General features: G+C 38.2%; 1 protein-coding gene and 1 long non-coding RNA gene across 3 annotated transcripts in view; both read right to left on the bottom strand.

Moving 5' to 3' along the window:
• The window catches only part of hmcn1 (hemicentin 1), a 280,760-nt gene extending 254,536 nt beyond the window's left edge, over nt 1-26,224 (bottom strand). The window contains exon 1 of one of the 2 annotated variants that reach the window (XM_039735773.1): nt 25,625-26,224. In XM_039735773.1, the coding sequence (XP_039591707.1) occupies nt 25,625-25,901 (277 nt within the window). In that variant the 5' untranslated portion in view covers nt 25,902-26,224. The remainder of the gene's footprint in view (nt 1-25,624) is intronic. The other variant, XM_039735774.1, reaches the window with a different exon arrangement.
• A 20,190-nt stretch (nt 26,225-46,414) lies between these two features.
• Nucleotides 46,415-109,823, bottom strand: LOC120515023. Its single transcript, XR_005630567.1, has 3 exons — nt 109,713-109,823; nt 54,309-54,411; nt 46,415-48,173 (listed from the first exon to the last, which is right to left on the bottom strand). It is a non-coding gene; the product is annotated as an uncharacterized LOC120515023 (long non-coding RNA).
• Nucleotides 109,824-144,179: the final 34,356 nt, after the last annotated feature.

Here is a 144,179-nt window from a genome sequence, read left to right on the forward strand (position 1 = left end):
GCAGGCTCACAGAAAGAGACAACCCATCTGTAAGTACTTTGTGTGCTGCATTTTATGGGGTATTTCATGGCTACTGTATTATGAAAAGTGTATATTATCAGAAATAACGTTTTGTAGTCTGAGCAGTCTCTAGCAAAAGATGGCAGTTTTTGGTGATTGCGGAAACCTAATCCCCTATTTCCCACAGGTTTAATGCATCAACAGTCATGTCTTTGACTTTCACACCATTTTCTAGCATTGTTATTATTGCAAAAGCTGAGGACTGAGTGTATGTTACTGTTCTCTGAAACCAGGCTAGATAGTCTGTGCTTCCCTGAAGCTAAGTTATCAAGCTTTAAATAACAACTTTGCCAGTTAATTTCCTACCTCACTAGGCAATCTTCATGAAGTGATTTAATCTCAAGGAAACAACCTGAGCTTCTTAAAAAGCACAATGAAATGATGTTAATCAAAAAAGGTACTACTGTATATAAAATGAACATTTTTAATCAAGATGGCCATTTCAGAGAGAGGTCATTTTAACTATCACTGCTATAGGTTCTGCTTGACATAAATTGCAACTGTTTAAAATTAACAAAAATAGTACGAAGTACATTTTCAGTATTAAAATACACAAATTATGAGAGTTGGAACGGAAATTACGGTGGCGCAGTGGTAGCGCTGCTGCCTCGCAGTTAGGAGATCTGGGTTCACTTCCTGGGTCCTCCCTGTGTGGAATTTGCATGTTCTCCCCGTGTCTGCGTGGGTTTCCTCCGGGTGTTCCGGTTTCCTCCCACAGTCCAAAGACATGCAGGTTAGGTGGATTAGCGATTCTAAATTGTCCCTAGTGGGTATGTGTGTCCTGCAATGGGTTGATGCCCTGCCCGGGATTGATTCCTGCCTTGCGCCCCGGGATTGGCTCCAGCAGACCCCCGTGACCCTATAGTTAGGTTTCAGCGGTTTGGAAAATGAATGGACATTTCAACATTTTATTTGTTTTGTGTTTTTTAGAGAAAAACACTAAAATAGTTTGGCTGAAAATGATGTTTTCTTCACGCCTGCAACCAATTTGTCAGGGTAAGAAATCTCAATCAGTTTTGAATAATTGGGCAAACTAGACAGTGGGCTTTTGTAACATGCAGGTTTAAACAGTGGGATCTGTTTATACTTGTTCACACAACCACCTGTTAAGTATAAATTATATAGTTATTTGTAAAAGCTGTCCAGAGACAAATGAGTCCACAAAAATAATGCAAATTTACAACTTGGAAAAAAAAATCTAAATAAATTATCTTCATATATAATACACTACCGTGGCTGTCCGTTTGTCTGTCCAGGATTTTAAATCACCTGTAGTTCGCACACCATTGGACTTATTGACCTGAAATTTGGTACACATATACTATGTGATGTCTACTATCTGATTGACCTCCAAGGTCAAAAGTCAACCCAGGAAGGTCAAGGTCAAAAATCAAATAACCTGTAGCCTGAAATTGGGTATACATATACTACGCTGAAATTCTGCACTACAGCTTTATATTAAAAGCGAAGAGTTCAAGGGTCAACAGTTATGGTCAAGTCAAGTGTATTCACTGCATTTTATCGTGCAGTTCTACCGTTACTGGTATGGTAAATAATAGAAATACAAAATAAATCACACTATTCAGTGAAAGAGCCAAACTAAAATGAACTGACACAAAGCTGGCTAGAATAAATGATTAGACTTTACTTTAAATGGCACTTTTCAGAACATATACTTTACAAAGACCAAGAATACAATTTAAAACAATAATACAAGAACGTTCAATACAATATTAATCAGATACAAGATATATTACATTACAGAACCATTTTCATCAGTGCCATTTATAATAAATCTGTTAGACTTGTATTAAATATATTAAGTCTCAAGACATATGGGATGTTAAGTCCATAACTGGTTTTACTACAAATTTTCATACTGTCTATAAAGGTACAAGAAGTAACACGTAATACACAAAGTGTGTGACCTAAAATATATAAAAAATGTGCTTTTCTTGCATCCATGTGTACATGTAAAGCATCTCTTCATTGTAATAATGTGTAAGGTTGTTGTTTGAAGTATACAAAGAAACCCGCTTTGTTTGATAAGCACAACTAAATTCACAGCCGGCAAAGCATTTGGGATATTTTTTTTTGCATAAAAAGTAATTGATTTTCTCCCGAATAATAAGTAAGGGCTCTTATGAAAACCTATACTGTCTGTCATATTGGACAGAGACCTGCTTTTTTTCTTTGACATGAAACCGTGCAATCTAATCTACAACAAGCCTAAGATGACATGTACTTACTGAGAAAAAATGTTCTACAACTTACAGAGGCATGCCTATATGCCTTAGAAAGCCAAACCTGCTCTTCTAAAAACTAAAAGGGATGCTAGAATAGGGGATAAACCAAGATGTATCTGAAAGCTCACAGAATGCACAGTGTAAATGCTCTATTAAATCTATCAAGCAGTTGATGTGGCATATATAAAGTACAAACATTTAAAAGGTAAACTTCAGTTTTGAAACAAAGACAGTCTTGCTTATCAAGTGAAAGCCTCCTACTCACTTACCGTAAGTAGGATGTGCTGTGGCCATTTGGGAAGAATGGGAAGACAATGCATAAAGTAGAAAATTACTGAATATGACATTTTAACAGAGAAATTTTGAACTTAAATTGTAATACAGTAGTAAGTAAACAAATGATTTTGTGAATCTTCTGTAAAAATTAGACTTACTCTTTGTCCTAGTAAGACTGTATGCAGACAGAGTTTAAGGTTTTGAAGCTCCTGCAATTCTTTGACACATACATTTTTAACGGTCAAATGGTTACCATTATTATGAATATCAGTCAAGTAAAGAGGGTTTTTAAACTAAGACAGTCTATACTAGTAACTTAATAAAACTTACTTTGTTGGGAACAGTTTCAACATCATAACATCATTGGAGGTTCTGTCAATTCTGATATATTGACAGAGACCCAATATTGGTGCAATAATCTTAAGTGGGCAGGTATGTAGTGTGCAGACAAAAACCACACCAGCTTCACCTGGAAAAGCCACTTTTCATGACATATATACACTAGGCACTGTCCATCAAGCACTGCTGCAGATCCACTCTAATCATTTCCCTCTGAACATTACTCTGTTTAAAGTGCATGCGTATCTCCCGCTACCCTCTGAGGACTCCTAATGAATGATGGGAATTGCACCTCTCAGTAGGGGGCACAGAGCTTGTTTACTGAACATAAATATACAGCAACACTGAAATGTAAGACTGATGATTTCACTTTCCCATTTCACATGTCACAGGAAGCAACTCCAAAACTGGTATGGCCTACCTAATGTTGTTCCCAAAATGAACATTGTTGGTATCATGGTATTAGCAACCACAATTACACTCTTCATCATCACTGAGATGATACCCTATATCTGCATGGGCTCACAAAATGTTTCTCCATCTTGAATCATAATGATTTAAAGAATGTGCTCTCCTTGTTTGCCAAAAGGTTGCTGCCAGTCAAACATCTATTCCCACCCATCCTGCTGTCACACACATGCATTACCCATTCTCTTCAGAGGCAAGGAAAGTCAACTACTTTCTTTGGAGATTGAAAATATTCAAATTTTATCCTGGAACCCACACTCCAAAGAGCAGATACAGATTCTGAAATCTCACAGTGGGGGTATCACTAGCTCTAACATTCACTCATCCAATTCCCTTAATCTATCAGCAGAATCTACGCATTTAAACTCTAGTGCCAGAAATAGTCACACTTTCAGTTGCAGGTGACATAACAAAGAATATATTGTAACATCCAAAGTCGGCTGAGAAAAACACTGCCATACCACACACTGAAATAAAGGACCAGATAACAAAAATGAGTGTATTACACGAAGTATAAGACATTAACCATTAAAGGCTTGGCATTCCAAAAATGCTTTATCTTTTCCAATTTAGACGGAATTTCAAGTAGTTAGTAAGTACTTATCCAAAGACCTGCTTTCTCATATGTAACTGTACCCACATAACAAGATCATGATTAACTTTGTCAGGTAAATTTCAAGCTTTTATAGACTTTTAACTAATTTGGAGACAAAAAACCTTGTGTTCATCAGAGCAAAGGCAAACTTACTGTGATTAAAATTCCAAACATGAAACAATGAAAGCTTGAAAAATCAAGAAACTATAGAAATTTCTAAACAAACTATTAGTAGCCTTTTCTGTGGTATATATTCACCTGTTTCATCTGACCTGCAGCCCATCTTTTATTCTGATGTATAAGCATATGTGAATACTATATCTTTGTAATAGTTATGTTTATTACTAAAGTGCCTAATTTGTTTTATTAAAACAAGTTTGGTTCAGTTACCCTGACATAGGTCAAATGGAAAATAATGTAAGAGGCTTTACAAATATCTCAATAAGCACTGCCATTCAGAAAAGTAAAGTCAATACATAATGATTTATTAATATCAAGGCGTTACCCATGTAAAGTAACCGAGGGTGAAAAGATCTTGTATGTACAGAAGGAGTAAAGTGATGAGCCAGACTTTCCAAAAATCGTTATATCAAAAAAAAAAACATTCTGTTTTGCAAAAAATATATGAATATACTCTTTCGATATGAATACACTCTCCAGAAAACTGTCAGCTTCGCAGTGGAGATACACTGTAAGTTTTAAGGCTTTTCGACTTCATTTCTCCTTTAAATAGTAATACAGGCAGACATAATCTAAAATGCAAAAGAGAAAAGGTGGATTTTCAAGGGCAATTTGAAAATCAACACTGACCAAGTAAAAAAAAAAATTAAACATACACTAAAAATACGTGGTAGCCATGCTACACATATTTGTTACAGTACTGAAAATGGTAAAAAAAAATACTAGCATTTTTAAATGCCTAACATTTACTGTATGTATCATACGTTAACTAAAACCTATGGACAAATCCTATGCAGACAGGAAAAATATCTTTGGATGCTTCAGAGTAGGTGGAACGTTTAAGACTTTTTTTTGATATAATAAAATATTTTACTTAAATAACAGAAATAAAATGGATACTGTAATTTCAATTAATTATCAAATATGCATATTGTAAAATATTATAAAATGGTCTTCTGGGAGAAAAGGAGGAAATTTATTTCTGGTATGACATAACTACTTAAGTAAACTGTTCCAGACGCAGAATACTTCTTAATTCAGACATACTTTGCATTGATATTGTTTAATATAAAATAGAAATAATAAAATTTGCTTACAGATGCTATTTCTATTCGAATGTAGTAATGGGGATGTTTAATGTACTTCTTCACAGTATAAAGTAGACGGTACAAGTAAAAAGGATCCAGCTGAGCTGTAGACTTTGGTATTAAGCCAAAGAAAGCACAGTGACTTAGGCTGATTATCACATAGGGGATGAAAATAAACATTGTTTCAAAAGACAAAGAATGTTGTGTACTTTTGCCATCTGCTACTTTTTTTTAACTAACTAAAAATATTAATATTAAATTCAATTTTGACTTGCATCTAAATCATTTATATTTACTTCAAAATTCTAAAAGTGTATCACAATTTATTTCTCACACTTTTCTCTTTGACGGTCAGTTTCAGGATGGCCATGTTACACTGGTGAGTAAGCATGTGTCTTCTGAATACAATGTTGTCTAATTTTTTACTGTTTTAAAAAACTCACTCAGTAAGCAAGGCCAATCTGTAGGCAATCATCCAGTATATGAAAGCCCTGATCTATCTGTTGGACATCAGCAGAAGGCATATGTAAGTTCAATTGGCCCAAAAGCTAAAGGACTCCCAAATACAGTGTTAAGCATTCCACTCACATCATTTCAAACAATGAGACCCAACATCTGCCAGTCATTACAGTGGCAAAGTTTCACAGACAGTTGTCTACTTGAAGTGTCTTAAGAGCTCAAGGGAAGTAATGATAGTGAGCATAGTCATTGCAGCTGAGGCGACTGTGACTAAACAGTCTTCAGTTTCCACAAAATTCCACCATCCAGGAGCAACTGGAAATATAATTGACAGCAGCTGCTTTTAATGACAGTAGTAGTGGTGAGCACTAGAACATCTTTTAGCAGAGAGCATTGATTAAGTGCAAAGGATGTAATGATTGGGGAGTAGCCGAGGCAAACATGGCATACCAACAAAGCTGAAGGGCGGTATTGACGTGTTTGAGTTATTCTCTGATTCTGCTGCCAACAACATGTCAAAGTAAAATTGGTTATATACAGTAGATGGTCACAATAATAAAACTTGTGGCAATTATGGTGGACTTTAATGAGCTTAGCTGGCCAAAAATGCCTCCTACTAGCAACGGTTACAGCCGCTGTCAGCCATGAAAATGAATGTGGTGAGTGGATGACTGTGTTTTCGGCCTCAGTGGTGCTTCAACATCTTTCATTTTTGTCAAATGTAGACTATGAAGGGAAGAATGACCGATTGCTCTAGGCCAGATAAACTTTGACCTACTTTTTTCTTAATTGCATTAAATTCCAAAGGTTTATTTCCTCTGGAATCTTTATAGCTTGTTTTCTCACTGGTCAATTTGACTTATCTTTAACTTTAAATATATCAGAAATACAATCTAGGTTTTTTTTTAATTGAAACCAGGCTTCATGATATCTTCAACAACATCTATTTAAACACAACTATAGCATTTTTCAACATTTTCTGGAATTATAAAAGTCTCTGTAAAAAAGTATTGCTTCTGTTGGGTCATGGGTCAAATATAACCCAGCAGACAGTATTTATGTCTGAATCCACGGTGTGTAGCATTAAAAAGCTTTAAGAACCTAATATCTATATTATATTTAAAGTTTTCTGCCGTGTGAGTGTTCTTCAGTCTTGACCACTCCCCTCCACACCGCTCGCCCAATCATTACTCCTACTGTGCACATCCTCTCTCCGCACCACCCCACGACACTCTCAGTGCTGCTAACTCGCCCTTCAAAGCAGTCGGTTATAATGGCAAGGCAGAAAAGCAAATGATCTATTCAAGAATGTTGACTTTTAGATCACGATAGAAAAACAGCAACAACAATTGATAATGAACATCAAAAAAATACAAGACAAAGACAAATAATAGCTGCATATAATAAAAATCAAGAACCAAGAGAATCGTCCAATAAGTGAGGAAGAAAAAATATCCCAAACAATATATATGCGAGCAGAAATGCAAAAAAAGCAATGTTTATAGAATGTAAGTTAGAGGATAAAGTAATTCAAAATATTGTTTGTGTTGAGGCTTTAATGTTATTGAATTTTTTATTTACTTTTTATGTTTTACTTTTTTACTTCTACTTTTTATTTTTACTTTTTACTACATTTTATTATTCATTGGTGTTTAAAATAGACAGTTGTAGTGAAACACTCAAGTAACTACAGTACATACGGAAGTCCCAGCACCCTCTTGTGACACCCAGTGACCCCAACAGGACTGCTCTGCCAGGCTACATCTGCCTGCATGCCCTGCTGGCTTTCCACTGGGCACCAATATCCGGGGTTGCTGCCATTTAGAAATGTAATGTGTTACATTTTATTATAGGTTAACTAGTTACTGTACTGTATTTAGTTCCTCAAGTAACTCATAATAACTAAGGACCAAACCATCTTCCTCCCACTTCCCGCATACTCTTCTATATACCACATGACAATGAAACACATTTACTTTCTCTAACAGAGGGACACCCCGAAATCCCCTCGAGTGGCTGAGCCGCAAGATAGTGGGCACTCACCATCTGCCACAGTGGTTGGCAAACGATGCGAGGTGGGGGCAGAGCCCCCTAGTTTATATTAAAAAAATCTATAGGTACTATATATGTACAGTTAATTTACATGCATATTTTTAATGTTTTGCTCAACATCGTTCTAATCTGCCATACTGCAAACTATTTTTGATTTATTCTAATTATATGATTTTTTTAAAAATATGCAATGCTCTTGGCTTAAGTGCTGACCTGTGCTAAATATAATAGGCTGAACGAAACAAACCATACTCCTATGCAGAGAGACTGTAAATAATCTAAACAAATACTTCACAATCTATTAAATCAGTTCTTTATTAGAGACTAATGACTGACTGATTTAAATCCAGGAGCAATAAGCATTATTTACTACTGCCAAAGTTATTGGATCAATTCAAAAGTTTTATGAACTTGGCAATTTCATAAAGGGGTGCATATTTCATGTAACATCTGAATAGTTCTCTAGATTTAACTGTAAAGAATTTACCCATTCATATTCCCTGAATATTTGCTTTTATTGTTACTCCTTTACAAACAAATCTGAAGCCCACTTTAGCTGTTCCTCTGTGGTAAACATTCCAGATTGTATCTTTGTGCACACATATTGCATACTGTGTTTTTTTCCTATTTTTTTTAAGCAAATTAGCCCAACCATTAGATGATCGGCATTCTAAACATTATGATCAGAAAGATCTAATTAAAAAAAGGGGTTTTCATTAAAGGAGTTTACACACCTTTGTTTAAGAATTATTTGGCATGAATGTCAGTAGCCCTAAGAATTTAGGGACACCATTTAGAAGGTACAGATTTAGTAGTTTCTCATTCTAAAAAACTGAAAGCTAAGTGTATAACATACACATTTTCTGCTCATTATAACATATGAAATATTCTGAAGTGCTCTTGCCCTTTTGTGACTCCCTAAAAATATTTTCCCTCATTTTCTCACATTCACTTTGAAAATTACTGCAAGATAAATGTATCATTTCTGCCATTAAGTGTCCTTTAGCAGAAGCACAATTGAAATGGCCTATTAGTTAAATAAAAGGCAGAATTAAACATAACACTGACATGGGAAAGTATAAATAGGTTCAGGGTAAATGTCTAAGTCCACTTAGGAGCTAATTAAAAGTGTTTACTGATCATTAAAGACTGATCTTATCTCCAAAGCATAACAGTTAGTTGGAAACTACAAGCACTACTTGCCATTCTCTGTGTTCTGCTTTTTGTCTCCCAAATATAGATATACCACAACTTTAAGGGTGTTGAGAGCACAATTCTCTACAGACCCAGTTTTAACTAAAAGAAGCAGCTTCCAATAGATTTTTCTATATATTGGACAAGAAATCAGCAGAATTGGGAAAATGTTCACTAACTGACATTACTGACTGCATATATCTTCTATAGCATATTATGTTTGTTTACCTTATAAATAAATGATTAGCATAAAATAAAAGGATTTGAATAAATATAGCACTTATCATTTTGCAAAACTGATGACATTGATTAAAGCTATAATGAATAAAATGCAAGTAATGGAGTCTCCACTGTGATACTGCATACATTACAGTAAAAATACAGTGCATCCGGGAAGTATTCACAGCGCATCACTTTTTCCACATTTTATGTTACAGTCTTATTCCAAAATGGATTAAATTCATTTTTTTCCTCAGAATTCTACACACAACACCCCATAATGACAACGTGAAAAAAGTTTACTTGAGATTTTTGCAAATTTATTAAAAATAAAAAAAATTGAGAAAGCACATGTACATAAGTATTCACAGCCTTTGCCATGAAGCTCAAAATTGAGCTCAGGTGCATCACATTTCCCCTGATCATCCTTGAGATGTTTCTGCAGCTTAACTGGAGTCCACCTCTGGTAAATTCAGTTGATTGGGCATGATTTGGAAAGGCACACACCTGTGTCTATATAAGGTCCCACAGTTGACAGTTCATGTCACAGCACAAACCAAGCATGAAGTCAAAGGAATTGTCTGTAGACCTCCGAGACAGGATTGTCTCGAGGCACAAATCTGGGGAAAGTTACAGAAAAATTTCTGCTGCTTTGAAGGTCCCAATGAGCACAGTGGCCTCCATCATCCGTAACTGGAAGAAGTTCAAAAGCATTAAGACTCTTCCTAGAGCTGGCTGGACATCTAAACTGAGTGATCAGGGGAGAAGGGCCTTAGTCAGGGAGGTGACCAAGAACCCAATGGTCACTCTGTCAAGAGCTCCAGAGGTCCTCTGTGGAGAGAGGAGAACCTTCCAGAAGGACAACCATCTCTGCAGCAATCCAGCAATCAGGCCTGTATGGTAAAGTGGCCAGACGGAAGCCACTCCTTAGTAAAAGGCACATGGCAGCCCGCCTGGAGTTTGCCAAAAGGCACCTGAAGGACTCTCCATTCATGAGAAACAAAATTCTCTGGTCTCTGGATGAGACAAAGATTGAAATCTTTGGTGTGAATGCCAGGTGTCATGTTTGGAGGAAACCAGGCACCGCTCATCACCAGGCCAATACCATCCCTACAGTGAAGCAGGGTGGTGGCAGCATCATGCTGTGGGGATGTTGTTCAGCGGCAGGAACTGGGAGACTAGTCAGGATAAAGGGAAAGATGACTGCAGCAATATACAGAGATATCCTGAATGAAAACCTGCTCCAGAGCGCTCTTGACCTCAGAATGGGGCGACAGTTCATCTTTCAGCAGGACAATGACCCTAAGCACACAGCCAAGATATCAAAGGAGTGGCTTCAGGACAACTCTGTGACTGTCCTTGAGTGGCCCAGCCAGAGCCCAGACTTGAATCCGATTGAACATCTCTGGAGAGATCTTAAAATGGCTGTGCACCGACGCTTCCCATCCAACCTGATGGAGCTTGAAAGGTGTTGCAAAGAGGAATGGGCGAAACTGGACAAGGATAGGTGTGCCACGCTTGTGGCATCATATTCAAAAAGACTTGAGGCTGTAATTGCTGCCAAAGGTGCATCAACAAAGTATTGAGCAAAAGCTGTGAATACTTATGTACATGTGATTTCTCAGTTTTTTATTTTTAATAAATTTGCAAAAACCTAAAGTGTTGTATGTAGAATTCTGAGGAAGAAAATGAATCTAATCCATTTTGGAATAAGGCTGTAACATAACAAAATGTGGAAAAAGTGATGTGCTGTGAATACTTTCCAGATGCACTGTAATATGGGCATTGAAAACAATCTGTTATGTTACAAGCAACTTATTTATAATTAGATGAAGTCAAAAGAGGAGCTAAACAGAGGTTAGTTTTGTGCTTAATAATTTATATAAATGGTCAAAAATGAAACTAGTAATTTGCAAAAATTACACAATTGTCTAGATAAACACATACTCTATAGTCAGTACATTCATTACAACAGTGTCTGGACGTGATGTATTCAAATACTGGAAGATATAAATGTAAATAAATGTAAAGTCTTACACATAGTAAGTAAAAATATTCAATACAATTACTCAATTTGGGACTGTATCAATATAAAGATACACCTTATGTGAACGACTGATTAATCTTAAGCTCCTGTCACTCTACAATTTTCAAGGTATTTTCTGTGAGGAATTCAGTTAAAAAACTGTCAGTTAAATAGTTTGACATCCCCAGCAACTCAGTCAAACCACACCAATTAAATCAAACAAGTTTGATTTTGGGTGGGCTTGTGCGTGTGTGCATACAATGCAGCCACAAGGAACAAACACAAGCTGGCGCTTTGGACCACGCAAACAGGAGAGACACTTCTACTTGATGTCTCATTTTTGTCATACCATGACAGAATAGAAAATGGAAAATAAAAGAGCTGAGATGGCGGCTGAACTTGTGTTACCTGGAAAGCTTTCTTATAGGCACCAGCAATGTTAGGCAGCACATTTCATTTGTTCTCAGAAATATTTTGGAAACGTGAAACTGTGCCAGAAAATCTAGACAGGATCATGTAATTTGTCATCCCTAATAATAATTCTATGCATTTATATAGCGCTTTTCTCACTACTCAAAGCGCTCAGCAATTGCAGGTTAAGGGCCTTGCTGAAGGGCCCAACAGAGCAGAATCCCTTTTGGCATTTACGGGATTCGAACCGGCAACCTTCCGATTGCCAGTGCAGATCCCCAGCATCAGAGCCACCACCCCGCCCTGCAATTGAACATCCCTTGCAATTAAAAAGACTAATAGGATTTTGGGTTACACAGCAAGATGTCTGGAACACACAGCATGGAATGTTAGTTTTAAACTGTACACATTTGTGAGGTCTCATCTAGAAAGCTATGTATAGAATTTTAGTCTCCAATTTGCATAATAGTACTAGAAACAGTCCAAAAGAAGAATTACTAGACTTATTCCTGGACTGAAGGGTATGAGCTATGAGGAAAAATTGAAAGAGCTCAAAAAATTCAAAAATGGAGATTGAAAGTTCACAGACTAAAAGTGTTTGGAGTTATGAGAGGAATACGTAGGGTAGATACCAGCTAATGCTATAGAATATGTTGTGTAAGGTTAGGGGACACAAACACAAGTTGTTAAAAAACACATAAAATAACAAAAAATTGTAAGACCTTCTTAAGCCAGTTCAGGGGCACTGGGGCCCAGAGCCCAGACACAAGGTAGGAACCAATCTTGGACTTTTTTTTTAGCAATTTAGGAAGAAAACTAGAACCCACAGATGAAAACTCATATTAGGAAATATTTCTTCACACAGAGGGCATTGCATATGCTACACTGAATAAGCTATTATATAGTTTAAGGTGAAAGATAAACTTTGAAGATCTCAATTGGATGATATCTTGGAAAAAGATAAGAAATAGAAAACAAAAAGCCATGCTTGGCTGATATAGGTGTTCTCATAAAAACTGTTCATTTTTAATAACATTTTGTCTTTTACTTGAACTTCACCATAATATACAACAGAAAAGAACTCAGTTCATCTTCTATGCGTATTCAGAATACACTGTCAAGAAATCTTATTATATTAAGGATTTACCATAACATACATTTTAACAGTGGTGGGCCGTCAGGGCCTGCAAGGCCTTCTCTGCTGGCCTACAAAAATATCTGAATCACAAACTGATGTTAATTATATTTTGTCCATGAATACTTATTAAATAATTCCAAATAGTCTGTCCGCTTCCTTTCATAGTTTTTTCTGATGGTTGTGCTGCTTCCAGACATGTATTTTCGTATTAAAGCATTTAACCAATCACATTTCAGACATCATTTGTTGCCAGGCAGAGTCAAAGTCAAAGAGGCCTTCACAATCCGTTCTGCAGGACCTCGAACACAAAATAAATGTCGATTAAACTGTTGCTTCAACCAATCAGATTTTAGTTGGTGTCAGTAGGGCCCTCTAGCAGGCGTACAGCAACGTCACCGTATTCAGACCCATTGATTGGATAGAAGCCAATATGAGGAACTCTACGAGGCCACTGAACGCACCGCAGGCGCTCCGAGCGCACGAAGAGGTCAAGCGCAAGAGCCTCGCGCACACTACCACCAACTACATGGCAGGATTCTGGACAATATTATTTGCCAGACACAGACCAGATTTCAAGACCACGAAAAACTGATGTTTGTCACGCTCCTCGAGCCCCAAAAGTTTCGGGAATACAAGAAAAATTTCCCGCATGCAGCCTTCTCCAGTTTAACACAGAGCCATGGAGCACTTTTTGATCTGTCTCGGCTAAAAACAGAACTGACTGTAATGTATGCCATGGATGATTTTGCAGGAAAATCTCCCACTGATCTCCTTGACTTCCTTCATCAGAAAAATCTGAATGAGAGTATGGGGAGGCTGTACACATTGGTATGTTTGGCGGTGAGCATTCCCAAGTACACTGCTTCTGTCGAGCGGACATTTTCAGCCCTAAAGCGAATTAAAACTTATGCCAGGAATACGACAGGGCAGGTTCGACTTTCAGCATTAGCTTCGATGTCGATAGAAAGGGACTTTTTGATGGAACTGAAGGGCACGGATAATCTGTACGACAGAGTAATTGAACTGTTTTTGAGGAAAGAGATGACGACGGATTTTGTTTACCAATAATCCGAATTTTTGGTGAGTAAAATGTTGCGATTTTCCTAAATAATATTGCAAGTTTATGAGTTATTATTGATGTTTTTTATGTGTGTCGTGGCTGTGGCTGCAGTAGAAAGGAACTTGCTCACCCTTGGTTTGTCTATTCAATAAAGGCATTTATTGTGGCTACAGGAGTCATCTATCTGCGATGCAACGGCTCTTTATACTGTATTTCTGCATATTAAGATGGTTTTTAAAACCATAAATTAGTTTTTGAGGGGCGGATTGATTCAGACAGAGCACTACTGAAGGCCTAGGTGTGAAATCCATGGTCTGCCACTGCATTGTAAATACTTGCACTATTAATGTTTTTCAGATTCAGTAATTGTTCTTTCAAGTTGCAAAAGTACAGTATGTTGTACAGATAAGTTAATAAAATGTATGTTTAATACATTAAACACATTTACTTGGTTCTGTGTAGTTGAGCTGGGTGATTGTGAGTTCCCAAATATGTGATAAATATATTATTGTGATGGAAACCAGGGCGTCAGCAACCCCCAAACCCTGACACGAACACACACAGAGTCCTGGATTTTATTAAAAGTTGGTTTATTCACCAAAATCCTTTCCCAAAGTTGCAAAAGCACAAAAACACAGATTTCTCTCTCCACAGTTTAATTCAGCACTACAATTTCTCTCACCACCACACTGCCCTCCTTCAGTTGAGTGTTCCCTCTCTTCCTCCCAGCTCCGACTCGCCTGGCCAAAGGAGTGTGGTCCCTTTTATTAAGGACCTGGGAGTACTTCAGGTTCCAGAGCCATTGCCCAATGGAAGCACTTCCGGGTCATACGTAAGTCCCAATGCCCTCTTGCGACACCCAGTGAATCTCCCTGCATGCCCTGCTGGCTTTCTATTGGGCACCAATATCCAGGGCTGCTGCCATCTAAAAAAGTAACATGTAACATTTTATTATAAGTGAATTACTTACTGTATTTAGTTGCTCTTTTGTAAATAACAAGTAAAGTAACCAAGTTAACTTTAAAAGTAACTTTTCCCTAAGCTGGTCCCTTGTAAACATTTGTTTTCTGTTTCTGGAAATGCTGTTAATAACAAAATGTCATCCCTTAAATGTGCAGTGTAAATAAACTGTTTGAGATGGTGTGGATCGGCTCCATGCTCATTCTTCCATTTTGGGAGCCTCTTGAACCTGACACCATTGATAGTCATGACCGGGATGAGCTGAGTAGATGAGGACAAATGCACCAAGCAAGGTAATGGTGAAAAGTGCTCAGTGCTTTTATTAAAATAAATCAAAAGTGAAAAGTGAGGTGTTCCTTTAATAATAAACAAATGATTAATAAAAACAAAGTTCACATGAAATAAATAAACCCATTAAAACAAGGTTAAAACTCAGGCAAGTCTTTAGCTCAGTGAGCCTCGGTGCCCCTTTAAAAAATCCGACTCCTCTTCAGCCTGCCCTCTCTGGACCTTGCAGCCCAAGGAGAAGTCCCAAAGTCCTCCAGCAGACAACCTTCTTCTCCTGGCCCATTTTCCCTTTGCCAATCTAAGGTGTCTGCGGGGAGCCAACTTGCCCTTCTCCACGTCCACCCCTGACTTTCCAGTCTCCATCCGGCGAAAGAGCACTCTGTCCTCTCACTGCCGCCAATCCATTGGCTCCTCACGGCAACAGCACACTTCTGAACCTAGTGGTCGTTCCTGCTACTTAGGCGTTCAATATGAGTAACTCTTGAGCCCTCTCCTGAGCGCCGGCCACACGATACTTCCTTAGGGCTCCACTCCCGTCTGCCTGCTTCATCTCATTACACCTGCTCACTCTTTCATGCTCCTGCCTCTCTTCTTCCTTTCTTTGACCTCCATTCTCTCTTCTTTTCTTTTCCTTTTTTTTCCTCTTGCATTCGTGCTTCCCTTCTTAAAATTGGGACATGGCACAGATGCTGCAATCAGCAGCTCCCAGCACCAATCCTGCACCTGTGGACTAAGTGCAGGGCCACGCGCTACCACATCACGCTCTCGCCACGCTACCACTCCCTCCCACACAAAGACATGACTGCGGCAATTATTTATTTAAAAGATGCCAATCAGCCGCGGACCGCACTTTACCACACAGGTCTTATACAATTGGCTGATTAAAAAGTCAAAAAATCAATAATGTCTTAATTTTTTTTTCATATCATTTTAGATACAGGATTATCTAAATAATCTAAATCTAATAAAAAGCAAAAACTTTCTTTGAGCTTTTGACTGATTAGTGTTTCACTGTTTACTTAAATGTTTCTGTTACAGAAAACTGTTCAATAAACTAGAAGAATTTAATATGCAGGGCAAGTGATTATTAAAACTGCTTTGTACTAGAATTGCTGAGTTATTTCTGCTTTACAGAAAAATACTAATGCGCTTGAAGTTAATATAAAAAAATGGATTAATATGTAGTTCATTTTGATTGAAAATTTTAATTGTGTGATTAATTGCAATTAAATATTTTAAATCAAACAGCAGCCCTTGTAAACTGTAATATCATCCCAATGTAAGCTAGGCCCAGAAGGGACACATAGGGACACATGTTGCATATAGCTTCCCAAGATCGAATCATTGTGAGGCAGTGGAGTGATCAACCATGTCAAGTCAAAGAAAAAGCACAAGGAGCCAACCACAAGAACAGTCCTTCCAACTAGTTGAGGTCAATTAACCATAATGTCTTTAAGACAAAACCAAATGAAGATTACCAGCCCATTAATTGTATTCATTACCTACCACAATAAAATGAAGACTGGCTTACAGGTTCCAAAGTAGACATAAAAACAGCTGCACAAAATCTTTCATTGAATAGTATGGACACATTGTCTTTCAAGCAAAATAGAAAGACACAGCCATTAGGAGAGAAAATTGACAGCAACCCAAAATTATCAATGGCTTTCATTGCTTTTTTCAGGTCCTCATATCTTACATTTCCAGAGCATTGAGAAACCTTGCAGGCCAATCTCATGATGGACTCATAACCTTTCATGCTGCCAATGTGAAAGGGCTGAAGTCATAGAACAGATTGATTTGCTGGCTTTCAATTCATTTTATTGGCATGTTTTTAGGATTGATGAAGAACCAGTATATGGTGCACATAGCTAAAACACTGAACTTTTAGAAAAGTACCCATTAAAAGTATAAATTGTATGGATTACTACAAGCTCTTCCTGAAAGGAGTTCGATGAGGAGGCAAATTGGTCCCGTATAAATCTCTTCACAGTCTTCACAAAAAGCAGCCAGATTTCTACACCAGAGAAGGTCTCTGTGCAGGCAGACTTCTTTGAAGGACTTGAAGTTTTGGTATGACAGTGTTTAAAAGAGGACATGGTTGATGACCCCGATGAAAGGTAGGCACTGTAATATAAGATGTTTACAATACATTTTAGGAGGAAAAAGCTTCAGAAATCAGGGATAAAGTGAGCAGTCCCCAGCAGCAACTCTAACATGCATCTATCTGCTGTCTAGTGTTACATGCTCCCAGAGCAGGCCTTATTCCTTTGCAATTCCAACTCTAGTCATAAAGAAGACAGTTGGATGAGTGGACAATGCTTTGATATTTCTGTTTTGAAGTTGAGGATCTGACACTTAGTCTCAATATGCTGTAATATGTTCATTTTATTTGTTTTATGTTTAGTGCACTTTCCTTTAGTCAGGATTGGAAAAATATACACATTTGGTAACATCACACAGTTAAACTGGATATGACAGAAAATTTCCACTTTTAATATTCTGTGCAAAAATGAAAGGCTACCATGCCTCCCTTAGTAGCATTACCACTTCATAATGCTTGGATCCCATTATTATTGCCAACTGTGCCTTTTGTATGGAACTGGGATGCTTTCCTAGTGTATACTCAGATTTTCTTCAACAGTCTTGCCATCTTGGTGAGAAGTAATTTTAAAGCAGTTTGACATGATTATGGGTGTGTGTTTAAGTGTGCCCTCTAATGCCAGGATAAAGTCTGGCTCCCCTGCATAAATCAGGTTCAGACAGCAGATAAAGTAAACCAGTTCATTTGTAGAATGCATTCAAATCAACAGCTAAAACTTTCTTCCACCCTGAAATTACTTCAAGTCAAGGATCACTTTATAGAGCAGTCGACATGGCACAGCAGGACAAACAGAAAATAATAATAATGTACATTAACTGACTTTTTTCAGTATTCAGTTTTATTGCACCAGAGATCACGCATGTACACTTCATTTCATTGTTTTATTCTTTGTTATTTAGCATTACCTAATGTTATTTTTTTTTATAAAATTTTCTTTGAGCTACGCCATTTGTATGAAAATGTATTATATAAATAAATGTTGTTTTTGTTAATGTTCATCTCTCAAAATGAAAGTGAAAACATTCTAAAGCAGTGATTCTTGATTGAAAACATGGCCTCTTAAGAAACAAAATCCAAGAATGGTTGAGTAAAATTTTTTTTTTTTGCTAATACAAGTATTCCAGTATAATTGATACTGTATGTATATTTAAATCACTTGAAAATATAGCAAGTTTAGATTTTTAATATGGTAAGAATAGATGTTTGCTGATTTATGTGGAAATTCCTCTATTTAGAAATACTTTACTTGACTGATGACTTAACTTGGGCAATAAAAATGAAAATGTAAAATGTTATGCATAGTTATGTATAGAAAATCATTACTGAAAGGCACAGCCTGTGCTGTAATCCTTTAACAATGAATCATCCTGGCATCTGTACAGCATCAATGTAAGCTTTCAAAATGAATATGCACGCCATATTTTGTCAGTCTGTTATGACTGCAGGCTGAAAAGGTTTTATTTGTTTTGTTTTAGGAATTCTATCCATATGTCTTTCTTTTAACCAATACAACAGAAACATACAGTACAATACTAGATGTACAATATGTATAGAACAGAGGGGGATATTACGGTTCCAAATAAAATTGCCTCCTGCCATTTATTAATAAACAAAATACATAAATTATCATTTGAAATCTGTAAATTCAGTCAGTGGGCATTTACAAATTTTAAAAAGTATATGGTAGTATTATATATTTCATGTTTGTACAGATTATTATCTGTGTTTTAAGGCATTTTTTTATACTTTTTATTTTCATTAATGTCTACTCAGTATTTACCATTCATGTCGAGATCCTTACCATTTTAAACAATACAAAAATGTACAAAGCTATAAATACCTTAGCATCCTCCAACAGCTATATGTGATTTTTGGAAATATTGGTAATATTACAAATGTTATCTGCACATGTTGGAACCTCACAAGCTCTTTAGATTACGATCAAATCAAAGTCCAGTCACCACCTGTGAGAAATACCCAGATTCTACCCATGTCTGTATTCCCCCCAATTTTCAGACATGTGAAGGTTCATGGCATTTTAATTTATGTCTCCAAATTGGCCTACTATGAAGGAGTTGAGGTAAATATGTGTAAGTGCATTCTCTCCTGGGGTTGATTCCTACCTGAGTCAGATGTCACCAAGATTGGCTCCAGCACCCCATTACCTTGACTTGGATTAAGAAGATTTCACAACAGATGGGTGAATATGCATGGTGTCACACACGCATGTCAGAGGGTCACCTGCCAGGTTCCTCCTAGGCATACAGTATAATTCCACCACGGGCTGAGAGAGGGCACAGCCACTAACCATGTTATCTTCCTTCTCCTCCACAATGCCGAGAAACCACCCTGAGAGCGCATTTGACTCTGCCCTTTCCTGTCCCTGGCATCACTCTTTGACTGGGAGTATGAAAAGACAGAGCTTATTCGTACCCTGAACCCATGAGCCAAAAGCCCTTAAGAGGTATTATTTTCTCTTGTTTATTTTGCCATTAAACGTTACATTTGTGTTGACATTTGAAGTAAACAGAGACAACCAGGTTGGCACCCCAAAATTAATCTTCTGTTACCAGCCGTCATTCCCTCGGACGACTACAATAGTAAATTTAAACATTACACTATTTTAGAAATATGCAACATATCAACCAATGAATGTATATTTTTAATACACAGTGGTAAAGAAAGTCTGGGATAGGAAGGAACTCCCCCACCACTCCACTCCAACATCAGTGATGCATCAGTTCCCTTCACCATAACAAAACATTTGTGCCAGATGCCAATTTTTTACTAGCTTAAAGTCACACCCTGGTTGCAACAAACTGTCAAGGAGGATTCACCACCCCAACATTGCAATTATACTAAACTATCTTTAAAGAGAGATGATGTCATTCCCTTTTGCCAAAAACATCCAATTTTGTACAAATGAGTAACTTATACAGTTATTGTGTTTCAGTGATGATACCTGCACAGAAATCATCCAAACATTAAAATAATCCCCCTCTAAGACAATTCTCATTCAGGTTCTGTAAATATTCTTCTGTTACTATTATTTTATTACTGGAGCCCTGCTCAGGGCTGCTATAGTATCTGTCTTACACCAAGCACTGCCTAGAGAGGCTCTAACCCCATATCAAACTAAATTAGATTATGTGGGTATAAGAAAGTGAGAATGTTACCCTCAAATTTAAAGCCTAAAGCCAGCTCTTAGCTACAGAATTTACAAGCACAATGTGGAAAAGTGCAAAGTGCTACACATGGACAAAAGGAATATCACTTATAAAGACGGGATGGGAGACACTGTCCGAAAGGATGAAACCTCTAAAAAGGACTTAAGGGTCTATACTAAGAAGTGCGCATAAGCTGCTAAATTGGCAAATAAAATGTTAAGTTATATAGTAAAAACTGTTGAATATAATTTTAGGGGCATTATGTTCAGACTTTATAATGTATTAATTAAATTGCATCTGTGTGCAATTCTGGTCCCTACACTTCAAGAAAGACATAACAGTACCTGAAGCTGTGCTGAGGAGAGCAGCCAAGTACATCCCAGGGCTTAAGGACATGTTGAATTCTGGCAGACTCAGTTTAGTCTCAAGCGGAGAAGACTGCATGGGGACGTAATCCAGATCTTAGAAATTCTCAAACGCATTGATAAAATAGATCCAGCAGAATGATTTCAATTTACATGGTAAATAACATAATCAAAGACACCAGTGAAAATTACAGGTAAGTGCATTTAGGACTGATGCCGGGAAGCTCCTCTTTACTCAAAAAGTTGAGGGAATCTGGAACAAACCACCAAGACGTGTAGTTGAACCTTTAAGAAGTATCTTGATGAGATATTAAGACAGCTTATCTATTAGCTAAACAAACAAATTTGATAGACTGAATGATCTCCTCTCGTTTGTTAATTGTTTTATGTCATGTTCTTATGCTCAGACAGAAATACAAAAGAATTACATAATTACAAATTACAGTTTTCACTTGCATTTATTTAAAAATTTATATATATATATATATATATAATTTCCCCACACCCAATGATGAAATGAGAGTATAAAAGACCAGCACTTAACAAAATCTAACATAAAAGAGTCCCTTAGGAAGATTCTTTAACCAAAAGTCTGATTATCAATACTTCAATGAATGCCAATAACTAAAGGCAAGACTGATCATTAACTCTGCATTATAATTACAAATACTGGGCAGTTAGTGAAGCATTTCATGTGGAGGTTTCTTATACATTATGTTATCCTTGTCCATCAGAATGTGTTTGAATGTTTTTAAGTACATTATAGTGTAAAGTATGACTAAAAAATAAACTGCGTTTTCTGTCCTAAAGTAAAGTTGTCCAAATGACAACTGATCTTTAAAATCATGGGGCTTAAATGAGCACTGCATAAATAATACATGAAGGAAAAAAAACATTTGCTCAGAAGAATAAAATCATTAAACTCTGTTGTGGTTTACAGCTTTTTCCAAAATGCCATTTCTAACAGCACTCACACACCACACTTCACATTTTGGTATTTGCAAGGAAGCCCAAGAATGTTTGAAGTCATAAGCATAAACATCCTGACATTCCAAATGTAGAGACAACAAGCTGGAAACCAATTTGCAACAAGCTGCCTGCAAACAAACAGCCTTTAAACAAGCTCAGCATAATAAAGCCAGTTTGCAAAGACAAGAGGTGCTTCAAACAGTGCCCCATTACACCACACACGACTGCAGACATGCTGTTTTCCTGTGTTTACATGTAAGTGCTATTGACAAAGCATTATTTATTAAACTAGTCCTTTACTACTTACACTGGAGACTTAGTCAATAGCACGGTTTGCTGTTAGACAGCACTGTTAATAGATTACTGTCTATCACATACTGTAATTACAATTATAAAACACAGCCGAATGGAAACTTATAGCTTCAAGTGTTCTTTGTTTAAAAACAGTTTATTAATGATCAGTTCCGATCCACAGCAGTAAGCTATCACTGTACTTCTCTACTAAAGAGGAAGGACAAAAGGAGGAAATCGCTGTAAGAAAATTACATGCAGCTGGCTGGTCTTACTATTGCTTACATCAACTTCACTTTAAAATAAAATACAGAGGCAACATCAGTTCTTCATAATTTTATTTTCCTACACTTTATAAATATTGCCCTGTTCATTCAGCCAGCTGGGAACTATTGAAAATCTCCACTCACCAGATCCAACTTAAACATATTTTCAGGGACTGAAAAAGTCTTCATTGTTAACAGTAAGAATATGAGAAAAAAAAACAATTAATTCCTTTTTTATGTAATACTGTCATATTTATACACTGCTTCTGGCACCCAGGCTTCCCAATACAAAGCACTATCTCAAATAACTTCTAATGTAAAGTACAGCAATAGTTTGGATTAAACAAGTTACTCCAGGGTGCACAGTGAGCTAATAGCTGAAATTTAAACTGTGACACATAACTTAAATTTGAATTATGAAGGTTATTAAATTCTAATAGTAAGATATCAAATGACAGCATAATAAAAAATGCTGATCTATGCCATTTCAACAAGGAAGATTAGGGAAACGGAGATTTTCAGGGGTGGATATACTATGAGTTTAACTGGCGACAGATGTCATGGTAAAGAGCAGCACAAACACACAATGAACACTGGACTTTGTCATTAAAAAGGGTGTTGATGTTCACAAGCAGGAAATGAAGCTGTAATGATCTGCTTTTGCTAATCCAAACATAAAATAACAGAATATAAATTCTTAATCTGTCACAAAACATCCAGCATGCAAACTTTCCGTTCTGATTAGTTGGACTAAACAAATCCCTCTGGTGGCTTATTCTTCCATTGCCTGAATCAATAATGGGAGACTTTTAAAGTGACAAGTGATTCAATGAGCTTCTAATAGTGTATGCAAAATCTCTTTACATATTTGATATCACAACAAACTATGTCAAAAATTACAAAGTGCATTTAACATTAAAGCCCATATTTTTTATATAAATGAAGAAATAATGAGCTTTAGGAGTGGTAGCACTGCTGCCTCATAGTAAGAAGACCCCCTGCATGGTGTTTTCATGTTCTCTCCGTGTCAGCATGGGTTTTCTCCCACTGCCCGAAGACATGCAGGTTAGGTGACCTGGATGTGTTTGTGTTTGTGTCCTGTCCAGGGCTTGTTCCTGCCTAGCGGACTATGGCTCCTGCATCATTGGTCAGGATTAAGTGGGTTAGAATATTGCATGACAATGAGCTTTGTAAGCATTTGTATTTCTTTGTAACTACTTGTATCACTTGATTGTACCAAGTAATGGCTATAACTGAGATTTCTAAGTTCTTAATGTGTTATAAGATCCTGCCAGAACAATGACCAAGGGGATGCAGGACTACTCTGTAATTTTCAACAACTCTTGTACTAGAAATTTGATGTTAAAAATTTAACACTCATTAAAATGTTATCTCAGGGAGTACTGAAACAAGTGAAATGTTAACAGATGAGTCTATGCACTAATTACAACATTACAGGTGTGACAGAGGTTTCTAATATGAACCCATTCCACAAACAAGAATTTTAATTCCTATAACATATGAAAACTGTTATCAATAAATTTAGACATTAAAAAAAATTATATGACACTAACAAATAATGTGTGAAAAGTAATAAGTAAACAAATTATTATCCATCCATTTTCCAAGCCGCTGAATCTGAACACAGGGTCACGGGGGTCTGCTGGAGCCAATCCCAGCCAACACAGGGTGCAAGGCAGGAGCCAATCCCGGGCAGGGCGCAAACCCACCACAGGACACACACAAACACAATTTAGGATCGCCAATGCACCTAACCTGCATGTCTTTGGACTGTGGGAGGAAACCCATGCAGACACGGGGAGAACATGCAAACTCCACGCAGGGAGGACCCGGGAAGCGAACCCAGGTCTTCTAACTGTGAGGCAGCAGTGCTACCACTGAACCACCATGCCACCCACCAATCATTATTAGCCTTTAAAATACATTGATAGATGGATAGACATTGTAATGATCCCAAAGAAAGTTGCAAAAGTTACAGCAGCAACCACATGACACAGAACATCGGGATAAAAAAAGAAAAATATTAAATTATGTTTCTTTAGGTTTTCCTATATGATGGTACAAAATGATAACCTCTAAAGGTGTATGAAATACAAACATGTACTCCATAGTAATTCATTCTTAGGCTTTAGACTAATTATATATGGTGTAATAAATACAAGATTATGCACATAAATAAATGTTCAGTTAGTTAAATGCCCTTTATGGGAGGCAAAGAACCACGGTGGTTAACACTGCTGTCTTACAGCTCCACAGTCCTGCGTTTATCTCCGGCTGGGCACTTTCTTTGTGGAGCTTTGCATATTTTCCCATGGCAGTTTAGGCTTTTTTCCAGATCCTCAGGTTTTCCTCCCACATCCCAAAGACATGTACATTATGTAAACTAGCAACTCCCTACTTTGAAGTATGTGCAAGTGTGCCCTGTGATGGCCTGACATGCTTTCCAGGGTTGATTTCAACCTTGTGCACTCCGGAAAGGCTTTGACCCCTGAACTAGTTAAGTAAGATAATAAATGGATGGATGTATTCTATGACCTGGAGTTCCTACAGGATGAAGACTTTAACCTACTCTTAGGGTCTGGGCAAATGCTGTTCAACTGTAACAAAAAAGTTCCTTTGCAAATGACAAAAAGAAACTTATTTACTAAAAGTTAAGAATGATTAACTAATCAACGTAATGCAGTCTAACAGATAATCGACCAACTCGGAAATGTTTCCAATAAGAATATCAACTTGGACTTTATTGATTAACAAGTCCCAAAAGGCCATGTGTTACTCTTAATATCCAAATGTTATTTAAACTTTGGACTGATAAAGTGACAGGGAAGCCAGGGTCAGTCTTAACTCAGTGACCCCTACATGGTTACTACTGTGTTGTAATGAAATTGCAGACTTCAGTAAGCTAAATACTGAAACCCAGATTTTTTACCATTTAAACAGTGCTGTGTTATATTTCGTTAGATTAAGTGGGGTTTTTTTTCAGTCCAATATTGGCGAAACAGTCGCTCTACAAACGATCCCCCTTTAGACTTCACATTGTAATTCATTAAAACAAAGAACATGTAAGTTTGAAAAGAAAACGAGAATAATAAAAGAGGCACGAGAAAAGTCAATTTTGAAATGCTTATTCTGAAAACTACAAAGCAATAATACGTCAGGCTTTACCAAATACACAAGAATACACTTCATTTTCTCATATGGTTTCGCTACTAATTCCAAGGTTCATTCAGATCATTTGTAAAGTAAAAACAACCACCCTGCTAAAGTAAAAAAAAAAAAGTTGCTTAACATTGCGAGCGCAGATGTTCTTGATTGGGTTTTTACTTTTTTTTTGTCTTATTGTGGCATGCAGATATCAAACAAAGTCAAAAATCCTGCATACCTGGGTCGTGGAAAGGTATCAGCGCAAAGTTATATAGTGGTCTCTTGGGTCTGCTGAGCGAAGTTTCCAAAATCTTGGAGGCACCCTCAATAACTTGGACTAAATCGTCATACATAGAGCCGGTCACATCAAAGACGAAGGCCAAGGTGGAGGCGCCCTCGGGGATGTCTTGCTTTTGTCCCGCGCCGGAGGGTTCCTGCGCGCTGGACAGAGCCAACATGAGAGCAGCGGTCGTGCACAGCTGCAGGACACCGCTGCGTCTCCCACGCAGACCCATCGTTTCAGGCAGTGCTCTCTCAGCAGCGGACTCTGTCCTTCTTCGTGTCCTGAAAGAAACTCGTCAAGGTGCTCCGATGTGAAGTGACAGCGGCATCTGCCCGAGTACGCGCAAATGAGTCAATGAAATCGGTCTTTTACAGAAGCAATGAGGCACGGTTCAGGAGAGCAGATGCTCTGTTTAGGTATCGTCGTTTAAGCGCGCAGAGAATTTGCCCCCTACACCCTTCTACTTTGAGATCGCAGCTGTCTATCAGTCCGCTCAATCTGCCTGCCTCCTCCTTGTGAACTCACTCGCTCGAGAGACTCAAAATCTCAGCCCGTAGTTCAGCGGCTGAAAAAGGCAAACTGATACCTTCTTGTGTGATGCTGCTTTCTGATTGGCGGAGGTCAGTTTTGGGGATTCCAGGGGCTCTGGCGTGTAGAGCGCGCCCCTCTCGAACTTTACACCACGGTGACGACTTGCGTTAGAGTTATCTTTGGTAACTGCAGTTCTTTCTCCTCCGACATTCACAGGGTTAAAACCCTTTTATAGTATCAATTTGCGTGTTACCCATTGACAGCTTACTCTTCTTAAACGTGTGTTTTGTTAACTTACGTTCATCTTAATTTTGACGGCGTTTGTGTGTTTATTTCACAATGTATTTTAATGGGATAAACAACTCAATTTGGTCTCTAAGTAAAAAATATATGAAATTAAGCACACACACATACACACACACACACACACACACACATATATATATATATATATATATATATATATATATATATATATATATATATATATATATATATATATATATATATATATATACTGTATATACACTACCTATACACTGTACAACTGCATTGACAAGAATTGGAGATGTGGGGAAAAAACAGTGGAGGACTGCCAGTGGGTCATCACTGCCAATGAAACATCCACCTCTAAATTCCGCTTTAGTATCAAGAAACCTGCCTTGATGAAAGACAGTAACGCCAAGTTACAGAAGGATACTGCAAAGAGAAGAGTGCTGGTACGAGCTTAATCAAAGATGAACAGCCTCAGCAGCAACCATTCAAACAAGATACTGGGACAAACTTTGAACTGGGGGCCAGTCCAGCTCAAGGCCAATTTACGTTAACATCATCAGAGCCAATTTAGAATTACTAGTTAATCTAATGCAGGGGTGCCCAATACGTCGATCGCGATCGACCGATAGATCGGAAAGGTAGTGCAGGTAGATCGCGTTGCATTAAAAAAAAAAAAAAAATTAAATGTCTATCATATATCCTCCCTATGGCATTTGCCACTTGATTGACATACACGACGGCCAGTCTGAGATCTCTTTTCTTCTAACACACTGGTCATCCCGAACGCAAGATCAAATGCGCGAGCTACTGCAAAACTCCGGCTGTGATCTAGTTAGCCTTCCAATTTATATCGACTAAAGAAGGGATTTAAAAAAAAATGTTGGTTATGGGCTGGATGTGGAATTGGAGGATGATTTTTTTTCTCTCACAATGTCACAATCGAAGTGCGTTTGTCTGATCTGTCAATCTATCATTGCTATTCCAAAGAAGGAAAATGTGGAAAGGCACTTTCGAACTGTTCATAAAAACTACGAAACTGACTTCCTTCCGAAAATCGATCTGAGAAAGAGAAAGATAGAGGGAACTAAAATCGCTGATAATCGGACAGCCGTCATTTTTCACTCGGCTGAATTCAAAAGCAAAGGCAGACACACCGAAGCATTGTTCCTGGTGAGTCACTTGATCATTAAGCATAAGATGTCCTTCCAAGATGGAGAGATGATTAAATATGCCTTCGTTGAGACAGATGGCTAGGAAGAAATTCCTGCTGAGATTTCAAGACCCCAGGCCGGAGAAAAAGGAGTTTCTCCTTGTCATTAAACATGCAGAATATACGCAACTGAATGATGATCAATGGCCGCTATTGGCATTATTTTTTTCCGATCTGACCAACATGTTGAATGAGATTAATTTATAGCTGCCAATAAAAGAGAAAATCATGGTCAATATGATTAGCTCAGTTAATGCTTTTAAACGAAAAATGCAATATCTGTCCTTAAAGCTGCAGCGCCTTGATTTGGGGAACATCCAAAACCTCGCGTCAGAGCTGGAGACGCAATGGAAGGCGTGTGCGCAACATGACAGCATTCGCTACACAGAACAGATTGAAAATTGTCTGTCAGACTTTATCTAATGGAAAAAAGAAACGATTCAAGTGTTTCTCAATGTAGCGGAGTAAGAGTAGTGTTTCTTCTTCACAAATATCCTGAAGTAAAAGTAAAAAGTATGGTGCAGTAAAACTACTCTTAGAAGTACAATTTTTTAAAAAAGTTACTCAAGTAAATGTAATGGAGTAAATGTAACTTGTTATACCAACCTCTGATACTATATATATATATATATATATATATATATATATATATATATATATATATATATATATATATATATATATATATATATATATACACACACACACAGTATATAGCATTTTTAATGTTGGTAGATCATTTTGACCTGGTCATTTTAAAAGTAGCTCGCAAGCCTAAAAAGTGTGGGCACCCCTGATCTAATGCAATAGTGGAGTACACACAGGGATCAAAACATGCAGATAGGGAAGAATATGGAGTATTCACTCAGAGAGCAATTTGTAGATTTGAACCCAGGATAGTAGAGACAGCGGGGCTAACTGCTGCACTACTGTTTGCCATAATTGTTTTGTTACTATTCTCATTTTACTAAAGTGCAATGTACCCTCGTGCTTACATTTTCTTCATTTGTAATTCTGTTTTCTGAGCCTAGGGAGCACCATTAAGAGTCTTTTTTACTAGTTGCTGGCTCGACTTACAGCATATCCGTTGGCCAGACAGTGTTTTAATCTGTTAATTTTAAATAGGTCACAGAAAAAAATATTTATTTATTTAACTGTTTAGATTTAAGCATGTTCTGTACAGACCTTATGTATGTTTGTCTAATGCTAATTTATGGAGGCCTTTTTCCAGTAGAAAGTGTCACAATTCTAAACATCAGTTTTTGTTTTGCAGGACGAAATGCTAATCATAACATTACATTATAAAAGCTAGAAGTAGAATTAACTTTAAATGACACAAAATCTATCGCCTTATATGAGTTTAACCACTTTTTAATATAGTGCTTTTACATTTTTTAAATATAAGTAACTTGAGATTTTAATATAATTAATGTTTGATTTCTCTTTCACATTTTTATGTACTTTTTAGTGAGTTTAACTTCAGTTTCCTGGTATTGTTGTGTCATCTTCCCAGATGTTTTTATTTCTAATTAAATAACATTTGAAGACAACAAACTGATCATCAGCAAATTCAATAGGCTTTGTTGAGAATGTGAATGTTAGTTGTGGCAGACAATGTGACCTAATGACTAAGGTGTCTGTGCTATGTTCAGTCGCGACCACTGTTTTAATATGCAGCCTTAAGCAAGTCAGTTAATGTGTCTCTGTTCAAAATGTAGAAATATGGAAACAATTAGATATGTTAAGCATGCTGAGATAATCCTTAGTATGAAAGGTTTTTGTATAAAACCAACTTTGCTTAATCATGTCACGGTATGTTTAGAGATTTGATGCTAGATAGGTTTAGGCAGAACCCACCTTTTTTACATTCCTTTAGCATGGCTATTCAATTGTATCTTTTAACTCAGCAAGCAGCTTCCGCCATTGAGATGGATGTAATGAGATCTTCAAAGCACATTGAGCTGTCTTCTGTCTACAAGGTTTCTTACACAACTTCCTACTGTAATGTAACTGCAAAAGTGCTGTTATGTTCTACTGGATTCATGTGTTCTGAGGTCTACATTGTTCTGTGCTTTAGATAGATAGATAGATAGATAGATAGATAGATAGATAGATAGATAGATAGATAGATAGATAGATAGATAGATAGATAGATAGATAGCACTTTATTTCAAATAAAAATCTGCTGTCTTTCAAATACTGCTTTTTGAAACTTACTATTAATACAGTATGCAAGCATTCCTAACATTTTTAACAATGACTTACTTTCTTTTTACTTATTTAATTGGTACTTTTTTACAAAATGTGACATATAATCACAAAGTTACATTTGTTTTCACTTCTCTACCATTGGTCCATTTAAGTGATATGCTAACAGTTATACAGTACAGTGATTAATCTATCCATCAATCTGTTTATCAATTTTAATCCTTTTATAACACAGTTGGGAGGTGGAAATGTTCCTAGCATCATTAGATGGGAACAAACTGTGGGAAGTTAGCCCACTGCAGGACTTACACATTCACAGACACACTGGCGCACACAAAATTAATTCAGAGTTAATCTACAGTACCTTGAACAGTTTTCTGGGAAAACCACTCAGATCCATAAAGACATCTAGGCTAGGTTAACTTATGATTCCCAATTGGCCCTATGCGAATGTCAGTGTGTGTGTGAGAGGGGCCTTATGATGAACTTGGATCCTGGGAAGAGCTGTTTCTTGCCTCATGCCAACTGTGGCAGTGGTAGACGTCTTTACCCTACACCCCTGAAATGGACTAAATGGGCTTGATAATGCTCTGTTATGTTATTATTTGCAAAATAAAATGCACAAACAGGTCACTGAGTATTACAAATGTATTAAAATCAATCACTGAGGACCCTACATTTCTCAACACTATTTTTTTTCATTCTGTTAAGCAAATTAGTCTTTAAAACAAATTCTCAGCAATATACTGGTAGTATATTACATACGCCAACATTAAACGTGCAATATGTATTTAAAAGCTAAGATGGATATGTTTTATTAAGAGAAATATGCTTGCTATGTTCCATAAAATGTAAAAGAAATTAAATGTTGAATTCATTATAAATGAAAGGGTTCTTTTGGTTACCTGATGACTTAAACAGTGAGAACACCAGGCAGTTATGCTGGGTAATTAAACCATGTTGTAAGTTTTTGTCTTAGTTGGTGTGACACTTTATTTGATCCACAGGTCAGCAGGAGAATCCTGTACAAGAGCCAGTAAGAGACAGGAAGCAAGGTTGATTGGAGAGCTCCAGGGTAATGTGCTTGCAGCATTTAGATGTTGTCAACAGATGTTCTCTCAGCATTCCAGAGCGTTTGTGTATAATTTGTTGCCTGTTTATTGGCTGCAATATGAGGTGACAACAGAGAACAATGAAGCACTATTATATAAAAACTCATGTGTCAGACATGAGTCTAGAGAAAAAATGTCTAGTTTGCTTTTAAATGAGCTGCACTTAACAGACAGCATTCTAATTTGTTTGAAAGAAATATGTGTGCTAAACATTGAAATTGAATCATTTAGTCAATTTTTTTGCATGCTTCATATTTTATCAAGAACCAGTAGACCTGAATTATGTATGTCTTGATCGGAATAGGACTTCAGAGATTTACACATGAATAGAAAGCCTCACCAGTTGTTGTATTATATCCTTACTAATAGTATGTATGTTTAAACATACATGATGCCATGTTGTTATTCAGTAGAAAGACATGTTAATTAATTCTTCCCTTTTTCAAATGATTTATTCTACCATGTAGCTTATTATAGTGTGTGGTCATGCGGGCCCAAGCCTATCTAATGAAGTATGGACTGCAAGGTATGATCCAGTTCTGTGCAGGGCTCAAGCCCATAATATTGTGTAGTCAAACACAGAAACACACTCTTATACAAAAACTAGTCACTAGTTTGAACAGTGAACCTAAAATGCATATCATTGGGTCCAATAGGAAACTCAAATACCCAGAAGCTGAGGGGTAATTAACATTGCAAACTCTGCCATTCCTCCACATACTTAAATTGAGTTCACTTTTTTGCCATATCTGGATTATAATGGTATCACAATGTCTGAAAATTCAGCAATATATTATCATTACAGAAATATTATGACATTTATAATTAGAATATAGTATTCTGTTCAAAATGTACATGTTGATTTGCTGTATCTGAATAGGGCCTAAAAAAGAATATATATCTTTTAATAGCGATACCCACCATTGCCTTTCAAACTTTATCCTTTACAAATATGATATAAAATTTACAACATACGGATAAATATAGTATATATAGGAAATATTAATCTATTAGACCAACTTTAAAATACATGTATGTGTGTCCTTATTGTTACTACAAAAAATGGCTTTTTTAGTTGTAATTTTAAATGAAGGCTAATATGATAATAAAATAAACAGGAATGTGTACTATTATATTTGTGATAGGAAAAAATGTAATGTATATTGTTCACTAACATTGATTAAAACATACAGTACAGTATATACCAACCATGAAACTTGGTACTACATAATTCCAGTTAACTTTCTAGTGCTTGCTCTCTAATCCTGATTTCTATGCCTTCCACTTTTTCCTTCCCTTGATGTATATAGCAGCCTAATCATTAGTTTTACACCTGGGATTAGACTGTCATCATCCTGTCTCTCAGGTGACTCTGACAAGTGGAATGTTCTCATTGGCAAGTCAGCTTTTACTGCCATTAGGCTCTTTTTATAATTTCCTCTAGAGGCAGTTTTTTGTTTTGGTTGTTTTCTTTTTGCAAATGTTAGTCTAATTGTTTTGTCCATAGCATTATCATGGTAATAAATTGTTCAAGGTTTTAATCTATTGTGATGACCTAAGATTCTTCTACACAATACACAAAAATGTACACTTTAATTTTATATAAGTTTTATACAAGTTGTTTCTGTTAGGTCAGTTCTATTCAATATACAGCATTTTGGAATTTTGTGTTGCCACAGTAAATTCATTAAAAAATACTTAAGCTTAGTTAATGGCATAAATTTAAACTGTTTATATATATATATATATATATATATATATATATATATATATATATATATATATATATATATATATATATATATATATATATACTGTATTTAGATTGAGTGCTCGGCAGGTGAAACAATAAGTATCAGGAATTGACTGGGGTCCTACTTTTTGGTTGCCATTTAAAACCTCCTGTCTGTGGCTGTTGCTGGGTGCCAATTCTTGTGCAGCACTCACATGAAGGGGGCTGGGGAAATAAAACGCAGAGTATTACAAAGTAATTATTTAAGTAATTGTTGTGGATGCTTTGGGCTCTTTTTTCCTTTTTGTGGTTTTAATAACCAAGGAATCATATCAAAATTTCAATCAATTTGATTCAGTGTTTCATTTTGAAATGCCACAGACCATTTTGTAACAAACATCACCATTTTGTCTAACTGTTGCTGGGCTGTTGAAGCAGTTGTTAAGGGCAGGGCTTTGGACTTTGGGTCATCTTTTTGCAAGAATTCTGATTATTTTTAAATCCATCCATCCCTTTTCCAACCCGCTGAATCCGAACACAGGGGTCTGGTGGAGCCAATCCCAGCCAACACATGGCACAAGGCAGGAACCAATCCTGGGCAGGGTGCCAACCCACCACAGGACACACACAAACACACCAAGCACACACTAGGGTCAATTTAGAATCGCCAGTCCACCTAACCTGCATGTCTTTGGACTGTGGGAGGAAACTGGAGTGCCCAGAGGAAACCCACACAGACACGGGGAGAACATGCAAACTCCACACAGGGAGGACCGGGAAGCGAACCTGGGTCTTCTAACTGCAAGGCAGCAGCGCTACCACTGCGCCACCATGCCGCCCTATTTTTAAATCCTTCCGAGTTTTTTCTGGTGTTTTACGTTTTTGGTGTCTATGCTCAAGTTTCCTTGTCTTTCCCAGTTTTGGCCTTTTGCCTGTTTTGATTATGACCAACTCCCAATCTTCCTTTCAAATCTTCTGTGCTCTTATCTGTAACACAATATGGAATAGTTCAACAACATGTAATGTGTATTGTTACTTGTACCATCTTTCTCTGATCCTCTCCAGTACATTTTTGGTTCTTTGGTATTTTAACCTTTATTTTAGTTTCATTTTGGGTTTGGCTTCAGTCAAGTCTTTCATTGCCTTCTTGTTTATGACCTTTTACCTGAATTATGATTTTATTTTTTCATTAAAAATTTTGATTTCCAGCAGATCTTGTTCTTGCTTATATGGGACTTCTTGCCTATTTTTTGACAGTTCTTTTTAATGAGTGATATTGAAACAGCTTCAGTGTTATGTGTGCATTTAACTCACTCCATCTTGACCTTCATTCCACTGTGTTCTTGCAATGGTCACATTTTACAGGACAATGCTCCGAGGTAAGGCCAGACTCAGGGCTTTACCTTTAGGAGGGAAGTGCTGGGAGGTTGTGCTGCACGCACTGTTATTTCAGGAGCCCCATATTGTGGCACGCACCTGACAATAATTAATATGTTACTATAGTCTGTGAGTCTAATTGCTTTATACACATACATGTGGCCCTTACAACCATATTTATTCTTAACATATTATATAAATAGAAATATGCTAATTGAAGCCAGAAGCAGAAGTATTTTGTGCCTGAAAAAAGAGGAAAACTGAATTTCTCAACATTAGGAACACATTTTGAATCATAGCAATTTATTTCATGTAATTTCAGCATTCCAGTGTTGTGATTCTGTATTCAGTGGAGGGCAGATATTAAACAAGTGTAGGCTAAATTCGAGTTTTTGAAAAAGTGTTAATTTATTGGTTAAATCGAAAATAAAGGATAGTCTCAAGGTAGCTCTTACTGCCATGAAGCTCACCCATGCACAGAAAAATACATCAAGTTGCTAATCAGTGTTTCTCAAAAGCTGCAGAAATCAGGTGGCAAGTTGCTATTGTGGGGCTATATATGTGTAGTGGGTCCTGGAGTGTTGAAAAGTCGGTCATTGGGTGGGTTGTAGTAGGTCATTATGCTCGATCCCCCTCCCGCTCTAACAATCATGCTTAATTTACCAAGGGAGATAGACAATTATGCTTGATTCACCAGGGGGAACCAACTCTGACTATCATAATTAATTTACCTGGGGACACATCCCCACCACCACCAACCCACTCTGACGATTATTTTCAATTTGCCACAGTGGGTTGCAAAGATATTTATACGGGATAGAGTGGATCGCAGTACCAAAAAAGCTGAGAAATACTGATCTAGACGATTAACAAAGAACCACTGAGATGATTGTCAAAGAACCCACTTATTCATGGTCATTTTTCAAGTACTTGTCTTTGGGAATATAAACAAACATTAAATGCAAGTTACAAACAATGAGTGCATCCTTTCTTTAGTGTCATATTTCTGTGTGTTAATATCTCCAATATAAGCGCTAGCAAATGCATTTATTAGTTTTAGCAGGGCTGCAAATTCTTAAATAATATGTTCCTATGAAGTTTTCCTCCCTACTGAATATATTAAGACAGTGTAAAGTTATTTGTTATTAAAAGTAAAACAAGAGTATTAGTGTAAGAGATTTAAGCTGTCCTACAAGTAAATGAGAGTAATCATCAAGGATCATTCAATCTACTACTCCTGCAGTTTAACATACCTCCACCTTTGTTGATACAACTTTGACAGTCCGTACATGGAGAAATTATTTTTCATGCCATCATTCCATTTGGTAACTAATGTGTTGTTGCCATTTTGTTTTTTTTCCTTTGCTCTTTTGTAGGGTACATATGATTTTGTTGCTTGATTTCATGGCACAATGAAAAAACTGAGCGCTTTCATTTCATCCAGAAAGAAAGTAGCTTTTAAATCAGTCGACATACTAGTTTATGATGTGGTATTATGGTCAAGAACAACACCTTTCTCAAAGAGAGAGTATCTTCCAAGTTGTAGCGTGTCCATGTCTCCCTTCATATGCAGATAAAAAAAACTGTCATCCCACTCTTGTATGTACAGTGTATGAATAAAATAGAGTATAGCCAGGGGCTAAGGTGCATGACTATGAACTGCAAGTCTATTAGCTTCATCCTAGCCTTATTTATTGTTTGACTGTGAGCATGTTCCTTAACTTGTATTTTTTCCATCTATATACAGTATGTGTATAAAGCAACATGGCATGTTGCTCACTTACTGCACTATATAACAAGCAATAAAAACTATCCATCCATTTTTATAGGTCTTACTGGGGCTCATTTGAGTCTGTGGAGGGTTATAGCCAGGGTTTTAATTCTGAAGAAGAAAAATGTGTAAAGTGACATACATATTAAATAAGTATGCTTGTCTCTATAAACTATATATAAAATAAAGTACTTATCACCAACACAACTGAGAACTGGCTCCAGAAGCTGTGTTGACATACAGACAGAGAGACTGTGAAATAATATTTTCTGTTTTATGACACCTTGTATTCAACTGAATTTTAATTATTTGCTTTGTGTACTGGTCCATTTGAGAATGCGGCTGACCTTAAACAGTAAATCTGGACTTTAAGTATAATTTAAAAAAATACCTGTTATATTTTTTTGTTCTGCGTGAGTTTTCTCCCACATCTCCAAAGACATTCTGGTCATGTTAATTCCAAGTTGGCCCGTGTGTGAGTTGGACTGTGGGTAGATGAATGAGTGGGCTCTGCAGCGGTGCCCTGTGGATGCCTGATTCCTGCCTCCAACCCTGAATTGGATTAAGCAGTTTTCAAAAATATTATGTTATTTCTTTGCTTAAGTACATGATAGAACCTTTTCTTGATTATCTAATTTCCTACTGGTCATAGTGGTACAGTACATTTTTCACTAGGCATTCCTAGTTTTTCAGTTTTACAGCAAATGTTAAAGTTACAGAAAATTGTAATGTAAAACTATATAATAAAACACCAGTCTGTCTCAGTCCCATGATACCTTTTAATAAGCTATGAGAACACCCATGCCTATAAGAGCTTGTTGTTCGTTTAATATGGTATTAGCTCATTTTTCTTCCACTGATGTGTTAACTAAAAATCCTAGCTATTTCCTATTTTCCTATCGTAGACCTCAATCATTATCCTTCATACCTTTAGTAATACCACAAGTATTTATCTTTTATGTGTTGGGTAAAATAAAGTGGGTATTAATTAATAGTTTTCGAGGTGCATTATTAACCTTACACTTATTTCAAATAATACTGTACATTCAGTTAATACATTAAACACATTCTGAAAATAACATATAGAGTATATTAATGTGAAAGCCAGTTCAACATAATTTTTCATTAGATCCCATTGGGGAACTGAAATGAGGTCATTGGCTATTTTCTAGCCAAACAATTTGACCAAGTTCTGTTCTTGTGGGTTCTACAATGTGAAGAGAGTAAAATTAAAAAAGAAAACACACACACAAAATCCAGCACTTAAGAGTATCTTTTTGAGTATGTGGTGTGGGGATCACAAAGTGTGTTAATGTGCTGTGTTTTGGAAGTATTTCCAGTTTTCAGGGAGGTCATAAATGCAAGGAAAAAATAATAAAGCATAAAAAATATTCCAGGCAGTGTTTTGATTTAACACAAATTACTCTCAGTCAAGCTAGGTCAGGTAGTGTTAATGCGGATGCCAACTAAAAATCATAAGTTGAGGTGAAGGTTTTGTAGGGTTCAGGTATTTGCTGATGACTTTTTTCACCCAGAGAGTTTACTGCAAACAGAAAATGTGAAATCACAGTCCACAACACATGCGAGTGAGGTGTGAGGCTCATTTAGATGGTGGGCATGTGTGGGATACATTCAGATGAACCAGACCTTGGACTTAAGACATGGACCATTACTCCCCTGGCAAGGAAGGAGCCAGAGTTTGTGCAGATGTTTGAAAGTGCAGACAGGATGCAGTCAGATTTCTGTACACAGTACTGGCTTTGGCTTGACTGCGGGTGATTTGTCTTCTGCTAAGTAGCTGCTCCACAGGACAGACTTGAGATGACTGTAATGATAAATATAAGCCCCCAGCTTATGTACAGCATATTTCAGCTCTATACTGGCAGACATCAGAGATGCCTCAATGTGTATTTTAAATCACAGAGTGATTAACATTCCCTGTTTTTTTGGTGAAGTGGGTGTGTACATTCCATGGTTTTTGGAGATGGTAGGTGAAATAGTTGAAAGAGTACCACCATCTGAGTCATTAGTCCTACTAACATCAGCGACATTAGTCGTCATGTGGGAAAATAATGCAGACTCCTCAATGGGGAAAAACCAATAACGTTAAATAAATGCTCCTTTTAGAAATTATGCTTATCTTTCCTTCATTCTTAACACGGATTTTACCCTGCTATTTTCACTCCATCTGAAGTTATTCTGGATTCTCAATTTCTGAGCCTTTCCCTGTTTATTCTTCTTATTAACAGTTTTCCATGTTTAATTCATTAAAATTAAGGCTGTCCATTTGGTCAAATATCCCTTAATTACTCTCACTGTCTCCTTAGGGTTTATTTTATTCGTCTTGTTGTCACCTATTTTATTCTATTTTCTTACTTTCTCATTTACATATATCTTACTTCATTCATTTCTCTCTTCTGTGCTTTGTTTAATCTTTAAGTAACAACTGGTAATAATTTCTACATCTCTGAAAAGGCTTTGTTCAAATATTACATCTGACCACTTTTTTATATTCCTTTCCTCTATGGTCTAATCTGTCTCAGTTCTCACATTTTAAGAGGGTAACATTTATTGTAATGTGGTTTTCTTCTCCACATCCTCTACGCTGTCTAGCCTGAACATTTCATAATGTTACTGTAGTCCTCCACAGAGGACAAGCCTACTAATTTCTTTTTCACATACTTCATCTTGAGTTAAAAACTGCAATTTCTATAATTAATCCAATAACACTCGGGAACACACTGACCATGTTGAACTAATTATACCCTCAAAAAACATATTTAACATCTTTCAAATCATCAAATACATTTTTAACTGAAATGATTTTTATTTATTGTGACTTGTTGGTGCGATGCTTAGTGCTACTGCCTGGCAGCTCCAGAGCACCGAGCAGGTATGAGTGAGGTGCGCAGTAATGCACTAGGATTGCTTCTGGCCCTTTGTCCAGTATTACCAAGACAGGTTCTAGCTTCTTGTGAGCCCGAATTATGGAGGAATGTTTTGGACAAAATAAAATAAATTAATACATAAATAGGCAAATTAATAAATGTATTGTGAAATGTGAAAAACAGATAAAAGCACAGAGGCATGAGCATAAATAATGAAATGTGTCATGAAATATGTTTATTGTTGCTCATTTCTTTATGAATATATTTTACTCACTCGCTTAGACTTATTGCCTCCCTCATTGTGCAGGGCATTAGACAATGAATGTTTTCCATCAGGTCCAGTCCTTAGCTTTGGCTGCAATGTCGTCCCATTCTATGTTGAGGGCTGCTAGATCTTCTTGAAAAGCCACCTGACAGGTCTTCAACGGGCGCACTTGCTTCCATATGTATGTATTACCTTACTTCATCTGCGGTGGGCTGGCGCCCTGCCCGGGGTTTGTTCCTGCCTCTTGGGTTTGGCTCCAGTGGACCACCGTGACCCTGTGTTAGGATATAGCAGGTTGAAAAATCACTGACCTTACTTCATTTATTTCTTCCAGTTCCACCACATGCACCATGACATACACAATGAAATGAAAACTGTCGTTTTCACCTGTCAAAGTTCAGTGGGTAGTCTCAAGCATAGGGGTCCTAACACACTGACCTGGAGGGCTGCAGTGACTGAAGGTTTTCACTCCAACCAGTATCCTAATTAGAAGAGAGTCCTTTCTGATAATGAAACTTGACTTTTAACTATATGGCTTGTTAGTGCTTTCATTCATCCGACACAAATCTTTATCACATTGTAGAGTTTCCTTTTCTGGGAACATTATCCATATGTCTTGTGGACTGGAACAGATTTGCACTTCTCATTCCTTCCCTTCTCTCCATCTCATTTATTTCTAAACATTTTATTAACACAGATACTTCATAATGCACGTTCACTGTTGTGAATGGAATCAGGTAAGCTGGAAAGCTGTGGTTACTTTGTTGTTTGGATTTCTCTATTAACTGGTGGCTGGTTAAACAAACGGAAAACAGTTACAGCCTTAGTACAGCTGCTTAAGCTAAAATAAGCAATTAAGGGTTCTGAATCGTAACATGTGAGTTAACTAAAATTTAACCCAAAAAAGTTATTGCTTTACCAGCAAATAAATGGGTTCTAATTAAGAAATTGGTTCAAGTGAAAATCTGCAGAAAATGCGTTCTTCCAGGGCTGTAATTGAGGGCCCCTGATCTAAAGTGTAATTAAAATTTGTCTTAGATGTATGAAAACCACTAATATGCCGTATAGTTAAATACCAGGTTTCAGTATCAGCCTGGGCTTTCTTCTAATTAGGAAACTGGTTGGAAGAATAACCAACATTCACTGTAGTCCTCCAGAACCATGAAAGAGGACCCCTGCTCTAGTGAGAAGTGTGTTTTTATTGGTGCGTTGTCAGTGGCTGTAATTCTTTGGCCATCATGGGCCACATTTACAGCAGACACTTTAGATGCAGACTCCTGATGATGAACTTAGAGCTTATTAATTTAAAGTAGTCACATTAATTCTGAACATCTTTTTCTCACATTTGTATCTGCCAAAGATAGATAGATAGATAGATAGATAGATAGATAGATAGATAGATAGATAGATAGATAGATAGATACTTTATTAATATAGATAGATACTTTATTAATCCCATGGGGAAAATCATAAAGATATATCACAATTTAGGTCATGCGTCTCCCTGACAATTAACAAATAAAAACACAGTACTTGCTATAAATACTCCTCCATGCTGAACTAGGTAAAGATAACTTGAAAATAGAGAGATGGATATAATTTTAATGCCTCCTTTCATTAAAAAAGTCAGAATGAATCCATCTGAGGCTGTAACCTTACCTTGCTTCTTTTCAGAAATCTAAGTATTTTTCTTGACTCCACTTCTGCAAAAATTGCTTCACATATTTTCTTACTCGGTTTTTTAAATAGTCTCTTTCATGAGGCTCAAATTTAAATATCCTCTGAAGGGTTTATCAACCACTTTATCCACATTTAAATTGCCATTTGTTCAGAAGGCCTTTTTTGTAGTTTGGGACCTCCATGGTAGAGAGACTTAGGTTTTATCCCAGAATAATTCATTACATTCACATTAGAGATGTTAATCCACTTAAGCGTGAAGATTTTTTTTGTACAGATGGAAAATGAAGCATCCAAAGAAAAATCACTTGTTGAAGGGAAGAATATGCAAAGTCCATTTAGATAGTGTCTTGTTCAGAATTTGAATTTAGTGCATAATCTGGAGCAACTTGTCAAACAAATAAAATTGAGAACATATTGAAAACATAAGCAGTTTATTATACTATGGGTATTCAACAGCTTTATGAAAGACTGTCAAAGTGAACTACACCTTAACCACTGTTTTGAAGGTTAAGACTCAGCAGCAAAAGAGAACATTGAAAGTATGTACATATATAAGTCTGTAGAGGTAAGACTTAGAAATCGATGCTGTCTAACAAGAATTAAAGATTGATTGGAACTTAAAGTTGGTGATTAAGCCTTAAAGCAGAGATAGTGAGCAAAGGTAAAGGCACATAACAATGAATAGGTGTTTTAATGATGGGATGTCAAGGTACAGTTTATTCTTTTAAATAAAACAAAAATAAAAGGTAAATTTAAAAAATGGAGAGATAGTTTTAGCTGATAAAATTAATTAATTGAAAAGCCAGATCTTAAGTAGATTCCTGTGTTTGTCAGGAATTGTCTGCAATAATTTTAATGTTCAAATTCAGTTTGCTCATAAGTCTGTCTAGTAAATCACAGTGAGCCTGTTTATTATTTCGATTTCTAAATTAGAACTTTGACATTCACGTATTGGTCTATTGCTTAGTATTTAATGTTTTATATTCGTTTGTACCCTGTGGTAATTTTTAAGCCTTTTCCTGTTTTTCTACTACTGAGCATGGAAAAAGTGCTATGTAAATAAAAAGTATTATTATTATTATTATTATTATTATTATTATTGTGTTATCAATAGTAAAAGTGACAATTAATCACTCCTTGCCAATGAATTTGCTTCAGAGATCCAGACCCGAACATTGGCTAAAGAGACCAAGTAGACCTGGGGACAGGTAACAGAGGTCTGAGTCAGCTCTCAGCAATAGAAAAGTGGGCTTCTGCATCTTGCAGGTTTTTGGTGTCTGTCATAATGGCAGCTCTATGACCCATTGCTGGGCTCAAGTGAAGAAAAGCTGTTTATCTAAGGACACTTTCTTTTTAATGTTAACAGGAGTGTCTCCAGATCTACCAAAGGGCAGATTAGATAATGGTCTGTTTGCCCTTACTAAGGAAATGGAAATGCATAACCAAAATGGGCATATTGTTGAGAGGTGAAAGGAACACTATGATGGATTTATAAACACAGTTGATGCCCCCTTGCTTATTAGTTTGCTCTGTTTCAAAACTGAACTGGTATTATTTTCAAACAGTACATTTGTATGTAAATTATTTAAATATTTAATCTTCTATGTTTTGTTTCATTCACAAAAGAGTATCATATACTTGTAAAATTTAAAGAATGGCTTTGTTTTATAAACCAAAATTGTTCTTTTAAAAAGTTTATATTATTATATACATTTGAGCAAATAGTTAAGCTGTTTGATGTGAATAGCTTTTACTACAGTTGGTGCATAACTAATGTCTAAACATTTCTACATAGCAATACTTCATATAAAAGAAGAGTTAAGTAATACCGAAAGGGAAAAAAGGAAATGTTTACTAGGAGGTTTGAATAAAAAGGTACATACCGTATTCTGCAGCTGGTGACCAGATAGGTGATGTGCTTTTGCTCGACCCTTCAACCCTGTGGTCAAAGTAATTAACTATTAGAAAATTGCTAACTCAAAAACTATATACTGTATGTATAAAAAAAAGTATATAAAGGTGTTGAATTATATAAAATAATTAGACGATATTTCAAAAGCAATATGTTTGGGTTGTCTTAACCTGTTTAGATTAGTTTCCTAATGAACAAACAAACCGTTTATATTTTACAACTATAATATATGAAAATTCTTCAAGTAATTCTGGTGTTATTTGCTCCTAGTGTTACAAGTAGTTCAAACTAAACGAAAGGTTTAAAGCGAAGTATTAAAATAAAAGTCACTGTTGCCATCTGCTGGTCATCTTTGTATACTGCGATTCAGTACTGGAGGCTAAATTATGAGATCTTAAATAAATAACATCCATTACAATTTGATGCCATCCATAGCAATTTGATGGAAATTGAACGGTTGGGAGCATGCACTGATCTGTTGTCATCTCGTTATTAATTATGATAGCATTTCTAGTTCATGTCACTGTAACAGTAAAAATTCACTTACTGTATATCATTGCTACTTAACATTGTAAAATTTCGAATCTTTTGACTGTTTTTATTCACATTTAAACAAATCATAAGAGACATACCATGCAGTCCATTTTTGTATTCTTTATATGAGTGTTTCAGTAATTTTTGCAAAGATAAAAATGACCAATAGTTTGACAGCCAGAGAAGAATGCATTTTGCTTATTCTTGATCTGAGGTTTGATTGATGTGTATCTCCTAAAGCTGGGACACAACCCATGGTTTCTGGTTTTCAAAAACTGGCCACCTGCTATAATCCAGAGCAGAAGTCTACATCAGGGTTGTCCTACTCCAGTCCTGGTGGGTTGCAGTGGCTGCAGGTTTTCATTCTAACCGTTTTTGCTGCTGATTAACTTGTTTTGCCTTAGTTTTAATTGACGTGACTCAGACCCCTTAGTTGTTTCTTTTTCCTTAATGAACATCCAAAGAATAATGAGACACAAAAGAAGCCGCTACATGACCAGCTAAGCTAAAAATAAAGAAAGATGAAGGTCTCGGTCATGTTGGTCTGCTCAGGTCGCCAAAACATCTTGACCATGGTCTTAGTAAAAACAGAAAATCAACAGTCTGCTGTGGTAGAATGAGAGCAGCAACAAGTCATGATATTCAATAACAGCTTTAATTAACAGCAAGAATTGGCTTCTCATTAAGAGGCTGGTTGGAGTGAAATTGGCTAGAGTTTGACGTTCCAATTTAGCTGGTCATCTGTTGGTTCATTTCACATCTCATTTCTGTCTGGCTGCCATTTGATGAAGAAACGAATCAATTCAGAGGACTATTAAAATGAAGGGAAAAGTTAATTAGTAGTGAAAACTGCTCACTGATTAGGAAAAGGATTAGAATGAAAATCTGGACGCCCCTGGTGTACATCATACATACAATATTTAAGAGATACAATTGGCAATGCAACACTGATCAATGCGTGACTGGACCTCATCTGTCCATGTAGATTTGTCATAATGGAGGTTTCTAAACAATGCAAGGATCTCAGCCACTATAATGAGTTCACGCCGCACCAGAAGCCCTCAGTTTTACCTGAAAGTAAGGAGCATCCATTGCATTCCAGAGTACATTTCTATAATCCCCTCTGTTAATACTAAAGTTTCCTAAATATTAAGAACTGCCATATAGCACAGACTTTGGCTGAATTATAAACAACCCTTTACATAAATTCACATAAAGAAAGAAAGCCTTTCAATGGCCTATTTCTGTCTTATGAACATGAATGCAACGTAATTTTTGTAGTTATGAAGAATAGGTCTGGAATGATTTTCAAATGCACGCTGCTAACACTAATAATACCCAATCATCTTCACAATCATTTCAAATACACTTCACTGCAGCTCACGTAACAGGTGTGCAGAATGGGGCTCAGTCATTCTCAGAGATGATACTGTATTCAGAGACTGTCCTCGTGGCAACGGGAAATATAGGACAGAGCTGGATCCACAGACATACAGTGGTGTGAAAAACTATTTGCCCCCTTCCTGATTTCTTATTCTTTTGCATGTTTGTCACACAAAACGTTTCTGATCATCAAACACATTTAACCATTAGTCAAATATAACACAAGTAAACACAAAATGCAGTTTTTAAATGATGGTTTTTATTATTTAGGGAGAAAGAAAAATCCAAACCTACATGGCCCTGTGTGAAAAAGTAATTGCCCCCAGAACCTAATAACTGGTTGGGCCACCCTTAGCAGCAATAACTGCAATCAAGTGTTTGCGATAACTTGCAATGAGTCTTTTACAGCGCTCTGGAGGAATTTTGGCCCACTCATCTTTGCAGAATTGTTGTAATTCAGCTTTATTTGAGGGTTTTCTAGCATGAACCACCTTTATAAGGTCATGCCATAGCATCTCAATTGGATTCAGGTCAGGACTTTGACTAGGCCACTCGAAAGTCTTCATTTTGTTTTTCTTCAGCCATTCAGAGGTGGATTTGCTGGTGTGTTTTGGGTCATTGTCCTGTTGCAGCACCCAAGATCGCTTCAGCTTGAGTTGACGAACAGATGGCCGGACATTCTCCTTCAGGATTTTTTGGTAGACAGTAGAATTCATGGTTCCATCGATCACAGCAAGCCTTCCAGGTCCTGAAGCAGCAAAACAACCCCAGACCATCACACTACCACCACCATATTTTACTGTTGGTATGATGTTCTTTTTCTGAAATGCTGTGTTCCTTTTACGCCAGATGTAACGGGACATTTGCCTTCCAAAAAGTTCAACTTTTGTCTCATCAGTCCACGAGGTATTTTCCCAAAAGTCTTGGCAATCATTGAGATGTTTCTTAGCACAATTGAGACGAGCTCTAATGTTCTTTTTGCTTAACAGTGGTTTGCATCTTGGAAATCTGCCATGCAGGCCGTTTTTGGCCAGTCTCTTTCTTATGGTGGAGTCGTGAACACTGACCTTAACTGAGGCAAATGAGGCCTGCAGTTCTTTAGACGTTGTCCTGGGGTCTTTTGTGACCTCTCGGATGAGTCGTCTCTGTGCTCTTGGGGTAATTTTGGTCGGCTGGCCACTCCTGGGAAGGTTCACCACTGTTCCATGTTTTTGCCATTTGTGGATAATGGCTCTCACTGTGGTTCGCTGGAGTCCCAAAGCTTTAGAAATGGCTTTATAACCTTTACCAGACTGATAGATCTCAATTGCTTCTGTTCTCATTTGTTCCTGAATTTCTTTGGATCTTGGCATGATGTCTAGCTTTTGAGGTGCTTTTGGTCTACTTCTCTGTGTCAGGCAGCTCCTATTTAAGAGATTTCTTGATTGAAACAGGTGTGGCAGTAATCAGGCCTGGGGGTGGTTACGGAAATTGAACTCAGGTGTGATACACCACAGTTAGGTTATTTTTAACAAGGGGCAATTACTTTTTCACACAGGGCCATGTAGGTTTGGATTTTTTTTTCTCCCTAAATAATAAAAACCATCATTTAAAAACTGCATTTTGTGTTTACTTGGGATATATTCGACTAATGGTTAAATGTGTTTGATGAGCAGAAACATTTTGTGTGACAAACATGCAAAAGAATAAGAAATCAGGAAGGGGGCAAATAGTTTTTCACACCACTGTACATCGCTTTGCATTTGACAAACTTATATTAAGGATCCATTTTGCCATCAGAAGCAACTTGTAAAACTAGTGAAAGAGTAAAACTAATCCGTGTTTGAAGTTGCACAGAATGTTTCTTTGTTTTAAGATAGGTGGATTTGGAATTTACCAATGTTTTTCAATGAGAGATTTCAAAAATTTGCATTTAAAGAACCACTAGTAGATAAACCTTTTATGAGACTGAAGTCATTAAACAGAAAATACAAAGTAAACAAAAAAATAATAATTTTAAGGTAATCAAAAACCTGCTAAGAGAGAATGAGGAAGAAGGTAATGCCATAGTAAAGAGATGAGGCATAAAAGGGTTCTTGTACTTCCCTCAGGTTACTGCAGCTCTGTGATTTGCAGTGCCTGATGTTCATAAACCAACTGGTTCCAGGCAAAATATGAAATAGTCTACAATATAATAAAACACTAAGTTTCATGTGCCCAGTCCTTCAGAGCACTCTGATTGGTTAGTTTGGCTTTGGTGTGATTGGTCAGTTTGGCTTTGGTGATGCAAGAGGAAGTGAGGCTGGATGAGGAAGAGTATAGACACACATTGAAAGAGTTATCTTAAAAGACGGAAGGCGTAAAGCTGGACCGTAGGTGAAAAAGTTGCCTCAAAAAAAAAAAAAAAATAACAGTCTGAAAAGCAGGCTTTCTGGGAGCACGAGAGAGGTTCAGATAGGTACAAACACTGAGGAAAGTAAAAGTAGGACAAAAGAAATTATTATAATCAGTTGTCTTCAACAGGTATCATGGCTAGGTTAAAAAACAAAAATTCAAAGGAATTTAGGAAATTAAAAAAATTAACAAATGAGGGAACCAAGAATGAGGGATGTATCCTTTGTATTTATGTCTTGTTTTGTTTTTTTTTTTTTTTTAAATATTTGCTTAGGTCTATCTATACCATATGTTCCAGTTTGCCTTTCTGTAACCTGGCTCATCAGTTGGATTTGGGCCCAACAATATGAGAGGCAAGCCGCTGTTCTTTCAGAAGTACATATGTAAGTCAAGCACAATGAATAATATAGGCTCAAACAGTTTGAAGAAATGGTCTTGGTGAAGAAAACACAGTTTTTCATCTCTCTCTCTCTCTTTCTCTGATCCCTAGCTGGCAGTTAGCCACACAACCAGTATACTGCTATGGGTGCCACAGGGTTTCAGATTCATGATGCTTTTCATGGACCATGGCAATGGTCCTGGCCTGATTTAGGTCAAGTCATCAGACCTTCAGATCTTCCTCCACTTATTTGGTCCATGTTTTCTTGAACACAGTCCATTGTATCCTCCACTGGGTGGGTCACTGTCTCCAGAGGTGTCTGTGTGTTAGCCTGTTTGTGCCCATTCTGCACACAAGGCTGAATCTGCTTAACCTTCGCTGCTCGATTTGGTTGTCAAAGCTTGGTTGCTGTTGACATCTTGCCCGAATGATTTCATTGGTGATGGAATCATGAAGTAAGACTCCCAGGATCTGTTGCAGATATCGCATTTGGAATACCTTGAGTTTGTTCAGATCCAGTTTGAGCAAGGTCCATGTTTCTGATCCATAAAGGAGGATTGGCAAGATCAGCTTCCGGATGAGGCAAAGTTTGGACTTCATGGAAATATTGGTTCTCACCTACAGACATCATTTCAGGGGGGTGAACGCCGCAGCCACCTACCATGGGTCACTCCTGTCAATTCCACTTTCTATTCCTGGACCAACAACCCTAGGTATTTGAAGTCCTGCACCTGCTCATGCTGGGTATCCTCGAGGTGAACAATGGCCTGATATATATTTTTGTTGTCACCACATTGGTGTTGTCCATATTGATTTTCAAGCCATACGACTGGACAATGTCATAGATGATATTTGTGGCCTTGGCATCATTGTCTGTGAAAAAAGCACTATTGTCAGCAAACATCAGGTCATTTACAAAATGGTCCTCATAATACAATACAATACAATACAATTTATTGTTGTACAGCCCAAAATCACACAAGAAGTGCCACAATGGGCTTTAACAGGCCCTGCCTCTTGACTGCCCCCCAGCCTTGACTTTCTAAGAAGACAAGAAAAAACTCCCAAAAAAAAACCTTGTAGGGAAAAAATGGAAGAAACCTTGGGAAAGGCAGTTCAAAGAGAGACCCCTTTCCAAGTAGGTTGGGTGTGCAGTGGGTGTCAAAAAGAAGGGGGTCAATACAGTACAATACACAGAACAAAATAAATCCTCAATACAGTATAAAAATAAAACTTTTACAAGTACGGACCAGAATTTAACAGTAGATGATATCACATAATATGATTTGGATTTGTTTAGAGTCCTGGAGACCTCGTCTATCAAGCTGCCTCCCCCATTTGGCCATTCCACAGCTGAAACATTGCTTGGCCAGCCAATCCGATAAAAGGACCCCTCTTTCCCATGATTCCTGCGATCCTCCATCAGGGATGACTTTACCTTAGGCAGGCAAAACAACTTGGCAGGTGGGCCGTGGCACCAAGTGCCACATTTGATTTCAAGAAGAGAAACAGAATAGGTGAGGGTTAGTAACAAATTATAACTATCATGCTACTTATTTTTTAGTGCTAATGACTAACAACAGAGATGCAGTCTGTACAGTTAATCAGCAGGGGCCTCATGTATAAACGGTGCGTACGCACAGAAATGTTGCGTAAGAACTTTTCCACGTTCAAATCGCGATGTATAAAACCTACACTTGGCGTAAAGCCACGCACTTTTCCACGGTACCTCATGCCTTGTCGTACGCAAGTTCTCCGCTCGGTTTTGCAAACTGGCGGCACCCAGCGTCAAAGCAATGGTACTGTTCCTGTGTGATTACTCATTATTTTCATGACGCGGCTTTATAAATACACTGAAACTAACCGCATATTGTTTATTAGTGTAATGCATCTGATTGTAATTAACTCGTAACAATATAATGGTCCAGGGAACAGCCATAGTACAGTATTCCAAATACCATAACTGCTTTAGCGTTGTTACTCTCACTGCACCTTCTTCTTCTTCTTCTTCTTCTTTCAGCTCCTCCCGTTAGGAGTTGCCACAGCGGATCATCTTTTTCCATATTACTCTCACTGCACGACTCGGAGTATTTATATCACTGTATCTGAGTGTGAATCACAGCAGCTGATCGGAAAGAGAATTATCTGTATACAGCTTTAAGTACACGCTGTGTCAGCCACTGCAAAATGTTTTAAAGCCTTTCCTGTACGGACCTCGCGGTTCAGAAACAGTTTAATCCCAAGAACTTTAAATGCACTCAATCAATTGCTCCTTGTAGAACTGTTTGTATTTATAAGTACAATCACCCCACTGTAAACTTGCACTACAGTTATAATATCTCACAACCTGGGCCACTTTATAAAGCGCGTATTTACATATGATGACGATATAATTTTTAAGGTGAAATGCAGCAAAATATGTTTGTTAAATTATACACATAAAACTTTAACTTCATTTAAATAATCTATATTCTTCACTGGGAGTGTCGTGAAGGATAGAATAATTAAACATGTACTACGAAGATATTTCAATGTTCCTTAAACGTTTTGAAGAATCGGCGCTAAGCTTACAGATGGCTTAACGTCTATTACAGAGCTGATTGTGTGGCGATCGGTTACTTGGGGAAAGAAAAGCAAGGACTGCAGGGACGGCTACGCCAATATATATTGAATATAAAACAGAAAGAGAAAATAACAACACAGCTAAAAACGCAGCGACACATTTCGACAAAAGATAAATGCTTGTCATGAGCACGAGGCTCATGAAACACATGTTTAATAATGTGCTTTAGCTCCTATCATCATGAAAATGACATCACGTATACATCTCAGTATTTTAGTTATTCAGAGAGCTGTAATATCACAAATGTAATGGACTCTGTGTCCAGTTGGAGGAAGAGAGCCAGTTTAAGAAGCAAGTAGTGATTCACACACATAGAGCACATACGAGTAGAAGATCAAATACAAAACAAAGCATTTAACGTGCTACTTTAATTACGATGTGATTTGAGAAACTGGTTAATTAAACGATTTTAAGATGAAGTTTATAATGTTCTACTAAATGACAAAATAAACTACGTGATTAAAGTGGAAATGTCGAGATTGAAGTTGACATTTCGTGCTTTTTCCCCACCGTGTGCCTTTTTTCTCTGTACCCTAATAAACTTTCATATGACACTCAGACAGTGGGCTTACAACTCTTCTTTTCACGGCAACTTTGATATGTGACTTCTTTTTTATTTCCGGCACTGTGCGATTTTGTGAATGTGAGCTTTCAAGTTTCTCCAACACGCTATGTCACTCGATCAACTTCATTTTGTTGATTATACCACGGTTTATTTGAACAAATAGTATGTTTTTCCTTTGCCTCCACTTGGTATTCGCTGAAATTCTTATATTTTCCCCGTGCTTTTCCCATTGTCTTTTCACAGAAGGCTGCGCTTAAGGGCGATTTATATTGATTTGCATATTCAAATAGGCGTAATTCTGGGAGGATTTGGGGCGTTACAAAATGCGCGTGCATGAGCGTTAGTTTTCACGCTGATCGGGATTTATGTAGCGGAAGAACGTGGAAGTTGGAGTACGCACAGATTCCTGCATCTGGATTTTTCTGTGCGTAAGCACATTTCGGCTTTTGTGCTTACGCCATGTTATAGTGCGAGTTCTACGCACGGCGTTATACATGAGGCCCCAGATCTATTCAGGATATGCTAAACTGAAGTAGTGAGTCTTCAGCCAGGATTTAAAAGCTGAGGCCGAAGTGGCATCTCTTATAGTAGCGGGCAAACCATTCCACAGTTTAGGGGCTCTGTAACTAAAAGCTCAACCTCCCACTGTTATTTTATTAATCCTTGGAATCATAATCAGACCGGCATCCTGAAATCTTAATGTGTGCTCTGGTTTGCAAGTTCAGACAAGTAAGCCGGACCTTGGCCATTTAATGTTTTATATATTAACAGGAGGATTTTGAAATCTGCCCTAAACTTAACGGGAGCCAATGTAAGGATTTAAGAAATGGAGTTATGTGTTCATACTTTCTTGTTCTTGTAATAATTCTTGCAGCAGTATTTTGGATTAACTGGAGGCTGTATAAAGAACAGTTTGAACATCTAGTGAACTCCACATTGCAGTAGTCAATCATACTAGAAATAAATGCATGAATTCATTTCTCAGAATCCTGTTTATTAAGAAAGCACCTTAATTTCCCAACATTTTTAAGATGGAAAAAACATGATTTGGACAACTTTGTAATATGCACTTTAAATGACATGCTAGACTCAAAGATAACTCCTAGATTGTGGGATGATTCAGTAAAATTAATGGTGATTCCAACTGAGGTAAATGATGACAAAATATTGTTGTGATCAGCGTCATTCCCTCCAACAATTAACATCTGTTTTAGCTGTGCTTAAAGACAAGTAGTTCTCATCCAATAATAAAACTGCACTCCACATCTGTTCTGGAAAGCTTTTCTCATGATAACATTGATTATGATGTTGAAAAGCATGGAGAGGCTACATCCCCTTGTTCATTTTGGATACACACCTGGCTGTTTGAACCATTGTATGCTGTTTGGAGGATTATGATGACTTTCAGGGGCATGTATTCAGTCTTCAATGATCTCCACAGGGCAGGCCAGTGAACACAGTTGAAAGCTGACTTGAAGTCAATGCATAAAATGACACTTCACTGCCCACATCAGATTCTTTCCTCCATTAGTTGACGAATAGCAAAGATTTGATTGCAGCATCCTCATCCGGGTTTGATTCCTGCATGTTCTTCGCGGCTCGTCTGAGGAATAGTGGCTGATGCTGTGATAATTCCTGCATTCCTGGTTGTCTCCGTCCTTGTGGATGGCCATGGTGACAACTTTTCTCCAAGTGAGAAGTACTTGTTCCATAAGCCAGATGGTTTGGAAATGAGTGAAGTCATCAGAACAAGTCCACTCCTGGTGCTTTGTCGTTCTTCATTGATCGTTTGGCTGCTTTCACTTCCTCAATCATAGGCGTGGCATCAACCATCAGGACCTTGGAGGAATTAATATGGGGTGGAGCTACTGGTGATCCCTGGGGGTGGGTCAAGATGGTACAGCTCTTCAGAGAATTCTCTCCACTGCTGGAAGTGTTGGGCGGGTGATTGCATGAAAGTTCCATTTGTATAATAAATCTTTAAGAACATATATGAGAAAGCATATTCACCCTGAAATTACTGTGATATTTGACAGTTTTCAATATATTCCTTGGGGACTATTGTGTTCCACAGTGTAAAATTATTTTAATTTTCTTTTCAACAGAAGTTGAATTTCCAAGCTAAAATTCAGCGGGTAGTACAGTACTAAAACATTGTCGAACACTGGATCCTTTAGAAATTTTATACCTGTTAGAGTAGGCATTTGAAATTGCTGAGTTGAATTCAAGATGGCCATTTTCAGGAGGGTAAGAGGGATTTTCACATGTGTCTGGGCACAGTGTTTGACATGATAGTTTCCTATAGTAACAAAAGAAGGTGTAAACATTTTTATGGTTTTGAGGACAGAATGCTCAATTTATCGAACTGCAAGCAGTTACTCCAGCTCCCTTTTAGAAGCAAGCACAGTTTTGGACAGAGATAAGTCTGGCTGTTACATACCCATTTATGCCTTGGACAGTTGCAATGGACCTGCAGAAACAGGAGTACTGCAAACATCAGGTAAGGTGAATATCAAGGTACTGGACAGTGGCAACGTCGTCTTGCATATTTCACTGTACTATGCACCTGTGACAATACAACTTCTCCACCACCTAAATTCAAATTTGTTTAGCAAAGCTAAGTTGTGCCATGATTCTATTTTAAATTTTTTTGCTCATACTTTAAATTTCTTGCAAGATATTCCCTTTATTTTCAGTTATTTCAAATACCATAAAACTACAAGGTGATCCTTTATATTTTGTGGTGGGCTGGCGCCCTGCCTGGGGTTTGTTTTCTGCCTTGCACCCTGTGTTGGATGGGATTGGCTCCAGCAGACCCCCGTGACCCTGTAGTTAGGATATAGCAGGTTGGATAATGGATGGATGGACCCTTTATATTGTGACAACCCTGACATCACAGCATCATACAGTAGAAATTGAACTATTCCAAGAAGGCTGGAAATAACTAAAAATAATGCCAATCATTGTTCACCATGAAAACTGTAAAAATGTAAAATTAAATAAATAAGCAGAAACCAGATGTTACTCGCTTAACTCTGTCAGACAACGGTGAAAGACAATGAAAATGCAACATGTGGACAGTGCTCAGCTGTCTTGGGCTATTGCTTAATTAAAGTGAGCATCTGGCTAAACCACAAAATGAATTTAGTGAGCTGTCAGAAACTGTTTAGTACACTGTATCAGATTTTGATTTGTCAGTCTGATCTCTAATTGTGGCACACTATATTACTGTATTTTGAAAGTCTCAGGTCTAATATTGCTACTCCTTAAGGCTACAAGATATGATACTATGGTGTAAGGCTACTTTGCCACAGGGTGATCCTTTGTTTTTAAATTATAAACCCTATTTTTTGTTTTAAAGTTCAAAAGTGTCATATGTCACACCTCTACTGACTGAACTAGCAGGCTGTGAATAGTTTTATTCCTTTTCTACAGAGTTTTGATTCACATTTCAAGCACTGAAAAAGAAAAGCAGTAATTTCACACAGGTTATATGGTTCCAAGCATGGAAATAACTCTGCCCGAGGATACATCATCATTTTTCAATGCCTATACGACTTATTTGAAGTGGGTAGGGGAGGCTTGATGGCAGCTTTTCAAAAAGAGACTTCAGGACAATTAAACAACCAATTAAGTTTTTGCAGGTTTAGGAATAAATAAGGCTGTTTAATTGAAATGACTATTTAATTATGATAGTTCAGTATTGCCTCTCTTTAATTAACATTTGCAGTTACCAGTTTCAGATTACAGTGTTACAGTACAGTAATGGTAATGCTCCAGCAGATAACTAAATTATCTAAATTAATCTGGTCACACTTACAGTATGATGAGGTGTGGCATACATAGTTGGAAAGAGGCTCACATCCAAAGACTTGGAAATGCCTGTAGCTTGTCGGTTGACAGTATTGTACCTTATAAATGTGCTGAAAGAAAAACAAATAGACCAAAAATTAAAACACTTGTCATGAATGTAATCATTCAGATGTATCTACAAAAACTAAAATAAATGGAAAACTGGACAAGATTATAATGAGTGCTGTTGTATGTGTTTTTTGACTTCACAGTCTGAAGCTGACACCAGACTGTTGAATGAGCAATGACCCTGACCTGACTCTGCCACATAGAATGTACCTTTAAATAGTTGCATCATCCATCCCTGCTTTATCTTTTGACCAGATGGAAGCACCTCGTCCACATTACTTACTGATACAACTGTGTGTGCTGTGCAGAGCTTAACCGCTGGCAGAGTGCTTGTGCATACGCAACTCATCTGCAGCCACCCTCTAATGAGTGGAGCTTTCTGCTGTAAGTGTTCTAAAGGTATGCTGTTGTAAAATTCACTATGAGTGAACTACATGTCCTCTCTGGCATCTTCTGCTTCTTCAATGTGTGGCATGAGTAGTCAGATCTTCTGTCTGGCAGAGGCAACATGACTAACTTATAATTGGGTATCTGGACAGATTTTAGAGTTAATTCAGTGATGTGTTGGAGAGCATTATAGTAACAAAAGTTAATTCGGTTATGTGTTTAATGGTCTTATTTTAGAAAAAGAAACATTTCAGAGAATGTAAATTTTTAACAAATAATAAGTTCTCAGAACTTTACATTTAGATTTGTCTCCACTGACTGTTCTTAAAAGGTTATATGGGTGGCCAGGTTGAGCCACAGTTTTACAAGTTTTTAAAGGTTATTGTTTATTTCTTGTCTAAAGTGCACATTTTTTTTTCAATGAAGAAAATACCTTCTTTACTAAGAGTGTTTTCCATCTATATAGTTATTCTAAACAGAGTATAGTATTTTTAGTGTAGTGAAATAGGATAGTGGTGGATGTTATGAATATAATGATGCACGCTGCTGTAACCCAGGATTACTTTAAACATCAGACACCCTCGCAGCTCAGCCATGGATGATCAGGCCCCACTTGTGTCTAAGTAGCTTTCTGCCACAGGTCACACCTTTTTAATTCTCCACCATCTTGAAGCTCGCATTGCTCCTTCTGTACTGTTCTTGGTTGCTTTCCTCTTACAAGCTCCTGAATAGCCCATCCAGCTGTAGGCTTGACCGAGGAATTGACCAGAAAACCATCTTCAGCTTAACTCCACAGGCATACAGTGTGACTTCCAACCCCTGCTGCCACAATCCTCCATCTAGTCTTGGTACTTGGTTCTTCTTTTGTTCATACTCCTCCTCCATCCAGTCTTTCCACAGTACAGTCAGCTCCAGCATGACCACGTTTTTAGATGTCTCTGACTATGTCTGGCCTAAGCATGGTCATAGACATATGCTCAGGAAACTTGATCTGCTTCCCTAGGTCACCTCTCAATTGCCAGTCCCTTGCTATTCCCAGGAAGCCAGATAGTACCTTGGGTCAGCTCTGAGTCTTTTCCTCTGTCTTGACGAAAGCAGTTATCTCTTCAGTGGGCACTGATGTTTGGATTGAGAGATAGTGTTGCACATGGTGTCAGCCACTGTCTTCAGCAACTGTTCATGACGAAAATGGCGACACTCCTCTTCTAGGGCTTTTGGACATCAACTGTCATTATTTTTGACTTACAGCTTCAAATGACCAGACTTAAATTTTGGTATGGCCACTGTCTATATAGAATCTACACAATTCTTCCCACATTTTTATGTTTTATTTTTATCTGAATATGCCCATTATTTCGATATCCCATATTTTGAAATAATTAGAATTCAACAGGATTGAATCTTGTACTTACTTATTAGACTTAAGGTTTTCAAAGTTGAGGATTTCAACTCTTTTTGGAATTGTGAGTGCCTTTTTCAAGAAGACTGAATACTTGGACACTGAACAAGGTGCATATACACAAAGTGCAAACTATCATCTTTGCAGCTCAAATTCCAATTGAGATATCCATACAATCACAAAATTGTCAAGTAGATGTCTCCAACCTGGGGGCTTCTGAACATTCCTACGATCCACTAAAGGCCTCTATTCTGTTGCAGCTCAAAGTGGAACACATGTCCACCCATAATCAATAGTTTAGCTACAAGAACCAGTGTTTCAGGTACAGATGAATGCAATTATTTTTAGTTGGTACACTTTTTAAATTCTTACTCAAGTTTATGCTCCTCCAACACAAGTGAAGTGACATTCCATTTCCCAAAAACAGTATCCATTAGGAACATCAAGCCTATCAGGATCTTCCAAATACTTGCTTATCATTTGACAGACTTTATACATAAACCCCAAACTTCCCTGTGTATTTAGTGAGCCCTAATGACAACCCCACTCCATTAAGTATTACAAACATATGTGGGTCACTCAGGCATCAGGAAATCATTGATTAAGAGTTTTCTAACATGGCTTTTGGGAGAGAATCATAGTCAAAGCAGGCAAGCTTTCCTGGAAGGAACATGAAGATACAAATGTTTAGTATACATCCTGGTACAGCATGGTTTGTGATGCTTACAGTCAGAAAAATATTTATACCATGCACTAACAGTCAAAATATTATTTCAGTCTGACCTAATGATTTTGTTAATACTTGGAATAACAGAAGTACGCCTCAAATTGTATGAACAAGTGATTTGTTCTCATAAATAAAATTCAACAAGATGATGGTACTAGCTCAACTTTTACTGTCTAACTTTCTGGAATCAAATACTTGCCACTCTGCGGAAATTTTATATGTCAGAAAGAGTAGGCATTAGGACCTTTCATTATGATGTAATTAGTAATTTGCAAAGATTGCAATTGCATTTACCTGAGAACATGTTACAGCGTTCTCGAGCTGCACCCACTGAAGAGAGCTATACAAAAATCAACTGGATTGAAGGCACCAAAGCTGCTGCTTCCTATTGCTTATGTAGTGCTTTGTTATTTTTCATTCTTCTTCTTCCATTAAAAAACATTTCTGTTTCAAATGGAAATGCATTGATTTCATAAAATTGGAGAAAAAGTATAATGTTTATCTTCCTGTTTCTAGAACATGATTAGAACCAGAACTGCAGGGAGCTCAATGCAGTTAAAGAAACTCTCAGTTTACTGAATATGGTTTCAGATTTTTAACTGAAAGTAGCTGTAAACATCCCCCTTCCAAAAAAACAATTCAAATAAAATTAGCAGAAAATTCATAAAAGTTAATAAAATTCCACTGCAAGATTGCATTCAGTGTTTCCAACTGCTCTATCGTCATTTTATATTTACCACTAAGAGGTTTTGCAATTGTTTCTTTTAGGAAATATTCAAATGAAAGTGGCTACAAGAAAAAAATCTACAGTATTTGAAATTACGAGGGACATTCCAAAAGTTTCCACAGTTTTTTATTTTCGCTGGAAATGGTGAAGGCAGGAGGAGTAGTAATTGGGCATTAAAAATTTGGTACAACACTGGGAAAATTGCATCACAAATGAAGATGAATATGTAGAAAGGTGATGCAATTTGTTTTTGAAACTCTTGATAAACAGAATTTAAAAAAATGTGAAAACTTTTTGAACATCCCTCGTATTTTTAAGCAGTTAAAGAAATTATCAGCCACTGGTGACAAAACGTGACATAACATGTCCATTTCAGTCTCCTGAACTTAATAGACACTTCCACCATGTTTGTTACTGTTAAATAAGTAAGGATGTTGGTTTTGCTGTTTACAAATTTGCGTCTTGGAGAACAAATTTTCTATAGAAAAGATCAATCAGAGTGTGAAGAGAATAGTTTGTTCCCCAAGGGAAATTTTTTATATTCTCATATCAAATATTTCCATTTCCCAAAGATACTCCTCACTGTTGCACCCATTGTGTAGCCAACAAATATAAAGTGTAGACCAGTATGCTGTGTATGCCGTGTCATGTGCATTTCACTTTAGCTTTCCTGCTATTTTTAATGATTTTATAACTAGGAAGTCAAACCTCTTTTCATGCTAAAATCTCAAAGGGAGATCCTCTTTTCATCAAGGCAGATGTGAATAACCTGAAAGACAACCACATCCAGAAAATTACATGCAACCTTACACATCTCCCTTTTAAAATCTTCCCATTTTGAAAATATTGTCTACTGTTGTATACCATTAGCCACCAAGTGTCATATTGGCTTCAAAGATCATTAAAATTTTTCCCAGACTTTGAAAAGGTCATCCCTGATATGCAGATCCGCAGTACAAGGTGCTTTTCTCATCTCAAGAAACTGATGTTTGTTCTCTGCTCTTTAAACCTCTCCTGCTAACTAATTAATTCTCACAGGATGTCTTCAAAATCACCCCTGTTTGCAAGGACACAACTTTACTGAATCAAAAGGTATATAAGAAATAACAAAAGAACAAGCCAAGAAAAAGAAGAGAGTAATTTACATTGTGTCCACCACATACAACTCACTAAATAAAGCCCAAGAACAAAGATAAAATTTGAACGACTTACTGGCAAAAAGAAAGGCAATAACAGAGAAATAAAGAACTAACTACCACGACTAAACAAGCTGGATCAGCAAGACCCAGTGTGAAATAACCAACCGGACACACAACAAATATTTGGGGCAGCCACCCATATAGTTTCCATGGCTGCAAAAGGCTTTAGTTTGCATACAATGTATACAGGTTAGAGTCCAAAACAGAACTGATCAAGTATGGAGGATGAGGGGTTTTTATGGGCGGTTCACAGGAAGTGATGTCCTCGGGGACGGGACAGGAAGTGACATCTTCAGAGCGTAATCAGATACAGGCAGGATTTTTTGTATTTGCTCTGTGGAGAGAAAAGAGAGAGGTTCAGTGCAACCTGCCACCCCTGGCCTGACATGGAATTGGCATTTTCTGGTCCCTTTGGCTGACTCCCAAGTGGACGTGTGTGACACCAGATAACCAATGCGAGGGACAGCCGGCGCTTCAGTCTGGCCGGGATGTCTCTCAACTAAGAGAGAGAGCCTTTTTAGGACACTACATCCCCCGGGACGCTAGATGGCAGCTCCCCTGGGCAGAAATGGTTCCCAAGATTCCCGCAGGGCAGCATGGGACATGGAATCCAGTTCTTCAGCCCTGTTGGGTGCCGTGGGTGCTGTCAGGGGGAGCTCACCAAGAACCCGGGGACTATTATGGTGATGTTAACCCGGAAGTACTTAGGAGTCACGAGTTCGGAAACCTGCAGTACTTCCGGGACACCTGAAGAAGGCATTTGACCCGGAGACGGAATACTTCTGGGTCAGAGACTTTAAAAGGACTGTGGGAAACCCCAGAAGACTGAGCCAGAGTTGGGAGGGAGTGTGACAGAGCTGCTTGGAGGAGTGGAGGATTTGTTACTGGTTATTGTGATTATTGATTTATTGGAGTATTGTGGAGTGGAGGTGCTTGGTGCACATTATTATAACAATAAATTCAAAGATTTGGACTTTTACCTGGTGTCTGGCATGTTGTCTAAGAGTTCAAGGGGACGATAGCGCCCTCTGTATTCCACACCAGTCTAATCACTGAGTTTACTGTTCTCTTTACCAGTTCTCAATGAGTTTACTGGACACCTGATTAGTACATGAAAAGGATAGTTTATGATGAATTGAAAACTGAAATGAATGATAATTTTCAAAAGCATCAAAAGTAATGAGGTCAGGGGTTTTATATCAAGAGGCAAGAAGTAATTTTCTGCTAAATCCAGAAAACAAACCATTCACACTGATACAATGTGAAAGAACATGGGGAGGTCCAACAAAAGGAAGGTCTGGGGCACCAGATTAATGATCACAGAAAGGAATGAGAGAATTGTGCTACAAGGAAGAACATGGGCCAGGTAGGGAGTTGGGTTTAAGCAGTGCCATAACTTCTAAAGAAAGGTGCCAGGGAAATCATGGGATCAAAGGTGCAAAAATTAATCAGAGAAGAGATCAATTTGAATTAAAGGTGCAAAATGGATCTGAGAAGAGATCCATAAGAAAGCATTTGCAGGGGCGGGGGTAATGACTGTGAAGAATTTTAAGTTGCATCAATTGATGGTTGCAATTTCTAGAATGAATCTAACCTTCATTACTATACATTGTACTAGGAGAGAGGGGAGACCAGCGAAGGCAGATCAGTGGACCAGAGTAAACTCTTGGGAAGAAGTCTGTAGGATGATTTGCAGTGAACAGAGTAAACAGTAGAGACAAGCTTCTTCTCCGTTAACAAAGCATGGAATAGACAGTAAAGGGGGTAAGAAGAAAGATGGTCAGACAGAGAGATGCCACATTAGTTGAACATTGACCGGAGCTGCAAGTAAAAGAAGATCGGATTAAAGATTGGAATATCATGAAGCCTAAGCTATCAAACAGGTCTTGGAGTAGGCTTACACCCACATGCTGCCAAGAGGGAAAAAGGCACAGCCTACCATCAATAGAAATGGTAGGATTGTGAAATATAGGAGTTCAAATATGCCATCTCATGGAAAAAGCAAAGAGCTTTTGAACACAACACTATATATCAATAGAGTAGGATAACATTGGCCCTGTAGAGTGCTTGGATGAGTTTAATTGTAACGCCAATGATAACAAGCCTTGTAAAGATAGCAGGAAAGCCCAGTTGGATTTGCTGAGGAGCCAAGAAAGAGGATGAGAGGTGCAGCAATGACTGAGCTCAGAGTGAATGCCCAATAGGAAAACTTAAAATCAGTAAGAGACACTCCAGTGCCCGTCTTGTCATAAATTAAAATAGGAGTATTTCAGAAATGATCTCTTGCCTTTCCTTAAGACCTGACTTATGAACTAGCACTGTATTTATAGTAGCAGTAGGAGGGAAGGGTAACAAGGAGCTAACAAATTTAAAACAAGGGACAATATTCACTTTAATAATAGTAAGGCTGGAGAGAGGGAGCTTAGCCCAGCTATTGACTAAGGCTCTGACATCAAAGAGTGTGTGCCAGTAGTTGTGAGAAGTCGTGTCTAACAGAGTGGGGCAGAGATGTCAGTTACTACTGTAAGCAGCTTACTGAATACAGTGGCCGGGGGACATTAACAGAGATCATTGAGAGGTAAAAGGGAGGGTTTCAACAAGTTTATTTTGCAACAATGTTACAAATTAAGAAAACTGAAACATCACTTCACATATATCAATTGAAAAATGTACATGGTTTATATCATATTCTGTATAATCTGCATAAACTGGTTCTCTGTCCTCTCTACGTTCTCTGTGTGCCTGGCACTTTCATTGCTATGTACTCCATTCTGGTTTTCTGTTCTTTCATTTCCCTCTATTTTATTACGATACTATCAGCCTCAGATCTCCTTTAATCTGAAAAGCGCATACTCCTCCAAGCTCTCTGTCTCAATTCATCTCTCTAGACGTATCTACATGGGCATAACTGCTGCTAAACCATATGCATCCAGTTGGAAAACCCCAAATAAATTTCTTTGAGGAATTGGTTGCCCTAATTTAAAGTATGATACACACATACTTAGAAAGCCTTAAGTGAGTCAATCACTTTCTTGGACACTGTGGAATATCTAGTTAACGCTTTGTAGTCTGAAGCCTATGATACAGAAGATGGTTCCTTGTAGCTTCTAGCTGTTTTTTTTTTTTAAACTTTCTTTATTTTCACTGTCTTTCCTTGGCCCCAATCGAGTGATGCAGATGTATGTTTGTATTGCATGATACTTGATAGGACAGTGATGGGAAGTGTTAGTTTTGGTTACACTCTAATATTGTTTACAAAAAAAAATGAACGTGCACTTTATGTTCACTAGAGGGCAGAGTTGTAAAGTCAAAGAATGGCATTAAATGAGATGAGATCTGTTTTTTTTAATGATAACAAAAGCATCAAACATTTTGTTTAGTATAATACTTCTCGGGATCTCTGGAAAGCACTACAGTATAGCAAGCCCAAAATAACGTGGTTAACTACGGCTTGTACTCTCATAACAGGACAGCAGACACATGTCTCGCCTTAAATCAGATTTACCTCACCAAGTCCCGGCTGACTACTTGAAAGTCTACTAACCTGGAAGGCTTTTCTATTTGACTGAAGTAAAGTGCTGCCAGATAGTAACCTGATTTATCCAGTGCAGGGTGATGAGCAGCCAGTCCAGCAGCAATCAGCAGCAAGGATTAAGCTGGCACTGCCATCACCATCACAGGGCACACTCATAACCACCAGGCCAGTTGAAATTTACCAATTCACCTAACCGCATGTCATTGGGTTGTGAGTGGAAATCTAGATCTCCAGAACAGGCACGGTGAGAAAATGAAAACTCCATACAGGTAACACCCCTAAACTAAAATACTAAAATACTAAAAATAGTATTTATTGTGCCACTGTGCACAATGTTACAACCTAACAAAGCAACTTTGCTGTTGAAGTCTATCTTAGCAGCACTGGATGCCGCAAACCCTGGACAGAGCATGAGTCCATTAAAGGGTGCACTCTTACACATACTGGGCCAACTTTGAGTCGTATGTGTCTGACACGTGAGCCAAAAACCTGGGGATCAACCCATGGAAACAGGGACCACATAGAGTCATCACTAACCACTGTGCTGCTGCGTCACCTGCAAAGAAAAGACTGCATTGCTAAAAAGTGTTTAAAAGCAAAGGAGATACTATAGAAGTTAACTACGTCTTCTTGAATTTAAATGCTTTTCTTTAACGGGACTGTTCAGGCATCCAGTTTTTATCTTGAGACCCTGCTGCTTAATTTAATCTAATGCAGAAGCCACCCTGGCTGGGTTTCATCTTTGTTTCAATGTAACTCCTGATTGTGATCTTAAAAATATCCTTCTTAGAATGCAGTGCTCCATTTTCACTAAGACACTTGGTCACCTAGTGACATTATAAGGCACAATAGGGGACACTACACCAAACTCACCACATTCATTTTGTACTTTAAACTTTACTTGATTTTTTATTTTTTTTTTCCACTCCTCGGGCTAATCCAGTGCCTGCAAATTCAAAGCAGATGACAAGTGTGCTTTGGAAGCAGTTGTGCTCTGGTCAGACTTCCCAACACAAGTATATCAGGGAAGCAGACTTGGCCTAGCCGGTTTTTGCCAAATTTGACAACACTGTTTCCAAGCTGGGTGCCAAGTCTTGTGCCTCCAGTCCACATGTATGTGGTATGCTGCTTAATGAAACAGCTACACTGGCAGCATGCTTTTTTAATCTTTACGTTTTTTTTTGCTTTATTGACGCTGACAATCAGGCACAAGTGACTGACTGGTTAAAACACTTGAGGAGACAGCAGGCCTGGCTTTCTTTCCCACTGCTCCCACAGGCTGCTCACTTCCTTTGATTAAAAAACACTCCATTAATGCAATGTACTGTACATTATATTCAACTCAGTTTTGAATAAAAGAAAATCAAACAGAGATGGCTTGACTTGGATAGGAAGATGCTGTTTTTTTTGCCTGACAATCAAAGATTACATCAGCAGACTATAAATGTCCACATTGCTGATATCTTCACCCAGAGAGCCTTACAAATTCAGTATAAACTGCATTTGTTTGCAATTATGGCAGAGGCAGGTTAGTCAAGTTGCTCAGGGTCACACAGGGGATCAGAAGCAGGAACTGAACCAACACCTACCAGGTTTGAGATCTGAAGCCTTAGCCACTACACTACAATAACTGAATACTCTTTGTTCACTGTAATTGCTGGATCTTTTTCATTTTAATTTGCTAACAGCAAATACAAAAAGATGTCTGGAATGTCTTGAAGTGTGAAGATGATGAATGCTGAGTTAAGAGAAAGTCGAAAGACTTGGTGTAGAGGCAATAGGTGTGGTGCTGACTAGAAACAAGACTAATGTGGAGTGAAAGACTGAGGATCATTGGGTGAAGGACGAGGTAGAAAAGGGAGACCGAAAGAGATGTGGTTGGCTTAAGAAGAATGGATCTCGTCCTAAAAGAATGCACAGGACCACCAGGAGTGGTGGAAACAGATCTGGGGAGCTAACCGGGATAAACCCAGAAAAAAATGTGGAATAGTAGTAATGATGATAATGATGACAACAAACTAATATACGGTGTACTGGCACATAAATCCACACTGCTAGTTAATTTTTTTTAATTTAGTGTAACTTTGTTGGAGGAGTCTTACAATGGTGTCTGTATACACAGGAAGGCATAAATTAAAGAAAGAACACACAATACAATGGAAAACACACTTCTTGCTCTCTTTCTTTTCATGTAGGTCTACTGTGTCTCTGTCATCTTGTTGGGGTGGCACATCCACTTGTTTACCTGCCAAGTAACAAAGAAGTCAATTTCCTTTCCCCCTCTTTCTAACCTTTTACACTTCTTCCCACCAACTGATCCTTTATGTCAGCTTACCACCCAAAGTGTCTGACCCTTGAAGTTGATTATAAACTTCTTACCAGATTCACATTTTGGGCCTGGCCTTCCATATCTTTTGCAGCACTGTTGCCTCAGTCTTTCTTGTGCATCCATGCTGACCGCTCTCTTAAAGGGAAGGCCTTGAATAGGCAGGCAACATGGCTCAGTGCTGGACTCCTCTCAATCCTCAGTGGGCTTATCTCTGAATGGGTATCATGACCATAGCTTTTCCAGCTAGTGGGGACATGTTGCCATCAGTCAGTCAGTAGGTCTTGTAACCTTTTACCAAAAGTTCCTGGCCACACTTGTTTTCTGTCCCCATTGGGTACAGTACGTGCATGTGATGGCATTTGCAGGGGCACAGTTCTGCAAGTGTACTTATCTCTTTCTCATGGAAGTCTACAGAGGGATGCTTGGCATCTCTGTACCATTCTGGTGATTCTAGAATAGTCAATGGAGAAACTGAACTGGCAGGATTAAGCAGAAGACAAATGTGAAATGCTAGGAAAATTCCAAAAGGGCCTTTTAAACATCTAGGGCAATCCCTTAGCAAATGTTTTGCTGACTAATGAATCTTCTCCTTATAAACAAGCTTATCTTTTCAGCTCTCAGTATAACATAACATAATATTTGAAACCTGCATAATCCAATTCTGGGTTGCCAAAGGCAGGAGTTTATTGTAGCAGAATTAAGTGCAAGGCAGGAACCAGCCCAGGATGAGGCACTGATCCATAGCAGGGCCCACTTGAACAAACACACCTATACCAGAACAATTTGGAAATGATAGTTAACCTAACACTTATGATTTTGGGAAATGGGAAGACAACCAGAGTACTTGGGGAGAAAATATAAATTCCACCCAGATGGCTTTGTGGCATGAGCTTAGAACCCACAATGCCTGTTCCACCTTCCCTTACATTTTCTGAACTTTTCGTTCCACTTCAGGGACAAGAGAAGCCTCACTATTTCCTTGAAATGAACCAACCCAAGTCCATCACACTTTATCACACTGTCTTCAGGTCCTAAACTCATAAAACATTTAGAAACTTTATGATAACACTGAATTCTTGCCCCCATTGCAGATTATAGGTAAGAATCTCATTGAATCCTGTACAAGTGACAATAAACTTGAAGCAACACACACAGACTTACTACATGCTTACTGTATGTTCTTACTACCGTATCATGGTATTTATAGAGAACAGATGAGCACAAGGTGACGAACAGACACAGAGGGGACCAGGATTCAACCCAGACCCCTGGGGCTGTGAGGCCTGTGTTCTGGAGTGTTGGCCATATAAGCACTGGTATTGGATGTATGGTTCATTTGGTCACTTTTCAGTCCATTAATTGTCTATTACATAGTGCCTTTAATTTTTGTATGTAGTACGTTTGACTGATTGTTATTCTATTCAATGAATTTAGTGGTGCTGTGGCACACTGAGTATTGCCGTTGCATCATGAATCTAGCATTCTGAGTTTGAAATTCAGTCTGTTTGCTGTTTGTGTGGAGGTTGCATGTTTGCTCTGCATCTGCAGAGGTTTATCTGAGGATATTCTGTTTTCTTCACCCATCCACAATGAGAAGATCTAGCAAGATGGCTCCATGGCTGGTTCCTGCTTTGTGTTTGATACTGTTGGGTTGGTCTCCCAAAACTTAGTAAAGCTAGTTTGAGAATGCTACGGCACACTAAAAACAGCCCAACAAAAATCAACAAGTGCAGCTTACTGGATAATGATGTTGTGGCGGAGGGTCACCAATCCTGTCTTTAAGCAAAACATGGACTTACAGTCATGTTCATCATAAAATCCAAAAGGCATTTACTTGAATCTTCATCATGAATTTTTGAGATGGAATTATAGGGCTGCAAGGCCCATTTATTTCCTAGCAATTGATGCAATATCACATTCCCTCTATCCTCTTGCTCCTTCTCCATAGCTTTTTTTTATGAACTTTTTTCCCAGCCTTCCTTCTACCACAAAATTGTTGCACTTTGTCACCAAACTCCAAGTTCATCTACCACTGGTAGGAAACAATCATGTGCTGTATATGTAGTGTCATTGACCAGTTACCAGAAGATGCACAATTAGGACATGGTAGACTTGGGGTAGATGTGACAATGACATTGAAAGATGAGCACAGTTGTTTGCAAAGGCACTGTATGCTAGCTGCGTTCTCCAAGGGAAGCAACTTGAGTTCAAAAGACCCTCAATGCCTGAACAAACTTATCTGGAAAGCCTACTCCATCAATGGGTGAACACTGGGCACAATGCAGCTGTTGTGGAAAAGAGAACGGGGGCATAATTGGATGCCATCATGAAAATTCCCTCCATCAGGTGCTCTCTTGAGGCACAGTAAGGGTGACAGCAAGAAGGGTGCTTGGCATGACATCTGGAAAGAGGAAGGAGGAAAAGAAAACCTGGTGGTGGAATGAGGAAATACAGGAGAGTATACAGAGGAAGTGGATGGCAAAGGAGAAGTGGGATAGTCAGGGAGATGCAGAAAGTAGACAAGAGTGCAAGGAGATAAGGTGCAAGATGAGGGGAGAGGTGGTGAAGGCTAAAGAAAAGGCGTATGATGAGTTGTATGAGAGGTTGGACACTAAAGAGGGAGAAAAGGACCTGTACCGATGGGCTAGACAGAGGGACTGAGCTGGAAAAGATGTGCAGCAGGTTAGGGTGATAAAGGATAAAGATGGAAATGTACTCACAAGCGAGGAGAGTGTGTTGAGCAGATGGAAAGAGTACTTTGAGAGGCTAATGAATGACGAGAACGAGAGACAGAAGAGGTTGGATGATGTGGAGATAGTGAATCAGGAAGTACAAAGGATTAGCAAGGAGGAAGTAAGGAGAGCTATGAAGAGGATGAAAAATGGAAAGTCCATTGGCCCAGATGATATACCTATGGAAGCATGGAGGTGTTTAGGAGAGATGGCAGTGGAGTTTTTAACCAGATTGTTTAATGGAATCTTGGAAAGTGAGTGGATGCCTGAGGAGTAGAGAAGAAGTGTACTGGTGCCGATATTTAAGAATAAAGGGGATGTACAGGACTGCAGTAACTACAGGGGTAATAAAATTGATGAGCCACAGCATGAAGTTATGGGAAAGAGTAGTGGATGCTAGGTTAAGAAGTGAGGTGATGATTAGTGAGCAGCAGTATGGTTTCATGCCAAGAAAGAGCACCACAGATGAAATGTTTGCTCTGAGGATGTTGATGGAGAAGTTTAGAGAAGGCCAGAAGGAGTTGCATTGCATCTTTGTGGACCTGGAGAAAGCATATGACAGGGTGCCTCGAGAGGAGCTGTGGTATTGTATGAGGAAGTCGGGAGTGGCAGAGAAGTACGTAAGAGTTGTACAGGATATGTACGAGGGAAGTATGACAGTGGTGAAGTCTGCAGTAGGAGCAACGAATACATTCAACGTGGAGGTGGGATTACATCAGAGATCAGCTCTGAGTCCTTTCTTATTTGCAATGGTGATGGACAGGTTGACAGTCGAGATTAGACAGGAGTCCCTGTGGACTATGATGTTTGCTGATGATATTGTGATCTGTAGTGATAGTGGGGAGCAGGTTGAGGAGACCCTGGAGATGTGGAGATATGCTCTAGAGAGGAGAGGAATGAAAGTCAGTAGGAACAAGACAGAATGCATGTGTGTAAATGAGAGGGAGGTCAGTGGAATGGTGAGGATGAAGGGAGTGCATGATGGATGAGTTTAAATAGTTGGGATCAACAGTACAAAGTAATGGGGATTGTGGAAGAGAGGTGAAGAACAGAGTGCTGGCAGGTTGGAATGGGTAGAGAAGAGTGTCAGGAGTAATTTGTGACACATGGGCATGAGCAACAGTGAAAGGGAAGGTCTACAGGACAGTAGTGAGACCAGCTATATTATACGGGTTGGAGATGGTGGCACTGACCAGAAAGCAGGAGACAGAGCTGGAGGTAGCAGAGTTAAAGATGCTAAGATTTGCACTGGATGTGACGAGGATGGATAGGATTAGAAATGAGTACATTAGAGTGTCAGCTCAAGTTGGACGGTTGGGAGACAAAGTCAGAGAGGCAAGATTGCGTTGGTTTGGACATGTCCAGAGGAGTGATGCTGAGTATATTGGGAGAAGGATGCTAAGGATAGAGCCGCCAGGGAAGAGGAAAAGAGGAAGGTCTAAGCGAAGGTTTATGGTGAGAGAGGACATGCAGGTGATGGGTGTAACAGAACAAGATGCAGAGGACAGAAAGATATGGAAGAAGATAATCCGCTGTGGCAACCCCTAACGGGAGCAGCCAAAAAAAGAAGTAGAAGATTTATCGATATATTGATTAAATGCATTATTTGTCCTGTGAGTCTTTATCTTTGTTTTTATGTTTCTGCTGCTGTATGCACCTAAGTTTCTCATTAGGATTAATAAAATGTATCTAATCTAATCTCAAATATTTATCCATATCCCTGATTTTGTTGTAGTCTAAATTCAATTTTTTGGACCCTGTAGGTGGCGGATTATACTTTGTTAAAGTGACATGTTAATTGCTGTATCAATCCAGTTCATGCTCTGTGAAGGAACCGGGCCGTCAGCGAGCAAACCCCAAACACAAACGCAGTAGAGGAGTCCCAGGTTTAAATAATGGAAGGTTTATTAGTAAAAAATACTTCCAAAAGTACCACAAACACAAGTCACAGGTTCTATCTTTTCACAATAGTCTCTCCTGTTACCACTGCACTGCCCTCCTCTGGTAGAATGCTGCTCCACATCCTCCCAGCTCTGACTCATCTGGATAAGGGAGTTTGGTCCCTTTTATTAAAGACCAGGAGTACTTCCGGTGCCAGGGCCATTGCCTGATGGAAGTACTTCTGGGTTATACAGAAGTCCCATAGATTGGGCAACACATCTCCTGACAGTGCCTGACAGTGCCTCCCAGTAACCACCCCCTCCCCCTGCCCGTGGCACCTATGGTCCCAAGCAAGGCTGTGTTGCCAGACTATATCTCCCAGTGTTCCCTGCTGGTTCTCAAATGGGCACCGATACATAGGGCTACTGCCATCTAGTGTCCTGAGGAAATGAAGAGTCCTCAGCAACATCATCTTCATCTCATTGTCCATCCATCCCTTCTGTCCATCTCTTCTGGGTCTGGCTTCTTCCTCTCTCCTGATCGGGATGCCATCTGCCTACTTGGAAACTCCTAAAGGAACTTTTCTAACCATGTGGCACTGACAGCTTTAGTAAAGCAGCTCTGGCCTGTAAACTTCATATTGTAGTTTTAAGACCCAAATCAACAATATGCAATAGAAAATATTGCATGCATTTCTTTATGTACAGTAAATGACATTGAATTAATATAACAATGACAACATGTCATTTAATTTATCCTCATTTCATAGTACAAAGCTGTGTATTTGTTGCTAGTGCTGCTAGTGTCAATAAGTGTACTGTAGTAGACATAGATGAACAAACCAAGAAAAGGTAAAAAAACTCTATGAATATGCAAAAGTGTTAAATTAAAAAGAGCAGCACAGTGGCGCAAATGTTAGTGTTGCTTCTGTGCAGCTCTAGAGACAAGTGTTGAAATCCTGGCCTGACTGTCTGACTGTGTGTGAAGTTTATTTGTGGGGGTTTAATTTCAAGTGCTTTAATTTTCTTCTCACATGCCAAAGATGTGTAGTCATGGCCACTGGGTTACTTTACATTGACTCTGTGTGCATGTGTATGTGTACACTTGAGTGTTTATGTGGTGGACGGGTCCCCATTTTGTTGATATGCTTCAAGGACAGGCATTGGCTCCCTAAACCCATGATCTGAGGAAGAGGTTTGGAAACTGGTCAAATGAATGGTTTAAATTATAACAGTTTTTATTAACATATGTTTATTAACATTATAGACAGCAACTTTTGTCAGTGTGCTTGTCAAAGATCAGAGGATATTAGGGCAGGAGGTTCCATTTGGGGGTGTACTCCACATATCTAGTTGCTTCGGCCCAGTGTTTGAAGTGGGCCAATACTCATCGGAACTGGCTTTTCCACGTTTTGCTTTTTACAGTACTGGAAGTTTATCCTGCATACTGGCAATGTCTGAAGTCAGTTAGTACACATCAGCACTTCTGTGTTTTACACTTTAGGGTATGGTCCCTTTTTCTTACAGCACAACATACCAGCACTTCTCACAGTCTCACTAACACAATGTCACATGTAACACAATTAACCTGCAGCCATCTCCTGAAAACTGTAGCAAGGGGGATCCAGGACTGGGAAAATCCCACATTAAATCTCTCTATTCTCACCTAAAATCTTTTCATATCTTAGCTTATATATGAACTAGGGGATCACCGACCCAAACCCCCATGTCTAAAAACACACAACATCTGGAGTACCACTTCTTCATTTTTTCCACTTCAGTCAATGCCCCTCCATCTTTTTAAATCCATTAACTTAAAACTACTTCATCAGAAAAGCTGCTGCTTAAAGAATTAAGGGGCACAATACAGCATGTGATGTTCTGTTGGTAGTGTCTCATAACTAATAATGCCGATCTGACAATTTATAAGATAGGACAGAGCCTACCATGAACTGATTTTTAGGGTACTGGCCACCACTTATGTTGGCTAGTCCCAGTTTAACTTTGGCAGGCTGCTGGCTGTTTCTGATAACTTTTCTTAATAGAGTTTTCCCCTATTTGTGGCACAGAACCGATTCTGCATGACTGTACCTCGTGTGCTGGGTGGGTCACCTAATAATGATTCATATATACAAAGACAACAGTATAAAAATGTCAGTTTTTCGAGGCACCAGAAAGATCGTCTGTCACAGGTTTGGATGTGAATCAGAGTTCAAGGCAGCTTAGCAAAAAGACGTGGGGGCAGGTTTTTAGAGGGGCATAAGGCAAAGGAAATATACAAGTGATCTTCTTAGCATTAAAGTTGAGCATGTTGTGAAGGACCAACATGGTCAAGGAGACTGGTAAGTGTCACAAGTCTCTAGATGTAGCACTGTTAATCAGATGGGGTCTGCTAGTATCCACAGTAAGGGAAACCAGGGAGGCAAGAGCTGCACTAACTAAGTGGCAACAGAAGCATTTCAGAGCTTAGTTTTCAAAAGATGTATGTGATATCGTCTAAAATGTTTGACTGCCTAAACAAATTACATTTCCCTGGTGACGTGTGCTGCTCACAATAAGAAGGAGTCACTTGCCAGAGCAGTGCAGTGCCCTCAAGGGTGAAGTGTGTGCTGTGAGGCAGTTAGCTGTACCTGTTACTGTTTTTTCACAGTGGTACTTAGCAACTGAAAAACAAATTGGATCAGTTTCCAGAGTTGGAGGGCATGAGAAGGTCATTAAAATGCTGTGTCACGGCTGCAAACATAAGCTTACATTACCATATGTGTCTGAGCAATTTGAGAAACACAATATTTAACGGTCCATTTAAGAAAAGCCACCATCATATGAGACGTGTGCTCATCATTTACTGGTCAGTGGAGCAAGTCTAGATTTTTAGATTCCTTGAAATGTGTTTTTCTGGTAGGCCTCATAGACCTGCAACTATAAAGGCTGTTTCTGTTGCCAATAATAAGAAAAAAAGCACGCAAAGCAGAGCCTGGTGTTAGCGTTTTATCTATTCTTGAGTCAAAAATAATTAGCAGAAATGGAGTTTTTGGCATCACAGGGTAACAGGGAAGCAACAGCTCTGCACAGGACACCATTCTATTGTAGGGAACATGTTTATGGCCACCTGTTAATCAGTCATACACAACTTTGACATAAAGTGCTTGTCCATAAACCAAATCTGAAATTCAAGCGCTCCACAAGGATACCTAATCTGCATTTACTGTATCTCATAACTAATCATTAATAACCCTCATAAAAGTTTTTATACAGTTCCTTTCACAGTCAGCACAATCACAAAGCATAATAGCAATCTAATGAACAGCTGTAAAAATAAGAAGTGAAGTAAATGAGAAAAGGGCAAACACATTTAAATAGAAATAAGGTAATCCCATGGCAAGGATGAAAACCTTGTATTTACCAGCTCGTTCAGGAATTGTACCTGTGTGTGGTGGAGAAATTCAGATATGAAAGCAGTGATTATTCATGTAGTCATTTCTTACGCACTTCCTATACCATTCAGGGCTGTAGCAGCAGCACTGGACATTGCACAGGACACAAGCACTTGTGCTTAGCAACACACGGCTAGTTTAGAAACCCCTAATAGCTAAGCTTGCATGTCTATAGCTTGTGGGAATAAGACTTGAGCACTTGGACGGAGCAGAACATGCTGACTCCATGCAGACAGTGACTATGCCTGTATTCAGAGACAGTCTTGGGGAGCTATGTGGCAGCAGTGATCGCCACTGTACTACCCCAGAGTCATAATCTAAAGATAATCCTCTGACTTGCCTTTCGCTTATAAGCTTCAAGATGGTGAATGCTGATTTGTGACCTTTAAGTCAAAAGTGTTTATTAAACAGAGATTAGCAACCAATCTTCAGACCTGGTGGCATAGCTTAATTGAAGCATTGAGGCCCTCAGCACAGAGGCACCTATTTACACAATAGAGATTTTTTTCTTTTACGTTTTGTTCCAGTTTAAAGTGTCTGTGCTCCTGTATTTCTATTAAAATACATACAGCCAGCTGGAAAGTTAGTTATGAGAAGAAGGGCTGTTAGCTATACATACACTAGGATGGGCTATAAAATGATCTAGCTGTGTGCAACACCATTACACTAAAATAGCAGCTTGGAAGTAAAAAGCCTTGTCAGAGTTAGTTAGAAGGGACTGGTTACGGTTAAATATGCCTTTGTTTTCACTTTGAACTTCAAATGTCCCCATTGTTGATATCAGAATCACAAGATCGGCTGTTGTGGAATGTTTGCAATTTCCACAGTATAAAAGATACACACAAACATATGCACACACACACAAAGGGCTTCTCCGGGAAAATCCAGCAGTAATGCAGACTGTCCCTGTTTTACAGGCCTCTAAATCCTTAATTCAAAACCCACCTAATCTTCACAAAGCCACCTTTTGTGAAAGAATAGTGCATGTGAACTCATTCAGATGGTGCCCCTAAGCATCAGGCTTTCATGTGGCATAACTGGCATTCAGAGTTCCTGTTACACAACATGGCATTTCTATTCACACAAGAGGCGATTAGAACATCACGGTGCTGTCCAGAGTACAGCATGGAATCCTAGAATCAACACCAACAACAGGAGCCCAGGCGACTTTCTAGCTTTGTTCCTTTGTATTAGTTTTCTCGTAAATGACTTATCTAAATTGGAAGAGCAGAAAAGCTGACTGTAGGATGATTTTATTTGTCCTAAGCAGGATATAGAAACTGTTTAAAAACAGAAGTGTCATGTGGAACTGAAACTTGCTGATACTCAGTATATACTGGAGGCTCAAGTTGATCTCATTTTCTCATACAGGAGTAAATAAATATTTAAGGGGGCGTCTATTCTATGTTGTCTACATTGATTAGGATTGCAGATCACTCAAGTCTTGAGGAAGGAAGTGCAGGATGAAAGGAGTGTATTTGAAGGAAAAGCAAAGACATGAATCTAGAACAAAAGCAGATACATTTGATTTAAAAAATGGTCCTCATATCAAAAACACACTAAGAAATTTTACCAAAGAGGACACAAGTAAAACCTGAAAAGCACAATTATTTACATACCAAATGAATCTCATTCTAATCATAATGAAAAATATTGAATTACTTTCTCATATTTCTCAGATAAGGCTGTGTTGTCATTTGTCCTTGGAACTCTTAGAGATTTATTCCTTTCAGTATCCACGCCAGCTGGAGTTTTTGTTTTCCTCTCCTCTCTGACTCCCTGACAGTAGCATTTCTTATCTAAGTAGTCACTGACCACTGTAACAATCAGACATTTACTAACTACCTTAATTTAACTGTCATTTAATTGACATTAACCCCCATTAGGCATTTTTTCTATTTCTATGTTTAGTTTGTTTCTTTCTTTTTTACTAATTACAAAGCATTTTGAGGCAAACTTCAGTATGAAAATCTCATCTCACCTTATTTCATTTTCTGAAACTGTTTTTCCTGGTGAAGGTTGCAATGGAAGCAGGCCAAGCAGGTCAGCCCAGACTTTCCTGTCCTATCTTCAGATTCTAGCCCTCCCCTGGGAATTCCCTGGTGTTCATAAGCCAGTCTAGAGATACAATCCCCCCAGCCTGTCTTTTGGGATGTGCCCAGAGCAGCTCTAGGGGGATCCTTACAACGTGCCCAAACCAAGTCAACTGGCTCCTCTCGATCTGGAGGAGCAGCAACTCTACTCTGAGGATGTCCTTAATCACAGAGCTTCTCACACTATCAATAAGTGTCAGGCCAGGACCCTCTGAAGAAACCTCATGTCTGTTACTTGTACACAAGATTTTATTTCTTCAGTCTTTATCCATAGCTCATGACCATAGGTGAGGACAGGATTGTATATCGACTGGTAAACTGAGAGTTTTGTCTTTAGATTCAGCTCCCATTATCCTACCATGGACAGGTACACTGCCCCGAAAACAGCTACCGCTGCTTCGTTCTACTTGTCAATTTTTTCCATTACTTGTGAACAACATCCTAATAAACTTGAATTTCTCCACTTAAGGGCAGTTGTTCCTCCCCTCATCTGTAGACAACAATCTACTTTTTACCAAGAGAGAACCATGACTTCAATCTTGGAGGTGCTGATCTTCACCCCAGCCACTTCACTCTCCGCAGTGCATCATTCAAGTGCACACCAAAGGTCACAGCCAGATGAGGCAAACAGGACAACATCATCTGAATATAACAATGATACACAGTTCAGTGGCAGGCACAGGCTGTATGAAAATGTGTTCTAGAAATACAATAATATTCTATGCTAAATCTCCCTAAGCTCTCTTGATGTCAGTACTTTTATTCGACATGTAAAAACACTATAAAAGAGGCTTCACATTTACAAAACTTCTCCTGCTCTAAATCTTTCATTCATTCATTTTCTGATCTTTCTCATCCTTATTCAGAGACATTAGGGGTAGGAGCCTTGTCCAACAGCATCAGACATAAGGCAGAAACCAACTCAGGATGGGATGCCTCTGTATCGCAGAGTACATACTATACACCCACAAGACAAGGCCAATAGAAAGCTGTCAACTTACCATGCATGCAATGTGGGCAGAAACCACATTAATCAGAGAAACAACCCATGAAGCATTGAAGAAATGTGAACCACAAATAAAACTTAAATTATTCAGATCTGCCTTAAACCGGCTGCCTTGAATGAGTGTGCTAAACAGCGTCAACAGCATGTCTGGCCGCTTACATGAAATTCTGATATAGCAGTGTTGTCATTATGGACTGGGGAGTAGCTGTTGGCAGACAATGGCAGGTACAGGCATACAGGCATAACACCATGGAGTTTAACTGGAAGTAGACAGAGTTTCCCCTGTCTGCTTCTAGCATGAAAGTGTACCAGGAGGTTTTGACCATGTACCACTTGCAGGAAGGTTGGTTCCCCAACCACTGATGGTAAGCATTTGGAATATGAAGTATACTTTAAAACTTTGAACATTATTTATTAAAAATTGCTGAACCCTGTACTTTCATTGACCATTATGTCCTGAAGACAGTTTAACATAAACAACAGTAAATCACCTACAGACAGTCCCACAGTCCAAAGACAAGCAGGTTAGGTGCATTGGCGATCCTAAATTGTCCCTAGTGTGTGCTTGGTGTGTGTGTGTGTGCCCTGCCTGGGATTTATTCCTGCCTTGCACCCTGTCCTGGCTGGGATTGGCTCCAGCAGACCCCCGTGAACCTGTGTTAGGATATAGCGGGTTGGACAATCACTGACTGACTGACTGACAAACCCAGGCTGGTGGCACACTTCTTGAAGAAACGTTATCAGGGTTGTGAATAAGGGTTTCATTGTTGATAATGATATTTTTATGTAATCAGATTTTTGAATCATGGCGGAGGTTTACCAGAGTGGTAATGTGATGAAATAAAGTTGATGTTTTTGCCATGCCTGATGTGAAAGTTAGACTTGCAAACACAACATTAAGTCTCCACAGAAAGTCTTTAAAGAGTCAAAATACAGCTTATAGAAAGGCCCCAAAGACAGACTCACTCATAATGTCAGGAACACAGCAATATTGTTCATTTTTGTTTTATTGTTTGTTTATACTTAATTGTTTTGACAGTGTCATTTTTTATGAGTATTTTTTCTTCTGCATTGTCATGTATTTATGTTTGTATGGGCACTGCCATACTGAGTTTCTGTTTTTTAATAGATATCATTAATCGTTAAATCATTGATAGTCATATAATACATGTACCATGTCACATGTGACATCACGGCAGACATGTTACAAATGATGGCCTGTTACTAAAATAAAAAAGGAACAAAGAAAACTTGTGTTTTTTGTGCACTGTTTTAGTTAGAATATTCTGTTTGTGAATCTGCTCTTGTTCACGACTTGCTTTTGACAATCTCCCTAAAATTTGGTGAATTGTCTTTTGACCCTTAGTGCTACTGACCTTCGTTATGTCTAATTTCCTCTATTTATTGTCCCAAAAAGTATTATCTGCTACTCGATTAATTAACTTAGTCTGCCTAGACTTAAATAAAATCCTGGTGGCCACAACACACAGTGCACAATAGAGAGCATGACTGTCTGGCCAACTCGTTTACCTCCTTTTTTATGCACTGTTTTCCTTAATGGATTGTCCAAGTTATTAGGCCACATCTGGAGCCTTAAGGCCTAGCTTTGGAGAATAGCTTGAGATACTTGCAATTAATAAGACAGACAAGCTAAATCCAGAATCAGATCAAGATGAAACAAGAACTATTTAGAAAGCTAAGAAGTGGTCAGGTACAGTCAAACAAAGGTCTGTGTCTCTTGCTTAATAGGTATGAGGATTTTGATTATGACCACTGACTGTCTGATGGAGCACTCAGTATTCGACTGTCTGGCTTAGAAAAGGTGCATTGTACAGATTCTCTAAAACCAATAAAATAAAAACACACAAAATGAAGCAGAAACACTGGAAAAATGAAAGGAATTCAAGGTCAAAAAATGAGAGAATAAAAAAAATAAGACATAAAAAGGGAAGCTGTAAAACTAGAGGATGACTCAGAGGCTGAGTAACAAATCAGTGCAAAGATTCTGCCTATCTGGCTCAGGCACTCATTCTTTACAGTCGTCTGTTAACCGAGTCTGCATCGCTGGGATGTGGGAGGAAAGAGGATTACCTGGATAAAATTCTCATGGGCATGAAAAGAAAGAATAAACCCCTTAACAGAAAGTGACTAGGCCAGAATTAAAATTGTGTCAATTAAAAAGCAGTCCTGCTTAATTAGTTTTTAGCCATTAACAGTCTGTTTATGTTAAAGCTTTGTCATGGTAAACAATAAATAATTTACTGACTGATCTCTTCATTATGTTTATTGGATCATATTATCCAAGTACAAATAATCAAAACTATAATTACAGACAGAAGAGTTCAGATATACAATATTTAAATAAAAAGATCAATGCTGCATTGTTCTTTTAAAGTTGTTTAAATGAGGATATCTGTGTGGTTTAGATTTTATGTCCAGATCAATAGATCTCCCATTAAAAAAATCTGGTACTGAACACATCAGTTTATCAGTTGTATGTTTAATAAACTGCTAACTTTCTTGTCTTACAGCTCCACTGGTTTGGGTTCAAATCCCAGTCCAGTCACTGCCTGTTTGGAGCGTGTGTGTTCTGTGCTTATGTGAGACAAGCTGATTTCTTCCCACACTTTACATATTGTAACAGACTTAGTGGATGGACTGGCATCCCATCCTGGAAGGATGCTGAGGATGGATGTGCATCCCAGCAAGAATGATTCATATTCCCTTTTTCAGTCCAGAAGAAGATACTGTTTAATGGATGGATGGGAGGAGACTGTCTGTCAAGAATTGTTCCCCCAGTATGATAGGTGGCAGTGCTCCACTGGCTTGGCTCTGTTTTAGACACCTGCAAGGCTGCATGGGAAGTGAAGTCCCCAAGGTGGCCCTGTTGGTTCCCTGGATGCCACCAGGGGGTGCTGCTGAATGAGGACTCACTTGTATTATGGCAATTTCACTTGAACCAAAAATATTGTGTCCTGGGTGTTTTGACACCGGAAGTACTCCCGTGTCCAGCATAAAAGAAGCCATCTCACTTCACACTGTTGAGTAGAGGTGGACAATGCTTCCCTGGGAGTTTTAAAAGAAACCCTGCAAAGGGATTGTTGTGAATAATAGATCTTTTGAACCCAGAACTGATTTGTGTAGTTGTATCTGAAGTTTGGGGCTCTCAGAAGCTTCATACAGGTCACAATAAATTCATATCCTTCTATATAAAAGCAGTCGAGATTGTCCTTCCGTCCCGTGAGTACTACGCAGATGCGGAGTTTCACACACGCCCCGTCCATTTTGCAATGCACAATGGGATTTGTAGTTTCGTTTTTCCAGGTAAAAGATGATGTTCTACTCCAGACTGTGCGATATCTTCTTCTTCTTTCTTACTATATAAAAGCGGTCGGGATTGTCCTTCCGTCCCGTGAGTGGAAAGCGTAGCGGTATTCCGCTTATCACAGACTTATTACATGCAGCTTGCGGTACGAAGCGACATGATGTGAGCAGACTTCTGGTGCTCCCATCGTTCCCTTGCTTTTGTGCGCGATGCGCTGGAAAAATAGACAAAATTATGTCTCTGGAAATAATTAATGTTGATGGAGTACAAATGCCACAACGCGTAGTAAATATTTAGAGGGGTTCAAAAGGGCGACCTCAATATAGAAAAAAAGTTTAAATTTCATCACAAAAATAACAGAAACTACGAGTATTAAGAGTAATACCGCTCAAATGCAATATAATCAAATGAATGAGTTTGTATAAAATACCAAATTGATCTACATATTGAATTGCCTTAAGAAGTGGTTAACTTAAAAGTCAGTCGCCTTAAAAGGCAGGTCAGCCTAGTTCATACATACATTCTGTTGACTGGCTTAATCTTATCATCTTCATTTTTGCAGTCCAGCTTCAGGAATTCTGCTACAAAGTTGTAGGTACTGCTTTATTCAGTGCAACGCATTTTTCTACAGCTTCACTTCATAAAATATGTAACAGTATGGTGATTTATTACCTGTGGCCTCTTTCATTTTTTGACTTTACCAGATCATTCGGCTCAGGCGCATTGTACACTGTGACCTCCAGAACACAGCAGTCTGTTCCTTGCCACTCGTTCTCTGCTCAGGCATCTAGCCTCCAGCTGCAATCTCAAGAATGCAGTTCAGCATTTGTGATCTTTAACAAAGAGTCCTTTTCTTAATTGGAATTGGCTGTCTTTCCAGGGCCGTCACCTCCTCCCCCATCAATCTCTCTGTCATCTGTTTGTCTCATACTCACTCTCCCAGGCCATCTTCTCTTCCGCTTTCCTGGCTGCCTCATCATTCCCTGAACTCCTTGTCAGCATTACGCTCACAGCTATACAGTATATTCATGTTCTCCACCTTCGCCCTGACTGGAAGTGTGTTTTTTAACATTCCTGATTAAATAAAAAGAATTTTTAGTAATTGTGGGGTAACAAAAACATCAGAGTGTTACTGATAAAAGAGTGATAGACACTATATCAAATTTGACAATGATTAACAATAGTTAAAGACTGCATTACAAATCAGAAAATAATTGGAAATAGTAATGTGTGTATTTAACAGAATTTGACAACATTAACATGTATTAATTAAATAGACCGACTCACAGATCACAACTGCAAAAAAAAGACAATTATCTGGCCAACTACTTGTAGGCTAACTGAGTGTGTGTTCCATGCTATATCACAGTAACATTAATGGAAAAAAATGTATCCAGCCACCCACTTGTGCACATGCAAAATGCAACTGAGCGTCATGGTAACCTGGTAGCTACTGGGGGAACGCAAACCCCAGATAGGACGTCAGTCCATCGGCCAACAAGGGTGTAGGTTAGTGTTAGAGCTGCTGAGCACACACATAGTAGGGGTGTGACAGAAAACCTGAAGTACCATTGAAAAAACATACAAACTGAAAGGACAGCATGCAAACTCTACCTAGTGATGCACTCTCTAACCAGTGGACCACCCATGAAGACACTGATGTTTTATAAATGAAGTAATCAGTGTACAAAATTGCAATAAACAAGTAATTACTACAGTACAGGCCTAAACTCTTGACAAGAAACCCCCCATCAACCCTCCACATTTCTCTATCAGTACATCGGTACTGGACACAAATCCAGATGTTTCAGCTGTGATGCCAGGGCAACAAGTTGCTTCATCTCAGCAATGTCAGAAGTCTGGTACATGTTGATTAATCAAAAAGGTTTGGATAGAATTGATAAAGAAACTGTAGCAAGGTTCCTGCCTGGCAAGATTGAGGGCCCATTATGTTGGCATTGACAAAAGATGGATTTGACAAGAGTTATCTCACAAAAGAAAAATTCACACAGGTAAATGGACACACCAGTGCCATCAACGTAGGCCATCAGTTGGTCGTATGCTCTGTAAAGGTGTATGGCACCCTAGGAAGAAAATCTCTGAAGCAAACATAGTATGAAAGATGTTACTTCACAGTGTGAGCAAAGATGAGTGATAAACTTGAATTGATCACAACAGTAAAAAAAGAAATAATCTGGTATGACTTTTTTCAAATGACATATCAGTCTGTTAATCCTGCTCTACAGGCAATTTAAAACAACATCAGATACTATATCTTTAGAAATGATAATTATGGCTAATCTACTTTCAATGCATGTACTTCAGTCATTAGTAGTTAAAAGCAGTCAGCCCAAACAGGCCACAGAAATTACTTTTTTTTTGAAGGGAGTAGGAATTTAGTCTTGTGACACTGGTCAATATTAACACCTGGACAGGTTGTCACCCTGCTTCTGGTAAAGGGATCTAACAGTTTCTGTGACTGCAAACAGAAATATTGGCTGCAAAACACACACACACACTAAAATGTCTCCACCTCCATTCCTCCATGTAGGTCAGGTCAGGTCAGGTCAGGTCAGAGAGCATACACTGGTACAACGTGTTACTACTCCCACCACACGATGAAACAGCTCAGGATCCTGGTTGGCAACCCCCCAGGCAAAGATGCGGCCCAGTCCAACACTCCAGAAATAATCCTCTATCTGCCGCAGCCAGGTGTTATATGGGCACCCCCTTGGCCTGGCCCAGCCACTCGGGTCCTCAACAATGAGGATCCAGAGAATTGGATCACCCTCTGGGAATCCCGCCACAACTGACGCTCCTTCACGATGCAATTAATGTGCTTCATTTGGGACTCCGTGAGCAACTGCTCATTTGACACAAAGTTAACCAGCGGTCAGAGCCGCAAAGATCACGGCATCGTCAGCAAAGTCAAGATCAGTGAATCTTTCTTCACCAACAGATGCCCCACAGTCGCTGGACCCCACGACCCTGCCCAACACCCAGTCTGTGAAAGCAATGAACAGAGTAGGCGCAAAAACACACCCCTAACAAACCCCAGAATAAACTGGGGAAAAACATAGAGGTTCTGCCTCCACTCTGCACAGAACTCACAGTACCAGTGTACAGGCCGGCCATGAAATCCAGTAACCTTGAGGGGATCAAGTCAAAGGATGTCCCACAGGTAAGCTCAATAAACTAAGTCGAATGCTTTACCAAAATAGACAAAGGCTGCAAAGAAATGCTGCTGATATTCACGTTTGTACACTGAGAACCCTCAATGCCAGGATATGCTCGATGGTAGACTTCTCAGGTATAAAACCAGACTGCTCCGGTCGCAGGTAGGTAAGCACGTGATCATGGATCCTACTGAGGATGATCCTAGAAAGGACCTTACTCGGCACCGAGAGCAGTGTTTTCCCCTGTAGTTGCCGCAATCCAGGCGATCAACCTTCCCTTTCCAGATAGGGACGACAAGTCCCATTTTTAAGTCAGTTGGGATGACATCCGACTCCCAAATGGAAACAAAGATTGCTTGCAATGCCAGGAGGACAGCCTTACCACCAGCCTGGAAAAGTTCACCCCCTGATACCACAGATCCCCACAGTCTTCGCTACACTCATCTGGTTCACCAACTGTGCAATCTCAGTGAGATTGGGTGGTTCACAGCTAATTGGAGGATCAGCCTGAAAAACCATGTACCCAGAGATATCCAGCATCCTAGCCGGAGGATCAGCTTTAAACAGCTTCTCCAAGTAGCCAGCCCAGGGGGTTACAACTGCAGTGTCATCCATAAGGACTGTTCCATCAGCTGCCCTGACTGCGACTGTCCGAGGAACAGATCTGGATGTGCATAATGCTTCGATTCCTCAGTAAGTAGGACGTGGGTCACTCTCCTACACTGCATCACCAGTATTGGAGTACCAAGTCCAACAATGCGGCTCAGGGTGCTAGAATCAGGATCCAGCGATCTGCAGCCCTAGCCTTTTGCAAAGTAAAGAAACATGAAGCCACTTTCACCACAGTCACCAGACCCATGGGGACCAATACAATCCTCATAGCCAGCTCTGTCAGTGCTAGTGGTCGGACTGAAGTCACCCATAACCAGAGGAGTGTCACCTTGTGGGCACCCATCAACCACCAAGAGAAGTTGCGAATAAAATGTCTCCCTCACCGAGACATCACTCACCCTGGTTGGAGCATACACTGATACAACAGACAAAGCACCCAGAGAGTGCCATAATCTGAGTCACATGATATGCTCGTTGAAAGGAGTGACATCAGACACCATCAGAAGGAGCCAATCCACCCCAGCAACAGCTATTCCCTGTGTATGACAGGATGCATTGTCAGATTTTTACTAGTTTCTCTTTTTTGTCTTATTACTACTTTTTTCACCATTAATTTGTGGGAATTCAGGACTGACTGTAGTGTGAAACAATACACGTGTCTCATTGTTGTGAAATTAGCTCTCTAGCATTTTTGGTTATAATTGCTTTCCTTTTTAGAAACAGTAATTTGGCAGTGACAAGGCTCAGATGTGAATGCATTTTCACTATCCTAGATTTAGATGAAACATTAGCAAGATGGAGTGTTTGCGATGACTCTGTAAACTGATCCGACCCAGTGACTGAGCAGCATCTCTACAGGCCTGCATCTCCCATGAGAAATCCTCACACTTTACAGACTGGCTAGACTGGATACAACTCAGTAGCAATAAAAGTCTTCAATGCCACTTAAGGCTAATAAGTGCAAAGCACAGACTCGCGAGCCTTTTTAAATCCCTTGATTTAAAAGAAATGTAATTGAATAAGGAGTTCAGTTGTTAATGGATCTTAAATTCAGATGCTGGCTACAAATAAACTTGTAAGTCGCCTGAAACATAATCTGCCCTCCTGACAGGTTTTAGTCTCAACACACAAAAAAAGGTTTGGGGCAGCCACCTGTATATTGTCCCTGGCTGCAAAAGGGCAAAGAGATAAGCAATGATGTGTACTGGTTGAGTTCCAAAATTAAACTGATTTGGTTAGAAAAAGATGGTGACTTTATAAGCCGAAAGCAGAAGTGATGTCAGTCTGGGCGCCGGAACAGGAGGTGACATTGAATCAGGCAGGTTTTCACATTTTTGGCCTGCAGAGATAACAGAGGTAGGCTTAGTGTACCCTTCCACCCCCTGGCCTGGTGGGTAATTACCTCCACTTGGTCCACTCAGCTCCCTCCCAATCACATGTGTGTGACAGTAATTCAGAGTTCTTTGATGTGGGCCCCTGGTTTGAGTGTTGTCAAAGTACCTGGAGCAAGATGTTACAACACCCTTTGAATTTATGTGGGCTGCCTGTAGTTAGACAAGCAAAGTCATGGACCATCTGACTGGAATACTGCCACAGTGATCTTTCTTTTGCCTGCTTATAAAGAGAGTGGCTAAGAGTTTAGAACAGCATCGCTAGAAGATGTTTGAATTGAGTTTGCATGTTCTCATGTCTGTATGAATTTTTCCCTATGTAGCCCAATATCCTTTTGCATTTAAAAAACATGCTTGTTAGGTGATTTGATAACCTTAATGTGGCCAGTTGTAAGCATGTACTGTGTTGGTTTGATGCCACATTCAGGGTTGGTTCCTGTCTTGAACCAAATGATCAGAGGATAAGTTTAGGTTTCTTGTAACTGAATATTATTGAATTGAGCAGATGTAAGGTATAAAGACTGTCAATTTGCAAAGATTCTCCATCTTGACTTTTAGGTAGTTTGGGAGTCTTCCCCCATGTATTGACGTGCTGTCAGGTTCATCACCCACTCTAAATTGTCCAGGATAAAAGACAGTAGCGGGCACTCCAGCTCCCCAAACCCAACACAGACAGACACCAGGCACAAGTCCAGCAATACACACATTTTATTTTTCCACTGGGGGAAACCTTTTCCTTCGTTCCCCAACTGCACAGCGCAGTACATAAGCACCAAGCACAGTGACGCACAACAATGGCAATTTCTTTTCTTATTCTCTGTCTCTGTCTCTCCTTCTACTTCCACTCCTCCTCCAGCAAGCTTTGTCTTCTTCTTTCTGACTCTGGCTCCTTGATGCGAGGTAGGAAGTACTTCTACATACGTTATCTGTTAGCACTTCTGGGTGAGGTGGAAACCCCATAACATAAGGACTCCACTACGACTACAATACCCAACATGATCTGTGGGCACAGGATTTGAGCCTAGACTCTCTGCCATCTTGCGTCCTGGGGGAGACAAAGCCCTGATTAAGCTGTTTCCTCCGTCCTTCCATCCTAAGGGCATCCCAGCTGGTTATTAATGCCGGCCATCCCTCACAGTGTTGATCAATGAACTTGAGTCCCGCTCAGTGCCAGCTTTTTCATTGCACACGTCTCTCCGGGGATTAACTCCTATTATCTGGAAAACTGTGTTCACAATATGAACAAATGGCTGTTAATAATCAATTGAATAGAGATTCTCTTTGACACATAATCTCATAATGAGAAACATTCTATTAGATTTTTTGAGCGCATGCAACAAGCATGGATTACAAATGACAATGTTTAGTATGTTATTCATCACACTCTTTAAATAACTAATGGATTTTTATACAAATCTATGATTCTTAAAAATATTAACAGTGCAAACTGTTTTTAGACAATGGAATTTAATTGAAAAAAATTTCACAGCACTTTTGTTAGTATAGTACAAGCAGAGCACTTTAAGACATGGGGATACTTATATAACATTTGCCATTAAGTGCTATGGGAAAGCCCATAGCACTTAAAAGAGAATGTGGCATGAAATATTACCAGCAACTGCTGAAGCTACCACTGAGGCTTTCATTTCCACAATTCTTCATAAGGACATAGGACAGTAAGGCTAAGTGGCTTGCTTCAACATCCTGAGAAGCTTTTAATGTCACCAGTTTCTATGGAGACATTCCGACTTTAGTGTTGATAAGCCACAGGAACCTAAGAAGAAGCAACTCCTTTGCATTGTACTTCACTGAGATTTCGGAAACATTGATATATAATAACTAAGCTAAATCCAGAAAAGATAACTTAACAAATTAACACGATACTTAACATGTAACTTATTTATTTCTAATTTTCTATTATTTACACACAATAATTGTACGTAAATCTCAAAGTTTATAACAGGGGTTGTCATATTCTGTCTTAGAGTTCCGGCAATGAATGGGTGTGAACATTAACAAGTGGGTTAACTAAAATGAAGTCCAAAAATGTTGCTTGAGCAATAATGGCTTCAGCAGCAATAATTGGCTTCAATCTGAGGAAAAGGGTTGGAACAAAAACCTAGAGCCACTGTTGTCCTCCAGAACAGAATCTAAGGATGCAAGGTCTACAGCAATAAAAATTATCATGTTGGTATTACAAATAATAAGTTTACCGAAATAAGTGTAACAACTACACAGCCTTATATAACAGCTGAATAACTGCAGTTGCCTGACAACAGCAATCATCAACTGACGATTAGGAACATACAGTAGTAGAAGTGCTGAATAAGTGTAAAGCATAATAGAAATAAACAGCAAATTATCCTCAGCAGAGTTTCATTAAATTAATTAACAAATCTGCCTCTTAAAAAATTCCTTGGAAGAACCAGTACCCCTTAATCACTCTAACATTTAGTTTGCTTCTATACCTCACAAAATTATACCTAAGTAAAATAGTGTGACACTTCAGAAACTCTGAAAACACTCATGGTGAAGTGGCTAAGGCACGGGGCTTTGACACCATAAGGTTGCTGGTTCAATTCCCTTTTCTGTTACACTGTGTGACCCTGAGCAAGTCATTTAATCTGAATGTGCTCTGACTCTAAAAAACTTGCAAACACTTCTAATGCATCCTGATCTTGTAACTTGCCTTGGAAAAAGCCATCAACTAAATACAGGATGAGGCTAATACAAACCCTCGCTGCACTCCACTTTTGAATTTCTCAGGCACCCTTATTGTGCACATTTGCTTGAACTCAATCTTCTGTCTCAACAGTTAAAGCCCCTTCTACAGTAATGACATACTGTACTTCTGTTCAGCTCTATTATAACAAATAACATTCTCATCCTTATCCTAGGTTTGGTTAGGTTATTTAGACTTTACTATCCCAGAGGGAAATTGTTTTGCAGTAGGAAAGTACAAAAACATAAGGCATTGCATATCCAATAAAATAAACAAAGATACAACAACTGACAACCAATATTATCATATATACACACACTTAAGATAAGTATAATCAAGAATAATTGCTTTAAACAGTATACAACGTAATAATTTAGAATTTACCATTTAGCAGCATTCCTATAAGTAACAGAATTCACAATGCTTACAGCTCTAGGAATTAAAGAGTTCTTAAATCTGTAGCTTTTTTTCCACAGTAACCCATATCTGCAGCATGACGGCAATAATTGAAATTTAGGAAAATGAGGATGGCTCCTGTGTCACAGAACTGCGTCAGCCTAGTTTCTAATCTGTTTGTAATATAGTTAAATGACAGAGGTTTCTTGAGCACCAATAAGTTTATTGCTAATTTTTACAATGTTGTTAAAATGGTTGATAATCTTACTGCTGAGGTTGCCAACCCTACATATGAAAGGAAATGTAATAAGAGATTCAATAAAGTACTAATAAGACAGTATCCTTATGGTTTTGTCTGCTTTAAAACAGTTGACTTTCCTAAGAAAAAAAGCCATGTCTGTCCCTTCCTAGAAATTTGCTATGTGTTAAGATCAAAGTTAAGTTTGTTGTAAGTGATTGTCCCCAGATATTCTTCTCCAATCCCATGACACATTATTCTTGCTTACAGTATTTTTGTCCTAATCTGTGCAATTTACTTATATGTCTCGCTGCTGGTTTAAGGGCAATTTTTTGGGTTCACTCAGTCTCAGGTATACCAAATGAACCATAGGTTTTTGATTTTCTTTACAGCCTCCTGTAGTTGTCTTTTATGACACAGAAGAGAAAAGGTGACTGTATTCTAACCTCAGGTCACAAAGGTGATTCAATGCACTCTTGCTATGAGTTAATAATGAACAACTTTCTACACATATAAATAGACAGTAAATGTTCATTTATACTGAATTTATTCATCTATCCATCCCTTTAGTTAAACCCACTTGTGGCATTTCAGGGCCAAGGAGCCTGATCTTATATTGCCAGCAATTAATGTGAAACAGTGAGGACTAGTAGGGGCACAAGTCCAAGACCATTTCTAATACTAAACTGCATTTTTCAAAATCATTTTGAAATGTTTGCTTAACTGGAATCAGAATACAATCCTCTGTCAAAGATAAGTGCTGTTCGATTTCGAAAACATTTAGATCTGCCTTTAGTTTCAGCTGTTACATTTACTGACTCAAACTATTCTTTCCCACATCAGACACTGGAATGACACAGCATATTAGTGGACTCTCCTGGCTTTTTCTTTCATCTTGCTTCACCACATGCTGAAACTGTGAGATCTCTACTGTGCAGATAACGTTCTCTGTCTTGGCCTGCACTCCACCCCTCCATCCTTTTGATGTTCCCTGTCACATTATCAATCATCCTTAGTCAAGATTAAAGTGCAAAACAACTCTAATCTCTTGGGGTATGGTCAGTGATGTCCACTTTCTTCAAGCTCTGAATTTATAGAAGAATTTGTTTTATAAAATGTTGTTTCTGTCGAAGTTTCTGTCTGCAATATTTCTCAGTTTTAAAATTCAGGGCCACACAGATCCATGACCCTGTGGAATAAGGTGAAACACATCATTTCTGCCACACCATAGCAGTGACACTCAGTTTTTATCTTAATTCTCTGTGCCATCACTCAAATCTATTGCTTGCTCTTTGCTCTTCTGTTATTACACGTGTCTTTTGTGCACGTACACCCCTTGCTGAATTTCCTTTAAGTGATAAAGCAGGCCTTAAATATGTATCTGTGTTATTCTCTGATGTGTAATTGGGATTTTTTGAGGTGTCTATCATCGATCATCAATCAATTACTGCTCATCTCTGCACAAAGACTCTACTAAATGCTAATGCCATTGTCTTAACGCTTTTTCCATATAGCACATTTCTATATTTAACATTATTACTCTGTCTTCCTGAATTATCTTCAAGATTAAGTCCTTCCCATTCAAAGCTTTGAAATATAACTTACTACAATTAATGCATTTAACTAAATTACTGTACTTTGATTTCTGAACTCTGAACGTTTTTTCCATTGGGTGTTGGTGAGTCTATTTCATCAGCTTAATGTGGAAAGCATAAGCAAACTCTGGCTGGGAAGCAGAAATTAAAACCTTTAATTTAATCATCTGTTCATTTTGTGCTCATTTTCCTTTACAGGTTTCTAGAGAGGGAAAATTAGGCATTTGAAAAGAATCAACAGCCAATATTAATACTCAACCATCCATTTATTGTATATAACTGATTTATGTTAAGTTCAAGGTAGCAGGGAAGAAAAGCTTATCTAGGTGGCAAAAGCCTTAGGGCAAGAATTAATTTAGTTTGCCATCCATGATAGCAACAGTTAACAAATTTAATTTAATTTAATTTAACTTAATTATCCTTGTATTTTCTCAGTCTATGTTTTATTCCATTGTGAGTTTGCAGAGATAAGGCACCTATCGGCAAAAGACAGGATCTAGTCCTGGAAGGCATGACTGGAATATTCTAAATTTAATGAATGGTCCTAAATCCCTATCTACAGAACTAGGTGCAAGCTGGATGGGGTGAGAAGAATTAATATATTTAATCAATTAAATTCATATTCTGTTAGAGCATCAGGTAAGTGGAAGGAAAAAATCCTGATCGGGACAAACTGGATTAACATCCGTCCATCCACTTACTGAATCCATTAAATCTAACTTGACAGAGCTAATTAAAAGGAAGGAAAACAATCCTGAGTGGGACACACTGGATTAACATCCGTCCATCCACTTACTGATTCCATTAAATCTAATTTGACAGAGCTAAAATATATCTTAGATGTATCAGGGGAAATACAAGAACAAACCCAGGAGAGGATAACCAGAATTAACATGGTATAACACAACATTCCCAAACCTGCATAATCCAATTCTGGGTCAAGGAGAGCTCGTGTCAATCCTGCTAACATTGGATGCAAAGCAGAAAACAGCTGTCAACAAGGCATCAGTCCATCATAGGGCCCACTCACGCAAATGGGCCAGTTTGGAATCACCAATTAACCTAAAATCTGCACCCCAATGAATAGAAAGGAAAACACATGCAGACACAGGAAGAATATATAAACTTCACAAAGTCCATGTCCAGGTATAATAAGAAAGCCTAGGATGTTGGATCTGTGAGATATCAGGGGTACCCTTGCATATTTAATTATCCTTCTATTTTCTTACTGTAGCCAGGGCCTATTGCAATATTAGGTGTATGGCTAGCTCCAGGCTTGAGAGGGACAACGTTCCATCATGGAGAAATCTCAAGCACAAACACACAAACACACTAGAGTGCCTGTGACATTATCAATCATCCTGAGTCAAGATTAAAGCAGCATAAAAATGAAAGACGCCTCACGCCTGGACAAACTTGTTAAGAAGGCAGGCTCTATTGTAGGAGTAAAGTTGGACAGTTTAACATCTGTGGCAGAGCGACAGGCATTAAGCAAACTCCTGTCAATCATGAAGAATCCACTGAACAGTGTCATTTCCAGGCAGAGGAGTAACTTCAGCGACAGACTTTTGTCACTGTCCTGCTCCACTGACAGACTGAGGAGATCATTCCTCCCCCACACTATGCGACTCTTCAGTTCCACCCGGAAGAGTAAATGCTAACATTACTCAAAGTTATTGTCTGCTTTTTTTATTTTTTTATTTTTTTTTCATTTTTATTACTATTTAATTTAATAGTGTTTCTTTGTATCAGTATACTGCTGCTGGATTATGTGAATTTCCCCTTGGGATTAATAAAGTATCTATCTATCTATCTATCTATCTATCTATCTATCTATCTATCTCTATCTAAAAAAAGCCATGTAAACACAAAGAGAACAAACTTCAGAGACAAATTATGAATCAAAGCTATACTAAAAGAACTGGGGAAGTACTGCACTGCCCACAACTTACTTGCTAATATTAATTTAGATTGTCTATGTTCCTGATATTCTAACATTGCATTTTGTCACACTGATGTGAGGGTTTTAAAGTGGCTAAAAATCTGGCAGCCTACAGAAGCTTGACTCAGTTGTTGCACCTGATCCTCCTCATCAAATATTAGAATAAGTAGAGCTGAAGGATAGATTGTATTTAAAAGCTGTTTGAATGTTTGGTGAATAAATGTAATTGATTAATTGAAATATTTACATTAAGCAACCATTTGACTTGTAGTTTGTTTTTACATACTGTAAGGCCATAACTTAAACATCCATTTTACTCTTCATCCATTGTCCTCTCCCACCTTGAGGTGCTCTTCTGTGCTTACAGAATAAGAGATTGAATACAGAACTGATTTATTGTTTAACATTAAACATCTCCTTTCATTTCCAAGGCCACTGTCTCATCATTTTTGCCTTGGCTCCAGTGGAAAATGTCAGTTCCCAAGCAGAGCTGAGAAATGATCATGTTTATGAAGTTTCTCAGTAAACATTCACTCACTGCAGTAGTTCAGTATTAGCTCTGCAACCTCACATGACACAATAAAATACCAGTAAGAAACAGAGTCCTTGATATGTCCGAAGACAACAGGGAACAGCTACATCTCAGAAACGTTATTGTGTCTGACGCAGACTGTATCTGTGCAAGGAATGCTAAACAGGAAATCCTTGTTCCGTGGGAATGTTACTCACATCCAGTGTGAACAGCATACCACAGGTGGGAGCTTTTATTTACATTTTGATGCTGGACAGCTTAGTGGCCCAGTGTGTGCACTTCTAATGACCTGCATCATGAGCAACACTCAGTGCCACCAGGATAGAGTCATATTCCTCATATTAAGGTACAAAAAGTGGGTGGATAGGTAACTGAGCTGGTGCTGATGGAGGGGCACATTTAAATGAATAAACATCAACCATTACTGTAGCAGTTAGTCAGTACAGACAAACTGCACACGTCAAAGTAAGACTAAAAAGCAATACTTTTGATCAACAGTGAACTTTTTTCCCTTTTTATGTTGTTTACATTTTTTTTTGATATCACCCCGATTCAAAATACGACCCTCATAAGACACTCTGAGGGTCATGCTATGAGTCAGTGCTGGTTTTGGACTCAGAAGTCCTGAAGTCAGCTCCTTACACCCTAACTTTCAGAGAACTGCTCACATATAAACACAACTTGCTAGCTCTAGCAGACACATTCTTAATATAACATAACCTAGATATTTTTAAGTGTCTTTGAGAACAGTTGGAGACCTCAAAATGTCTGGCTGCTGCTCTTTACCATGCAGTTGGTCAAATATCATCCTTATTACAGAGAACTGTGCACACTTTTGTACACTGCCATAAATTTATAGGTTTATAGGATCATTATTATCATATATGCAGAGAACAGCAAAATTCTTGCTTGCATAATCAACATGCAACACTTTACCACTCTCCAGTGTCATGATTAGTAAGAATAACTGCCTAACATGAAAACTTCCTGAAAAATCTCACAACACATTTGTCATAATCTAGCTACAACAAATCACAGTACATACTAAATATAATAATGCATTCTATTACTGTACTTTGGTCCTGTCCATAATAATATAGACAGAAGCCCTGTACAAGACAGATTGATACATGGATGCATCCAAAACCCAGAATGATGTATTTTTGTTGCTCTCTTTGATAAGCTAAAAATTAAAAGGAGCTAGCTGGTTATGAAATATACTTTATAATATAGGAAGAGGTACTGCATGAATAAAATAGGCAGAGGCTGTTTATAAATACACAGAGGCATGGGATGAATCACAAATTGGAATGTAGCACAATTTGCCATTAAACTATTCAAAATAATATTGAATGTGGTTTTATAGTTACATTGCTTTTCAATACTTTATGGTTTTATATATGCAATTTCTTCTTACATTTATCATCTTTTTCCATTGCAGAGTCACAGGCAGTGAAGTAAGAAAAACACAGAAAAGTTAAATAAAATGAAAAAAACAAACGGGAGAAGGTGTATACTATATAACTATACTAACAGATTGTTGTGGGGAAGAACACAATGGTAACCACTTTGACATTGTGCTGCCCTCATTTGAATTATTCCCCAGAATGTTTCTTCTTTTGAAGATGCAAATAAGATATACTAGGGGATGAAACAGTGAATGCAGCCCCTCTACTCCAGGATCTGAGTTCATTTTCTTTCTGGTCACTGCTGGTGCCATGTTTGCCCTGTTCTGCACAGGGCTGCATGAGTTTCCTCAAAGTATCACATTTTCCTTCCACATCCCAATAATGCCTGTGACAAGGTACAGTAACTGATAATACTAAACTGTCTCAGTTAGAATGAATGTGGCTATGTACCTGCATCTGTCCTGCTGTGAGCGAATGATTCATTCTCTTGTACCCAAGGTTGAAGGGATGGATTGCAATTCTACCCAACTCGATTTTGGAAAAGCAGATTTAGAATATGAGTGTATGTATGATAATATTGGACAAGGACAATGGAACATTAAACTTGTTAAAAACTGATTGGGCAATTAAAGCCCCAGGCCAAATTTAATGAAGAACAGAGGAGATGAGTCACTATGTCATTATGTCTTATAACTTTAATTTGATGTTGCCAAGAGAAATGTTAAAATACGCTTGGCTTCTTTTTGTGAGTTCATCTGCTGAGCTGAACAAAACTGAGGTTTCTTCTTACAGGTAATGTGTCCATGCCATTGTCTGTTTAGTGTCACACACAATAGCTGGCCTGCTTTGTGTTAATTTTCCCTGTATGACCTCTGCAGATTTTTCTTGTTTTCTCCAGGTACAGTATACTTTCAGGCTGTTGTTGTGTTTACTCCCTATGTCAGTGGGCAACACTAACACACAAAAACATGTAAAAATGTGGAATGAAAGCCCATAGATGATGTTGAAGTTCAGGTGACAACATAAATGAATAGATGATGACCTTCTTTTCACCTTGGTGTTAGAACAGGCAAACAAAGATACTGTATCATATGCATGTGATCTTAAAGTCTGTTTTTTCTATTTCAGATTAATGATTAGCCACTAACGATTTTGCCCTATCTGGAATGATACACATTTGCTTTTCTTCCTTTAACAATACTTGTACTATTGAACAAGCTCTCAAATTCCTTTTATTAAATCTACTTAAATGATTTTCCAGCAAATGACACAAGTTTGTCTGCAGTATAATTGACAGTATTTACTAGGTAAACAGGGATACATATTTCAATTGTACTACTGTGATCGAAAAGTCAAAATATGGCTTTAGAAAAATTAAACAAGGAATGAAAATGGAAGTACAGGATGCAAGGCCATTTGTGGGATCCTCAAAGAGAGAATGGACTTACTGAGATTATAAGGAGATCGACAACAGTGAAAAAGTGCTGCACTTTCAAAGCGGTGTCTAAAAAACATTGACAGAGCAATCTGGGAGTAAATTGATACTAGAATCATCAGCAGTCAATGCTCCATGAGACAGGGCCATACCCAGAACAGAAAGAAATAAGATCTACAAGATGAAGGAAGTAAGAACTGCAGAGAGCTTTTATTATAAGATTAGAATAGAGATGATACTGCTCTTAACAAATGGTTAAATGGCGTACTATTTTTTTGGTTTGCTTGTATTTTGTTGCTTCAAAAATCACTTAACAGTAAACATTTAACTTTTTGCAAAACAGACAATTTGCCCTTTATTCTTTCCTGGAGGTTCCATGTTATTGAATAACTAGTTGTGTTACCCAGCTTTGTCGGAATGAGAAGTCAAGCAAAATGACACCTTTTACTGGATAACTGAAAAGATTACAACATACAGGCTTTGGAGGCATGTCAGCATCTTGCCTGTAGAAGGGGCCTGAGTTGCCTCGAAAGTCTGCATATTGTAATCTTTTCAGTTAGCCAATAAAAGGTTTTTGATTGACATATCATTGCATCCATAACGGCTAACATGGTACAACATCCTACTTCTAGCTTTGCTGGGAAATTTCCTAAGACAATGGGACTCAGTTATGGTGCCATTAATTAATCAAAATTACTAAGTAACTGAGTATACTTTTCTGTATATGGTATTTGTTATTTGTTAGTTTAGATCAAAAGCTGGCATGGTTCAAGGGTCACTACCCAGCCAGAAGGCCAAGCTAGTAACTGGACAAGAAGGAAGGCTGCCTCAGCCACCAGAATGGCAGAAGGTGCCAATACCATAGTGGAGATGATAGTGCCCCGAAAGAGCTCAGTGGAGGATCCTTACCAAGTCAGGAAGCCATTAAGCTGGAAGGACAAGGAGGTAACTTATGTGAGTTATTTGTTCCCCAGAGACACTAGATGGCAATATGCCTGAGCTATAGTACCTTACAGTAACTCACAGGGCATGCTGAGAACTGTAGTCCCATGGGCTAGTCCTGTTGGGTTACGGGTGTGCCACCAGGGGGGCTGCTGAGATTTCTGCTCCCAACTTTGTGTGGCTTATGCCTGACCAAGAAGGGCTTGCTATGGACAATGCTCTGGTACAGAAAGTACTTCTGGGTCTTGTATAAGAGGAGCAGCTCTGCCTCACTTAAGAGAGTCATTGTCAGGAGAGTAGCTTGACATCATCTACCTAGATGGAGTGGAGGAAAGAGAGAGGAGAGAGGGGAAAGTATGTTTATGTATTGTATTGCTGTGCTATATAGTGCCCACAGAGAAGAAGCTTGTAAAAGGTACTTTTTCATTAAAAGAATGTGTTTTGAACCTGGGATTGTGTTTGTGAGGTTATGTTTTGGGTTTAGGGGTGTTATTATGCCCCCTACTGGTCACAACTTATAACATACAACTTATAACATACTGCGTTGATGTTTACAGGCTGCACATGCAATGAATTGAATGTTTTAAGCACTGTACTAAAAAGAACAGGTGACAAGAAAAAATATGGTGAACTACGTACAACGTCCACCCTCTCTATGTTCTCTGTGTGGGGGACCCCATTATTGAGCTGCACAAGCGTTTAAGCTGACAAAGGCATATTGATCATGGCCTGTGTTGTATCCAGAGCTGAAGTGGGCCAGTACCCTGTACCCTATGCAAACTGGACTGTAGCAACACATCATGGTTTGACCTCAAATGGGACACCGCACTTCTATGCAATATGGCATGTATTTCACCACCAAGGGCCCATGTCATCCCAGTACCCACCCCATTGCACGCATATGCAACTTTATTAGGTACACCTTGCTATTACCATGTTGGATGCCCTTTTTCTTTCAGAATTGCCATAATTCCTTGTGGCATAGATTCAAAAAGGTGCTGGAAACATTCCTCAGGGATTTTGGTCCAAATTGACATGATAGCATCACACGGTTACTGCAGATTTGTCGGCTTCACATCCGTGATGCAAATCGCCTGTTACACCACACCCCAAAGGTACTCTATCTGATTAAGATCTAGTGACTCTGGAGGCCATTTGAGTACAGTGAACTCATTGTCATGTTCAAGAAACCAGTTTGAAATTATTTGAGAATTGTGACATGGCATGTTATACTGCTGGAAGCAGCCATCAGAAAATGGGAACTCTGTGGTCATAAAGGGTTGGATGTTGTCAACAATAATACTTAGGGAGGGTGTGGCATTTGAACAATGCTCAATTGTTACTAAGGTTCCAAAGTATTCCCCTCACCATTACAACACCACCACCAGCCTGAACCATTGATACAAAGCAGGATGGATATATGCTTTCATGTTGCTGATGCCAAATTCTGACCCTACCATCCAAATGTCGCAGCAGAAATTGAGACTCATCAGACCATGCAACGTTTTTCCAGTCTTCGATTATCCAATTTTGCTGAGCCCATGCGAATTGTAGCCAGATGCATTTCCATAGCTGACAGGAATGGCACCCAGTGTGGTCTCCTGTTCTGTAGCCCAGCTGTTTCAAGGTTCAATGTTTCGTGCATTTAGAGAAGCTTTTCTCCATACCTCAGTTATAATGAGTAGTTACTTGTGTTAGCGTTACCTTTCCATTAGCTCTAACTAGTCTAACCATTTAGATTTTCACCTAGAAAACTGCCACTCACTGAATATTTCCCTTTTTCGGACCATTCTCTGTCAACCCTATAGATGGTTTTGTGTGAAAATCCCAGTAGATGAGCAGTTTCTAAAATATTAAGAGCAGCCTGTCTAGCACCAACAACCATGACATGTTCAAAATCACTTAAATCACCTTTTTTCCCCATTCTGATGTTCGGTTTGAACTTAAGCAAGTCTTTTTTTATTTACATACCTAAATGCATTTATTTGCAGCCACGTGATTGGCTGATTAGAGCAGCTGAACAGGTGTACCTAATAACGTGGCCAGAGAGTGTATATGTACTGTATATAAGTAAGATTAACAATCCAATGGAGTCAACCATATTCATCTTTTTAGCTTTTTCACTAAATGGGTAATAGAATTTTTCTTGATGAATGAAAGAGTGAACTATATATAGTGATAGACGACCGGGGACCTTGCCACACCGGGATGCCTGGACCAGGAGAGAGGCAATACCTTCCCCGGGATATGAGAGGGCAGCCCCCCTGGTTTGCATTGGGGCCACGGCACTGCAGCTTGGAAGTTCAATCCTGTTGGGGACCGTGGCAACCGTCAGGGGGCATTTGGACAATCCCGGAACCTTGGACTGCACCATTTCTGCCACATAAGGAAGTGCTGCTGGAAGAGAATCTGGGCTCACCCGGAGTGGCAAAGGAAAAGAGAGAAAAAGGAAAAGAAACGACTGAGCAGTGAGCTTTATTGATGCTTTCCACATTGTGTGCAATAGAAGGAAGAACTATAAATTGAAGCGTATTATTCTGGGACTTTTGTCTCAGTGTCTGTTTGTGTCCAGGCTGAATTTTCACAATATATATTGTCACACATGTGCGCATGGGAGGCAGCTAAAGGGCTTAAATGAAGGCAGTTCGGAGGCATGCTGGGATGTGGCAGAGTGCACTGACTCTTTTTCTCACTTCCCTGTAGACCATTCCTGGGAGACTCCACCTGGCTCTCTTGACATCACTTCCGGGACCGAACCAATGAAAACAGACCTTACCAGCTCCGGCCCCCCTGATGTCACGTCCGGGCCTGATCCAATGAGCAATGAACACATGCCTGATCCTTATGACCTCACTTCCTGTCTTCCCCTTTAAAAGCCTGCCCTTTTCCCCTTTTCCCTCAGTCTTGTTTTGGACTCCGTTGTATGTACTTCAGTGCTGGTTATTGTGACTAAAACGACTTTTGCAGCCGGGATACCATATTACACGGGTGGCTGCCCCAAACCTTTATCTGTTCATGTCTCGTTATTGTGACAATATATACATACTAAGGGGTTCCCCCCTGCTCGCTTCGCTCGCCCCCTGTGCAATGCTCCAGCCACTTCGCATCTCTGCCATTCATGTTGTGAAGAGGGGGGCTGACCACACCCCAAGGAGACACGATCGCTCCTCTGAAACCCCCTCTTAAACAGTGATACAATAGGAAACAAATACAGTTTTTTTTACCTCCTCTTTGCTCAATCAGCTGCTGGATTATTGCTGCTGCTGTGCCGTGTGATCTGCATCTTGCACAGCACTTTGAACATTTAAAAGCCTGTACGGCAGCTGTCCTACTCTTTGTCTTTTATTTTCAGCCCCAGACATTATTAAATCTTTTGGCACAAAATCTCATCTCGCGTGATGTGAGTTCTTGATATTTTTTAGTTAATAATTTAAAAACGGAATAAGAAACTGAAAATCTTACAACATCGTATTAAAGCTCAATAAATTCTGAAAAGAATGATACAAAACATATATATGTAGCTTTTAAAATAAGCCTGATTTAAAGTGTGATAAAAAAACGTGACATAAAATCGTTGCACTTTTAGGCTTAGGATTTTATATATACATACATATATATATATATATATATATATATATATATATATATATATATATATATATATATATATATATATACACACACACATTGTCACAGTTGGATGGAGGTGGTACCCAGCCAGGACCCTGGAGAAGACAGGAGAAGGGCTGGTGCCTCCTCCAGACCTCGAGGGGGCGACCGCCCTGGAGGCCTCGGGTAAAGAGCTGGGAAGCTCGACCCTGTAGGGACCGAAGGTTACTGCCAAGGGGACCCCAATACCTGGAAGACCCTAGACCTCAGCACTTCCACCACACCAGGAAGTGCTGGGGGGAAGAGAAAGTAGGGACACCCGGAGTGCTTCTGGAGAGACAGCCGGCACTTCCGCCACACTGGGGCGTGTCGGTGGGAGATTGCCGGGAGCACACCTGGAGCACATCCGGGTGCTTATTTAAAGGGGCTGCCTCCCTCCAGTCGATGGATGTCGGGTGGAAGAGTGGCAATGTCTGGAGAAGGGAGGAGGCGGTAAGAAGAAAAGAGAGAGAGAGAGAAAAAAGAGAAGAAGAAAGAGAAGGCATTGGAGTGGCCTGGACTGAGGGGTATTGGGAATTAGTGAGCTGAATTGTAAAGAACGATGAAAAATAAACGTGTGTTTGTGGGTGACATTAACGTGTCTGCCTGTCTGTGTCCAGGCAAGGTTCACAACATATATATATGTTATTGTCACACACGTGTGCATATATATATATATGCATATATATTGTCACACACGTGTGCATGGTAGACAGCTAAAGGGCTTGAGTAAGGGCAATTCCGAATCAGACCGGGATGTGGCAGAGTGCACTGACTCTTTTTCCCCCTTTCCTGCAGACCATTCACGGGAGATTCCACCTGGCCCTCTTGACGTCACTTCCGGGTCCAAGCCTATTGAAGAAGACATTGCTGGCTCCGGCCCCTGTGATGTCACGTCCGGGCTCAAGCCTATGGATGAAGACTCCTATGAGCCCAACCCCTTTGATCTCAATTCCTGTCTTCCCCTTTAAATGCTCCACCTCTGTTTTGGACTCGGTTTTGTGCACATTAGTGCTATTATACATTTTGCAACTTTGCAGCCAGGATACCAATATGCATATATTTATATACAGTAAACAATTGTGTTCAGAATAATAGCAGTGCGTTTAAAAAAGTGAATAAAGATCAAAATCCTTATAACAGCTTTAATTTCCATATACGCAAATACATTGCACTGCACATTCTATTGCAAATCAAAACATGAAGAAAAATGTATCAAATTTGTGTTATTCCTTTACAGAAAGTGAAGAAAAGACAATATTAGGCTGTTCAAAAAAATAGCAGTGTCTGCATTCTTCTTTACAAATTCAAACATTCACTATATAAACTGAAAAATGTTTCAAGATTTTACTTTCCTTTGAATCACTGAACCACCATTTCTGAGAACTGCTGCACATCTGTGTTGCATGGAGTCAACCAACCTCTGGCACCTGTGAACAGGTATTCCACCCCAGGATGATTGGACAATATTCCATAATTGTTCTGCATTCCTTGGTTTTGCCTCAGAAACAGCATTTTTGATATCACCCCACAAGTTTTCTATTGAATTAAGGTCCGGGGATTGTACTGGCCACTCCATAACATCAATCTTGTTGGTCTGGAACCAAGATGTTGCTCATTTACTGGTGTGTTTGGAGTTGTTATCTTTTTGAAGGGCATTTCCTTTTCGGCATAAGGTAACACTACCTCTTCAAGTATTTTGAGGTATTCAGACTGATCCATGATCCCTGGTATGCGATAAATAGACCCAACACCATAGTACGAGAAACATCCCAATATCATGATGCTTTCTTCACAGTGTACTGTGGCTTGAATTCAGTGTTTGGGGGTCATCTGACAAACTGTCTGCAACCTCTAGACCCAAAAAGAACAATCTTGCTTTAATCAGTCCACAAAATGTTGTGCCATTTCTCTTTAGGCCAGTCAATGCGCTTTTTGGCAAATTGTAACCTCTTCAGCACATGTCTTTTTTTCAACAATTGGACTTTGCGGGGGCTTCTTGCAGAAAGCTTGGTTTCACACGGGCATCTTGTTTTCATTGTAATAGTACTCACAGGTAACTTTAGACCTTCTTTGGTCTTCATGGAACTTATTATTGGCTGAGTCTTTGTCATTTTGGCTATTCTTTGTTCCATTCAAATGGTAGTTTTCCATTTTCTTCCAAGTCTTTCAGGTTTTGGTTGCCATTTTAAAGCATTTGTGATCTTTTCAACTGAGCAGCCTATCGTTTTCTGCACTTCTTTATATGTTTTCCCCACTCCAATCAACTTTTTAATCAAAGTACGCTGTTCTTCCGAACAATGTCTGGAATGACTCATTTTACTCAGATTTTCAAAGAGAAATGCACTATAACCAGCATGTACAAAATTTGCTGCCTTCCTTCCTTAAATAAGGGCCATAATTGACACCTGTTTTTTCACAGAATGAATGACCTCACTAATTGAACTACACACTGTTATGTTTTGGAACAGCCTAATATTCCCTTTTCATCACTTTCTGTAAAGGAATAACAAATTTGATAAATCTTTCTTCATGTTTTGATTTGGAATAGAATGTGCAGTGTTCCCAATGCATTTGCATGTATGGAAATAAAAACTATTATTAAGGATGTTGAGCTTTATTCACTTTTTTAAACACATTGCTATTATTCTGAACACAATATATATACAGTATATTATCACATTCTTAATTCTGAATTACAATATGATTATTTAGGTGGTTACCTATAAGATAACGATCCGCCACATCCCCTCAGTTGCACAAAGCAGATCATAGATATGTTATACACTATCTGCTAAATAACAGAAAGAGCACTAACCATCTAAATAATTCAGAACTAAGAAAAAAATTAACACATTAACTTTCCCAGGCCTATATACTGTATATTACCAAGCTTGGGTCACAAAGTTGCACAGCAGAGTATAGAAGGTTTTCTAAGGAGTAGAAACTTCATTGCTGTTCAGGCAGATGCATACACAAGTCTCTTTCAGAAGTGATCCGGTCCCACAAGGAACAGCTGTCAAACTTGATGCTTCGGCACCAATTCCTGCTCAAAAGAACACAAAGTCTTCTTCATCAAGATGGTACAGCAACTCGGAAGCAATGCCCAGAGCAGAGGGAGTCTGAGGGAAGAGAGACAGGAGAGTGGGACACAGGACGGCCGCAACTTGGTCTTTTAAATGTTCGAAGCCCCGCGTGAAGAGCGTGTTGCACAGCAAGCCAGCATGCCTGCAGCTGATCCCACAAAGAGGAGCTGAAGAGTGTGTTTATTTCCCATTGAAAAACTGTTTAAAAGGGGGTTTCTGAAAGGTGGCCAAGTCCCCCTGCAGCAGCAGTAACAATATATATATCCATCTATCCAACCCGCTATATCCTAACTACAGGGTCATGGTGGGCTGCTGGAGTCAATCCCAGCCAACACAGGGCACAAGGCAGAAAACAAACCAGCCCACTGTAGAAAATATATTTGTATATATATATAGTGGCAGGGGCTTGGTGCCAGACCAAACAAGAATGCCAGGAAGTACCAGGAGGCAGCTTATACGTCCCCCGGGCCATGCCCTGGATAAGGAGGGTACCACGGGGATGGAGCCAGGAGGCGTTGCGGAGCCCAGGAAACCTGCACTTATGCCAAACCTGGATAAGTGGAGGAAGAACCTTCCAGGGAGACCTGGAGTGCTTCCGGGTGCTCATGTGCCGCTTCCGTCACACAGGAAGGTCATCAGCAAGCACCTGAAGCACATCCGGGTGAATATAAAAGGGGCCACCTTCCTACAGTCAGGGAGCTAGAGTCGGGAGCTGGAGTTGGATGAAGCTCCAGTGACAGGAGGAAGAAAGGCAGCCCACGGACATAGACAGAAGCCCATGTTGGGGGTGTTTGGTGCTGGAAGCACTGTGTGTTGTGTGGGATTTTTGGCAGTAATAAATGTGTGTTTTATAAAGTGCTGGTGTTTGTCTGATGGTGTTCGGACCAGTTTTCACAATATATACAGTATATATATACCAAACATATCCAGGCTGCAGGTACATTGTATGCCTCTAGGTGCTACTATATAAACCCCTACACTGCTGAATTCATGCCAGTACTACTCAGGGCTGTTTTAACAGCATATTAGGCCCCTGGGCAAAGCAGTGCACTTGGGCCCCTACCTACACCACCACTCAGCAAAGTCATAACATACATTGATTAGCATGGGGCCCCTAAGCTCGTGGGGCCCCCGGGCAATTGCCCAGCATGCCCATGCATTAAGACGGCCATGGTACTAGTGGTACAAGAAGTCAAGCAAAATTACACCTTTTATTGGCTAACTGAACTGATTACAATGTGCAAGCTTTCGAGGCAAGTGAGGCCCCTTCTTCAGACAGGTTTTCAGAGGTTTTCTTACATGTGCTGAGTGAAATGACAAATAATAATTTACAGAGATACAAAAATTAGAGTCCCCTAGCTCTGTGATTGCTCTGAGATGTTGTTTAATGTAATGAGTGAGATGTACAAGAACATCACTAGTGTTGCATATTGAGGATACCTGATCATCAGACAACTGGTGAATGATGAGGAAACCAATGGCGTGGGTCATAGCAAATGGAAAGATGGGCAGAGCAACTTGGATGGGGTTGGGATCAAGGTTTCTCTTCTGTGTCAGTGACTTTGTGCTCTCCTATTCTAAAACCCATTCCTGTGCTGGCTTTGTTTTAGACCTATTACACTGGATTGAATTATTATGTCTTTAACAGTTCCTTTATGGAAGTATCAGGACCTCTCAACATGTTTCATAAACGACAATCAACTTAAACTACATTTGTTTAGGATGTGGGAAAAAACCAGAATACCTGAAGAAAGCAGGCAAATTCCATACAGACCATGCTCAGGCTGGGATTAGAACACAAGTCTCTGGATCTCTGAGGAAGGAGCCACTGAACTCTTGCACTTCCAATTTACTGATCACTTAGTCAATAAATGGCAAATTATCGTGATGCACAATTCAAAAATGGTTGCCTTTGTATGCTCCAGTCAGGATTGATGGTGACAGGAGCTGAAACCAAACCTTCAAGACAAAGAGTACCAATAATCACCAATAGACTGAACAGCCAACAAACTGAACAATTACTGAAAAGCCTTTTCCTTGGTTTCCTTTTCCAAGAATTAATTTATTTTAAAATCCAATAGAAGTACCCAAAATTTGTTGAAAGATAAATGATTAGTAACATTCTTGCAATGAACTGGCATCCCATTTGTTTTGCTTGGATAGACTCCAGCCCTTCTTTACCCTCAATGGGACTGAGCAGCTTTGAAAATCAGGGCTTCTCTCTTATTTTAATCATGTATGTTCACGGCTCTTATTGGTGATCATCTTCATTGCTATGCCTTTTCATCATATTAACATCATCATTGTCATAAGGCATGGCACGGACAAATATTATTGTCATATTTTTCGTTAATGAAAACAACCCTATTCATAAGTAGTAACTAAAATCTTAATGCACTAAAGACAATGTTTCACAGATGAGGTAGATCACAGATCATTGTTTTTGTAACCAAAGAAGTTCTCGTCATTTGCTCCCACACAGAAACACACACAGTACACACAACTGTCCATCCCTCAGTTTGACAGCACAAGCACTACCACAATTGGTTAAAGTTAACTTTGCCTAAAGACATTTTGCTGGGGCATATGAGAAACATAATAAAGAGGTTAAGACAACAAAAACAACTGCAATTATACACAGCAGGTATGCTTTGTGTAAATGTTCATCCTAAACACACCTATATTGTTTTTTTTTAATAAACCTCCAATGTACCATTCCTTCCATCCTTTTCATTTCAAAACAGAAATTGTTCCTTTTGCTCCACCCTCTCCAACATGGACCTCACCCTTGCACCTCATTTGCTATCTTCTCCTAATAAAATGATTCTCCCACTTGTATTGCAACCACCACTGCAGCTCTCTCACATATTGACATGCTTCCTGTTTTGAAACAAGACTACTGATGGGAAGTTGTATACATTCCCCTAGCTCACTGAACTAAAAAAATTGCGGAATCCTATTCACTATATTTACTTTTAGTTAAAGGCTAAGACATTTTTTTTATTTTATTAAATAAAGTGTCACAGTACCAGAGCACTTAGACCCTGGCATGCTTCTCACTTGAAGTGCAAGTGAATGTGGCTGGGTGAACCCTGCAATGAAAAAGCATCCTGTTCAGGAACTAGGGCACTATGCTACAAGGCATGGTTATAGTTCCCTACTATCCTAAAGTGGCCAGTATCAGTGATGATGGTGAATGGAATGACAGATGTGTGCCAAGATGTGTGTTGCACTGAGACTCCATGTTCATAGTGATGACAAGCTGGAGTCACTTCTGAAAGGAATGAAGTTGTCACCCAACACAGCACATCACACTGCTCTCTTATCATATATTTGTTATCTTCATTTAGGTGCTTGAACTCACACACCTCATCCAGGGTTAGTTCTTACCTTATGCCTAATGCAGATGATTTCTAGAACCATGTATTGAAATAAGTGGGTTCATAAAATGAATGAATGGGTAGGTACATATAATTTCAAAATGTAATGAGCTAAACAGAGAATTCTTCAAACATAAGAGTCATTGCTGCTGCTAATCACTCTTGTGGCAAAATAAATGGTTCTAAATGCAACTGAAGTTCACAATAGCTGTTTAGCATAGTCTTTTAGAATAAAACCGCAATCACCTCCTTGTCATTATTGTTTTAAAATTTTCCTAGCTTTTAATCAGATTGTACACCAAACTTTTCTAAACTGAAATAAACAAGGAGGAAATACATGCTTTGTGTAAAAATAAGTCTTTTAAAGGCCAATGTGTGACTGTCATGTGAGCTTTAAGAATGTATGAACACGCAGAGTGCCTTACTGCCCTGAATGTTAAGTAATCTCATTACATAATTGTTTGTTTGAATCAAACACAGGAACGTGTAAGAGAACAATGACTTTCTTTGATTTAAAATGACTTGGGTTTATGGATTCCTATAGTAAATCCTAACCACATAATGACAGGAAGCCTTCAGCTGTCTCCAGGGTGTCAAAGTCATTTGCAGATTCTAAACACAACAGTATCAGAGCATAAAAGTTTTTTTTTTGAAGAAAGAAAGAAAGAAAGAAAGAAAGAAAGAAAGAAAGAAAGAAAGAAAGAAAGAAAAACTAGCACAATATGTTAGGCTATTAAAAATCTCAGTCTAAAATGTACTCCATAATGTACTCTAAAATGTACAACATATAGACCCCATAGCTAACTCTTGCTTTCTAAAGTGTCCATCCTCACACCTTAGTACTCTTAACCCCAAATTGGGGTCCTCTGGAGTGGGGCGTAAATGACTCATATAAGCCCTACTGTATGATGGTAGAATGAGCCAGGCATCACTAAGGGAACACCAGTAAAGATGTCTTTTCATCAATATTCATTCATCTGAATTCAGTTAGCTATATTCAATAAAACCACACTGACTTTTCACGCCTGTAACAGTTGTTCAAGGTCACATACACTCTCCCTTGCTGAACCGGTTTAAAACAAGGAACAGGAAAACAGGAAAACAAGTCCATTAAACATATTCTCACTAAACACAGGATATTACTGCTTTGCACAGGTTCAAGCTCAACCATTTACTTTTGTTCTATATAATTAAAATAACTTAGATGAAACTAAGAAGTTAGTGATGAAATGTGTCACTGCACATGGGCAATAGAAAACATTGTTGAAAGTTAATTCATTGTTGAAAAATAACACTAAATACACATTGTTTTGCCTGTTGATTCTTCATCAAATGTTAGATAAGAGGAAACCAGATTTCATTATGAACACAGAGTTAAGCCATTTCCTGTTTACATTGGTATACATTAATGGACTAGGGCAGGATTGTCAAATTCCAGGCCTGGAGGGCCAGAGTGGCAGCAGGTTTTCATTCTAACCCTATACCCAATCAATGACCAGTTTTCACTGCTAATTACTTTCTTTTCCCCTCATTTTAATAGACCTGTTTTTAAGGATTCTGTACTTTGAATTGATTCTTTTCTTCATTAAATGACAGCCAAACAGAAATGAGACATGAAACGAGCCAACGGATGACCAGTTAAATTGGGGCTTCAAACTCCAAACAATTTCACTCCAACCAGTTTCTTAATAAGAAGCCCATTCTTGCTGTTAATTAAACCCATTATTTAATTCCGTGGCATCTTGCTGCTATCATTCTGCCACAGTAGACATTTCCAAAACTGTTAATTTTCTGTTTTTTCTAACAACATTGTCAAAATGTTTTAGTGAGCTGAGAGATCAATCTTACTGAGACCTTCATTTTCAGATATTGTGTGATGGGCACAGATGAGCTGGTCATACGGTGGCTTGTTTTGTTTCTCATTATTGTTTGGCGGCTAATTAAGGAAAAGGAAACAACTAAGGGGCCTGAGTGAAGTTAATTAAAACTAAAGCAAAAGAAGTTAATTAGCAGCAAAAACTGGTCACTAATTAAGAAGATGGTTAAAATGAAAACCTGCAGCCACTGTGGCACTACAGAACCGGAGTTTGACATCTGTGGACTAGGGGCAGGAGCCAATCTAAACAATTAACTGACTGTTCAATGGAGAAGGCACATAGGTGACATGCATCATTATAGAGCTGAATAGTTGGGCAGTATCTACTGGAATTGATGGGAAGGAGGAAGACAATAAACATGAACATATAAAACTGGAGGTTGTGTCAGATTAAGACCCCCAAATATAACTGATCAGAGATAATGAAATCAGCTAATGTGGTGTCAGTCATGATTTAGTTTCCGGGCTTGGTTTTTTGCCTATCACAGATTTGGAGGACTCATCTTTAGTATAAAACAAGTGTGCGTGCAGCGTGCTTTGTTTTATCATGAGATTTTCTTGTAACCTTTACTTTAAACTATTCATTCTCCTTAGTTCTCTCACCTTTCCTTGGCTTATGAAAATGTCAATGATTTAAATTTTTTGGTGGGTCGTATGGAAGAGTATTGATTAACACCACTGTCTCAGAGATCCAGCATACTGAGTTTGAATCCTGTGTCTGAATTCTCAAGATCCTCTTGGGTTTTTGTCTGGGTGCTCCTATTTTCTTGCCATATTCTTAAAGACCTGAATATTAGGCTAACTGAGACTGTGTGAGACAATGGCACCAGCGATGCCCTGGTGTGCTGCCCACGACTGGTTTTTAACACTGTTGGGATAAACTCCTAACTCTAGGGTTGCTTCCTGACTTGCATGGGATAGATGCCACCTCCATTATTACTGTGAATTGAATTAAGTGGGTTTGAGAATGATAAGTCATCAACTGAGCCTTATGTCATCAACTGAGGTAGCCACAAATTAACATGAGTCATTTTGTTAGAAAACACGAACAGGTGCATTAGGACAGGACATAATCAAAGTCAATAAACAAAGAAAGATATCTACAGTCCTAAAAAAATCATCCATTTCCTAAGCCCACTTAAATAAAAATCTATTGATTCTGAGAGTAGGACAACTAAAAATGCTGATTTTAAAAGCTGGAGTGACTAAGAGAGGCTAACGCAGTCATCACAATGAGAACTTGGAAGAGAATCCAAATATCATTCAGACTTACTTATCACAATACTTTAAATCCACTTAATACACTTCAGGGTCACTGGGGCAACAGAGACTATCCTGGTAATTTTGGACACAAAGTAGGAAGCTACCCTGGATAGGGCAGTCATTCAAAGTAATTCTGAAAGATTTCAAGTACTTTTCAGTTTTCTGCAAGTAGTCATAAGAAAACTGCAGGAATAAAAGTGATTTTAATTTATATTGGACCTTAAGTTTTAAAAAACGAATAATGCATTTAAATTATCATCACATTTTTGTCTATATTCAAGATGGGAGCCAAAAAGTGCAACTGATATCCATTAATTGACTGACATTTGTAAAAGATTAAATAGAGATAAAATATCGATAAAAATGCATGAAATAGGGTGTGAACAGATATTGTCATGATCAATACAAGCTTTGCTTGCTATAGAAAAACAAAAAATATGTAGCATTATCATTATGAACAGCACACAAAAATGACAAAATGAATTGAGGCCACATAAAACATACAAAATTTAGGCCAGAGCTTTTCTAGTGTTCCAAGAAATAGGTCTAACCTCAGGCTGCATGACCCCAAATTCTACTGGCCTGCTTTAGTGTACAGAGGCCAAAACAAGGTTTTGTTATTAAAAGTTCAAAATATATCACAAATGTCCCAAAAATTACAAAAATGCGTAACAATGCCCCTTTAGGGAGAGAAACTGTTTAACCTCTGGCTAGATAAGACAAGTTCAAAATGATGTTTATAAAAAAAGAAATACTCGTATTTAAAAACAGAAGCAAATTAATAAAAATAGGAAGAGCAGGAAAGGCAACCCACAACAAAAAATCCTAAACAAAATCAATCCAATACTCGAGAACCAAAAAGAGAGGCAAGAAAAATCGATACTCACAATGATGCAGTCCTTTCAACAAAAATGAACCACTATAGGACCTAGTCTTCAGTCTCCAAATATATAGACTGAGTGTGGCCCTTCAATTGTGACATCAGGGAGGCCCTGCCTCTTGGGGGTTCTACCTTATAAAATATATGGAACACATGATATATAAATAGAAAATAATAAATAAATAGATCTATAGTAACAAAAACACAGAAATATAATTAATACATGAAACAATAGTACCTTCCAAAAAAAAGTTCTTAAAAAATAAATCTATTGACATTTTCTTCTTTACATCAATTTATTTTAAATGTGTGAGTAGATACCACAAAAGAAGCACTTGTCTATATCAACGTCATGGATCAATAAATAGTACCAAAACGTCAGCCCCAGCTAATACTGATAAACCATTAAGAACACTTTGCCATTCACTCTTTTACTCAGGAGATACTCTACTATTCATCAGTTAAGGTTTTCAAAGTGAGGCAAAAGACTTCATAGTCCTTCAATTTGAGAATTCCCATCTTTGGTCAGTGTCCTGAAAACAAAAAGCATCTAATTTATTGCAACAATGATTACATAAATTTGTAAAATTAACCAAATCACTCTTAAGAACTGATGATTTATATTCAAAAACCTACTAAAAACACTTCTTTTAGTATGTACCCAAAACTGATGCTAAATGACGAATGTCTTATAAATTTAACATACATTTCTGTATTGAGATTGAATTTAGGTACACTATAATTACAGCTGCAATTATAATGCAGGACCAGCAACAGCATCATATCCACACAGTGAACCGACGTCACCTTTCTCACGCAAAGCTCCAGTCAATTGAGCAATCTAGACGAAAGCAGGCTATTCGGCCCTCAAAGCTTGCCAGTTCTATCCACTTAATCCTTCCAAAATAACAGTTTTGAAAGTCCCTAAAGTCCTACTGCCTACCACACTGTTTGTTAACTTATTCCATGTGTCTGCAGTTCTCTGTGTAAAGAAATACTTTGTAATGTGTTTGTAAAATTTACCCTTAACAATTTTCTAACTGTGTCCCCATGTTTTTGATAAACTAAGTTTAAAGTAACTGTCAGAATCCAAAGCACTAATTCCCTTCAAAATTTTAATCACTTCAATCATGTCTCCTCTTAATCTTCTTTTGCTTAAACTGAAAATGCTCAGCTCTTTTAAACTTTCTTCATAATTCATCCCCTTTAGCTACAGAATCAGCCTCATCGCCCTACTCTGGACTTTTTCCAGCAATGCTATGTCCTTTTTGCAGCCTGGAGACCAAACCTGAACTTGGTGTTTCAGATGAGGTCTAACCAGTTGAGCATAACCTCCATGGACTTGTACTCCACACATCGTGCTATATGACCTAATGTTCTGTTAGCCTTCTTAATGGCTTCTGAACAATGTCTGGTAGTTGATTGTTACAAGTCCACTATGACTCCAAAATCCTTCTCATATGATGTACTTTTGATTATCAGACCTCCAATTGTGTATTCAAACCTAACATTTTTATTGCCTACACTTTACATTTACTTACTTTAAATGTCATTGAATTACTTACATGGTTGTCGTATGTGGATAGAAAATGCATTTGCACGTACACTTGTTTAAAGTGTGGTCATTATCCATTTCTTGTTACCACTGAATGTGGTCAACTTACAGGCTCAACACAAATGCTATTACAGCTGTTTTTTAAAGTGAACAAGTGCTATCCAATCAAGAATATACCACTGAAGATGCATGTTAACTTTAGGTGTAAAACGGAACATTGAAATTATTGAAAACCATTTATGGTGCTTTGTACGCTTTACAATTTAACATTTTGTTACAAGCACAAAGAAAGGTGAAAATATGCAGCCAATAAACAACAAAGCACTATTGTCATACAACAGCATGACCCCTTTAACATTATGGTTCCTAAATTACCCTTTTAGGCCTGACATTCTTTCTGTTTATAACTGAGACTTATTCATAACACATACTTTCAGGAAATTCAAAGAGCAAGGTAAAAGGAGGCAGTGGGATTAATCTGACTTCTTGTGCAGGCATCATTTGTTGAGTTACACTGTTGCTTTTATCCTCAAGAGGTGAACAGTACACTCAGATGTATGGATTTTTTATCATTAGCATACAAGAATTCATCTAAGAAGAGCAGACCATTTAGACCATCAGAACAAACTACTCACATGAGACCAATATGCAAGGCTAGGTTAAAAAAAAAAAAAACTTCTGTTGCGGCATATGATGATTCCAAATCAGTAAAAAAGACAGAAGAATTAGTTATTATTTTCTAAATCACTTTTCACAGAACATGTCATTGCAAACTGCTACACATTGCACCCAAGTGAAAATAGAAGAAGGACAACTGCACAAAAACAGAAGCCAGCCATAGTAAAACACACAGGAAAAAGAATGGTAAAAGGAGACATGAAATAATGACCACTGGCCTTTAGGGACTGTGGTCCAGTGTCAATGATGCTGCAAGACTAATAGCACATCTGTTTGCATCTGCCTGCCAGCTCACAGAATCTATCTCACTGTTGGTACCGGTAGTACTAACTGTATAATCTACTGCCTGTGCCTTACAGTAATGGAAAACACCTTGAAGGGGTGTTTGCCTTAAAAGGTGCTATTTATAACTGAGACAGTCTGACTGTAACATAAAGGAAACAAAATTAAAATCAGCATATATTATTTTTTATAACATAATTTATCTTAAACCTGCTTATTCCAACTCAGCGTCACAGGGAATTGGAGCCTTTCCTGGTACCATGATGTCCAAGGAAAGAACCAAATTTAAACAGGGTGCCAGTCCATCTCAATGTCCACTCCCACACATACACAAAGTCACATGCACTTTGGGCCTTTTTAAAATCACAGTTTCACCAAACACACACACATCTTTGAGTATGGAAAGTATACTGAGAAACATTCATACAGACACGGTGACAGAACATTTATTATGTATTTTTTCTTTTCTAATAAGCCATATTTGACCAACTAGATGATGATTTCAATGAAGTTCATTTTGTTTCTCTCCAAAGGATTGACAGATTTCATCCTTTTCTTCAGAAGCCATGAAGCTGCAGCATTAATAACCAAACCACAGCTCTGGCCCATTCACTTATTCACCAGGGCAGATGACAAGATCCTCTCTAGGTGAGTGGTTTTCAGGTTCAGCCCTGGGGATGGAGTGTTTTGGCAAGTTGTTATTTATCAGTTTCTGTGTTTTGGTGTTGTATTTTGTTGTGATTTAGAAAGCCTTAATATATATTGGTTTTCATCACCACCATCATCATCATCTTTTTCATTATGCTTTTACCAGTGCACTGATTGTTTAAGTCTTTTTTTACAAAATAGCATGCTGGTCAGTATAACATTGAAGTAGCTTCAGACTTTAAGCATTCAGCATAATTTGTCTTTCTCTACTCCATTTTTCTTTAATTATCACTAGTAGGGAGCAAACTTCACAGAAAAAAGTGAATTAATATAAAAAAATGACAAAAAAGAGTGATGGTACAGCACAAATACAAACACTTCTAAATTTCTTAGAAATGTAAATCTCACACTACTGCACTTTTCTGAATATAGAAGTAGAGAGGAGTAAATAAGACAAGCTAACTAAACAGTGAGATTTGTTAGAGGTTAAATGACTGACTGATTGAGAAACTGGTTAAAACAAAAACTTTCAGCCATGGTGTGCCACTAGGATTGAACTTGGGAACCACTGCTCTACACCACTAAGGACTGATGTTCGTTAATGTTTTTCACAACTAAACAGACAGTACAACGTGTTGATCAATACATAAGAAAACTGAATGATGCTCATATTTTTGGAGCTTTTTTCCCATGATGATAACATTGAAAAAGCTTTAATCCTTGCCATGTTTAAAAAATTGAAAATACAATTTGCACTAGAAAGTAATGAAAAGTTACCTATTACTAAAAAATTACAGGATTCACACAGAATAGACTTTAAACATACTATTGAGCAACACTTAAAACTAAAAACAGAACTTTTTCAGCTGATAGAAAAAAATCATAACCTGTGCTCAGGATGTATTAGTAAGCATACAACAAGGAATGACAAATGACTGCGAGTAGAGATTAATAGAACGGATTTCCTTGCTCACACACTGGTCCACCCAGCTGTAAAACAGGATACAAACAGGATCTCAAGGGAAATTAAGCATTGCATGAATGCTAAGGTAGACTTCCAACATAAATATTCTCGCTATAATATAAATATATCTGTTCCAGACCTCAGAACTAACAAAGTAGAATTTATCCTGTGCAAAAAAAAAAAGAAAAAAAAAGCCTAACATTATCAACATGCCTACACAGAACTCCTGCTTGGATATATCTCGTTGGCAAGGTGAGCATGTTAGAAATTATTTTGCCCACAAGAACAAGGAGACATTTAGGACTCTTAGCTAAGGCAGGAAATAAGAATTTACTCCAAGATTCACAATAAGAGTCACATTCCACAACAATTATTTCAATGATTTGCCACTACCTACGGTATAATTCAGCAGTGGCTCCTTCCATCAAGTGCAGAAATTCTCTGTACACATCTGGAACAGAAACAGAAGTCTGTACAAGCACATGTTGAACAGCATTAGTTTCACTTTTAGCTTTTATAGCAGGTCTAAAGACTTAGTTTTCTATTCATCTATACTGTATCAATGAATCAATTATTTTCACATGGGACTGTTACTAAGTGAGCACCATCACATACATACTACAGAGATTGTATGACACAAGAGAGAATATAGCTGCTTGACACGTCAGTTTTTGTGACTCCAGATTTAACATCTGAATCTGATACTAATGTGGCAGACAGCCTGAAAATATCAACGTAATTACACAATGCTAACTCTAACTGCAGTAATCTGAATGATAATTTGGTTGCTAACTTAGAAGGTGACCAAGGATGATGTAAGTCTTGGAGATGTTTTTGATTTTTCCTGCACATCTGTAAATACTCACTGGTGACTGTTATCAGCTGCATGATTTCCCAAGTGTGGCATCAAAGTCTACTGAAAACTGCTATACGTCTGGCACCTTCCTGTTAATGCATATAAATCTGTAGGCAACAGTCAGACTGTCATTTTTACACATACTGTATACTGCCCCTATATTGTCCACTCTGTACCTTTTGACAATTACTCCAGTTCTAGCATTTTCATTCTGCAGTTGAAAATATTGTTCCCATTTGTTCTGGATGACACCATAAGTTGAAATCAGAGATGTAGAGATTGTGGCCTTGTTGCAGCCTGTTACCCATTTGTGTGTTGGGTGGGCGCGATTTTATGGTTGATGATCTTCAATATATTTTTCAGGGAGTATCATTTTATATAACATAGCAGAATACCCAGTGTGTTAAAGAAGTTATGAAAAAGAAAAGCAAACATTTAAAAAATAACGTAAGATGATTAATGTAATTGTTTTGTCATTGATATGAGTGTTGTTGTCATATCTATCTATTTATATATATATATATATTTATATATATCTGTATATATATGTATATATATATATATATATATATATATATATATATATATATATATATATATAGCAAAATACCTGCGATTGGCAGCGAGAAGTAAAAAGAAAAGGAAACATTTTAACAATAACGTAACATGATTGACAATGTAATTGTTTTGTTATTGTCATGAGTGTTGCTGGCATATATATATAAATATATATATATATATATATACACATCTATACACATATATATACACAGTTATATATATATACATATACACACATACATATATATATACATATACATATATATATACACATACTGTATATATATACACACACACATATATACATACTGTATATACACATATACATATCTACATATATACTGTATATACACATATATATACAAATCTACATATACATATCTACATATATATATATATATATATGTTAGGGGTGGGACTCGATTAAAAAAATTAATCCAATTAATTAGAGGCTGTGTAAGAATTAATCTTGATTAATCGTATGTAATAACACGTAATTTGCCCCAAATCGCAAATGTTTTTTTTAATTTAAAAGGGTTTTAGTGGGCGACAGAATCAAATAATAGACATGGACATGAATATTGTAAACTGAAGCTGTTTTAATTTCTGAAAAAAAGCTTTTAAACTGCATTTGAATTCAAAACAGAAACAAAAATATCATCCCTGGTTAAAATTGGGCAGACTTAAAAATAAAGTGGTAGTTTAAGTACTTTAAGTACATTTTCAGAATAGTATTGTCTTTAAATAATAATAACCAAAATTTCAACATAAAGTGCAGTTTTCTTCTTAAAAAATAAGTCAGAAACATAAAAGGTAATTTGACCAACTTAATCTTTAAACTCTGAGTAACCTTAGCCAAAATTATTTTGTACATTAGGCTAAAACAGTGTGATCATTGAACATTTTGTAATTAGATGTATTTAGAATTACTAACGGTCACGGAAGTCCAATGATCCCCAGTAAGAGCCACAAAGTCCGCTCTCTGTAATGCATCTAATTTTGCTTGCTTTTCAGTGTGCACAAAACCATGCTTTTATCAAGGCTTCGCTCGGGTAGTCGAAATGATCAGTCGTAGGAATGCGCTTTATTCCGACTCTAACATTTTTGTAGCTGTGATGTGTGCATCAGTGTAATGGATGTACCAGGAAATCATGCATTGACAAAAGTTCCCGTTTGCTTGGAATTGAAAGTGTGATTAAATGCGTTATTTTTTAACGCGTTATGGAGTACATGCATCGAAGCTTCTCAGCTGTGCTTGTGCTAAGAAAGGGAAAATTTTAAAAATAACGTAACATGATTCTGCGTTAACCTAATATTTTTTCATACGTCCCAAACCAAGGAGATGCGAAGGTAAAATGAATCGGTCAGCGTACATACTCAGTGCATCCTCTCTCGGGAATCGAACCTCGAAGTTAGAGGCGAAGACTCTACAATTGAGCCACAGCGCGTCTGGCTTGTCTATGCGAGAGTATGTACTGTAGATCGGGGTATATATATACATTTATATATATACCGCGTATCGCAGTGGAGAAGTAGAAGTTATGAAAAGAAAAGGGAACATTTTAAAAATAACGTAACATGATTGTCAATATACAGTAATTGTTTTGTGAGTGTTATTGAATGTTGCTGTCATCAAGGATTTGATTATCATTATTTCTTTCAATCAGGCTCGTATTTGTAGGATGTGTTGTGTTCAAGTTACATTCCGTGTTTGTCAATCGTTGTAAAGATAAGAGGTTTCATTCATCGATTAGTTCCTTACTGCATCAATAAACAGCTCGTCTTCCTTTTATCTGAGATGTGACAAACTGCATGCACAGGTTTTTTTACACTGTCTTCCTTTAGCAGGACATTCACTTTTTCCACCGTGTGCTTTGTTTCCGCAGTAGCTGCACGTATGAATATGATTGTATGTATAAGACGCTTCATATTTTTTGCTGCCTTCTCAATTGTGTAATTCGGTTTTTGTTCAGCACTCTTTGGAACTGTTGCTTTTTGTCTGTGCACTGCGTCAGTTCACGTGAGCCGCTTGGTGTACATGCATCGAAGTTTCCCAGCTGTGCTGGTGCCATCTCGTGTAATGTCAGCTAAGACCCGGCACTTAAAAGTTTCTCTCACAGTTTCAATGAGTTTGTGCCAAACACCACCCTGACCATCTCATCTTCCTCTGCATAAGCACAGTCCTTCACCCGTGAACATTTACCGGCAGTGTTTGTATTGGATTGCCGCTGATGGACGGCCTTATATGGGCAGGCACTAAATTACAAACGCTAGTGGCAGCCTGTCTATGAACTTAATTTAATATAAACTTACGGTTCACGCCGTGCTTTGTTTCTGCAGTAGCTGTACTTATGAATATGCTTGTATGCATCATTTGCTTCATAATGTTTTTCTGCCTTCTCAATTGTGAAATGGCGTTTTGTGCTCATTGCTGTTTGGAGTTCTTCCTTGTTCTCTACGTACTTACGTAGGAGGCGTGATGATGTCACACGAAACTCCGCCCCCCACGGCCATGTCCAACTCAACTCCATTATATGGAGAAAAATAGCTTCCAGTTATGACCCTTACGCGTAGAATTTCAAAATGAAACCTGACCAACTTTTGTAAGTAAGCTGTAAGGAATGAGCCTGCCAAATTTCAGCCTTCTACCTACACGGGAAGTTGGAGAATTAGTGATGAGTCAGTGAGTGAGTGAGTGAGTGAGTGAGTGAGTGAGTGAGTGAGGGCTTTGCCTTTTATTAGTTTAGATTAACCAGTTATAAATTATATAAATTTCTTTTTATTGTTTTACTCAGTCCAGAATAAATGAGTTACTCATTTACCAAACTTGGCTGCAGATGACTACATCTGATTGCTTATAATCTATCAAAATTCCAGATTACGTGAACAACCTGGTCACATTTTTTATCATTCTGCATAGCTCCCGTGCTCCAAGATGGAGACACAAAAAAATAACATTCTCACACTAACTTAATCCAAGCAAAGTCATGGAGAGCTAAAGTCTGGCAAAAACCAAACCTTGATATTGAGTAAAGCCATTGCTGGGACCACTCACAAACATACCCATATTCTCACTTAAACAGAATTAATCTAGAATCATTAATTAAGCTTTTGGAAATGTAGAAGGAAACCCATATACATATAACAGAGGTAAACTGAAATATAACTCAGGTCAGGTCAGGTTGGGGAGTATACACTGGTATAGGACGTTGTCATACCCACCATATGACAAAACAGCTCGAGAACCTGGTTGGCAACCCCCCAGGCAGACATGTGGTCCACTCCCACCCTCCAAAAATGATCCTCTATCTGCCGCAGCCAGATGTTACGTGGACATCCCCTTGGCCTGGTCCAGCCACTCATGTCCTTAACAATGAGGATCCTGCAAGCCAGATCACCCTCAGGGAATCACATCACATGGCCGCAGTGCTGTAACTGACACTCCCTCACAATGCAGGTAAACTGCCTCTTTCAGGACTCCATGAGCAACCACTCATTTGACACAAAGGCAAACCAGCGCTACCCAAGGATTCTCAGAAGAGACACAATACCGAAAGAGTGCAGTCTTCGTCTCAGGTCACTGGATAGCGTTCATGCTTATCAACTATATAGCACGACAGGAAGCACCAGGACTCTAAAGACTTGGACCTTCATCCTTTAGTATAGATATCAGAAGTGCCACATACCCCTTTCCAGTGACCTCATGACTCCCATGCTCTCCCAATCCGTCTACTGACTTAATAGGAAGAGTCACCAGAGACATGAAGATCACTGCCAAGGTAAGTAAACCTCTCGACAAGGTTGACATTCTCTCCACACACTGCTGATGGCTATGCCTAAGAAGTTATTAAAGGCCTGGATCTTTGTTTTTATCCAGGACACTCACAAGCCCAGACACTCAGACTCCTCGCTCAGTCTCTCGAGAGACCCAATCAGAGCCTCCATTGAGTCTGTGAAGATCACAGCATCATCAGCAAAGACAAGATCAGTGAATCTTCTTTCACCAACAGATGCCCCATAGCCACCGGAGCACACGACTTTGCCCAAGACCCAGTCCATGCAAGTATTGAACAGAGTAGGAGCAAGAACACATCCCTGACAAACCCCAGAATTAACTGGGAAAAATGCAGAGGTTCTGCTTCCACTCTGCACAGCACTCACTGTACCAATGTTCAGGCCATCCATGATATCCAGTAACCTTGAGGGGATCCCGCGAAGTCTCTGGATGTCCCACAGGGCAGCTCAATCAACTGAGATAACCACTCACACATGAAGCCATGTGCTCTTTTATGTTGATGTTAAATCTACTATGCTTATCAACAGAAAAAAATAACTGTGTTTATTTTTCTAGAGAACAGACTAGGCACTGGGGAGTGATTAAACCTTTTTTTTGTCACAGGGTATACAGGACTCTCAAAAAATGTAAAGGACTGGCCTACTCTTGCACACCATAAGCTTAACACACTTATTCAGAAAGACAGACACACACATTGAGACTCACTAGCTTTGGTTTGAACAATCCACATGCCATGTCCCCAGATGTCTCTTAGACACTAAAAGCTGTCACACTTTGGTCACCGGATGTACCCTAGACACAGGAGGCTGATACACCTTGGTTAATGGTGATAACCCAAGTGTTGTGTTATTCCTTTCTGCACTGCTGACATCGCTACTCGGCCACTAAACCTGTGGGAAAAAAATGGTTATCTACCCACACCAGGTGACCTGTAATTACTTTATTCACTCAAGATGGGCACACAAAGTATAGACATTTAAAAGCAAAGCAGTATTTATTAATAAGGAATAATAACAGTGGGAAATAAAATGAAAATAAATGATAGGAAAGAGCAAAGTCTGGATTTAAAGTACAAATTAAAATTCACCTTTGCTTCAAAATCAAAAAGCTTAAACAACACCTTCCATAAGGGTATGGAAGTTGAAAGTTAGTAACAAAGGAAACATCCATGTCAGGGGAGGGGAAGCTTGTTTTGATTCAGATGTCTAGCAGATGTATGGACAATGTCTGTATTGTCCATATGGATGGTTTCTCTTCCTAGGCTTGGGCAAAGCATCATTTATGCCAAATGGACAATATGGGGTTTTGAACTCCATGATGTTACACACAGATAACTGGATAACCATTCTGGTGATGGATGGTGTGTCAGAAAAGCTTTAATTATTGAAAATATGTGCAAGCACATTACCTTGTTAGGATTGTTTACTAAGGCTGTGTCCAATTCCTTTACAATTGATGATTTCCACTTCATGTTTAAGTCATAAATTGACCAGTCATTCTAATTAAAGATTATAAAGTGAATTATACACTGATATAAAATAAAAGAATATATGAATACGCTTAGACAAATACATAGAATACATAAAAAATGTATCAAAACCTAAATCAAAATCATATGATGCCCCTCACAGAATCTCATGGAGCTACTCTATATGAATTGATCTCATCTCACTGTTGAGCCAATAAAAATCCTTGTACATAAAAGTAGATAGTTTTCATATTTTTATTACTCAGCATCTTTTGCAGATTGCAGCCAATAGCTAAAGTTCACATATACAAAGTTCACAGGAATTGATAATGAAAGAAAAAGCACTATTAAGAAAGAAAAAACATGTGGCTTGTTTTGATGTACATTCTGAAAACATTTGATGATGTTCACATTAATGCAGGGATGCACATTAGACCATCACTCAAAATTCAATAGTTGCAATTTTTTTGAAAATCTGCTTTATTTTTGGAGGGAGGGGCAGCCTATTCTTGATATACAGTAGCTGGGATTCTGGGCTTCTGCACCTAATAAGCTTAAGCAGGCAAGTCTGTCACACTTTACTATGCCATATTAGAAGTCACTTAAATATTTCTCTCACTCACACAATACATTGGAACCTACCTACTTATGCTTCCAATAGCATTGTCTACACATATGACGCTGTCATAAACGGATGGGAAGGTGGACCAAATAAATTCACCAATCAGGGTGATCTCACGAAATCATCTGAAAATAAAGTTTATACAAGGTGAATAATAGGCAAGAGTGAACATCCTTGAGCTGAAAGGCCTGTTCTTGTAAAATCATTCTTATGTTCTTAAATACTACAGCTAAGCTAGCATTGACAATTGCAGAACAGAATTTGTTCAGTGGCATAACTTAGGCTTTGTGTTAGCCTCACTTGCGACTGTTTTGATGCATTGATCTATTGACTTTACTACAGTATCATCTTCTTTTCTATTATACAGTGTTTTAATACATTAGTTCATTCCTATTGAGTTTAAAAATGTAAATTAATTTCTAAAGCACTTACTACATGTGGCATTATATAAATGAATACAGATTAATACTTGTATCTGATTTACAACTATAGTACTCTATAACTACCAGCAATAGACAGGTCACAAACTGGTCATGTGAGGAACCTCTGTGGAGGACATTAAAAAGCTCCATTGCTCTTAACCATAGGAAATAGTCAGAAATTCTTCATTTGTCAAACAACAAATAGCTTTTAATGTCTAAAGCATGCTCAAACAGATTTTACATTTGATTGGCCTGATACATTGGATAGGCATGCAAAAAAGGAAGAGCTTGCTCTCCATTGGGATAGTGTTTGTTCACTCTTCAGTTAGGATATACCATCAGAATATTAGACTTGACTCATGTGCACCCCAAAAACTGGGGACATGGACATTCTGTAGTCATTACAAGTGTCCCAAAAAGTTACCAGGAGTACTGACCAGCAGAAAACAAAAATAAATATTGAACAAGGAAAACAAGGACTAGTTAGGAGTAGTACAGTTAGTGAATCATCATCTTTGAAAACCTAACCTAACCTAACATAGTAGAGTCGGCTTGCATTTCTTCCATCTTCTATTTCCATCTATCATTCATACTTTGTAATGGCAAAAAGAAAAATAGGACATTTCCCCTTCAGATCTGCAGTGCCATTCTGCCAGTTTCATTTAAGCTGCTTTAAAAGTATTGAGTTTTTGTGCTCAGGAGGGTATTGAGCCTATGTTATACATTTTTGCTGGCACTTAAAAAATTTACTATTTTAAAGAAAATAGCACAAAGTACTTAGTGCCAGTTTTTTATTTTCAACAAAATGGCATCACAAGTTACTAAACATGGCAATAATTTGCCCATTCTGAAAACTATGTTTACAAAAAGAAAGTTTTCAGTAGTGTCTTGTTTAAATTTCTGTATCACTCTATTGATAAATATTGAAGCCAAAAGACAGCAGAAATTTATGATGATTGTTTTTTTTCTGTGATACTTCATTTCCCAAATAGATAGTGATTGTCACTGTTTAGCAATTATTACTCATCCATTCTTTAGACCAAATCTGGACTGCAAAAAGGATACAGGTAATAAAAACATCTGAAATTATATTATAAATAAAAGAAAAATGATTACCATAAAAATGGCTGCTAAAATGTAATCTTAGTGCTATTTAATGGGGGCTGTATAGTGGTTCAATCATAGTCTGCTAGCCTGACAAAGGTGCATGTGCTTGTTAGGTAGGCTGGCCATTGTAAATTGGCCTTGTGTGAGTTAATGTGTCCTGCAATGGACTTGTCATTGCATTGCACTACATGCTGGCCCTGACAACCCAATGTTGACTGAAAGGGTTAGGAAATGATGTATCAAAAATATAGAGTAGTCAACATGACTTTGACATGATGTGCTAGGTCAGCAGAAAATGACACACAAATATACTGTATATTAATATATTATACCTGGCCACAAAGCCATAATAAAGGAAGGATATGTATGGATGGGTATCCCAAATGGGCAGGATAGTGGTACCTTTTCCAGTCAGGAGACTACTATGAGGGAAGGACAAAGGAAGACTGCTCCCCATGGCTAAATGCTCCCCCAGTACACTGATTGGCTGTATCCCTCTGGTATGGCTCTCATTTGGATACATGCAGGGCTGTAAGGGATTTATAGTTTTGCTGGTCATCCCTGTTGAGGTGTGCGTGTGCTATTAGGGTGAGGTACTGAGAGCCGGTTTCCGGAAGTGCTTCCAGGTAGCAATCCTTTTGCACTGGTTTGGTTTGAAAAGCAGCCGCTTTACCACATCCAGAGTTCAGTGTTAGGGGGAGGTGGGCAAGGATTGCTTGTCGAGGAGAGGAGGTGGAAAAGGAAAGAAAAGGAATTGTGACTGATGAAAAAAACCTGTAAAAGGTATTTTGTTTAATAAAAAATTTTCTTTGAACCTGTGACTATGTGGTTTGGTTGTGTCTAGGTGTTTGGGGTGCTGGTTAGCCCTCTACAGATCACAATATTATAATTATATATATTATAATCACAATTAAAGCTCCATACTCTTAGCATTCATTACAAAGTGAAGCTAATGGGTTTGAGAGTTACACATAAAAGAAAGAAGCAGTTGTATCACACCATTTCATTGATCAGACTATCTACATTATGAAAGAAACAACATAATGAATGGACTGTAAATGTGCTTGTAGCCCATTGTTTTAAAATATTGTACAAAGCTAAAGTTCCTGTTATCAGGTAGTACATTTAGTCTGCAGCTGAATTCATTGAATTTGTTAAAGATTTAAGTATTTGTTAAGAACTAAAACAACAGGCAAAACCTCTTAGAAATAACAGCGCGCAAATGGTAATGGTCAATAATGTTATACTTGTAGCTCTCTGACAAATGGATGTTTAATACAGAATACAGAACATTAAGAGACTGAAGACTGACCAGAAAACGGCAGTAAATAGCTACTGATATTTTGATCCAGAAAAGAAGCCTCATTTTTCACAGTTTAGTACCAAATATGTTAAGCTCCTAAGTCTGAGATATTCCCTAAAGCCACAACAGACATTTGAGATGTGGTTGCTGTGTTTGCTCTCCACTACCTCACTGTTCCAAAGCCAGAATTGCTTGACACACTTCATTACAACTTGGCTGGATATGAGCTGGAATTTATCAAATAAATAAAAAAAAAAGCCATGCAAAGTATTTCTATGGCCCCAAACAGCCAAGACCTTCATTTGACATCTATACCAGTGAAGACGTGAACTCCCCTGGCCCTGCACTATGCCTTTGGGAGTGTATTTTTTTCTGTTAATAATAATGCCATGAAATGGGCTTTGGCCATGTCAAGCCCTGAAGGTTACAGCTATTATTTTCCCAAAGGTTCTGCATTCGTGTACTAACAATACCCAGGCCTTCTCAGCTTGTTAAAACTGATAAAATCATGGCAGAAACCGGTAGAACCGCAAGCCATTTACAGTCTCCTGGTTTTTTGCTTTGAAAAGAAACAAACTTATTTATGCTCTCTCATCCACATCTAAAGTCACCCTGGATTTTGCGCTCAGCTTATCTTTCATCTCTTTCATTCACCTTTAAAGGCATTTTCCTTTCTGAATTAATTATTACATCCTACTGTTTAACCTCTGCTAACTGAATTCAGCTTGGTTATTTCAGATGTTTTTACTTTCTTTGTGTTATTTGTTCAAGTGAAATTAGATGCATAACTATGACACTGAAAACCTAACATTGAAGACTCTAATTCAGAGATTTCAAACTATGATACTGAAGGCAGGTTTCAGCTCCAACCAGTCTCTTAATTAGTAGTCTTGTTTTTCGCTGTTTACATCAGGAGCGGCCTTAGGCATGTGCAAACTGTGCACCTGCACAGGGTTGCCAAATCCCAGGGGCCGCCATGCCAAAATATATTGAATATAAAACAGAAAGAGAAAATAACGACACAGCTAAAAACGCAGCGGCAAATTTAGGCAAAAGTTAAATGCTTGTGTCATGAGCACAAGACGGCTATGCAGTGTCTGCAACGGACGTGGCCTTCCGCCGTGCATAAGATACCATATTGACGTTGGCGGGCGAAGGGGCCACCGATTCTTTCTCTGCCCAGGGCTGCCACAAGTCTAGAGCCGCCCCTGTTTACATAATTCATTGGCTTGTTAGGACTTTCAGTGTGCCATGTCAGATAGTTCTAAAATTGTCTATTTTTTCTTTGCTGAGAATGCCATCAAAATATTTTGAGTAATGAATCAGCCTGCACTAGGCACAAAGCAAGAAGTAACTCAATCCATTGCAAGGCCAACTTCTATTAGGGACAATTTACTGGTAGATATTTTACATTTAAAGTAACTTGTGCATGATACAGATAAGAGGCATGTTTTTGCAAATGAGGAAGTAAAGACAGAATAGCCGGAGGAAAACCCATACAAACACTGAAAGAACAGGCAGTTACCACAGAGACAAAAAAACAAGTGTGGAATTCAAAAACTGGACTTTTATGGCAGTAGCATTACCAACGGTGCCATTGTAACTTTCTCTTTTATTGATTAAAAAATCAATAAAAATGGTATTTTCAGTAATAATTGACTACTAATTAAAAGAAAAGCTGGAACAAAATCCTGTAGCAAGTAAAGCCCTCCAGGAACTGAGTGTGACATCTGCGTTCTAATGTACTATAGGATATTTTATTCTTGGTATCCTATCCTACTTGCAGATCACACATTTATAACACAGGACCTGTGCTGACTTCTCTTTGAATGGTGACTTCCGGAATCTCAAGATGACAAACTAAAACATTCAAATGTTTACCTACGTATGCGAGTGAGGCTAAGAGTTTCTAATCATTTCCCTTCAAGCTGAGCTAGTGACATTTTGTGGTTTGAACTGAAAATCACTTACCCGTTCATTTGTTTTAGAATCACAGGAAGCTGGAGCCTATACCAGCAAGAAGAACCAAATCATAGAAGTCACATATTAAGTTAAATGGAAATCACCTGTCTGTAGTCAAAGGGTTTCAACGGCTTACAACATGAATCTGTTTATGTTACAGTATGTGTTATTATGATTTGCTTTAACTTTTATTAATTAACAGCCACCTAATGGAAAAATTAAAAAATATTTACTATCTCTTGTTCTGTGTGGACATTCAGTGATTTTCCTCTGTATGTGCGTGTGTGAACATCTCTTAATCAGTGCTCCCTCTCTTGAGCTCCTGCAAAGCCTGCTCCTCAGTCTCTGTCATTATTTTCAAGACACCATTCCCAACACCTGTCTGGCTTTATACTTTTCATCTTTGAAGGCAACTCCCTCATGTGTGCCTTTACTTCTTCTCATACTCCTCACACTCATACTTCCTCTTTTGTCATGTCACCACAGCCAATCTGACCAATCAGATTGCTCAGAAGGACTGGACATATATAAATTTATATATAGTACATTTTTGTATAGTAACTTTTCCCATTTTTTCAGAAATGGCATTTCATCGCCATTTTCTGAATCTATTTCCTTGCGGGCATATCCATTCTGCATATTTGTTTTCATATTTGTGCCATCATTTTGTGTATTAGTGCTATCATTTTTATATTATTTTTCTGAATCTGGTGGCTATGATGCTGTGTGGTTGCTATGCACATGACCATCAACTTCATGGCTGATGCGTTGTAAGAGATGGCTCTGTGCATTAAGATATGCATGAAATTTATTGAAGAATGAAGGAAAGACCTACCTAGAACACTTTTTGAGCACTCTTCTAATTAAAAAAAAAATTTTTAAAAAAAGTTATGACTTTAGTTTGGTTTCTTGAATACATTTTTTAGAAATTACTTTAAATTTTTCTATCAATCTCTTGGATAACCATGTGTTTTTTGTTTTTTACTTTGAATAGCCATGTTTGGACCTTGGCTACAGCAGCTGACCTCCCTTGGTCAGAATTTCATTAAATGTGATCTAAATTACTTATTTATTACTTATTTTTTGTAGTTTATTATTGATGTTTGTAACAATATTGTTGCTTATTTTTATCATTGTTTTAGTGATGACACAAAGTTGAAGTTTAGTTTAATTTTCTTTCTTTGACATTGCCATTTTATATTTTTTTCTCTCAGCAACATCACCCATTGCCTACCACATCAAACACTTCATTGTCAAAATAAACAATGGCAACACACTTGAACTCACATTCACATATTTGAATAGCAATTTCCTTACTTATACTGGATTGTGTTAGCTCAAATAATAAACAAAATACATACCACACATTGCAGTTGCTTCTGTAAAAAGAAAAATATTGTGTGTGTGGGCAAGCCCTGTGATCAAATAATACTCCATCCACTGGTTCCTTCATCTAGTCTGGTGCTCCTGTGATATGTTACTGTACTCCCATGAACTTGATTTGAATTAAGCCATTTTGAAAATGTCACATTATGTTATATAAAAATATAACTCTTGCCAGATATTGCCTTGGTGACCAATGAATAATTTATCAGCTTTAAAGCTCAGAGTACTCGTGGAACTATGTTATAATTCACATTAAAAATATGTTTGAAGTGATCTGTATAGATTAAATATTAAGAGATACAACTTTAAAAACTTGGTATTATAGAAGGGTGAATAAATGAGATGACAAACACAATTAAAGCAGTACAAAATAAAACAAATACCCTGTTAGGCCAATCTATTTTGAGCCTGCCAGTGGTATTGGGGTTGTCCAGTTCCAGTCCTGGAGGGCTATCGTGGCTGCAGGTTTTTATTCTAGCGATTTTCTTAATTAGTAAAGAAATTTTGATACTAATAACTTTTTTGCATCAATTGTAATTAAACGTGCTATTTAATATTCAGACCCTTTAGTTAGCAGTTAAACAATAATCCATCCATCCATTATCCAACCCGCTATATCCTAACTACAGGGTCACGGGGGTCTGCTGGAGCCAATCCCAGCCAACACAGGGTGCAAGGCAGGAAACAAACCCCGGGCAGGGTGCCAGCCCACCGCAGGCTAAACAATAATGAGATGCAAAATAAGCCAACACATAACCAACTAACCTGTGTCCACCATACAATATCTGAAAACAAAGAAAGGTAAAGGCTTCAGTAATGTTGATCTACTCAGGTCCATAAAACATTTTTTAAATGTCTGCTGTGGCAGAATGAAAGCACCAACAAGCCATGGAATTAAATAAAGGGTTTAATTAACAACAAAAATCAGATTCTAATTTAACAAATTAGTTGGAGTGAATCTGGTTGGAATATGAAGCTCCAACTTAGCAGGTCATCTGTTGGCTTACTTCACATCTAATTTTTGCTTGACTGCCAATTAAGGAACAAATATTTGATTCAGAAAAAAAATGGCAATTAAAATAAAAGAAAAATAAGTAAACGGGGCGGCACGGTGGCGCAGTGAGTAGTGCTGCTGCCTCGCAGTTAGGATACCTGAGTTCTTCCCTTGTCTGCATGGGTTTCCTCCGGCTACTCCGGTTTCCTCCCACAGTCCAAAGACATGCAGGTTAGGTGCATTGGCGATTCTAAATTGTCCCTAGTGTGTGCTTGGTGTGTGTGTGTGTGCGCCCTGTGGCTGGCACCCTGCCTGGGGTTTGTTTCCTGCCTTGCACCCTGTGCTGGCTGGGATTGGCTCCAGCAGACCCCTGTGACCCTGTAGTTAGGATATAGTGGGTTGGATAATGGATGGATGGATAAGTAAACAGCAGAAATTGGTCACTGGTGATGAAAGTGGAAACAAGGAAAACCTGCAGTCAAGGCCTCCAGGATCAGAGTAGGACTTTTTTTGCGACAATACTCAAATAAAACAGAGCCACTGTTATAAACAAACTCCAAACATGGATGTCTGTTACTCATACCAACAGGTGGAGTCCCGTGTGCTTTGTTTAATGCAACAAGGCAGAATGAAAAAATATAACAGAAAGCTTCCTTTAATTGTTAGGTTCATTTACCAATCAGCATATAGATAAATTGTAGAGACCATAAACACACCTCTTTCATTAAGATTATGTAACCTCAAAACAGTTAATTATTAAGAGTCATGGGTGAATCTCTGGTTAAAAGAAATACCTGTACAACTTCTGGCTAAAAGAAATATGAGAAACTGAGAAAGAAACATATAAGTAAAATGTTACATATGATCTCATTTTCTAATTTAAATTTGCTGGTACAAATGAAGTCAGGATGTCTTAGTTTGAAATGCAGTCAATTTCAAGCATTTTTCCTTTACAACACCAGTGGTACAGGTGTTACAGGCAGTTGAGAACACATAGATGCAAAACCAACCAGTTGCACAGGCTATTTATTCATTTTTGCCTACAGAATGCTACTTTATTAAAAGGAAAGAAAGGAAGTATACATACATAAATACAAGCAAACAAGTTAACGAGTATATATATGTTGGGTTAGTGCATCCTTAACTTGGGTGGATACACTGACATAGTACCAAACTGTCACATAAGTAGTCTATAAAAAACAAATATTCTTGCTATTCTCTCCTCTCACTCAATAGACTTTAAAAGTAAGTGAGCTAGACTTTAAAAGTAAGTGAGCCTTGGAGATGGAGTGCTCAGAGGGAAAAGACAAACCCACCATACCCTCTCAGACAGCAGGAATCCTTAAACCTGAGGTCAAAGGCCAGCACCCTGGATGGGGTTTGATTTCATGATAGCTGTCCATCCACCCTCCCCTGACAGCCTGCTTTTCTCTCCTTGTGACCCCAGCTCTTCCTCCATCCCCTTCAAGCTTTGCTATTAAGCACCTTGTTCCAAACTATGTTTTAGACCAGTGTTTCTACTTCTCTGAAGGTTCTTAAAGACGATACTTTATCTACTGTAGATAATATTACTCTTGAGCAATTTTAAGAGAAGGACAGTGCCTCTAATTAACTATATTCCAGGACTGAAGCATCTCTTGAACTTAAAGTACACCATCTGTTGATTCCATTTGTGCTTCAAAGACAAATGGGTCTGCTCTCCAGTTCTCTGTGGACATTTGGAAGTATACTTATTCATGCTAAACTTCACAGAAGATGGCTTCCTTTCACTCATCCAGCCTAGAACATGCAGCACTTCCTGTGACATCAGTACACAGAGTAAATGTTTATCAGGACAAAACATCATGGACTCAAGGCACTCACTATTTTCATTAGTAGGTCTATTTTTTTAATTCCATTTAATTGAAGCCAGTGTCACAATCTCTTTGGTTTTAGAAACACCACATGAAGGGTCACTTAGAATTGCCAAATAAGGACCCCTTGTAAAATTAAGTGGTCCAATGACTACATTGAGACACTGTATGAGAAAATAAAATAGCAATGCAAGTCTATGGAAAAAGTCCAAACACCTACAGTACTTAAAACTAGAACATCTGGAACTTACAAGCAACAATGCAAGCTGGTGGGAATTGCAAATGAAAGCAGTTGGCATTCTTAGGGAAAGCACAAGAATTTATGTTCATCTGTCCTTTAAAGTGTTTGTCATTTTCATCTCAAAACTTGAGAAGCCTGCATCTAGGGTGATTGGTTTGCAGGCTGAAGAAGAGCTGAGACGTGGAGAAAATCAATAATTAAAAATTCTATTTTTGCCAAGTCATATGCTGCTAACTCCTTATATCAACTTTTTTCATAGTTTTATGGTTAACCAGAAGAGTATGGCCAAACCACAATTATGGCTCTAGAGACTTTAGTGTTTGAACTTGGTCAGATAATATGGTCTTTGTTTGCTCTTTTCAGTTCAGCTCAAGAGGATTGCACACTGCATTGATTTACTACAATGAGGCAATAGTGTAAACTGCTTTCTTTGCATGCATGGAAAAAAAATAATAATTAGGTACAGAAGAGTCCTGAAATATTTCCCAGCTGTGAGATCAATGCAGCAATTAGCTTTTACATTTAATAATAAGCTTTACAGAAACCCAATCACAAAGTGCATTTCCAAAAAAAAAGAAAAACCTTGTAATTTATCTTTTTAAATCTATCTAAATAATCGTTTGGTATCCTATTCATCTAGTGCAGGGTTCACAGGTAGTCAGTGTCTAACGGCAGCAACTGGCACTAGGTAAGAGCAAGCCCTGGGTGGCATACCAGGACCTTCTTAAATGCACCTCCAAAGATAGATAGATAGATAGATACTTTATTAATCCCAAGGGGAAATTCACAAAGACAACAGGTTAACAGCCCAAAATTTCAGAAATCAGCAACATAAAGCTTCCACTCCATTTAGAAAACACCATTGCTGTCCCATGTATTTGCAATATTGTACTTCTTTCATCCACTGTTAAATCTGCATATCATGGTCCCTCTTATGGTCCTATTAATATTGTGACTGAGAATAATGTGGTTTGGAATGGACTTTGCAAGTAAGCTAAGATCAAATTGTTACACAAGAATGGAACTGAATGGACAGCAGAAATAAATACACTTGTTGACAATTTTTAATTAACAGAACTAAGTCCAACATCCCAGTAATCTCGTCATTTAATAATACGCCAGAGATCTTCTTTGAGGTATTATAAGGTACTGCAGACATTCAGAGCTCTAAGTTCAACAGTGATTTACATAATACATTTACTGATAATTTCTGGTATTTGGTTACAAACCTAAGTATCTTATAAATAAGAAGTTCATAAAAGTAAAAATTTGAGAAACCAGAAAAATGTCCATCAGTGTAAAATGTCAATCAGGCTTAAGTACATATCAACAGTGGGCTTGAACCCCAGCCCAGTCGCCATCAATGTGGAGTATGCACTTTTTCTGCATATCTGCAAGGGTTTTCTCTGAGTCTGTAGTTTTTCCCCCATATCAAAAACTCATGTCTGCTGTTTCACCTGACAACATTAAATTGTTCATGTATGAGTGAGTGTGGTTATGAACAGGAGTTTGGCTTATAATATATCAGAGCTCCTTCCGGAGTTGATTCCATAAAGCTAATGGGACAGACTCTGACTCTCTCTGACCCTAAAATTGGATTAAGTAGCTAAAGGAAATGAAAGAATGTATAGATGTGTGATTGCTTAAAATATATATGATATGGACAGAGAAGAAAATACTAACAATAAAAATTACAAGTGCACAAAGAAATGATAAAGAGATTGCTCTGTGTACTAAACTAAATCATGTGCCTCATGTCTGACCATGCTTTTCAACATACTTCCTGCTTGATATTCTGACATTTCCTATCACCTAACATTTATAGGTAGGCATCGTCTTTCCTATCCCACAGCAATGCTAATGCAATGGTAAAAATGAACTGAAAAATCCCTACTGGCTGCATTTTAGTCTACACATTGTTACAGGCTACTAAGGCTACATTGAGACTGCAGTTATAAGTAACTCAATTTCGATTTTAGGCTCATATGAATTTTTTTTTTTGCTTTTCTGTTCAAATTATCTCTCAAGCAACTCAAATCCAATATGATTGTGTACCAATATCTTATTGCAAATCTGCAAAATTAATAAAAACAAATTTGTCATTTAGATTTGACCTAACAGACAACCAAAAGCACCAATTATATGCTGACTGCTGAAGTGCTGACTTCCAATACCTATAATCATAATCTAACAATGCTGCCCCATAAACCAAAAACATATGAAACATTTTTGTACCTGAAATAAATTAAAATTGAAGCATATTATCTTTATCTTATTATCGTGTTGTTCTTATTATTATTACTGGATTATTATCTATGTTGTAGACAATGTTTTTATTTTTTTTTTGTCTGCCAACCTTTATGATGAATAAGCAACCATATAAATAGTCTCTTCACATTTGCAGACACTCAATCATGGAGTCACTTTCTATTTTATCTTCACTTGATGAATTGTGTGTTATTCTGACCTGTTTAGGTTTTTTTTACTGTGTGCTTGACAGTATCTAGTCTAGTCTAGCCTGCTCCATTTACTTGTATTCTCATTTGATAGGTACACTGACTTTTGCTTCTCCATTGCCTCCATGTGTCTGCCAGTTGTCTAGCATTATATTTTTCTATTGCTACCTTTAACTAAACTATATTGCAGATGCTGTTCCTAGAAGTGATGAGTGGAAGATTTACTGTTCCTCAGCAAAAGACAGCACTGTCAGATGCCCAGTGGAGGTCGACCCTATATGTTTATCTGGTATGTATGGTGCAGTATGACATTGTTCTAGTGGTACAGCTCTTCCAGATATTCTTCTCCCAAGTAACCCGGCACTAAGCTTTTGAATCTTGTGCCTGCTGTATGTATAAACCATTAGAAAGACAGGTCACTCAGGCTTAAACATTGACTGCAACTGAATGTGGTGTACTATTTTTGTTCTCTAGACTGCAAACCCATAAGCTTGTCATAGCCTCCTTTTCTTCACAGCTTAAACACTATTGTTAGATTTATCCAGCATTTTACATCTGGACAGATAAAACCATGTAGTAAAACCTCTGATACATTTCTGAATTTACCAGTGCAAAGAGCTGAACATGTTAAATATATCTTCTCTTTTTTTGCTTCATGTTGGAAATTACTGAATTCCCAACCATTATTAGGAGAGTTGTGCAACAGACTGGGACAACCTGACTCAACAAGAAAAATGATCATTATACATTAGAAACTAAAATCTCATTCCATTTCACTGATTACCTAATGTTGTTTGTCTGAAAACTGGCTGACATATCTTAACAAGTGAAAGAAATAACTCATCTAGTCAGATCAGGTTAGTGTACTTCTCAAGACCTCAAAAGACTTAGCATCATTTTTATTTTGTTTATGTATTAGATTAGATTTGTTTGGTTCTAAGTCAAACAGAGGTAGCGCTGCCCAAACCTGGCAGATTTTACCAGCTAGTTTTAAAACACCTTTAAAAATGTTTAATTTTGTCTGTACAGTTCAGTGAACTGCCTTTGCAAAACATGACCATCAATCGCCTTATCTGGCCATGTTGGTCAAAAATTCTCTTAAATTTGCAAAATATGTAATTTTTGATAATCACAAGCAGGTGGCTTAGGACACCATACTGTCCCAACTGAATGCAGCACTTTTTTAACATTCCTATGTGACACTGCATTAGATTAGACAGAATCTAAAATTGATGGATGGCTGGAGCAAAGCCAGCTTATCAGCCCCTCACACTAAGGAATAAGATGGTTGATAGTTTTATCCAACATGCAGTCCTGAGTTCAGGTTTTACAACTGTGGTCCCAGTAGAGCCTATAGAATGGCTTAGCCTCTTCTGTGAATCCAGCCACACTAGAAGAAAAACACTGGCAGTTTGTGAAAAATATCACAAATACTGTCTTTAACAAAGCAAACCAATGCAGTGTAATTGCACATGGTAAGGTGAGAAGAGTGGTTAATCTGTGGTTAGCACTGCTGTTTTTGTTTCACTGATCTTAGTTTGATTTTTTAGCCGACCTACTGAATGTACAAGGTTTGTGCCCCATGTCTGTGTGGACTTTCCTTGGATACTCTGAGTTGTGTTTATCAGGAGATAAAATAAAAGTAGTGATGAAAAGTAACAAATTACATTTACTGTTGTTACAGTACTTGAGTAAATAATGTAAAGGAATTGTACTTTTAAAAGTACTTTTAAATTCAAATACTATTACTTTAAAAAGTACAATTATTTAATTACTTTGTCTATTTCATTACATTTTCAAAGTGACTTGTTACCAAGTACTATTGATTCACTATATTTTTGGGGTTGTAGGTCACGACATTGGAGCAAAAGTTATTTTAGTAAATGAAGCAGTGGCCATGCAGTTTTCTCTGGCACAGTAAGTGGATGGGTCCCAGTACAGCATGGTGTAATGTCTGATATATTATCGGAGAATTGAGTTTGTGCTGTAGAAACTCCTACCTTAAATGTAGAGTGATGTGCCTTTACACTTCTGCTGCACATGGAGATGTGCATGTAAATTGTATCTTAAAATGTGTGGCATTACCAGCATAACAGAACTCTTCTTCAAATTTACAAAACTCATGGAATTGAGTTCATTTTTAAACTTGCCGGATGTTCAAAATAATACGGAATACATGGTAAAAATCATAGTTGATGGTACTGAAAAATACTATAGTAAAATTCATATAACCATTCTTATAATTAGTGCTCAGTTTTCCAGAAGTCTAAGTTAGGTTAACAGACTGCTTCATTTTTAAAAAGATGTCCCCCTTAAGTACATAATACATATGTGAGGTGCATTTAGCATAAACATTACTTCCTAAATGTGTTTATTGTGAATTTCAAAGTTTGTAATGTTTAGCAGTTTTCTGCATAAGAATATGGGCACTTTCAAAAGTCTTGGTTTTAGAAAAAATTAACAATTGTGATGTCAAGTTTACAGTGCTTGAGTTCCCCACCTGTTCAAATTTTAGGAATTGTGCATATGAAGGGCTGCAAATAAATAAATAAACAAATAGATTCCTAAGAAGGTTAAACTCCACAAATACCAGATAGTATCCTGCCCCCTGTCCTAAAGGCATACATCACCCAGTTGTCATCAGTGTATACTACCATAACTGACATTTGTTTTTTAAGGACACCACAACTTTTTGTTTTCCAAAGAAATTTGGTGTTAAACTGTCTGAATGACTATTGGGCTATTATGTTAACCTCTGTGGCGATGAAGTGTCTGAAGGAACTGGTTAGAATCCACATTAGCAACAACATCCCTGCTACCCTGGATGCATTACAGTTTTCAAACTAGTGTAACAGAAAAACACCTATATCAGGATGCTGTCTTCAAAACCATGGAGCCTTCCAGCCTGGTTCTACAGCTCAGAGACCTTGGTCTGAGCAGCTCCATCTGTGGCTGGGTGTTTGACTTCCTAACAAATAGACCCAAATCAGTGAGGACTGGCAAAGTACCACCTCCATGCTGTTCACCAACATTGGCATTCGGAAAGGTTACTGCCTCAGCACACTGCTATACAGTCTATTCACCTTTGACTGCATGATCAAGTTCTTGGATAACAACACCGTGAACAGCCTCATCAGCGAAAATTATGAGGCTGCCTACAGGAGGGATATAAATGTCCTGACTGTATGGTGCTATACCAACGGCCTCTCCCCGAATGTCAATAAAACAAGGGAGATCATTGTTGTCTACAGAAAGAACAAAGACAATCAGTCCTCATCGATGGCTCCCCTGTCCACACAGTTTGAAACTTCAAGTTTCTGGGTGTCCTCATCACTGACTGCCCTTTGTGGTCTGTTACCACCACTTACATAATTAAAAAAAGCTCAGCAAAAGATCTTTCTACCTCCTGAAGAAGCTAAGGAGCTTTGGGGTTAGGAACTAAAACACTTGTGAAATTTTATCACTGCATCATTGAAAGTATCCTGACCGGATGCATCATGGTGTGGTTTGGTAACCTCACTTGCTAGGGTCACAAAGGACTGTTCATACAACTTCTAAAATAATTGGGGATGACCTTCCACAGCTTCATACCATCTATTCAACCAGATATCTGACAAAAGTTAAATTGATCATCTAGAATGACAGCAATCTATTTCATCCCCTGTTTTCATGCCTACTTTCTGGAAAACATTACTTGAGCCTCACCACTTGCTCCACCCATTTCAGGGACAGCTTCTTTCCCCAGGCCATAAGGTCAGGGAAATCCCAGTAACTTGATCCTACCTTCCCTGCACTGTGTACTATATACACCTGCTGGTTTATGTGTAATCGTACTGTATGCTACTTTTTTGCAGTCTTATTTATTTATTTTTATTTGATTATTTATTTATCTTCTGATACTCTTATTTATTTACACGTCATTGCAACTGTTGTACAAGAATTTCACTGTGCTCTTGTAGTATATGTGACAATAAAGATCTCTAATATCTAATCTAATAATTCCATTTTCCAACCCGCTGAATCCGAACACAGGGTCACGGGGGCCTGCTGGAGCCAATCCCAGCCAACACAGGGCACAAGGCAGGAACCAATCCTGGGCAGGGTGCCAACCCACCGCAGAATCTAATAATTACAATTTGAAATCAATAAAGCAGCTGTGTTGACTTAATAGTGCTGCTTCCTTGCAGCTCATGTAGGCTGGGTTAATTTCCCAGACCAATCACTATCTGTATATAGTTTGCATGATCCCCTCATGTCTGCATGGGTCTTTCTCTAGGTACTTTGGATTTCCTCCCATACTTGAAAAAGCACACAGTTTAATCAAATCGGCCATTCCATGTGAATACTTGTTCATATTCTATAGTGGAATGGCTCTGTTTCTAGAGTTTGTTCTTGCTTTGCATCCAGTGCTCCTCATGACATTGCAATAGACTAACCTGGTTTAGGAAATGGGTGAAATCCACTAAAGATACAAAGAAAAGTATTTCCCATCCAATTTTTCAAAAAAGCAAATGTTAAATGTGTTTCTACTTTTTCCCAATCACATTACACAGCTGCACATACTGCACTTTCTGGCACATTCAGGCAAGCATATTGGTTAGTTCCAGTCTGAATGTTGAGTAAATCTTACTTTTAAAGGTTACAGCAAATTCTTTGCAGATTTCTGGCATCAGCTTCCCTACAGAACTTTCTGACTCCAAGGTCAAGAATCTTAAAACAAAAAGCCTTCTTAAATTACAATGGGAAAAAGTGTGCTGCCGAAAGAATTTCACAGACCCAACTATAATCAGTAGAATGCTATTTCAGTCATTTCCATAAAGTAAATATTAAACTTTTACTACAAACTGCTAGTTATCTACAAATATATGTCATTACAACAAAAATAGCCATTACCTGATGCCATCTTCCTTATAGTTTGTTTAGATATCATACACAAATGATTCTGTAGCACAGTACTCATCAGCAGGGGTGGCATGTTGGCACAGTGGTTACTGCTGTTGTCTCACCATGCACAACAGCTTGAACCCCAGCCTGGATAATGTCTGTGTGGAATTTACATGTGAATATGCCCTTCAGTGTACTAGTTATTGATTTTCACCCAATGCTATAAGTATGTGTTTTGTTCCAACATGACCCTAAACTGGATTAGGCAAATCAAAAATGGACGCTTTAGCTATAAACTGCCACCATATAAATGACTGTGGCAAGCAAGTGAGAATATCCTTGTTGTAGATGGTAGCACATTCAAAGGCAGTCCCTAATTTGCACCCAAGACTGTGGCTTTGACTCTTCTCAAATGTAAAAGTAAATTAGGTGGGCTTAGAAGATGGATGAATATATAAATACATTTTGTCATGTTGTGTTAGTTGTGACCCTTTCTTGTGATCTTAAATGACTGATTTTAAACTTTTACATTTTTTGTAAAATTGTTCTTGAAGTTTCTGTCTAATATAGAAAGATATTAACTGTAACTAAAGTGACATGAAAGATGAAATTGTTAGTTTGGGCGATCTGTGGGTGATGTTTTCACATTCTCTCATTGTGTGAGCTTCCTCTTACTATTCACAAGTCATCTTATGCAATGATAGCTAGCTATTGTATGATCATCATGGGTGCCCCCCAGGGATGTGTGCCCTCCCCACTGCTCTTCTTCCTCTACACTAACGACTGCACCTTTAAGGACCCCTCTACCCAACTTATCAAATATGCGGATGACACAACCATCATTTGGCTCACCAGGGATGGTGACGAGTCTGCATATAGATGGGAGGTTAAACAGCCGGCCCTTTGGTGTAGTCATAACGATCTGGAGCTAAACACTCTCAAAATTGTGGAGATGACAGTGGATTTTAGAAGAGGTCCCACAATATTATCCCTCCTCTCCATACTTAATACTGCTGTGAAAGTTTTGAAGAACCTTAATGTACTTAGGATCTATAATCTCCCAGGACCTGAAATGGGAGACTAATGTAAGATCCTTAATAAAAAGGGCACAACAATGAATGTACTTCCTGCGATAGCTGAGGAAGTTCAACCTTCTTCAGGTGCTGCTGATTCAGTTTTACACAGCAGTCATTGAGTCTGTTCTCAGCTCATCCATAACAGTGTGGTTCAGATCAGTGACTAAACAGGAAAAAAACAGGCTTGATTGAACAGTCTGCAGAAAATATTATTGATGCCAGTCTGCCCACCTTACAGTACCTGTATTATTCCAGAGTCATGAATCGGGCTAGGAAAATCATTACCAACCCCTCAAACCCAAGCCACAACCTTTTTGAACTTCTTCCATCGGCTAGGTGTTATAGATTAATATATGTTACAACAAACAGATATAAGAATAGTTTTTTGCCACAGGCCAACCAGCTCACAAATGGTTAATATCAGGCCCCAGGCCTCCCAGGGTCTTGCAATGCTGTTCACATATTGTTAATACTTGTTAATACTTGCACTGAGTTGCACTCTGCACTTTGGATGCATATAAAGTGTTTTTTATAAGTGTTTTTTTTAATTAGCTGTTGTGTGTATATTGATTATGTACACTACAATTGGAGAGTCACTAAAACCGGAGTCAAATTCTTTGTATGCATGCATACATGGCCGATAAATCTAATTCTGAATCTGATAAGTTACCGCAGTGTGAGTGCATTTCTGGATTTGTTTTCGAGGCTTCAGCAATGGATTGTTGCCAGATCAATGCTGGGTTTCAGCCCGCAATCTTTTAATATAAAGATCTTAAGTAGTTCCATAAAACAAATGGATGAACGTAGAAGACTATGAAAGAAAGCATTTCCATTCATGTGCATATATTAATTTCATGATTGTATGGTTCTTAAGTATACAATCATATATTTTGCCAAAATCCTTTGCCAAAAATTGCAACAGACAGCTTGTTTTTCTGTAATGTCTGTTATCATTGAAAAATTAAGTTGAACAAGATTAATTTCAAGTGGTTATGCCATTACATGTACCTATTTAAAGATATGGCCTAAACTCCTGAACTTATGCCCGAGCAATTAAAAAACCAGAGCATACTGTGTGTCAGTTACCTAAAAATAATTGTATGAAATACAGAGTGGAGAAAATGTTTTTGAACTACCTTAACAAACATCTGTAATCCTGTATTAAATGGATGTAATATGTGACTTAATCCTGGTTGAACAGTGGTCATGCCTTAAATCTACAAAATTTACATTCAAACACTTGTTATTATTAGTTTGGACTTGACATATTCTCCTCGCTGTGTTTCAATTTAGACTGTAGTGAGGTGAGCAAGTCCCTCAGTGTCCTTCATCGTGTGCCTCATAAAGAATCACATCTTGTGTTACTCCCAGGATACAGTTGCCTGCTCCATTCCAAGCATGACTTTATAAATCCAGGACCATGATTGTGAATTAGCAAACGACAACCCAGATCTTGCCCAAATACAAATTTTTGTGGCCCCAGGAAAGGCCCAGAATCATGCATGGCAGGTGCAGAAGGGGACATTGCCCTCATAACCACACTGTGCCACCTCCTTAGTTTTGTACAAAAAGATTTTTTAATACTGCTCTTTCATTTACGTATCTTCCACCTTATGAACTCAGCACAGCATAAGATTTCATCCACCCAATCCACATTGACTCTATTTCAACTCAACAGCATGGAATACAAACACCAGGCTTTGAAGTTTAGAAAAAATCTTTTGTGATAATTTATTAAAATTCATGCATGATAACTTACTGGTAATTTTTTTTTCAGTTCCATTTTAAAATTGATGTGAATATTCCAAGTAAAGCACATTTATCTTGCATTAAAACTTATAAATACCGTTGTGACTCTGAAGTGTTAGGAAATATGCAGATGAGAATCTGCAGTGGGGGGAGCCATGAGTGATGGCACAGCAAGAAGCTACACTGAACAGCATTATATGCTGGACTAGAAAAGAATGAGAAGATGCATGGCACAATGATAAAAATTAACAAAGGAAGCTATTCACCAGTGCAGGCTTCAGTCCTTCACTGGGGTTCTCCTGAGGCCAACTGCAGTAGTCAGACTGGTTTCCCGTCACGAAAGAGCTTATAACGAGTCCTCCCAAGGGCCAATAACTGTTGCTTGTGTCTGTGTGTCAGTCCTTCCTCCTCCATTCCAGGGGGTTTTTTAGTACATTGAATTGACTAAAGGTTGTAAATGCTGGTGGAAATCAAAAATATGATCGTATTACTATATAATTAAGCAGAGGATACTAATATGTGATGAAATATCAATTAAGTACAGAATATGAATGATTGTATTATAGAAGATTTTAATATACAGTATATGGAGTAGCAATTTTTACTACAATTGTTTCTTTTGGGAGCACGCTCTGTTTACAGTGCGTTGCTGCACCCACCACACAATGAATCACCCAGATTGGGACCCGAGTGCAGTCGTGCAAAGGGTGACACCCGAGCACCACACTGGAACAGTGTGAGGTTTTTTATAGAGGCTAGAGTGCCAATCCTGCCACTAACCCCCAAGTTTTCCCTCTAAATTGGAGGACCTGCTTAGCATAAAAATTATAAGAAATAATCTTAAAAGAATTAATATGAGCTAATGGTAACATGCAGTATATAATGAAAAGAGAGATGCCAAGGACAGAACCCTGAGGCACCCCATAAAACAGTGAAGCACTGACTGATGTGGACTCACTCACATGAACTGAAAAACTCCTATAGGTTTAACAGCATGAAAACCAGGCTAAAGCTGAGCCAGTGATACCTACAGAGTGGGATAACCTATCAAAAAGGATCTTATGGTCAATAGTATCAAAACCTGAACTAAGATCAAGTAATACTAGTACAGAGCACTTGCCAGCGTCTGCAGCCATTAGTAAGTCATTTGAGATTTTCTTTTACGAGCCAACAACTAAACAAGTTTGCTTTTCTTGTTGATTGTCTGATAAAGATAAATGAATGGCTTTTAACCAACAACTTAAAGCTAAACTCTCAGAAAACAGAGCTTCTGATTTTTGCCATTCCTGATCTATACCTGGCAATAATCCAAAAGCTTTCATCACTTTCTAGCTTCAGTCAGTCTCTCAAAGCAACCTGGGTGTTGTTTTCGACCAGTCCCTGAATTCTAATGCCCATATGAGTCCCTTGAGAATTTTATCCAAGTTAAGGACTGTTGTCTCTAAGGCTGAGATGGAAATGCTTATTCATGCTTTTGTCTCATCACGCATTGATTTCTGTAACTCTCTTTTTACCTCTCTAAGTACTAGGGTGTTGTACAGTTTTAGCCATTATGAATGTACAGAAAAGTCAAGCAAAATGACACCTTTTATTGGCATATTGTAATCTTTTTAGATAGCCAATAAAAGTCATTTTGCTTGACTTTTCTCTACCTCTCTAAGCAAATCTGGTTTAACTCGCCTTCAGATCATTCAAAACACAACTGCCAGGATTTTAACACACTTCCATAAGTGGACTCACGTTTCTCCTATTTTATTCTCTTTGCATTGGCTATCTTTAGAATTCAGGATACTTTATAAAATTCTCCATACTTACTTGCAGAGCCCGGCATGGTCAGGCTCCTCAGAACATTGTGGATCTCTTTACACCATTACACCACTAGTCAAACACTAAGAACCAGCCAACAAGGCTGAAGACGCGTGAGGATCATGCATTTCAATCCGTTGCTCCCACACTGTGAAACGGTCTTCCTCCTGCACTGACATTGATGCAATTGGCTGAACAGTTTAAACCCCAGCTTAAGACTTACCTTTTTAGACAAGCCTTTGGGTAGTTTTTGTTAGTATATTTTTCCTTTATTTTATTTATAACTTCTTTGTTCTTTTATTTTATTGTGCAACACCTTGTGATGCCTGCCTGAGAGAAGCACTTTATAAATAAATTTTACTTACTTACTTCTTGCAAACAATTGGCCATTTCACATGTGTAAAATATATAATTTTCAGGCTAAATCAAGCACACATTCAAATAAGGGAACAAGGTATATTTATTTCGCAATCATCCGGTTTGTTGTTTATAGTACAGAGACAAGATTTTACTGGACAAAGCTTGTGGTGTGTTGGTGCGAAGGATTCTTTGTAATCCTGTCAGACAAGCATTTTTGCTGCTTAACATTTTAATTACTATTATTATTAGAGCTACAGGCTTTGTGACTAAATTGCTGAAAGCAATCACTTATTAGACTATAAAATATACCAGATGCAACTAGTCAGCTAAGCTGCCATGGTATTTACTGTAATTTAGAGGGCTTTGGAGTAGAAAAGAAATATTTAAACAAATCAAGGACAGTTTATAATCTGTATGTTAAAAATAGCATTGAAAGTATTAACAACATGTTGTTTCTAATTCTGCAAATGTTTATTGCAATATTTATTACTGTAAATGCAAAACGTCACCTCCTGGAAGCCACATTTAATAATGTTTCATTATCCTGAAAAAACGTTCATATTAGACATAGATACATTTTACAAATTTGCATAACACAAGAAACAACCCTGAACAGTTTATAGTTCCACATTGCATATTATACATTATTGCTCAATATTTTTTTTAATCTGCATGGTCATATCTGTATTACCTTGAAAGGTAACAGTTTTCAAAAACATTTTTTCAGCAGAGAGAAAACTACGAGATAGAAGACAAGGGCAGGGCAAGAAACGCAAAACCAGAAGAGACTACGCAAGAAGTTTTCCAGTTCAGTCCAAAACTCCTAATACTGTCTTTGGATTCTTTATCATCTAATTATCACTACAACACCGTTTGTTTTTTGAAAGGGCCCAATACTAAAATATTAGAAGCATGTGCTGCCATCTCTTATAAATGTGACATGATGAAAAAATACATCACGTGACCTTAGTAAAACATGATGGGCAACAGGCATAGCAACCAAAAACAATATTGTTGTGGTCTTGCAACAGTAGATCCAAAATTGTAGCAGACATCTAAAAAACAGAAGCAAAAGGGCGCCCCCATAATAATGATATAATACATGCAAGGTCTTGGGTTACATCAGTCACAACATATGGCAGTTCCACCAAAACAAACAAGCAATAAACCCAAAAAAAATTTTTCAAGTTTGTTTCAATTCATTCTCATTTAGTGACTTCTGTTTCTTATTTATGAACAAAGCAAACTAGTTTTGATGCATGAATACATAACAGCTGTTATTCACAGTGAGGAATAGTATTGTACAACACCAAATTTCTCACCATTTTCAATCACTTTATGCTTTCACATGCACATGTCACTGAATATAATCAGCAGCACACACCATCACACACAGCTAGACTAGTAGCTTGGCATTTACCTAAGCAGAAGAAACCGCATACTTG

Source organism: Polypterus senegalus, chromosome 14 (assembly GCF_016835505.1).
Source record: "Polypterus senegalus isolate Bchr_013 chromosome 14, ASM1683550v1, whole genome shotgun sequence".
Classification (NCBI taxonomy): Eukaryota; Metazoa; Chordata; class Cladistia; order Polypteriformes; family Polypteridae; genus Polypterus; species Polypterus senegalus.